We start from the raw sequence: 144179 nt of genomic DNA on the forward strand, positions 1-144179 counted from the left end.
TCCGTTTCGATACCGGCCGACGAGACCTGCGCCAAGGGGCACGGTTTCACGGCCTTCACTGACGAATCGAGCCCTAACTGATACTGACCGCCCGATTTCGCCGCCAACGGCGTGGCTTGGTCCTTCTCGATCGAAACAGAATGAGTGCAAAGCGAAACGGAAGGGTCTGTGGCGGCTGGGCTTGTGAGATCGGCGATGGAGAAAAGGGTCGGTGGTTGGGCTTGTGAGATCGGCAATGGAGAGAAGGTTTGTGGCGGTTGGGCTTGTGAGATCGGCGATGGAGAAAAGGGTCGGCGGCTGGGCTTGTGAGATCGGCGATGGAGAGAAGTGTTTGTGGCGGTTGGGCTTGTGAGATCGGGGATGGAGAAAAGGGTCGGCGGCTGGGCTTGTGAGATCGGCGATGGAGGGAAGGTCTGTGGAGAAGAAAGAAGGGCTTGTGAGATCGGCGATGGAGGGAAGGTCTGTGGAGAAGAAAGAAGAGCTTGTGAGATCGGCGATGGAGGGAAGGTCTGTGGAGAAGAAAGAAGAGATGGAGAGACAGTGAGGAGAGAGACAGTGAGGAGAGAGACACGGAGAATGAAATGCAGAAATAATAAAAAATAAAAAGGTAGTGTGAACGTATAATAAAAAATTAATATTTTTTTTAGCTTTGATGAACAGTGCACATCTATATATAGATGTGCACTGTAGCAATGGAGCTAAATTTTTTAGATTTAGCTCCACTGCTGCAGCCAAGTTTTTGTGTTTGTGGAGCTAAATTTTAGCATTATAGCATTATAGCTCCACTGCTGCAAATGCTCACATTGTCCAAACCCATTAAAATGGGATGGGACATGACATACGCAGAGGCCATAAATTGTCCTACACCATTTCTTACCGGAAAAACAAAGGCTAGCTTCTTTCATATATTTGACTGGACCAAGTACCTTTTCGAATATTCCTGTGACGATAGGTTCCTGATGCCAAAAGGCAGAGAAATGAGTTTGCTATATTTTTAATGTGCTTTCGTTTTTCTAATGTAACATTGTTATTGAATATTTGTTACCAAAAAAAAACTTAAGTTTAAAAAATACAGATGTTCAAAATATAGACCAAACCTTAACTTGGTTACTAATAGATAGACCATCTCAAATGTGTTATAATTGTTAATTCGTGTTTCAAACTATATAAACTGTCATGGGTCTCGCAGGTTAATTTTGATTATCTATTGCCTGGTAATGTGAATATATATACATGCTCAAATAGCTAGCCAACACCCAACGGCTACCAATGACAACTCACGTCTTATCAATTCTAACTTCTCAATCTCATCACTTCTTTTAATTCTCCTAGCCATATTACCATCCGGGTCTCACATTATCACGGGCTATGGTTTCTCAATCAGAGAAGCAACCATTGATGACCTCCAACTTGCTTTCAAGCAAAACCAACTCACCTCGAGACAACTCGTTGAGTTTTACATTAGAGAAATCCGGAAACTCAACCCGGTCCTTAATGGGCCGGGGGTCATAGAGGTGAACCCAGATGCTCTATCTGAAGCTGATAAGGCAGACCACGAGTGCAATAATGGTTTAATTTTAGGTCACTTGAAGCACCTAATGGTTTTAGTGCTAGAGGTGGCCAGGGCAAAGTAATATATAATATAATATAATATATATATATATATATATATAAGTATTAAAAGCTAAGAATTAGTGAATTAATTCAACCAAACTAAAACTTCTAACAAGTTAAATTAGACGTTCAAACTTTGATCATTTTCTTATCGAAAAAATTAGAGATTTTAAGAATTATTTAGCTAACTTATTCATCCCCATATATGTAAAAAAAAAAAAAAAAAAAAAATCATGATTAATTTAAAAAAAAATATATTTTTATCATATCACAAATATTTAGTAATACTTAAGAACTAAATTACAGTTGGAATTATATTAATTGAGTTATATAGACATAAAAATTTTCATTATGAACTTAAAGAAATTGGATTTATCAACGTTGTATGGTAAAAAGTGTATATAATGTTTATTATGAAATATACTATTTTAATTTTTATTATTCCTACATTATAATTAGTAATTTTATATCTTACAAATTTGTTTACAAAATTACACAATTCAATCTCAAATTGACATAAGTAATTTTTGCATGTACATACATATAATATTTGGTATGCTATAGTTGAGAAGATCATACTTATGAACTTGTTCCCTAACACGTTATTATATTTGAAACTACGCTCATTTTACAAGCAAGCTTAAATAGAATGTTTTGGGAAATAAATGAATATAAAGAAAACATTTCCTGAGCCAAACTTGAATTATTTATAAACCATATATATCATTTCATTTACAACCCTAGCAGAAAATAGAGATCCCAAACCAATAATGTAATGGTTCTCAAATTCTCAATTTTAGCATCTAATTTTCAACAGACATTTATAAAAACTAACCTTAAAAAGGGGAAAAAATCAAAGTAGAAAAATTATCAAAGTTAAGATGTTGAAACTCAAGTAAACTTAAATATTAGCTAGAATTTGCCCAGAAAACAAATTTATCAAAATGAGCTAACAGGAAGTACTAACAAACTATATAAATACTTTTAGGTGAAAATGGGCAAATAGTATGTTTGAGCAAAATATTTAGTAATTTTTTTATTATTTGTGAAATATTTAACAATTTATCAATTTTTTATGACTTTTTTTTTTTTTTGGAGAAAGATCAATTTTTCATGACTTGAGTTTAAGAACTCAAATTTAACATATAACTCAAGTTCAAAAAAATTGAGTTCTTTAAAAAAGTGCGGCCTTTTTTAAGGAACTCGCGACAATTTACCATTGTGCATGCACGAAGGTCAATGTCGGCAAGCTTGCTCCTACAAGAAAGTCCATAGGCGTGATCAAGCACTTAATGGTTGGGCCTGATATTTAAAGCCTATACCCAGTATGTTTGGCCGAATAGAGAAGGCTTGAAAAAAAGTCAGACCATCTTCTAACGTATCACACAGCTCTAAAACTGTGAATCCTCACGTAAAACAAAACTTCTCTAAAAATCTCTACGGTCATGTTGCCAAGCTGTTTTCACACAGTTCTTTTAGTTAAAATTTCTAAATAACTTGAGTTCAAAGAACTCGAGATTTATATTATAAATTCGAATTTGACATGGATTTTTTTTATTAAAAAATGTCACACTTTTTTAAGGGACTTGATTTTTGAAAATTAGAGTTACAAACAGTGATAAATTACTAAATATTTTGCAAATAGTGATAAATGACTAAATATTTCATCTAAACATGCTGTTTGGCCATTTTTGCCAATACTTTTATTTTAAAAAAAATTATATACTTAATGTGACTTTGATTCAAGCCAATAAACTTAATTGTGACCAAGACCCCAATGTTTTGCTATTGCATGCAGAATCCTTACGTCTTATCAGCAACTCCTTGTGGGTCAAGAAGTGGACCAACAATATCAGTAGCGGCAAATCTGGTAGCAGTGGCACTTGGGATCAAGACTGATGGCTCAATCCTATATCTTGCTAGTTTTAACTCAGTAGTAGGCATTAAGCCAACTGTTGGGCTCACAAGCCGAGTAGGGGTCATCCCAATCTCTCCTAGGCAGGACACTATTGGGCATGTGATTTTACACTTTTCATTTTGAGATTATAGGAGTACTTGCATCATTTCATGAAAATAGCTTAAATACAAAATTTTGACCAATTAACTTTAAAAATCACTTATACTAGTCTATGTAAAGTTATACATCTATGGTTCATTTTCCATTTTAGTTATAATAGCTGTGTAAATTTACATAGTTACTGGAGTTGTGTATATGCATATTTTATTCATTCTTTGTGTTTCTCGAAATCGAAAAAAGAAAGTGAATAGTGGTTCTGATGTGTGAGTAATACTGAAGATAGAGAGCAACAATTAAAAAATCACGAAAAATTGATATTTTAATAAAATAGATAATAGAACAGATAATATAATGTGTATTTTTGAAAATTAAAGTGGTTATATAAAATAGAAAAAAAAATTATACTAAAATAGTCAAAAATATTTGCATAAATTGATGCGAATGCTCTAATGTCTTTTTTGCACTAATATTTTTAACCAGTTAAAAAAACAAATACATTATGTTTATAGTCACAACATAATGACAAATAAATTAGAAAGATAATGAAGCCAGGGTTAATGTAATACAAATTTTTTAAACAATTCATTTAGTTAATGTGGCATAACATTCCATAACAAATTTTGTAACAACAAAAGTATGAAAATTATTATTTTTATTAAAATACACCAACATTCCATAGGAAATTTTAATTTATTATTTTTATTAAAATACACCACCATATGCTTATGAAGCTAGTATTTAGATCCATTTGAGAACATCAAAGGTTGAAACCCATGTTGAAGACTTGCTTGCCAAACTTTCTCCATGCTGGACATTGTGTAACCACACTCATGCTCATTCCATCCTTCTAATGCATGCACTATCCCAGCTATACGCCATGCACTCATCACCCTTCTTGGCAACCAGTTCTGCGATCAAATTTAAAGCATTCTATAAATATTCATAGTTTTGCAATATGTTGGTGCTTGGAGAGAGTGCTCCATCAAAACTCAAAAGTAGCTTTTACTTTAAAATTTGGTTATAGTTTGTAAAATTGAATGTAAATGCTCAAGACAAAACATCATTTAGAGTAATATTACGAACCTCACAAGAGTGGACATTCTCAAGAGAAGTGGGAATTAACATTGCCGGTGTGCTATGGTATAGGCAGTCCTTTCGAAATTTCTTTGGTGGAAATTGTGAATAGGGAATAAATAATGTTCCTTTCGGCACTTTTAACTGTTCTTCTTCAGTCAATCCATCTCCCACTAACCATATCTATAAGATAGTAGAATGTTTAGGTGTAGAAATTAAATGATCTCAATTAATTTGTGAATAATAATATAAATCTTTTGGAATAAGGTAACAAGAACAAATATTATATGTTATAACTAAGTATAAAGGTTGAGATAATGGATCAGGAAAAGTATTTAATGGTTCACCTTTTGGCTGTAACTTTTGGAAAGGATCAAACTATTCTCTGAGCTCATCTCCAACGATTTGCTAAGCTTCATGTACTCATCCTGCTGTAATGTAGCTACCTAAAATGTCTCAACACATGTTAGAAGATAAAAAATTTGAAAACATATATCTAAGCAGTGGGGACTATGGTAATTGGCCATGAGCCCCCTGGCCTTTTAAAATTCTTCCTCCCTCTCATATTTTTCATAAAGAATAAAAATTTATTTGTAAAATTTAACTATTAGTTCTCTTAAATTTTAAAAAATTATACTACCGCTCTGTTTGTTTCAGCATTAACATTTTCTGGAAAATGGTTCATTTTCCAAAAAGCATTTTGTAGAAAACTGTCTTATTTTCCAGTGTTTGGTAACGACCTTGAAAATACGCTTAAGAATGTTTTCTAGTGTTTGGTATGCAATTTTTTTTTAAAATATTTCTTGTATAATTTAAAACATGTATATTATGTAAACTAACTAATGTAATCATTATAAATAAAAAACCAAGAATGAATTTGGTTTTCATACTAATTAATCTAAAATTTTGACAATAGATACAATCAAAATTAATTAGTTGTCAAATTTCATGATCTCTACCACTCATTTTGCTCATATATATAGAAAGTAACGTACGTACACACACACACACATACATATCAACCATTTGTCTACTATGGTCAACCACAAGTCTTCAATATTACTCTAAATTATGTATTTACATAATGTACTACATAATATATCATTACTACAGAGTATCTGCCAACAAAAAATGTATTTGCCAACAAATGAAATTCTCCTAAACAATTATCATTCATTATATAACAATATTATTAGTCCACGGTAAAAATTGTCCCATGTAAAAGCAATTTAGAGCAAATAGGTACTATGTTTAAAATTTTCATATTTTACTTCTTTCATTCTTTCTTCTTCTTCTTCTATTATTTTTTATTTTATTTTATTTTTTTGCACTTTATGTACAAAAAAGAAGTAATTTCTGCCTGGAATCCATCAAATCGAAAATTTCTTAGAGAAAAAAGAAAATCGAGCTTGAAATTCAAAGCAAAGAATTGAGATTTTGGTAGAGAGGAATGAAATAATTACTGCTGAAAATTTGTTCTCCTTTACAAGTCGGAGCTATTGATCGATCAGTGAAGTAAAGAAAAATCTAATCGGAGAATTGTGTTACAGAGGGGAAGAGAAACATGGAGAAAAGAGATAAGAGAGACAATTAAAGAGAGAGATCTATGGGAAGAGGAGAGACCAGAGTTAGTGACGGTGAGGGTGTGAGGAAAGAAAAAGCAAAGGGAAGAGAGAAAAAGTGAGAAAACTTACCATGAGTGAGAGAAGGCGCCAAAAAATTATGTTTCCCACGGCTATAGATGAAGATAATATTTATAGGAGTTGCAACGCATGAGAGAAAGATTGTTTTCCAAAAAAAAAATTTTGGAAAACAGCTTATAGAAAATAAGCCTTATTTTTATTAGAGTTTTCCGTTGATCAAAGATAGTTTTTCATTGACTAGGTTTTTTTTATGCTACCAAATACTGGAAAATGTGGAAAACTATCTTTACAGAAGGTTTTCCAACGAAACAAACAGAGCGTACATTTATAAATGACTAAATTATTTATTTTTGTTTTTTTTTTTTATTACTTTTATTGCATACGTAATTCAGTTTGTATATATCCAAGATATATTTTTAGACAAATAGATAGGCTTATCTAAATGATTGATGCATCATTTTTTTTTAATTACTTTTATACCATATACGTAAATCACTAAATCAAAGCGTCATTTATTTTAATTATTTCATTTTCAAATAGAAAATATCTTCTACTTTTGTTAAAATTTTCGTTTAGAGAATTAAAGATATGGAAACTTTAATATTATTTTATTTTTATTTTATTGTTATAAGAAATGAAAATTGCGAATTTTGTGGTTAGGAGTTAGAGATCCATATTTTATGTCATTTATGAAAAGTAGAGTTATTATTATTATTATTATTATTTTCTCATATTACATTGTATATATTTAGGCATGTAAAGTGACATTTAATATTTTAAGTATATGTTTCTCAAAAAAAAAATTTTAAGTATTTAAATTTAGTAAATCTTTATATGTTTCATCACAATGTTTGAAATTATCAGTATACTTCAATAGTATAATCTCTAAAGTAGTTTTAAAATATTTGAAAATATTAATTATGATCGCCATGATTTTAGTTATATAAGAGAAAATAATAAGTTTTAAATCATATTACAATTATACTTTTTATCTTACCAAATTAGCTTGACCCCTTGAAAAAAGTTTCAGACTCCGACACTAATTATAACCCCTGCTATAGACTATATATGAAAGTAGAATTTGATGATAGGTTGGTTAGATGAAACATTTAGTCAAATACCAGGACTGTATCTAAAGCTTATTTTGGTGGTGAGAAACAAAGAATAAGTAATGGGGCTGCACTTTTTGCTTTCAAAATAATGTTCCAATTATGAGTACCGGTCTTATTACAACATGAATATGAGGGGTTAAACATACCTGAATGCCCTGTTTGCATAAATCAACTGCAATTGCACAGGCAACCTTAGTGATTTTGCCTCGAAGGAGCACTTGGGTTGTCCCTTTGGGAATGCTATTTAGCACAATGGCAGCTGCGAGGCTACTTCCATCTACCACCTTTATTTTCAGTTGAGGATTCCTCTTGACATAGACTCCACCATATCCGTTGAGTTCCTCCCCCTACAAAACATTCGATGTATTGAGAGAGAGATAATATCATGTATCGACCTATCATATGTGAGTATTGGGTGTAGTATACACATGTTACTAGAAGTCCCATACACCAAAAAAAAAAAAAAAAAAAAAAAAAATTGAATGGAAAGAAATTTAAGAATTAATATAATATAATCGAATCAAATTCTTTTTAATTTTTGGATTAAGTGTCACTATATTTTATATAATATTTTATTAATCTCTCTAAGTTCCTATCTCACTAACACCATTGTAAGAGAGAACAAATTTAAGGCCACCAATATTTCACGTGAGAAAGAAGTCCCACTGAAGTAGTAAATTAAGAAGATAATTAAGGGCACTTGCATAAGTGCTTGTATAATAGAAAAAGTATCACATTTTAGCCAACTAAGCCCAAAATTCACCCATATCAATTCAAGCAAATGTTGTAAAAATACATGGTTGTTACAGTAACTGTGTAAATTTATAATGACATTATTCATTATGCATTTTGTTTTAATCCTTTCTTTACATATCTCAAGAGTGAAGGAAAAAAGTGGATGATGGTTGTTGTGTGTTAAAAAAGAGAAAAAATTAAATTTTTTTGATATTTTAATGAAATGTAATGTAAAATAGATAATCTGATATGAAGTATTTCAAAAAGTAAGTATGTAAAATAGAGAGAAAAAAAGGGGTTTATGGTTAAATAGACATAAATTTTGCATAAATTGATGTGAATACTCTAATAACTAGTTCCGATATATGAAAAGAATTTTATTTATTTATTTTTAAATTACATAAAGAAAAAGGGAAAACTGATACTTACCTGGTTCAAGAGACCTAGACTTAACACTTTAACGCCTTTTTTCTCCGCTTCAAGTATGGCTTGCTCAATCAAATCATTGATAGAGTTCTCATGCGATCGCAAAAAGTACTGTAACAATATGTAGATAAATAGGAAAGCAAAATAGCATAATTATTGATTGAAAATTTGGAATACATTGGTTACCAACAAGATTACTTTATAAACGATGAAAAATGCTTGTTTAAGTTGGGGAAGAAACATCTAACAAAACTACAAAATTAAGAGCTGGTGGTGAAGATTTTTCTTACTTGTACACTATACTTCGGGATGACCCAAGTTTGCAAGGTGAGCATATTGAACTGGTTCCTCTCAACAACAAACGTACGACCATAAATCCACGTTAACATTGTAGACAATAATGTCAGGGGCCACATTAACCACATGTACCATTTTGAGGTGTGAGGGGTAGAGGCCAAGGAAGAAAGTCCAAGCCTCAAATGATAGATTGAGTCTAGTGTTGTGAGATGTGTTAGATGCACTACGTGTGGCACATTTTCTTTCTTCTTGAGAGAAATTTCATATAGTGTGTCATTGGATTTGTCCATAGTACCATAGATGTAGTCATAAAGAGGCATGAAAAGACAGTAGTTGGTTCGAAATTGCGTATGATGTAGAGAGTGAAACCTGTGGTAAGTAGAATAGTTAGAATATTTATTAAGTACTCAAGTTAATATAAGATTTTTTTTTAATAAATTTAAATTCTTGAGATAAGTGATTATTTATAGTTTAAAATTTTTATTATTATTTAGAATTCTCATGTAGAATGAGGTGTTCTTCTGTTTCAAATATCAAATGCATAAGGTACGATCATTTTTTGTTTTGGAAAAGGTGCTATCAGTATCTTGATAATTAAGAGAGCATCTCTAGCTATTTCCCTAATAAACAAATTTAAACTTTTTGGTAAGATTATAATACACTGTAACTTATAGTAACTTTTTATTATATTAATATCTTTAAGATCTTACCGTGAATTACATGTTTATGTTAATTTTCGTGTTAATTGGATATTGTTTCCTATTTAATTCACAAACTCATTTTTAAGGTGGCGTTAAAAGTTGTGACAAAAATTAAGTTGTATTCCTAGATTTTCTTACCTTCTTTTTTGTTCCTAATTTTAAGATTTAAAAAAAAAAAAAAAAAAAAAAAAAAAACTTAGAACTTAAACATTCTATAGAAGAGAATGAAACAACTATTGATCTCTATCTATCTTGAAATTTTGCAATAATTGTGAAAGTTATAAGAAGAAAATATAATCCAATGTTAAATTTATCAAAATATATGTCTAATAAAAAAAAAAATTAAAATTATTAGATGGTGGAACATTATTAAAAGCTACACCTAATATAACTTGAATAATGCTTTTCATTAATGTAAAATAACTCATGCATCCAAGTATATGATCAAACCTATGGTCTCATGCTACCAATGTCCATGGGTGAAATGCCAGTTGGTTTACAATCTACTGGTTAAATTTACATAAATCAATAAATATCTATGTTCTTGTTTTCGTAAGCTAGTTCAGTATACCATGTTGAAATCATCATCCTTTGGAAGTCGGTCATCTTAACAAATAATTTGGTGATTTTTGGAACAATCCAAATTTTAAGAAGTTGCATACATTTTTTTCTTCACGTTTCTTTTTTTCTTTAATGCGTGTTTGTTTAGATGCACATATATGTGTGAAAAAAGAGAATAATAAATCAAGAACTTAAATAAAGAATTATATAGAAGATAAGGGTTATGACTTACGAAGGAGTGTACATGAGAAACTTGAGCGGAGGAAACAAAGAGAACAACCACTTTGGAATAAACTCAAAATTACAGTGACCCATGTTGTTCATGACATCAACATAAGTAAAATAACCGAAAATAGAGGCCAAAGAAGCAGTTCCCGTCAAGACGAGCGTCATTAGTGTTATAGAAAAGAGCATGTAATATATTAGAAGCTCAGAAAATGGATGCACGACAGCTGCCATAAAAAAGAAAAACATTATGTAAATATAAGAATATGATTATTAGATAAATATTATGAGTGTACTTTACCCATTCTTTAAAACTTATTCTATATAGTAGCTTGCTAATGCAACTTCTTTAAAGATGAAAAAATTTACTGAATATTTACAGAATTCAATTATAAATTATCACACCAATCAGTTATTTTAAGGAATTCTTCAACAAAAAAAAAAAAGTTATTTTAAGGAAGTTCGAAACCTTAACATATCTTCCGTGGGTAGCACAAATGATTAAGCCCATGGCATAAACATAACGGGTATGATACATAACTTATAAATGAAGGTTATTATTAGTTTGAATCTTCCCTGTCCTCTCTGCAGGAATCAAACTTACTCATAGAAAATAAAATGTCAAAAAGCTAGATCTCTTTTTAGTTTTTAAGTTGACCATCAACTTTGTGGGATATTATCAAGGTTGTCAAAATCAGGATCCTATGTAAGATCATTGAAGGTAGGTAGTATTGTAGAATCGGATCGTGAATCGTAAGATCCTACATATTTTCAAACTTAAAACAAAAAACACATTGATAATGACTTTGTTTGTTGAATAATTACATAAATTATAAATTCATCCATAAAAAAATAAAAATAAAAACACTAAGATTTGCATCATATGATGTAATTTGCATGTCATGCATCGCTAATTCTATACTAACGAAACAAATATATTTAATTTTTGACCCAATGTATCTAAAAAGTTCAATAAATGTTTAATTAGCAATCAAATAGCAAAATATTTATCAAAACATATGGAGAATATTTTCCAAGTTCTAAGTTCCAAATTTGAAATCCAAAATAAGTTAGCAAATGGAAACTAGTTAACTAAAATATGAAATCCAAAAGCAAGATGAATATTAAGGTGAACTAAACATTTAATTATTCTCATTCTAAGGGTCTTATAACCACCGTCCTAAATTCCTAATCATTATCATCCATTTCATCATCTATGTAAACATTATATATTTGTACACTAGAGCTGCAAAAGACATCAAGATACAATTTTACACTTAACTATTCAAGTTATACCACTTAGCAACAATTAAAGAGCATGCTCAAAAAAATTAATCAATTAATATACAAATACAAGCATAACTGATAAAATTATATATAAAAAAATATTTTAGTAATATTAGAACACAGATTAGTATATTGATCAAACAGATTTAACAACATTGTAACTTAAAAGGCAGCAAAGTTAACATCAAATTCTTCATTTAAAAATGATGAAGTATTGCTTCATTTTGATTATAAGTGAACTAGAAACTAGAAAACATTTTCTTAGGTTAACATAATTTTATTAAAAAAAAAAAAAGTCATACCATCACAACATAAAAAAATAAAAACCCTTAAAGCCTCATCAAAACAAAAAATTTATCCCATAAAAAAAATCATTTTTTTTTTTTGGTGGTGGTAGGATCGATAGAATCTTATGCGATCCTACGTACGATCCTTCGATCCAGATCGTGATTTTGACAACCATGGACATTACTAATAATAATAATAATAATAATATTTATTTAGTTTGCATACAATTAGTTGTATGCATTTCTATGAATAGTGTACAATATTATAGCTCATGCAAATGTGTACAATATTGTATACATTTGTTTAGTCTACAAAGTAAAATTTACATGAATTGTGAATGTGCGTAAAGATATAATTTTCCATAATAATAATATATATTTTTTATTATAGCTCATGTAAATATGTACAATAATGCATTTTTTTGATTATTCTGAAAGCCTCTCATGGCCCCATCTACTTGTATGAATGTGAGGTATAGTATTAATTGATAAAATTCATAAATTTGTGACTAATGATAATAAATGAAAAAGCAAATGCAACAAAAACATATAGTAATAGGTTTTACACGTGATAGGCTCTGTGACAATTGAGGAGTGATGGTGAGAATGATAGCGAGAGTAAAGGTAATGGTGGTGCAATGCTCTATGGAGCCAATAGTAGAGGAACTCCACTGGACCCGCATGAAGTAGAATTGCTAGAATTACTCCATCTGTTCTCCAAATGGGAAAGTGTGAACCCCCTGGCACAGTAGTGTTGACTAGGTAGGTTATGATTCCACCCAGAATTATTTGGTCATCCCTAAATATTAGCATAAAAAGACATAAGATTACAACATCCCTAAATATTTGTTCACATACGTTGGACCTTGCCTATTAATAGTTTGTAAGATGCAACATGTGTGGGTGCACAGTTATGGCTTATTCGGATTCCCTACTTTCATAGGCTTAGGTTTACCGAGTAAGGTGTTATTATGGTCACATCCAGATAGAAGATGCCAACTTAGGTCACCTCCTACCCCTTTTTTTTCTCAGCAAAAAAAAAAAAATAAAATAAAAAAAATAAAATAAAATAAAAAAGAGGTTTGTGTGTGTGTATACAAATAAAATTAATACTAACCAACTTTGCTCTCTGTCAACTTGTTCAAATTGAAGACTCTTGTCAACAAGTAGGTTGTTGCCTTTTGCATTTCGGTAACGAGAAATACTAATCCATATCTGGTTGTGAAGCACCCTCCATAATAGAAATGGGAGTATGAGAAAGTTGGCAAGGTCCCTTTCACTCTCTTCCTTGACTAGGAATGAGTATATGCTGTGTACCGCCCATGGAGCCAATATCAAATACTTCGATTGAATGAAACAATGACAAGTTAGTATACGAAGTGCAAACCATTTAATCATATATACTTGTTTCTTTCCAAAAAAAAGAAAGGAAAAAGAAAGTAGAAGACATAATTAAGTAAGGCTGTAAACGAGCCGAGTTTTGTTGAGTAGTGCATATTCAAGCTTGGCTTGTCAGGAAAATTCAAAAGCTCAAACTTGGCTCGAGCTTGTGACAAGCTTAAAAATAGTGTTTGAGCTTAAGCTTGTGAGAAAGCCAAAAAGCTTGAGCTTAGCTTGGCTTGGCTTGATTAATTAGTCAAGCCAATTAAGCTCAAGCTTAATATTAAGCTCAAGCTTAATATGAAGCTCAAACTTGAGCTCAAGTCGAGCTTTTGAGCTTGAGATTTTAAAAAATTATATTATTAAATGCTTAAATTTCTAAAATTAAGAAGAAAAAAAATTGTATACTCATTTTATAATGCATCTAGTCTTAATTATGATTAGCCATTATTCAAATTAAAAATTTACATAATTAAATTAATTAATTCATCATTTCTTGTCTATAGCTTTAACAATTGTTCAAAATACAATTTTTATATTCGCGTTAGATGATGAAAAACTAGAAAAATACTTGTTTGTAACTATTATGAATGAGAAAATACTAAAATGTTTCATAATTTTACTTTAGATGGTTGATAGGGAAGGATCATATATGGCCCACTTAATTCATTAATTAATTTTTAAATGTAACTTTAGTCTAAAATGGTTCTTAAACAGTTTAGAGGGAAGGAAAAAATTATGGTAATGGGTAGTGATCCCATGTTGGCCATCTCATTATTAAGATATGTATAATGAGTATATTCACCTAACACATATAAACTTATAAATGAGTCTATGCTTGAATTGTTTTGTATCAAGCCTAATAGCTCACAAGTTTGTTCGTGAACAAATTTTTTTACTGGGGTTCGGCTTGTTTATTAAACAAGCCTAAAACTAAGGTTTAAACTTAGTTTATTTATAAACACATAAACATGAACGAGTTTTTTATCGAGCTGAGTTCGAATTGTTCATGATCGGCTTGATTCATTTACAGTCCTATAATTAAGCATTTTTTAAGTTGAAGTCTATTTTTACTTGTATATATACTCCCAAAACTCAAGTATATGCATGTATATCTTTTGAGGGTCTTTGTGTTAGAACCTATTTCCCTCTCTCTTGTATTTGTGTTTGTTTCACAAAAAAAAAAAAAAAAAAAAAAAAAAAAAATGAAGTTAATGGTAGCCAAGTATATGTATATTTTTCCTTTCTTATACAGTGGTCCAAATCCGAACTTGTCCACGAAGGTGGACCCAAAAATCGAGTACTAAGGCCTAGTACAAACAAAATAACAACCAAAACGCAAAATTTTTTTTTTTTTTTTTTCCATCCTAAATAAAGGATATATATATTGAAACAAAGAGAACGTTGTAGCGGCCACGGACCAAACTCCATAATACAGCCAACAACTACAAGGAGGCAGAGAAAAAAGAATACAACAACATACATAGAAATGAATTCAAGAAACAAAGGACTCCAAATATAATATTGTCATAAAACCTAACAAAATAAAGAAAGCTTCACTGACATTACAACCAGGAAGGCAAGAACCCTAACTTTAAAGCAAAGATTTTGTGGGGTGTGTGTGACTGACTGTGTGTACAAAGAGAGAGATGTAACTTGGAAGGATTAGACAAAGACACCACCTTAAAGCTTCCAAGATGCTTCCATGGCCAATCGGAGAGAATTCCTGGATTAGAAGCCATTCTTTCTTTACTACTTCACTTGCTCTGCATGCAACCCATGGAAGGCTCATACATATATATATATATATATATATATGCTATTAACCTTATTCATTAATGCGGGGCCCATTACAACTACTTTTATATTAAATTTTTCTATTTAAAAAAAAAAAAAAACATAAAATGTGTGTTTGTAGAAGACAAGCTGAGAGATATATATATATATATATATATATATAAAAGGTTATAATGCGTATGCTGACTGATTAAAAAACAAAAAAGAGGCTAAGAAAAGAGATCAAAACTAGTCGAGATATGATACAATTTTTTGCAAGTTAAGACATAGTGTAAAAATGGAGGTCGAAACAGGTTAAGTTTTTTTCTATAGTCAAATGGGTTCATATCAAAATTAGTCGATCTATATTGTCATGATAATTGAGTCCGTTTTTTCATCAAAGAAACGTCAGTTTTGTGTTAACTTGTTTAATTTACAATCAACTCAAAATTATTTGGTTCATTATTTGTGTTAAGATAACACAAACTCGTTTAGCTCATATAAATAAATTAGATTTTATCCAAAATAAATTTAAATTTTAAATATAGTCTGAATAATACATACAATTTTAATGGTTATATTTGTACAATCTTAACAGATTGCGACTTAAGGCAATGTTAACATTTCAAATGCCTTAATGCTTATATTTGTTTTAACAGATTGAGACTTAAGGCAACGTTAACATCTTCAAATTGGAATTTTTATATTTGATATCACTTAAACAATACTTAGTTAATATTTTATATTATAAAATATTTATTTAATTTTTAAATTTTTTTTAATATGACTAATTTGATTCCAACACAAGATTTATGTATGCTGGTAGCTACTTCTTAGCACATTCTGCAAAAGCGTATTGCATTAGAAAGGCCAGTGGCGGTTCCATGAATTTTTTCCAAGGTGTTCCTCAACAAGCATAAATTATTAAGATGAGGGGCGAGTGACAAGTGACGACAGGACTTTTCAAAAAAATATGATATAGGGTAATCATCACGGTGGAAAACAGGTTGACAAGGGTCCTTTTGTAAATAATATCTTCTTATTTCATCATGATTATTAGGATGATAATATAATATCTTTTCTCGTAACCCAAGATTTTCTAAGTTAAAGTCAACACAAATTCGCTTAGAAGATGAAGATGAATCTTGCACAGAAAATGAATCTTAGGTACGTGGTTTTCTTATCAAATATTTGTCCATAATTCTAGCAAAAGAATAAACAATAAGTTATAAGTTCATTTGAAATATTAATAAAATTATTAATTATTGTTGTTTAATTGTTTCATTAATTTGTTTGTCTTTTATAAACTATAATTTGTTATATTGTTGTTTCATTAATTAATTATGAAATTATTAATTGTTGTTTAGCCTAACATAATTTAATTTGTTTGTCTTTTATAATGTATTGGTTAATTATATTGCTTTAATTTGTTTGTTATTAATTATATTGCTTTAATTTGTTATATTGTTTAGCTCCCATGTGCACATTACACTAAAAGAGCCAGCCATGTGCACATTACGCATCTCATGTGCAGCATATTACATTGCTTTAATGATTGTTTACCAAGCCCCATGTGCCCATCTACCCCCACCCCACTCAATAGACAAGCACAAGTCTCATGTTTGATGCCTCCAATCACAAGAGCCAGCTGCCAATCAGAAAATTTTACAATCACAAGTCATAATACACATTACACTAAAAGACAATTAATATCTCACCAACACCAACACACACCAACACCAACAGATAAGGTAAAGCCAAATTCAAAAAGTCAAAAAACAGGAAAAAAGCAAAATATTAATAAAGCTAAAGATTTGGCTAGCCAATCACAAACTCACAGTTCAAAAGAGAGAGAGAGTTAGACTCTTAAAGAATAAAGAGAGAGAGAGAGAGACTCTCATTCATTAATTTCATTTCATAATTTTCATTTCAGTTGCTTAGTGATTCAGATAAAGAGAGAGAGAGAGAGAGAGTCAGAGATTGAGAGAGAGTCGGAAAGAAAAAGAGAGAGAAATACCTTAAGGGAGGGAGCACAAGCACCAGAGTAGCCAAGCAGGGAGGCCTGAAGGCTGAGGCCGCTGAGGCAATGACAAGCGATCTCTGACGAGCGATGAGTGATGATGATGAGGGGCAAGCGACGAGCGACGACGAGGAGCAAGCAATGATGTGCTTTGGACTAGACCGATCTTTGACGATGAGTGAGCTGCAAGTGACGTGATCGATCTCCGATGACGAGTGAGCTGCGAGCGAGCTGAGGCGTTGCTCTGAATCCTTTGAGGCGTTGCTCTATCTTTAGGTTTGCTTTAGGCCTTTAGTGATTTCTGATTTAGAAGTAATGTTTGATTTAGTGATTTGCTCTATATTGAAGGTTTTTTTTTTTTTTTTTTTTTTTTTTTTTTTTTTTTTTTTTGTTGTTGTTGTTGTTGAGAATCTGTGGGTTTTCTACCTTTGTAATTTGTTGGGCTTGCTGTGGGTTTGGCTCTGTTATATTTTTTTTTCAAGATTTGAGTTCAAAATTTTTTTTTTTTGGGCTTTTTTTTCTCTTGAAAGTAGAACAAGTAATTTTTTTTTTAATTTAAGGGTGTTCCTAATTTTGTGATTGAGGGTGTTCCTAATACAGATCAAATATAAAATTTTTTAATTATTACATATAATTTTTTTTTCTTCAGGTCAGGGTGTTCCTGAGAACAACCTGAGCTACACGTGGTGGCGCCACTGAGAAAGGTAAATGATTGTTTCTCCAAGAAAAAAAAAAAAAAAAGGAAGAAGAAGAAGAAGAAGAAGAAGAAGAAGAAGAAGAAGAAGAAGAAGAAGAAGAAAGGTAAATGATTATTTTAATTAGTCACATGAAAATAAACAATTAACCTTAACCTTATGTTTGGTTGCATGGAAGGAGAGGGAAGAGAAGAGAAAATAGTAAGAAAATGGGAAGGGAAAATTTAAAAATTAAGGTGAAAGTACACTTTTGGTCCCTATATTTTGGCCCAATTCTCATTTTGGTTCATAAATTGATTTTGCGTCCACCTCAATCCCTGAAAATAAAAAACCATTTCCATTTTGGTCCCTGCTGTCAACTCAATAACAAAAAATGTATATGTGGAAAACAGAGTGTTCTGCTTGCTGATGTGACCATTAAAATATTATTAATAAAATTTACCTGGGCATTTAAAAATGCCACGTCAATATTTTAATTAAAAAAAAATTAAAACAGAAAGATTTTAATTCCTCAATTTAAATTTTAATTAAAAAAAATTTTACTTTTTCAGTTTTAAAGACTGAGAAAATCTCTAAAGCTCAAATCTCTAAAGATTGAGAAAATCTCTAAATTTACTTCAGTTATACAGCCAAAAATCTCTAAGATCAAAATCTCTCTCTCTCTTAGATCAAAAAGCTCTCTCTCTCTCTCTCTCTCTCTCTCTCTCTCTCTCTCTCTCTCTCTCTCTCTCAGACCAAAATCTCCCTCTCTCTCTTTCTTCAAAAATCTCGTCTAAAGCTCTCTCTCTCTCTCTCTCTCTCTTGGCTTTTCCTCAAATCAAGATCTCTCTCTTTCAACTTTCTCTTTGGGATCTGGCTTTGATCAGGATTTAGAGAGAGAGATGGGCTGAGAACGTTAGTAGTGGTTGTGAAGTGGTGGTTACTTTGGTGGTGGGTGGGGGTGGATCGTTGGATGGGTTTGTTGTTGGCGTGGGTTGTGGTGGCTTAATAGATTGATTGGTGGCAGTGGTGGTGATTGGTGGTCCTATTTGTTAACGTGGGTTTCAAATTGCAAGATTGGTTGGTTGGTTGGTTGGTCTAATCGGTGATCGTTGGTTGGGTTTGTTGTTGGTTTGGGCTTCGGATTGCAATGTATTTTTTGGGTTTCAATGTTTTGGTTTGTTGGGTTTATGGGTCTTTTTCTTCTTTCTTTGCTCTAGATCTCTCTCTGTTTTATCTTTGCGTTGCTCACTCTCTCTCTCTTTGATCTACCCAGACACTTATGACCAAAGATCCTAAGCTCCGCCTCTCACATTTTGTTCTTCCGAAAATAATGAAAAGAAAAAAAATTAATTACTATTTTTAAGTAGATTGTATTTTATTGTATTTTTTGTTTGTTTTATATTTTTTTCATTTAAAATTAAAATTGAGAAATTAATTTTTTTGATTTTATATTTAATTAATTTATATGGTGATGTGGCATTTTTAAATGTTTTTTAATGACCACGTTAGCTCCATAATTTGTCACGCAGTCAGCAACTAACATGCCAACAATATGCTCCGTTTGCCATGTATGCATTTTCTGTTACTAGGTTGAAGGCATGGACCAAAATGGAAATGATTTTTTATTTTCAAGGACTGAGGTAGGCACAAAATCAATTTAAGGACCAAAATGAGAATAGACCCAAAATGAAGGGACCAAAACCGTATTTTTGCCAAAAATTAATTATAAGGATACTAAATTAATTTCACAAAAAATAAAAAACTTTCCAAGGGTATATAAGAGTAGTGTTATGAATTTGTTATGCACTTCAATCGAAATTGGAGGCAAAGTAAAAAGGTAAAAATGATCTCTCACCTGAATTTCATTCTTAGGATCCATCATTCATGTAAAAAGAAGGCATACCAATCAACTATTTAGGAAGTACTGCATAATTACTCAAAAATAAAGTTTTTATACAATATATATATATGTATATATATATATATAGAGAGAGAGAGAGAGAGAGAGAGAGAGAGAGAGAGAGAGAGGGTAGGAATTTGACAAGCCAAGGGATGTACATACTACAACAAAATGAATTTTTGGTGACGAAAAATTTTGTCACCAAAGGTCCTATTTTCATCGCCTGTGATTTTGGTGACAAAACTAGTTTCGTTGCGTATATAGTGTCGCCAAAAGTAATGTCACCATTTTCATCACCTTTTATTATTATTATTTTAATATCACCATAATCTAAAATTACAAAATATATCACATCACCTTCCTAAACAATGTAATGTTGTATTTTTGTATTGAGATTACATTAATGTAAGATAATAGTAATGTAATACTAGCCTCATCACACGCGGTCCACATACGATGAGGCTCTTTTTTTTTTTTTTTTTTTTTTTTTGGGGGGGGGGGGGTTTAATGTAATTTTTAAATTTGAATTTGTTTATTGTTAGTGAGGTTACACAGGAAGGGATTTTTAAGAAGTTAAAATTTAGGATTTCGAAAAGCAGTAAATTGCTATGCTAATTTTTAGGGAAAAAAATGTATCAAATGTGATGTGTGCTAGGAAAAAATTTTTTTTGGTAGTTAAAAAAAAAATATGTTGTTGAATAACAATTTTAACCCTTTTATTTTTTAGGAATAATGATTATCTTATTAGATTATGGGTATTTTTGACATTTTTGAAGTTATAAATAACTTTCTAAATCCTATTAATATATAGAAATTACGGTGTAATATAACATTACGACGAACCAAATGCCTCCTAACAATACATAACAGCGGTCGGTAATGCTGGTATGTATCATATTTACTTTTAATATTTGATCAGACTTTCGTGCCCCTCATTTTGATGGGTTGTATTGCCGACTATTGCATGTGCGTGTCAACATTATATACAATCACTGATTTGAAACTTTGGTTGCGTTTGGTTTAATGTAAATCGAATTCTAAGTGTAAAATGAATGCAGGGGAAAGTGAATTCCCGTAAGGAAAATAAAATTCGGGTGTTTGGTTGTGCAATGGAAAATAGTCCGGAAAACGATTTTCAGTATTTGGTAACATTATAAAAATGCTATTTTCCTACAAAATTTTCACATTTTCTCAGCATCCAAACAAATTTTATTGCAGAAAATGTCAATATATACACTTAAAGAAACAAAAATTTGCTCAAAACAATTTATTAAACTAAAAAATTTGGTCAAACTGAGAGAGGGAGGAAGAGAGAGTGATCGAAAACTGAGGGAAAGAGAGAGATCGGTCATGGATCATGGGCGACGAGATCGGTCATGGGCGATGAGATTGAGACGATGAGATTGGCGGCGCCGATGAGCTTTGGGTTGAGAACGACGGTGCCGATGAGGTTTGGGTCGAGAACGAGATTGGTTTTAGGTGGATTGGTCTTGGGTGGTGAGGATCTAGATGGCGACGCCGGTGCTGGGGTGCGATCTCGGTGGTGGTGCGATCTCAGCGGTGCGATCTCGCCGGCGCGTCTGGGGTTAGGGCTCTCTCTCTCTCTCTCTCTCTCTCTCTCTCTCTCTCTCTCTCTCTCTCTCTCTCTCTCTATGTGGGCGTTTATGTGCCCAGAAATGATTTGAAGGTAAAACAGAAGCTGCATTCATTTTCCAGGCTAAAGGCCTTATTTTATGATCAAAGTAAATGATTTTCCGGAAAACTCTATTTTTCATGTGCAACCAAACACATGGAAAGGTGTAAAAGGATTTCCTGAAATTGTTTGAAGCCAAAACACAGGCAACCTTTGAATTGGAGTACGTACCTTTTTATTTTTTTTATGTTAAAGATAGAAGTTGAAAATATACTTCAAGACCAAGTCTTCAATGCACCTTTTTTGAGAATCAAATTGTACGTACTTAATATCATGCTCTCTCTTTAATGATAGGAACTTATACTTGCTTTTCTTGTTTCTGTTTTGAAAGGTCCCGGTATGTTTAAATGCAATATTTATTGGATGGGTGATATTAATTTAATCTGTCTACCTAGATATTAGAATTTTCAGGTGTTGAAAAGAAATGGTGTCAATTAATAATATATAAGTTTGTGAATATTAATTTAAATATTTAGCATTAACTTTTTTTTTTTTTAAATACTAAGTATTTTTAACACACATATGGCTAGAGGGGAGAAAGCCTTAAAGAAATTAAGAAAACAAGAACAAATATGTTATGTCCTTAAGATTGAGATAATAGATGGAAAGTATTTTATGGTTTACCTTTTGACTGAAACTTCTTGAAAGGATCAAACTACTCTCTGAGTTCATTTCCAACGATTTGTTAAGCTTCATGTACTCTCTGAAATTTATAGTTACTATAAATTTCACACCAAAAAAAAAAAACCCACGTCCAAAATGCAGTTACCTATTGTGCGGGGTGTGAGTGTGCAAGAGAGAGAAATGGACTGTCTAGACAAGGACACCACCTTAAAGCTTCCGAGAGGCTTCCATGGCCAATTGGTGAGAATTCCTGGATTAGACAAGGACACCACGTTATTTATTTATTTATTTTTTTCGAACACAAGCTAAGCTCAAGTTCAACACTAAACAAGATTTTATGTTCAAGCTTGACTTATTTTCTTGTCGAGCAAGCTCGAGCTTATTCATGATCTACTTGATTTACATATTATTTTCCTATATATTGTGAAACCATAACTAAAATATTTCAACTTTTCACAATTCTATGAATTTTTACTACAAATAAATTGTTTATATCATCAATAAAGCTACAAATAATAATTTAATATCATATGAACCTATTGACAAACTTATATAATCTAATTTCAAGCCTATATAAATATATTTTTAGACAAATATACATATAGAAATATAATATTATATATATAGTAGCCCACATATTCATAAGCTGGTTCACAAATACATTATTATGTTTGAGAATATCTCGTTTAATAATTGAGCCTAAATTTAAGACTTGAACTTGACTTATTTTTTAAACAGACAAACATAAACAAGTTTTTCCCAAATGGAGCTCGAGTTGTTCATAAAACAATTTACATGTATTAAATCACAAAATTCATTAAATTATTCAAATAAGTTACATGATTTATTAAATAAGTCATGTAACTAAAGTACACTTGAATACTATAATTAATTACGTCCAAGTAGTGGGTGGGTGGAAACTTTGTTCTATTACTCACTGTTTTGTCCTCGTTATTTTCCAATTTTTGTTCTAGATAATACTTATCATTATGAAGTGTTAGAAGTACTAGGTTTATATATGTAGGCGTGTAAGAGGTCCAATTATATCTAGAGTCCATGCAAACCTAACAATAGATTTTAATTTCTATACAAATCCTGCTTAGGATTCATTGTAACTGCATAATTAGGATTATAATGAAGATGTAGCCATCAAAAGTAATTTCTTTATATAAGTATGATTTGAGTTTGAGGTATTCTAAGGCGGTGATATAACATTCAAGACATCTTCTTCACAGAAAATTACAAATTTCAGCCCTATTTGGTTATTTAAGCTGCTCTTCAATTTTTTTTTTTTTACTAATGAAGTTATCCATAAATCTTCTACCCCTCCGTCTCACTTTTTTTGTCTTGTTTGAAAAGTTAAACTTTTTAAGGAAACATCATTTATTGTTTTGTCTACCTTTTAAAAATGTATAAGTTTCTAAAACTACCCTTAAAAAAATTTATCAAAAAATTGAATTAGTAAATTAATAGGGGTATAATAGGAACATTAGTAAATTAATGACTTTTATTTTTAAAAAGAGGACAATATTTTGGGACATCTCAAAATGGAATAGAAGACAAAAAAAGTGAGACGGAAGGAATAGTATTTAATTATTTTCTCGGATATATGCAGCTCCCTTTCTCACACACACCATGTTATTTACAATTAGAAATCTATTAGATATAACTCCAAAAAGCTAGCAAAAAGTTTCAAACTTACGATTTCATAAATATTAAAAAATCATAAAATCTACTTAGCCAACTCGATCCTGCGAGTATTAAGATTTAAGACATGGACTTTATTTATTTTTCTTTCTTGGAGAATGATTGTGAGAATTAACAAGACGAGGGCTTGTCGGTTGGGCATTTATTTTGGGTACGTACCTGCCGTCAATGCAGATAGTTATCACATTTACTTTTAATATTTGACTAGACTTTGTGCTCCTCATTTTGATGGGTTGTATTGCCAACTATTGCGTGTGCGTGGCATTATATTCTATCACTAGTTTGAAACTTTGAATTGGAGTGCTCAACTACCTTTTCGTTTTTAGGTTAAAGATAGAAGTTGAATATACACTTAAAGTCTTCAATGCAATTTTTTTAAAAATCAAATTGTACATACCTATTATGATAGAAACTTATGCTTGCTTTTTTCGTTTCTGTTTTGAAAGGAAAGTACATTAAATGCAATATTTATTTATCCCTTCTCAAAAAAAAAAAAAAAATGCAATATTTATTGGACGGGTAATAAAATATTTTGGTAAGTCCTCTATATAGGTAGGGATGTGCATTAAACTCACCTAGCCCACAAACCGACACAACCCAACCTTATCCTACCTTTTGATTTGGTTTCATAGGTTAGTGGGTTGGGTTGGGTTGAGTTGAAATTTTATTTTTAGTCTCGAGTAAGGTCAAGTTTAGGTTGATAGCATTTTCAACCCATTTGATCCAACTTGACCCACCATATAGATAAGTTTATTTTTATTATCCTTATTCTAATTTTTTAGTTCGATTGATTTTGGTATTTTGAGAATTAGTTTTAATGAATTTGAAACTCTAAAATATAACTTAAGCATATTATATGAATTGTAATAATTTATTGAAAAGATTTTTTAAATAATTGACAAAACCCCAATTTTTTATGAGGCATAAAACATATATGCTCAACCCATTGACCCAACTCAACCCAATTCGACCCATGTGGGTTGGGTTGAGAATTTTTCAACCTAACAAGGTTGGGTAGGGTTGAAAAACCTCTCCAACTCGACCTATGCACGCCCCTAGTTCTAAGGGTTCTACTCAACATATTTACATTTGGTGTATCATGCAAATACTAATTGTTGATCTAAAAATTAACATAGTAAATTTTTTTTCTAACATTTTATCTTTTTATTACCTTTTTAACATTTTATTATTATTATTTTTACCATTTTAAATCTTATATCTCACAACTCAGAGATAATTGCATGGTGCCATAGCCCATCCAAATCCCTAACCAACTCATCAATTTTAAAAAACAATTAATCGTAGGTTGGGTTTAGGTTGATAAATATGGGATGACCTGATCTAACATACATAATATTTTAAAAATACATATTTTATTAGTTGCTTTTACCCTTTAGCCCTTTAATGCCCTACCAAACCCAATTTGTAGATACCCTATTTCATTTTGACCTACATCCAAGCCTTTCATTCCCAATGATGAGAAATCAAATCAAATCATTACCAAAATGATCAGTGTTGTGTATGGAGCCCAATAACTTAATATAGCCCAAAATGTGATTCAAGAAACCAAGTCTAAGTCCAAAATCCATTCTCAAGCCCAATGCCCATTTTTAAGCCCAACTTCCAAAAGGCTTACAAAGAGTGCATTTGCATATGCACCCAATCTACCTATTGTAACCTACCATGACCAACTTCTCTCTCTCTCATTGCATTTTTAGCCTTGTTACTAGAAAAAAAAAACAAAAAGGTCTATGCTCTTTCTACCATTCAACTCACTTGGGTCCAATCAAGAGTCATATAATTCAATTAGTTGGCATCTTCTAGTATTTTTAAGTGAGACATTTAGGGTTCAAATCATAGTTGTTCTAACGATATATTGAATTTTATTTGTTTTTGGGCCCACAATATTATAACCACAGAAGGGAGCACGTGTAATTTCAATGAACATTTTAGTGCATCTAGACTTTTTAGATAATTTTGTCCCTTCAACCAAGGCATGATGCTTGTAAGATTCAAATATATCACTAAGAGAAAATATTCTATATTTGTGTAATGCATTTATGTATAAATACATGTAAAACTTTCTTCTTTTTCTTCTTTATTTTATTTTATTTTTTATTTTATGAGAAGCACAATTGGTTAGTTACGTACTTGGGAGTCGTGCATCAAAAGGGGAACTGTCACTATAGAACAAGTCCAATTGGGTATTGGGGTAAGGGTTTAACTGTAGGTTGGTAAGGATGATTCCGACAATAACGGACGGAATCTTGAATGCCTTCACTGCCACTATTAATCCTACTGATGGGATTGTTGAAGATATGGCTGAAGAAGAGCAATTGGTGGAATCCAAGTTTGAGAAGATGGATGATCAAGATGACATCTATATAGCCTATGAGAAACTGTACAAGCTTTCTAAGAAACATGAGAAACTGTATAGGTTAACCACCAAGAAGCTCAGTGATGTGGAACTTGACCGTGAGGAGCTTTCCATAAAGTTTGATGAGGCTAATCAGACTATTGGAGTACTGAGGTTCGATAACAATTTCTTGGCCGAGAAGACCAAGTAGCTTGAAGTAGAGCTGTTTCAAGTCAGAGCTCAATTGGAGAGGACTTCAAGTGTAAAGCTTGATGAAATGCTCAATCTTCAAAAATCTGCTTCTGACCGAACAGGTTTAGGGTATGGTCTCTCTTCCTCTAATATTGCTTTTATTAGTACTGCTGTTTTTGTTCCTTCTGCTAATAATGTTAAAATTGAGAACAATGAGATTAAAACTGAATTAGCTAGTGAGAACTTAGACAAGGGTAAATCTATCTTAGGAGCACCCCCTAAGCTTAAGAAGAAAGATGTAAAAAACGCTAGGGCTAAAAAGGCTAACTCTTAAAAGCCTAACTCTTAAAAGCCTAAACAGAAAAAGCAGCATCTCTGTCATTATTGTTGAGTTGCCAGTCATACTCGACCAAATTGCTATAAATGGCTAGCCACTCAACAGAGCAACGACATGATAGCATCTGGGAGTTAGAATCAACTTCAATCCTCTTTTGCTCCTATTGGAGATATTCTCAAAGCCCTCATGTTCCTTTCAAACTTGAACGATTTTAACTCTTCCCCCTCACTGCCGGTTCAAGGGCATGCTAGATGAAAAGGTTCTTCCAAGGTGTGGAAGGAAAAGAGCTCCAAGTGATTTTATCACTTTTCTCTCTCTCTCTCTTCTTGTTTTTGTGTGTGCATTACTTGTGTGTTTTGCTTCTCAAGTTTTGAGTCAGTCTAGTTTTTATGCTTTGCTTTGTTTGACATGTTTTTGTTTGGTTATTTTTCAGTTTTGTTTTATTTTGTTTTTTCATATAAAAATAAAAAAAATTGAAAAATCAGAAAAATACAAAAACAGTGTGTTTTGTGTACATTGGTACTTGTGTACCTTGGATGGCCATTAAAACAAAGTTTTTTAAACTTTGTATCTCTTGTAACTTAGATGAGAATCTCTATGTACAACTAAGTAAGTGAGCTTTGTGACTCTTGTTTGTGATGAGTAAGATTAAATTATCTCTTGTACTTAACACTCGTATCACTCTTTTTGACGGGAAGGACTAAAAAATCCTAAGAGAAAGGCATAAATAACCATCTCACCATTGTTGCCCGCCAATCATAATATGACACCTGTATGCTTTGGCATAGCAAAATTGGAATGTCAATTGCTTACCATCATTGGGTATTTTCTTTTCTCTCTCTTATATGCCCATGCATGATTTGCTTAAAAAAAAATATGCAAAGAAAAATAAAAAGATAAAAAATAAAAAATGCTTTAAATATGATTGCAAGTGTGTATTCTAGGAGATGTGAGAGTTATAGGATGTACCTCAAAGGTGATAATCCCCATCAAGTAGTTATGATTGTGTGTGAGTTAAAGTGATTTTCTCATATCTCAAATCATCATAACATGTTTACACTTATACAATCTTGCAATGTTTTTCACACACAACACACAATATTCTTTGCTACTCTTGATATATGTGTAGGTACAATGTGATTTGACCATCACAAGTTTTTACATGTGTTAATGTATGCTCACTAAACTGTCTTGACTTGTTTTTGAAAAATAAAATTGGTTAGACTTGTTTAGTGTGTGTGTGTGTGTTTGAAGATCCATGTGCTTAAAATTTTTATTGAGAGATGATTTTGAGAGCTTAATATGTTGATTGGATCATTGGTTGAATTGCATGTTGGATTGCATTCATGTTTATGTTTTTCACTTCTCGAAAAACTACTTTTAAAAGCTAGCTCAACACCTCCTCGATATCTTGCTATCTATCGAGCTTCTTCAGCTTTTTCTTATCGCAATCTTGATAGCTTCTCAACACCTAGTGGATCGATCAAGTTTCTGTTCTTGTATCTCATGATTTGTTCTTCGACACCTCCTCGATACCTGTATCTGTCGAAGACCAATTTCTCGACACCTACCTCGACAGATGTCTCGACACCTTCATTTGTTGAGATTTACTGAGGCACTATTTATTCTCCTCATGCGATCCGCAGCTCATTTCTTTCGATCTCTCTCTCGATAGCTCTCTCTTTTCTCTCCCAAACAATCTCATCTCACTCCAATCTTGATCCTCAAGGTTTCTTCAAGCTTTTTCAAGATTTTCTTCACTTGGTAAGCTTCTTATCTCTCATTCTTCATGCATTTCATATTTTGAAACCTAGGTTTTGGGGTTTTTGAAAAATTTTGGGGTTTTTTCAAAATTGATGAGTTATTGTTAAAATTTTGGGATGGGTTTTCACTTAATTGAGTTTAAAATCTCATACATTGCATCACATTAGCATTATAATAGTATTGTCATGCATTTAGATGTGTGCAAACTGTTTGTGTGCTGATAGATTTGGATTAGACTGAGCCCATGATGCAATTTCTTTTGCATGTCACATGTTCATGCATTTCCCATGCATACGTACTCTCTTTTCAATATACTTGTTATATTTGAATTGCTTGGGACTTTTCTGATTGTCTTTCTTTCTCTCCCTCTCTTTTTGTTTACGTTAGTTGTGTCTATGACACCTAAGCGTAAATCTACTTTGGCTCGAAACCCTCTTCGTTCCGGAGCTTCTTCATCTTCTGATTATGCTCCTCTCTCTCTTCGGTTCCGTGATGATGATGCCCACAAGGCATTCTCGGAGAACTTTTCTAGATAAGGTGTTCATTCGGAATGCCAAGTCACTCTGGCGGATTTCGCCGACACTGACCTTCCCACTGTCATTTACAGTCGGGAATGGGAGTCACTGTGTGACATCCCGGTCACTTGTCCTCTCGTGCTTATCCAGGAGTTTTACTCCAACATGCACGGGATTGATTTTTCAGTACCTCTTTTCTTCACTCGCGTTCGAGGTACACGCATTCCTGTCACATCGCAGCTTGTTGCGGATGTGCTTCAGGTTCCTAGGATAGAGTTTCCTGACTATCCTAGTTGTGAGCGTTTGTGGTCCGTTTCCAAGGATAAGCTCATAGGTGCTTTCTGCGAGCGCCCTTCTAATTGGGGTGATTGTCAGTTTACACCATGTAGGCCTTTTGCTAAAGGTCCTAGATTCATTAACATGGTGATGACTTTTGTACTCCATCCACTCTTTCACTACAACTCCATCACAGAGCCTCGTGCTCGGTTCTTGTTGTCTCTTCTTGAGCATCTTACTATAGACTTCCCTTCTCATTTCATTCTTTCTATTATAGATGTTCATCTAGATTCGGCGTCCTGTGATAAGCTCATCGTTCCTTCCGCTATCACGAGGATCTTACGCCATTTTTCTGTTCCTTTTCCCTCTTCCGACCATTTTTCTGTCATGTGTGCCATAGACTACGCTACTATTAAATGTAGTGAGGCATAGTTTCGGTCAAGGCAGTCGGATTCAGTAGCTCCTCCCTCCCGTTCAGCTCCATCTCGTTCTGCTCCGTCCACATCTGCTCCCTCCTTTTCTACGAGCGATGTGTCACTAGGAGACATAGTTGTCAAAACGTGAATCATATTGTGAATCGATTTTTAATTTTTCCGTATCGTATATCGTATCGTATCGTGTATCGTAAGCTACACGAACACTTACTAAAATTTATAAAAATTATAAATATACATATATAAAAGGTATATTCATTATAAATTTTGAATATATTTAATTAATGACTAATTTATTTATCACTTATGTAATAATATTTAACAAACTAACTAAATAAATCAAACTAGCATGTGTTTATAGCATACACATTCACATTCAAAAGTGATAATATATTACAAATGACCTAAAATTAATAATTTATTTTCATTATATTCATCAAATTGCCTAATCAACCCCATCTAAGTCAATGCTATCTTCATGTTTATAATTTTGTAAACTTATTTCTTCATTAAAATTTTCTTCATCATCATTCGTCATTAACATTTACTATCTCTTCTTGTTCTTTTTATTTTAATAATTTTTTTTTTTGGCATTTTAGTTTCTTGGAGTTATAACAATAATGACCAAAATAAAAATGTATATTGTCAATTAATATTTTATTCATAGTATATAAAATAAATTTGTAAATATTAAAGTGAAGGGTAAGTGTGAACTATGTAGTCCAATTGTAGGAGAGAGAGGAAATAAAATTTATGAATATGTTATTTTAGTAGGCTAAATTAAGTAAACTAATAATTTTGTGTTAAAAACAAGTTTAACAACTTGTTAGATTCAATAAAAATACAAATTTTAACAAAAAATCTCATTTTAAAGCATTTGTCTATGTATCATACGATACGTACAATTTTATGATACGATACAATACGATTCATACAATACGCACACTGTATCATACGATTCATGAGTACTTACGATACGCCAATACGATACGGAACTTTTTACACACGATACGATATGTATCGCGTATCGTATGATACTGACAACTATGCTAGGAGATATCATGGCGCAACTTTAGTGCATGGATGCTCGTCTAGATGAATGTCCGTGTTTGCTGTATTGCACGACGGCAGGCAACCATGGGCGGATTTGCTCCCAAGGCTACTCTTTCACCATCTTCTTTTGATTCTGATTCTGATGATGATGATGGTGATGATAATGATGCTTTTGAGGATGATGATGATGGAGATGCTAGCTCTACCAATGAGATGTCTACTTGACACTCTTACCATTTGTCACTCGTGATAAAAAGGGGGAGTAGTTTTGGATGTGAGAGTAGTCATTCTTAGAGGGAGAGTTAGTATAAGAACATTTTGTTAGGGGGAGTGTTGATATGAGGGATATAGTGAGGATATTATGTATCTTTTTTTTTTTTTTTTTATATAGATACATTGTTCTTGTTCATTAGATCTTGTGACCATTTTTACACATACATTGTATTTATTCTCTTTATATGTGGATGCATGTTTCTTTCACCTACTCTTACATGTGTTGTTTCCTTTCTCTCTTTATACACATGTTTCTTATACTTGTATGCAATATATTATTTCTGTTTCACACAAAGATGCTTTGATGAGTTTTGTTTAAAGTGTTTCAGAAATACAAGTTGTCAAAATCTACTTGCCATAAACTCTCTTCTTGCAAAGTTTTTCAAGAGTTTGTGTTAGGATAGATTTTATTGTATTCAACAAGTGAATATGAGTTGAGTGATTTATGACTTCTCTCATATGCTCATTTGTTTGTTGTGGTTTTGTTGCGGATTGCCAAAGGGGAAGATTGTTAGGACATATGTGTTTCACATGTTAAGAACATATGTCATGATTTCATGTAATTGGCTTATCCTTTGACAAAACGTACTTTACTTGTATTTGGGTAGATTTAGGATGTGTTTAAATACTTTAAGAAACTATGTTTCAAGATCAAGTGTTGAACCCTTTAGGTCTGTCCAAGAAAACAAGTTGAAAGTGCAGAATTACTAAAACTCGACAGCTAGCATATGTCGAGGTTTAAGGAAGCTGTTCAGCTCGTGTGCTCGATACCTGCTCGACAACTACTCGACACCTCCTATCTGTCGAGGTTTAAGAATTTCAAAATTCTGATATGATTTTCTTGGGATCCATGAATGTGTATTTGAGCTTTCTTTTCTCCTAACCCTAGACATATAAAATGATTGTTTTAAGGGCCGTCAAACAGTTCACAAGTTGGACAAGCATTGAGCAAACTCTGTTCAAGCAAATTGTGACTGGAGACGAAGTTCTTGCCCTAGTTCATCTCTTTCTCTTGAAGAAGTTGCTGTGTATGTGTCCCGTAGGGTTTTGTGACCAAGCATCTTCTTGATCTTTATCGTGTGGATGAACTGAAAAACTTTGCAGCCAACAACCTTCTTAGTTGGTGATTGAAGTCGCGTACTGGGATCCGCACAATTGGTTAGTCACGTACTTGAAAGTCGTGCATTGAAAGGGGAACTGTCACTACAGAAAAAGTCCAATTAGGTATTGGGGTAAGGGTTCAACTGTAGGTTGGTAAGGTACTTGGAATTCCTTTACTTGTAACCGCTTGTTGTGATAATAGTGGAGTTTCGGGAGTGGCGACCTGAAAATCACCCGGTGGGGTTTTTGCCGTTAGGTTTTTCCCATTCGTAAACAAATCACCGTATTATTTATTTTCCGCTGCATAATTAGTTTATTGGTGATTTGTTTGTGCTACCACGCGTTTGCATATTAATTAACTTAATTAATTCACTTCGCTAAATTAATTGGTTAATTTATCACAATGGGTCAATTCATTTTTGGCCTATCATATGTTTCTTTCACCTACCCTTATATGTGTTGTTTCTTTTCTCTCTTTATACACATGCTTCTTATACGTGTATGAAATCTATTATTTATGTTTCACACAAAGATGCCTTGATGAGTTTTGTTTAAAGTGTTTCAGAAATACAGGTTGTCAAAGTCTACTTGTCATAAACTCTTTTCTTGCAAAGTTTTCAAGAGTTTGTGTTGGGATAGATTTTATTGCATTCAACAAGTGAATATGAGTTGTGTGATTTATGATTTCTCTCATATGTTCATTTGCTTGTTATGGTTTTATCATGGATTGCCAAATGGGGAGATTGTTAAGACATTTGTGGTTCACTTGTTAAGAACATATATCACTATTTTATGTAATTGGCTTATCCTTTGACAAAACACATTTTACTTATATTTGGGTAGATTTAGGATGTGTTTAATATTTCAAGAAACTATGTTTCAAGATCAAGTGTTGAAGACATGCAAGTCTGTCCAATATTCAAGCTGAAGAAGTGCTGTTCATTAAAGCTTAACAGCTAGCTATCCATCGAGCTTAAGAAGCTGTTCCAGCCCCCGTGGCTCGACAATTGCTCGACAGCATCTCGACAGACAGGTATCTATTGAGCTTTATGAAAAGCAGAATTCCAGTTCTGTTTTGACTCTAATTCGTGATTATGTGTTTGGGCCTTCTTTTCTTCTAACCCTAGACATATAAAAGGATTATTTTAAGGGCCGTCAAAGTGTACATAAGTTGCACAAGTGTTAAGCAAAATTTATTCAATTAATTTGTAACTGGAGACAAAGTTTTGCCCTAGTTCATCATTCTTGTGAAGAAGTTGCTGTGTACGTGCACCGTAGGGTTTTGTGACCAAGCATCTTCTTAATCTTCATTGTTGGGATGAACCGAAGAACTTTGCAGCCAACAACCTTCTCTAGTTGGTGATTGAAGTCATGTACTGGGATCCGCGCATTGGTTAGTCTCATACTTGGGAGCCGTGTATCAAAAAGGGAAATTGTTACTACAGAATAAGTCCAATTGGGTATTGGGGTAAGGGTTCAACTGTACGTTGGTATAAGGTACTGGGATTCCTTTACTTGTAATCGCTTGTTGTGATAATAGTGGAATTTCGGGAGTGGTGACCTGAAAATCACTCGGTGAGGTTTTTGCCGTTAGGTTTTCCCCATTCGTAAACAAATCACTGTATTATTTATTTTCTGATGCATAATTAGTTTATTAGTGATTTATTTGTGCTACCACGCGTTTGCATGATTAATTCACTTAATTAATTCACTTGGCAAAATTAATTGGTTAATTTATCACAAGGGATCAATTCGTTTTTGGCCTATCACATTAAATCAAATGAGCATTTGCTTTCCGATTTATAAAAGTGAGCTCAAATACCAGGAATATAACTAAAGCTTATTTTGGTGGTGAGAAACCAAGCATAACTACTTGGACTGCACTATAATAAGCACCGCTCTTAATATGACCTCGAAGCCTCGTTTAATTTGCATAAATTAACTGCAATTGCAAGGTGATTATTTTGCATCGAAGAAGCACTTGGGTTGTCCTTTTGGGAATGTTGTCTAGCATAATGGCAGCTCCGAGGTTTCCCCCGTTCACCATCCTTTTTTTTTTTTTTTTTTTTTTTAATTATTATTATTATTATTATTATTATTTTTAATTTTTATGAAAACCTTTATTTTCAGTTGAGGATTCCTCATGACATGATTTGAGCATGATTTAATCTGCTTTCCAATTTTATTTTATTTTACAAATGAGGCTAGCTTTTATTCGAGCATCTGACTATTCTCTTTGGTATATGTAATTATTCTTGTCTCACACATATTACAATTAAAAATCTATCGAAAGTAACCCCAAAATACTAACAAGAAATTTCAAATTTAGAATTTTTTTTAATATAATGAGATCTTAAAAATTACTTTAGCCAACTCTAATAGTAACAAAATTTAAGAGAAGAACTTTATTTATTTTTCTCTTTTGGAGAATATTTGTGAGAATTAACTCTTTTAAAGAATCTTTGTGAGAATTTTTTTTTTTTTTTTTTTGATAAACTTCAATATTATTGAAACGATTAACAAAAAAAAAAAATTATTGAAACCAAAAAAAATTAGCAACATTCACCCTCACACGCGGCTTGTAAGACCATGGGTAGACTTTGATGATAAAAACAAAAAAGGAACCTTTGACAGAATTAAACAAAAAAGGAACCTTTGACAGAATTAATAAGACAAGCACTAGTCGGTTTTTTTTTTTTTTTTAATAGAGAAAAGACAAGGACCAGTTGTACTGATATATAACCCATTTATTTTGGGTACATCAGCAATAGTAATAATACAGATATCTATCACATTAAAAAGGTGGTATATAGGGTTTTCGGTATATGCATCTTTCCTCTTATATGAGGATGGATCTTACAATTGTGGGATCCACCCTCATGTGAAAGGGAAGATACATGCATCAAAAATACCATATATTTTCTAAACATTGAGGCAGAAAACACAGTAATAGTCCGTAACAGCCGTCGATAATGCAGATATATATATATATATATATATATCACATTTACTTTTAATATTTGATCAAACTTTTGTACTCCTCATTTTGATGGGTTGTATCGCCAACTATTGCATGTGCGTGGCAGCATTATACACGATCATTGGTTTGAAACTTTGAATCGGAGTACGTACCTTTTTAAAATTTATTTCTAGGTTAAAGATAGAAGTTGAATATATACTTTCTTTGAGTATCTGATTTTTTTTTTTTTCTTTGGTGTATGTAATTATTTCTGTCTCACACAAATTATAATTAAAAATCTATAGAAAGTAACCCAAAATATTAGCAAGAAATTTCAAATTTAGAATTTTATTAATATAATGAGAGCTGAAAAATTACTTTAGCCAACTCTAATAGTAACAAAATTTAAGAGAAGAACTTTATTTATTTTTCTCTTTTGGAGAATATTTGTGAGAATTAACTCTTTTAAAGAATCTTTGTGAGATTTTTTTTTTTTTTTTTTTTTTTTTTTTTTTTTTTTTTTTTTTTTTAACTTCAATATTATTGAAACGATTAACAAAAAAAAAAAAAAATAGCAACGGTCACCCTCACACGCGGCCTGTAAGACCATAGGTAGACTTTGATGACAAAAACAAAAGGAGCCTTTGACAGAATTAATAAGACAAGGACTAGTCGGTTTTTATTTTTATTTTTATTTTTTTAAACAGAGAAAAGACAAGGACTAGTTGTACTGATATATAACCCATTTATTTTGGGTACGTCGGCAATAGTAATAATACAGATATCTATCGCATTGAGAGGTGATATATGATATTTTCGGTGCATGTATCGTTTCTTTCTCCCACAAGAGTAGACCCCATAAATATGGGGTCCATTCTCATATAAGAGGGAAGATACATACATTAAAATCATCGTCATGTATTTTCTTCATATCGAGGCAAAGAACAGAGTAATAGTACGTAACAGCTGCCGGTAATGCAGATATATATCACGTTTACTTTTAATATTTGATCAGACTTTCGTACTCCTCATTTTGATGGGTTCTATTGCCGACTATTGAATGTGCGTGGCAACATTATATACGATCACTAGTTTGAAACTTTGAAATTATATACGATCACTAGTTTGAAACTTTGAATCGGAGTATGAACCTTTTTTAAATTTTTTTCTAGGTTAAAGATAGAAGTTGAATATATACTTCAAGTCTTCATTGCACCTTTTTTGAGAATCAAATTGTACGTACTTAATATTATACTTTTTCTACCATGCACCCTCTAAACGTAATGGTTAGTATTTTACAAATATAAATAATAGTAAGGTGTGAGGGGATAAAGGTTGAAGTTCAAATCTTTAGGAGGGAGTTTCATACACATATATACTTATATTAGACTGGAATAGAATTTATATTTTATATATAAAAAAAAAAATTATACTTTCTCTTTTATGATAGGAACTTAATGCTTATACTTGCTTTTCTTGTTTCTGTTTTGAAAGGTCCTGGTATATTTAAATGTAATATTTAATGGAAGGGTGATATTATTTTTTGGCAAGTATTATGTATGGGTAGGGGTGTGCATTAATCTCACTAAGTGGACAAACCGACATAATCTAACCCTATCCGACCCTTGATTTGGTTTCGTAGTTTAGTGGGTTAGATTGGGTTGAGTTGAAATTTTATTTTTAGCTTTAGGTTAGGTCGAGTTCAGGTTGATAGTATTTTCAACCTATTTGAATCAACTCGACCCACCATGTAGATAAGTTTATTTTTATTATCCTTATTCTAATTTTTTAGTTTGATTGATCTTGGTATTTTGAAAATTAGTTTTAATGAATTTGAAACCATGGAATATAATTTAAGTGTATTATATGAATTGCAATAATTTATTGAAAATGGTGTTCAAATAGTTGATGAAATACCAATATATATATATATATATATATGCGCACAGCCCACTAACCGAACCCAACCCAATTCAACTCATGTGAGTTGGGTTTAGAATTTTTCAACCTAACAAGATTGAGTTGGGTTGAAAAGACCTTCCAACTCGACCCATGCACACCTTTAACTTTAGGGGTTCTACGCAACATGTTTAGATTCGGTGTATCATGCAGTTACTACTTGTTGATGTAAAAATTAAAATGGTAATTTTTTCTTTAAATTTTTTTCTTTTTATTACCTTTTTAATGTTTTATTATTATTTTTTTTACCATTTTAAATATTATACCTCACAACTGAACAGTGATAATTGCATGGAGCAATAGCTTATCCAAGTCCCTAACCAACTCATCCATTTACCAAAACGGATTTAACCAAATAAATAAATAACTTGTATTTCAAGTTAGTTTTTGCTGAATTAATGGGATTGAGTTGGATTTTGTTTTATTTAAAAAAAAAAAATATATATATATATATATATATATCATCTTAGGTTGGGTTCAGGTTGATAAATATGAGATGACCCAATCCATTATATGAAATATATATTTTAAAAATACATATTGTAATAGTTGCTTTTACCCTTTATCTCTTTAATGACCTACCAAACCCTATTCTTGATTAACTTTGTCCCTAATCAGTGGACACTTTGGACTCATCTCCCCAACCTTAGTCGTCATTAATTAGTCATCAACCGCCGCCTTCCAGGCTTCCTCCTCTCCCTCTGTGTTGAAACAAAATTACTATTCTTTTGATTTTTTTTTCTTTAAATAAATTATAGGCTACACATTAGAAAATGAGGATAGTTTTTGAAAAACAAATCTATGTATCAATCATTTTTTTTTCTAAAAAGTTAAGTGATAAATGTTATTTTATATGCTTTAATATAAACAATGCAATATATGAAAAATATAATAATAATAATAATAATAACTAAATGAAAAAAAAAACTTTTCTTTTTTATGAATGAAAAATTAGAACATGTCCCAAAATTTTGACCATGAAAATAATATCATTGTTTCTTCTAATGAAAAAAGAAACAAAAAATTTATGCATTCTTACACCTAGATTTTACTCATGCTTTAAATGCTCTAAAGTAAATCGGTCATCTAAGGCAAAAAAACATTGAATTTTAAAAGTAAAAAAAAAAGAATGGAAAATATTCAATACTCTAGATATATACATATATATACATATATATATATATATATATTGAGAGAGTTTTTAACCTATAACGTCTACTCTTGATGATAACTCTTTATTATCATACCAAGATACTAATCGATTTTTTGGTGTAGGCGGATATTGAATCTCAGATCTGTTATTCAACCATCAGATTTTACCCTAAAAGTACAGTAAGATATTTCGTCCTCCTCTCACATTGACGATGAGTTCTGTCCTAAATTTCATTCTTGGGACCATCATTCATGTGAAAAGAAGGCATACCAATCAACTATTTAGGAAGTACAACATAATTACTCAAAAATAAAGTTTATATTTATATATATATATATATATATAGAGAGAGAGAGAGAGAGAGAGAGAGAGAGAGAGAGAGAGAGATGGAATTGGACAAGCCAAGAGACGTACATACTAGAGCAAAATGAATTTTTGGTGACAAAGTCCAAGAGACGTACATACTAGAGCAAAATGAATTTTTGGTGACAAACTTTTGTCACCAAATGTCCTTTTTACATCGTGTATACAGTGTCACCAAAAGTAATGTCACCCTTTTTGTCGACTTTTTTTTTTTTTTTAATATCATCATAATCTAAAATTACAAAATATATCACATCATCTTCCTAAACAATGTAATATTGTATTATTCTATTGAATTACATTAATATAAGATTATAATAATGCAATACTAGCCTCATCACGTGCATTTTGCATGTGCGATGAGGTTCTTTTTTTATTTTGGGTTTAATGTAATTTTTAAATTTGAATTTGTTTATTGTTAGTAAGGTTACACAGTAAGGGATTTTTAAGAAGTTAAAATTTAGGATTTTGAAAAGTAGTAAATTACTATACTAATTTTTAAGAAAAAATGTGTCAAACATGATGTGTGCTAGGAAAAAAAAATTTGATAGTTTTTTTTTAATTTTTTTTTTTAATTTTGTTGAATTAGAATTTTAACCCTATTTTTTATTTTTTTAGAAATAAGGATTATCTTATTAGATTATAGGTATTTTTGACATTTTTGAAGTTATAACTAATTTTTAAAATCCTCTTAATATATAGAGATTACGGTATAATGTAACATCACCGCGAACCAAATGCCTTCTAACAATACGTATCAGCCATCGGTAATGCAGATATTTATCATATTTACTTTTAATATTTGATCAGACTTTCGTGCTCCTCATTTTGATGGGTTGTATTGCTGACTATTGCGTATGCGTGGCAACATTATATATGATCATTGGTTTAAAACTTTGAATTGAAGTATGTACCTTTTTTAAAAAATTTATTTTTAGGTTAAAGATAGAAGTTGAATACATACTTCAAGTCTTCATTGCACCTTTTTTGAGAATCAAATTGTACTTACTTAATATTATGCTCTCTCTTTTATGATAGGAACTTATACTTGCTTTTCTTGTTTCTGTTTTGAAAGGTCCCGGTATGTTCAAATGTAATATTTATTGGATGGGTGATATTATTTTTTTGCAAATCGTAGGTTTAGGTAGGGGTGTGCATTAAACTTGACAAACCAACACAATCCAACCTTATCTGACTCCTTGATTTGGTTTCATAGGATAGTGGGTTGGATTGGGTTGAGTTGAAATTTTATTTTTGGCCTTAGGTAATTAAGGTTGAGTTTAGGTTGATAGCATTTTTAACCCATTTGGCCCAACTTGACCCACCATGCATGTAGATATGTTGATTTTTATTATCTTTATTCTAATTTTTTAGTTTGATTGATTTTGGTATTTTGAAAATTAGTTTTAATGAATTTGAAACTATGGAATATAATTTAAGCATATTATATGAATTGTAATAATTTATTGAAAAGGGTGTTCAAATAATTGATGAAACTCCAATTTGTTGCAAGGAATAAAACATATATGCATAGCCCACTAACCGAATCCAACCCAATTCGACTCATGTGGGTTGGCTTGAGAATTTTTCAACCTAAGAAGGTTGGGTTGGGTTGAAAAAATCTTCCAACTCAACCAATGCACACCTCTAATTCTAGGGTAATGCAACATATTTAGATCCGGTGTATCATACAGCTACTTGTTGATGTAAAACTTAACATGGAATTTTTTTTTTTAACATTTTACCTTTTTATTACCTTTTTAGTGTTCTATTTATTTATTTTTACCATTTTTTGTTCATCAAGTTCATTTTGAAAGGTCAGTAGTCATACTAACAAGGAAAGCAGAGATCAAAGTAGTAGAATAATGAAATAAATTACAAGACATGCATGATATTGATATCCCAAACATATTTCTCACACAAACCACATTAAGCAAGAAGTTGCATAATTCTGCCCAATTAATTAAAGGCGAAAAGCACATTTTGGTCCCTACATTTTCACACGATTCCCATTTTGGTCCCTAAATTTTATTTTTACCGCTTTTAGTCCCTGTTTAGAAAAACACCTTCTGTTTTAGTCCTTTCCGTTAGTGCCGTTAGGGCACTGACCTACGTGGCAAACGGAATCATTAAAATAATAATAAAAAATTTTATTTTGTCATTAAAAAATGCCAAGTCAGCATTTAAATTTTAAAAAATAATTTATTAAATTTAACTAAATAAGAAAATAAAAAACAGAAATAAAAATAAAAAATCACATTAATTAAGATTGAAGTGTGTCTTGAGCAAGAACACAAACCCAGATTTAAGTAAACAAACCTAGAAATTAAAATTCAAAAATTAAAATTTTCAAAATCACCATTTTCTCAACCCAGCAAAATCATCAAATCCTAAAACTCCAAACTACCAAATCAATCCAAAAATACATCACAACCAATCCAAACAAAAAAATCTCAAACTCAGAAAAACCCATCAACCAAACCACAAATGAATCAAGCATTAGTCAGATCGGAACTCAGAAAAACCCACCAATAAATCACAAACCAAACCACAAATGAAGAACCAAACCCAGATTGGAACCACCAACCACCACCACCCTGACCCAAATTCGATTAAAGGAGTGAAACCCGGCGGAGGATGACCCACGAACAATCAAACCCACCCTTCGATCCACGCCCACGACTGCTTCAATCCACACCCCAAACCAAAAACCCACACTCCGACCCACGACTCCTTCGATCCACGCAGACCCACAAAGAGAGAACAAAGAACAGAGAATAGAGGGAGACCATCAGACCACATCGGACGCATGACTATCGAACCACCATTGCCGAACCAGAACCATCGTCGGACCAGAACCATCGCTGGATCACATCCATCGGGAGAGAGAAGAGAGAGAGGAAAGAGGAGAGAACTGAGTTTGGAGAGAGAGTTGTGAGAATAAAAAACTTTTTTTATCCAAATAGAGAGAGTAATGGATCTGGAAAGAACGAAGAAAAAGAAGTATAAAATAAGAGTGGGAGTGTTGTGCTGGTTTTATTTTAATTTTTTGGGTTTGTGTTTTGTGTTTGTTTTCATGTTTAATTCCTTGTTCAGGTTTAATTTGATGTTCTTATTTTTTGGGTTTGTGATTTTTGGATTTTAATTTTGTGTTCTTAGATCTGAGTTTGTGTTCTTGTTGTTCTTGCTCAAGATCTTAATTAATGTGATTTTTTATTTTTATTTCTGTTTTTTATTTTTTTTTTATTTCGTTAAATTTAACAAATTAGTTTTTTAAATTTAAATACTGACTTGGCATTTTTTAATGACAAAATAAAATTTTTTATTATTATTTTAATAATTCTGTTTGCCACATAGGTCAGTGCCATAACGGCACTGACGGAAAGGACTAAAACAGAAGGTGTTTTTCTAAACAAGGACTAAAAGCAGTAAAAATAAAATTTAGGGACCAAAGTGGATATCGTGTGAAAATATAGGGACCAAAATGTGATTTTCACCTTAATTAAAACAAAGACATCACATCCTGAATAGAAGGAATACATATAAATTCTAACCACACTGCACACACCAATGCAAAAAGTTGCATCTGTGTATGCATATATATGCTTATGAATTTATATAATTATATTCATTTGGGAACTTCAAAGGTTGAAATTCATGTCGAAGACTTGCTTGCCAAACTTTTTCCGTGTTGGACATTTTGTAACCACATTCGTGCTCATTCCATCCTTCTAATGCATGCACTATCCCAGCTATACGCCATGCACTCATCACCCTTCTAGGTAACTAGTTCTGCGGCCACATTTAAAGGCTTCCATAAACAAATGAGTAATACTACAGTTTTTGTTTTGTTTTTTTTGAGTTACAATGCTACAATTTTTTCGTAATTTTAGTATATAGCTTTTATAAACTAACTAGTAGTATGGCAATGCATGGATTAATTAAAGATTTTATGCAAAAGAAAATTATTTTACAAATATTATCAAAATTTTCTTCCCTAGGAGCTTTACTAAAGGTTCACTTAGATTGAATTATTGAAATACAAACATATATTGAGTCACTTGACATAATAATGGTATCTGATGTATACATTTTATCATATTGATTTAGTAAAATTAAAAAAAAAAATTATTATTTTTATATATTTCTTTCAATTTCTAGTAGTAGAATCTGGGTAGGATTATAATTTAAAATTTAGTGACTTAGTTAATAAATTATTACCTAGAGTGAACATTCCTAATAATTAATAAGATAAACTATATTAAATAATTTAATGAGAGCCAATTTTTTATGAGATAAAGTATACATTAAATTTTATTTCAAATTTGTTGAAATTTTTTGTAATAAAAAATGTAATTGAAGTATAATTTAAAATATCTCGAAATTGAGGTAAAACTTTTTTACCTAAAGCAAGCTATCCTAACAATATATAAGATAATCTATTTTAACAAAATTAGAGTGTAGCCATTTATTATAGAGAGAAGATTCTATTTGATGCAACAATAGCTTTTAGGAATTAACTTTTATTATATAGTAAATGTGGAGATTATGGCCCAAAATAATGTATTGGGTCTTGGGCCTTGTCCAAGGACACTAACAAGTCTGAGGAAAGACACATGACTTAGGTGATCTACTTTACAAGCCTCATCATTGGGAGACAAAGGGAAGAAAGTCTGAGGAGGAACTTCTCCTCGGACACGGCAAACCCAGACCAAGTGTATATTCAAGCGGTTGAAGTACACCGCCTGAACACGTGGAAGAGAAGAAAACTCAAAATATCTAAAGAAAAGCTGTCACCACCACATTAAATGCATTGCAGCTATTTTCTGGCCGCATTAATATGGAGAAGACCCCTGAACAGTGTTGCCTTGGCTACCGCAACTCACAAAGGACTGAAAGGGGTGTCTGATGGAATGAGTGCTCAAATGGAGGTCCAGATGATCAACAAGTGTAAGGCACAGATGATCAGAAAGAGCCTATATAATGTAGAGAAGCCCCCATGAAAAGAGGCGCGAAAAAGAAGGAGAGAAGACGGGAGCATGCAAAAGAACCTAATGTGATGATCTGTATTCCTAAATAAAATTCTAAGTCTCCTCAGACAGAAGGTCCTTTGATCATAATAGCTTTTATTCTTGTCTGTTTGTTCCTTAATCCCATGCAAGCTATTGCTCAACTCATCTAAACCTAGTTCTTTGATCCATACCCTACAAAATTCATTGTATTGGGTTTTTTGGACTAGGATTCCATACAGTTCAGGCTTGGGCTCCAAACTTTGTCCCTACAGTAAATAATTAAAAAAAAGAGTCTTATATTATTGATGTGATACTAATGGTACCTATTATCACATCAATTTATGAACATTTTCTAATAAAATTAATAATAAATTTTAGCATTCTTTTCAACAGACAAATGATTGAAAAATTAAACATAAGGGTGCCACCATCACATTTTAAAGGGACAAAATTGCCTTATGCTCTTTTCACCCAAATTATATAGCCTTATGCCCCCCTTCCCAAATTAATTAGGGAAATGCCCCTCTTTTGAAACTTAACTTTCTCAAAATCGAGTTAAGCCCTATAGTGACATTTTTAAGGACCTATTTATTGCCTATAACTCGATTTCATAGAGCTCGAGTTACAAAACGCCACTATAGGTCCTTAAAAACGTCACTATAGGTCCTTAAAAACGTCACTATAGGGCTCCAGGAAATTTTTTTTTTTTCTTTTTAACTCGATTTTAAGAAAATCAAGTTACAAAAAAAGGGGCATTTTCCTAATTATTTTGGGAAGGGGGGTATAAGGCTATATAATTTGGGTGAAAAGGGCATAAGGCCATTTTGTCCCTGTACGCTCCAAAGATGGGCTTGTTGGGCCAAACCGCTATTTGGGCTCACAATTTATTTGTCTGGTGGGTCTGGGTATCCTACCTTGGGTTGTTCTAGGCTTAGGGATCCAATAAGATCACTTTCCTCTCATTCTCAATGTTTTCTTCTTCTCAGACCCTCTCTTTCTCTCTCATTTCTCTTCCCAAAATTGCATCATCCTACCATTTATTTGTTTCTCCTATTTATAGCCCTTGTTAATGGGGTGATCATGATTATCTTCTCCCTTAGTGCAAAGAGAGGTCCAATGTCAATAAACTTAAGTGGATTTTTAGGTACGAGTGGCTCTGGAAACGGTTCCCACTGTAGCAAATATGTTCGGCAGCAGAATTTCCTAAGGTTCTACCAAGCACTCAAATAGCGATGTGACCGGTCATGTGTATAGAGCCTGGAAATGGCTTCTTGGGTAGCATGCTAGCGGGGCATCCGCAGTTCGCTTTCCAAGTATCAGGACAACACCCAGTTTAGACTAGTAGTTATTGTGGGTTTGGGCTGGGGCTTTTGTCGGTGAGAAGGTTGGACCCCCAGCACATATCATTAATTCATGGCCCAAGGCCCAAATGAACTTGGACGTTAGGTGCCGTACAGTCCCATTTTAAAGGGAGGGAGGTGATTGATGCTTAGCGGAAAATTTCAATACGTGTAATATTACGAACCTCACAAGAGTGGACATTCTCAAGAGAAGTGGGAATCAACATTGCTAGCGTGCAATGGTACAAACAATCCTTTTGCATTTTTTTTGTTGGGAATTGTTAATACGGAATAAGTAATGTTCATTTAGGCACTTTCAACTGTTCTTCTTCAAATAATCCATCTCTCACTAACCATGTTCGAACAAATTTATATTAATAAGGTCATGCTAATGAGTGCCCTGAGGGCACTAGTTAAGAATCAATTTTAGGAAAGTTTTGACATTACTTTTATGGGAAATGAAAAAATTTGTCAAACCATTAATTTTTTTTTTCTTTTCCCATGAAAACTTTTTTTAACTGGATTCTTAACCAGTGCCCTAAGGGTACTCGTTAGCATTTCCCATATTAATATTATTGTTCTTAAAAATTAGATATTAGAATTTTCTAGTGTTGAAAAGAAATGGTGTCAATTAATAAGATATAAGTTTGTGAATAATAATTTAAATATTTAGTATTAACTTTTTTTTTTTAAGAATACTAAGTATTTTTAACACACACACGAATAGATGGGAAAATGTCTTAAAGAAACTAAGGAAAAAAGAACAAATATGTTATGTACTTAAGGTTGAGATAATAGAGGGAAAGTATTTTATGGTTTACATTTTGGCTGTAAATTTTTGAAAGGATCTGTTAGACTTAAGGTTAAGTGATTAAATTCATCATTTCCTAATAGCTTAAACTTTTAGGACAATCGGTAATTTAACAGAATCAAACTACTCTCTGAGTTTATTTCCAATGATTTGTTAAGCTTCATGTGCTCATCCTCATGTAATGTACCTACCTAAAATGGGTTCAAATTATGTTAGAAGATTAAAAACATAATAATAATTTACCTTGTTATAGGCCCATTTAATTCCGAAATTAATTTAAGCTATTTCATCTTTGAGCTTTTCTTAAGTTTAAAATTGGTTATAAAGTATAAACTAACTACACCACCAAAATACCCTCAAATTCACATATTTAGAAAGTTTAAATAATATGGTTAGACATGTAAAATTTCTAATTTTAAAACACCTAAATTTTTAGATAAATTAAAAAAAAAAAAAGTTTACAAACAAACAAGATTTTCTCTAAAAAAAAGTTACGTACATGTTTTTTTTTTTTTACTCTATTCTCTTCAACAAATCTACACTCATGTTCTCACTAACTTTATACTCTCAATAACAAGCAGTTACTAGTTCATTCTACACGTCTCTTCATTATTATCATCTTTTCTCTTTCTTCTTGAAATTTTGAAAAACAAATTCAATCCTGCATATCTATTCCCACGTTTCCACAAATTTCAAAGAAAGACAATTACATAAAACTCAAGTAAGAAAGTATGAACATACATTTTGTGTTTAATAAATTTCATTATATTACCTTCTCTTCCTCTTTGTTTCTTTGTGTGATGAGGCTAGTTTTCCTTATAGGACTTAATTAATGAATGAGAGTAGTTTAGATAATTTCAGAATTGGATACAAAAATTTGTTTCTAATTTATTATCAAGTATAAGCACCCCCACGAGGCTTGAAAAGCTGGATACAAATTACAGAACGGTACGCACGTAAGTAGTACATAGGAATGTTACAAAGATTGAACTCGCATTAATTTGATCCAGCACCTGTTTTTTAACAAACCATCCACAAGAAACAATTTTTCGAAATTTTTGCCAGCAAGGACCATAGAGGTTTTTTAGAGACTTTTTAAGATAAAACAACAAAGAAACTGATTTTTTTAATAGCTTTTTTATATTTTCTAAAATGGTATTAAAACTTTCTTAAAATGCTCAATTAATAAATGCCTTAAGGGCACTTGTTAACTAAAATGTTAGGGTCATATTTTATTGTAATTGCCTAATCCTTTGACAAAATGCGCTTTACTTGTAATTAAGTAGATCCAAGATGGGTTTAGTACTTAAAGAAATATGTTGTTCAAGGCAAGTATTAAAGACATGAAGATTGGTCCAAGAAACAAGTGAAGAAAAGCTGTTAATTAAATCTTGACTGATAGCAAGATAGAAGCCTGCTATTGAGACTTAATATGAAGCTCGATAGATAGCTCAGCAGCAACTCGATCTATCGAGAATTATCAGAATTTCTAGATCTGAAATTCAGCCCAAGCTTTTGTATTTGTTTAGGGTTTCTTTTCTTACAACTCTAGACATATATAAGACTTATTTTAAGAGCCGTCACACACGGATACAGAGACCAAGAGACTTTTTTTCTCTGTGTGAAGTTACTGCATTTGCATGCCATAAGATTTTGTAACTAAGTGCTTCCTGATTTTCATTGTTGATGAAGTGAAGAAATTTACAGCTAACAACATCTGTTCAAGTTGTTGGAGTTAGTTACATACTGGGATGCATGCAAAGGGTTAGTCACTAATTGGAGGTTTGTACATCAAAGAGAAAGAAGACTACTACAAGATCAAGTCCAATTAGGTATTGGAGCAGAGGTTCAACTGTAGGTTGGTATTTTGGAATAGGTCAGGGTAGTTGGTAAGATTCCTTATACTTGTAACCGTTTGATTGTTGATTAGTGGATTCTTGGGAATGGTGACCTTAAAATCACCTGGTTGAGTTTTTATCTTGCGAGGTTTTCCCAATTTTTCAACAAATCACCGTGTCTAATTTATTTTACGCTACACTTAGTTTTTTTGGTGATTGTTGGTGCCTTCACGATTTGCATGCAATTAAACTTAATTAATCAACTTAGGTAATTGAATAATTAACTGGGATCAAGCTATCTTAACCTAACACAAAAGATGATACAAAATTGCAAATAGAGTATATAATATAAGTCAATGAATAATGAATATAAATAAATTTCAAGCACACACTTATATTAATGGAAAAATATATGTATTCAATGTACTAGACCTTGTGAGTGATCTCGATTAAAATCTAATACAAATGAGTGAAAATTTTAAGTTTCACTCCTTAGGTTTAACTTAAGCCTAGTCCTAAAATAAATGATAAAAAGAGAAAATTTTGAATTGCTGTTAGGAACTTTTCCCATGGGTAGTCATCCTGCTTTTATGGGCGAAGGATGAAAGTTTTTTTTTCCTCCAACCATGTAACCACTCTACAATATAAGGAGGTTGGTTTTTCTTCGTACCATGTAACCGTTACTCAAGACAAGAAGTTAGTTTCTTAATAAATGTCACATGGCATATGCTTTTTTTTTTGAAACCTTGATTAATTAATAATGGGGATTAGATAATGCCACTTAATTATAAGATTCTTGGCTAGCATTAGTCATATTAAAATTATAGTTACATTCTTAATATTTTTATGATATAAATAATATCTATAATCTATATAAAACCCAAAAAATGTAGCTTGTAAGTTTTTTTCTTTATAAAGTTTCAACTTATAGCATTTGTTTCTGATGATTTTTCTCTTCATCATTAGACCATGATATCAATCAGTTCTTGGTATAGGAGGGAATTGAATTCTAAATTTCTGTGTATGGGTTTACTTCATAAGATTTTGCTATATAAACTTAAACTTTTGAGGGTTCAGAAAATTTCCACCCTCACTATTTTTTAAATAAGTCTTTACTCTAATTTTGTACCATATAATAAGGACTTCCTCACTTGGCCTCTCTCCCGTCTTCTGTCAATTCCGTGCTGGGGATGGCAATTTTTGCCCAACTCGCAGGTACCTAGCCCAGCCCGATCCTAATGGGTCGGGTTTTACCCGGTCTGATAAAGATTAGGGTTGAGTTTGGGTTTAAAAAAAAAAAAAAAAACCGAAACGAGTCCGGGTCGAGTCCGGGTTTTAATAAAAACCCTGCTTGAACTCGACCCAACCTGACCTGGTTATATACTTAAGTACTAAAATACCCTCATCTATATATATATATATAAAACCGAAGCTTTTGCTGGCACCACAATTTTCCACGTCAGCATAAAAAATAAAAAATAAATAAAAATTATAACTCCTCAAAACCCTAGCAACCTTACCCCTCTCTCAAGTTAAGAAATATAAAGCCACGGTTTCTGCAAACTCTCTCTTTCTCCAAACGTAGGAAGCCCTAAAGCATTCAAGATCTAGAAAACCCTAGCAACCTTACCCCTCTCTCAAGTTAAGAAATATAAAGCCACGGTTTCTGCAAACTCTCTCTCTCCAGACGTAGGAAGCCCTAAAGCATTCAAGATCTACAATGCACGGTATTTCAAGATCTACAATGCACGGTATAGATTTTAGCTTATAAAGTTCAGCTTTTGTAAGGTTAGTTTGTTTATATATTTAGTCCTTATGTTTAGGTTTAGGTTTTAAGAGATTTATATATTACTACTATGTGACTGAATTTCCCGTGACATCAGTTTTATGTTTTTTTTTTTTTTTTTTTAATTTGTTTTATGTAAGGTTAGTTTGTTTACATCAGTTCTTTATCTCAAAGATAAGGCTTTTATTTCTACCGCAAGAACTATTTAGGTATGTATCCCTTACAAGCACACATGAACTTAAATTGTCTTTTAATATATGCATGCTTTATTATTTTTCTAATAGTTTCCCGTGCATCGCACGGGTTAGCGACTAGTATATATTTAGTTATAAACCCTACCATCTCATTTCATTTCACATTTTTCAACCACCCCACTTTCCTCTCCCTCTTTCTTTCACTCTCCTCTCCCACTCTCACTCACTCACTCTCCTCTCCTCTAACCACCACAACCACAACCGAGCCTCACTCACTCTCCTTTCTTCTCACCATGACAGCCCCAACCAAGCCCAGAAAACCTGTACATAGGTGATGCAGGTGCAGCATCATCCGATGGACATTTCATACTCAACATTTCCTTCACCCTCTGATCGAAACCCCCACTGTTCCTTAGCGAATTCAAAGCCACCAAACCTCCAAACAACTTGTCGTTGAAGAATATCTGTTGTAATTATTTTTATTTAAACATGTATATTCAATGATTTATGTGTTTGTGATTTTGGGATTTCTGTGTTTGTGATTTTGGGTTTGTGAATCATGCTTTTCTGGCTCTGTTTGGTTACCGAGAAAGTGTAAGAAAAAAGAAGAATCGTTAGAGTTTTAATTATTCGTTGCTTTGATTCAATTCTCATGTATTTTTTTGGTTTTTAGTTTGATTTTGAGGTTTTTGAATTAGTTACTAAACTGTGATTAGATTTTCGTTTGGGCTCTGTTTAGGCTTCAATTCTTTTTTTTTTCTTCGGTTGGGCCACGATTTGGGCCATGGATTGGCCTAAATCTGGTTGGCCTAAATGGGGCCCACAGGGCCCGTGGGGCCCGGTGGGGCAGTTCTGGGCCATGGGAAAAAAATCCGTTTAATAAACAAGCCAGGTCTGGGCTGCGGGTTCAGGCTTGCGGGCCGGGTCCGGGCTGCGGGTTCAGACCCGTGGGTCAGGTCCAAGTATGAAAAAACTCATCTTGAACTCGACCCGTTGCCATTCCTATTCCCTACCTTCAATTAAACCCACTGTTCATTCCCATATTTAAGACAAACTTTTTCTTAAAATAAAAGAATCAGATTGACAGCTTGAGGATGTGGAGTTGTAAGAACTTCTTCACATACATTTATCCTTTGTATAAATTTTAGATAAATGATATATCCATGATATTTTTCATAACACTTTCACAAAAATTTTTAAGTGATAGGTTGTTACTAGTAGACAAAAAAGTAATTTTAGTGGTAGGTTCAAATTAAAACCAAACTTGTAATAACTTACCACCTAAAATTTGTTGTGAAAATATTAAAAAAGTAGTAATTCTCTAAATTTCATAGGCCGTTATAGATTGGATTTTTTAAAGTTCATTTTATAATTACTTCTTCAAGTTATAATTTAGTTTCTATTGTGTTCTAAATTTTAAATATGATCCAAAATTTAAGTGTTTGAAATATATTATCTATACTACTATTTAAGGGGTTTCTCCTATTTAGATTTTTATTTTTTGATACCCAAAATACCCACAAATTCACATGTTTAGAAAGTTTAAATAATATGGTTAGACATGTAAAGTTACTAATTTTGAAACACCTAAATTTAAAATAAATTGGAAAAAAAAAAAAAAACACTTTACAAACAAACAGGATTTTCTTCTAAAAAAGAGTTACATACATTTTTTTTTTTACCCTATTCTCTTCAACATATCTACTTTCATGTTCTCACTAACTTTATACTCCCAATAACAAGCAGTTATTTCATTTAACACATCTCTCCATTTTTTTCATCTTTTCTCTTTCTTCTTCAAATTTTGAAAAACAAATTTAATCCTACATATCTATTCCCATGTTTCCACAAATTTCAAAAAAAGAAAATTACATAAAACTCAAGTAAGAAGGTATGAACATACAATTTGCTTTTAATAAATTTCATTATATTACTTTTGTTAGGATTAGTGCCCTAAAACCCTATTGTACGATGCTATGTATGATATTATGTATGACATTATATTATAAATAATAATTTTTTTTATTATCTAAAATAATGGTAACATGAATATTTGGACATTATCATGTAGTCCTTGAGATGCATAGTATGTAATTTATATGATTTAGTCACAGAAGATATAAATCACAAGTTTTTTGTAAACTCAAAACCTTAGTTCGTAGTCGGTGATGAAATTAGGCATTTCATCTGTGAAAACTATAACGTGTCAACTAAGATGGTTTGTCTTGATCATGAAAGTGAAGACTTTTAGTTGATATGTTGATGTGTCTTAAGTGCATAAGACATATTGAACTGAACCATTGTGAGATTAATTATTCTATTAATAACTTTCAACTAAATCATAAATCTCAAGACTTTAATTTACATAAACTCTCAATCTTGAGAGGATAGTGAACCTGATTATGAAATGTAGGTTGCTTTGATATATCAGGAGTGAGATCTAATTCAATGGTCAAAACCTCAGTATGTTGGGCAGTCACACGTAATGCTAAAGGAACACATGTTCTCAAGATGGAATTCATAGTCTCTTTGTAGAGATATAAAATATTCCCTTGAGATAAGTTTAATGAGTTTGGTTATTCAAAGTGTTAAGCCTAACCACTTTAGTAAAGAGTTACTAAAGTTTATATTTTATGAAATTTGATTTCATAAATATATATGAATAACATAAAGGATTAAATCGGGTACTCAGGGATCAAGAGGTAGTAATTTTCAAAGTGGCAATTATATATTATGAATTTTTATTACTACAAATATTTTCATGAAGGGGTTAATTATTTAGATAATAAAGTTTTGGGATTTAATTTTATTAATAAACCTAGAGGAAAATTATATTTATATAGTAGTATTAAATATAATTAATGGTAACTTTGGACTTGTCAAGAGTTGATAGATTAGCCCAAAGTCCATTAGAGTTAGAGCTTTATTTGTCCCTATGGTCCTTTCCCAAGCCACATACTAAAACCTAATTGGGCTGGCCTAAAAATCTAGCCTAATTAGATAATCAGTTGTTTATTTAATAAGAGTTATTAAATAAAGTAACTGCTTTTGACAATTAAAAAAAATGTACGTACAATTAAGTTTTCTCTAAACACATTCTCTCTTGAACAAGTGCGTACATAACTTAGAGAGAGACCACACATCTTGGGCATATGTGGAATTGGGGTGAAAATTGAAAGTCTTCCTAAGTTCGAACTTCTTTTGTTTTGAATTTCACTGCATCAAGGTACACTTTTCTATTCTCTATCTCTAAAATTCTAGATATTCCATGTTATCTCACATGAATGAAGTAAATCCTTATGTTGCTTCCGCTATGGGTTTTGTATGAGATGCAAAACCAGTTTTTCCAACAACTTTCTCTTCCTCTTTGTCTTCCTCTTTGTGTGCTGAGGCTAGTTTTCTATATTGGACTTAATTAATGTATGAGAGTAGTTTAGATAATTTCAAAAGTGGATACAAGTATTTGTTTCTAATTTATCCTCAAGTACAAACACCCCCAAGAGGCTTGAAAAGCCGGATACAGATTACAAAACGGTACGCTTGTAAGTAGGACTTAGGAATGTTACAAAGATTGAACTTGCATAAATTTATCCAGCATCTGTTTGTTAACAAACCATCCACAAGAGACAATTTTTTGAAATTTTTGCCAGCAAGAAGAACCATAGAGTTTTTTTAGAGAGAGAGAGAGAGAGGGAAAAAGAGAGAAAGACAAGGATGTATTTTTACTTTCTTCCTAGTTCTCTCAATTATGCCAGTCTGAGTGGTCCAAATCCAAAATTTTCCACTAGGGCCGGTCCTTCCACTAGGCCAATTAGGCCATTGCCTAAGGCCCCTAAGTGGAAGTGGGGCCCAAAATCTTGAGAAAGAAGGGGTAGTAGAAAAAAAAAAAAAAAAAAAATATATATATATATATATATATAGTTTCAGACGAAACTCCAAAAAATCTGATACATCCTTGTGACCAAATAACAAAAAATCTGGAATATCCTTGTAAACATTGGTACACAAAGCATTCTTTGATCTAAACAAAATGAATTATCCCAAAAATATCATCCTTAATCTCTAGACAAACAAAAAATAAACTAGATAAAATGCAAATCCAGTCTAAAAAATTACGCACAAAACAATCTCAAATAAATAAAAAAATAAAAAATCTCAAATCCCTAAAATTTACTTGTACCTTTTCTCTCTCTCAGCTAGATGATGATAGTTTGCAAAAATACTGACTTAAACGTGAATCTTTTCTCAAACATGATGTTTATTATGATATTGATGGTTTAGATTTATTTTTTTAGTTAAAAGTTTTAAAAGAAATTTTACAAATAAAAGAATATACTCCAATTGACATACTAAATTATATAAAAAGGTTAGATTCATTTCCCAATACATGCATTGCTTATAGAATTTTACTAACAATACCTATTATGGTTGGTTCTGCAGGAATGAGTTTTTCAAAATTAAAATTAATAAAATCATATCTAAGATCGACAATGTCTCAAGAAAGATTAATTGGATTAGCTATACTATCAATTGAAAATAAGATGTTAGAAGAACTTGAATACAAAAATTTAATTAATCAATTTACATCTCAAAAGGCAAGAAAAATAGATTTTAAATGAAATATACTATAATATAAAAATATTAAATAAATATTAATTTAATTAATACATAAATAAAATAAAAAAGGTCCTATTTTAGTTCTCGCCTAAGGCTCCAAAATGTCTAGGGTCGACCTTGATGATAGGAGATGCCATGCTAGATGTATGATAGGTTTGTGTTGTGTTATGTCATGATTAGATGTAGGGCTGTAACAAGTTTGGTTCGGTCAATTTTTTTTTATCTGGCCAACCGAAACGAAAATTTTCAGTTTGCAAAGTTCTCAACCGAAACCGAATGAAATAGTTGAAACTCAATCGGTTTTGGTTTCAGTCGGTTTTTTGGTCGGTGTTTGGTTTTTGCGTCTGGAGTTTGGGCTAGTTGGGCCTTTGGTTTTTTTTCCAAAAATTTTCTGTTTAGGCCTTTTATTTTAATAAAAAAAAATGCAGTAATCAAGCCACTTGTTTTATGGCCCTTTTATGCTCTTTGTAATTAAGCCTTTTTTTAGAAACTTGTTTTAGGCCTTTTTTAGGAACCAGTTGTGACCCAGATTCGGGCCTTCTCTATTTTGGCCAATGGCCATCTTTGGGCCTTTTTTAGCTTTCTGTTTTGGCCCTTTTGGCCCAGATTCGGGCCTTTCCTATTTTGGCCATTTTTGGGCCTTTTTACACATCCAAAAAGCATTTTACAAACAAGAAAAAATCACAACCTGGTTTGTATTTTACATTTTTCATAACTTGCTTTTGCTCAACATAAATCCAGAAATACACATTAAAGCAAATTCATTAAAAAAAAAAAAATCATAATCTGTCATAGATTCATAACCTGCTTTAAAGCTTCTATTATACTCATTAGAATACACATATCACATATTCATAAATCCAAAAATAACTTGTCAACATGATATAACCTGTTAACAATACATTTGCACAAGCACAACCTACAAACACAGATTCATAAATCTAGAAATAATCTAGAGCAAAAAAATTGCTCTAGTGCTCAAAGCCTCAAACTAATTTGTAACTTGTTACAGGCACCCATCAAATACAAACAAGATTAAAAAATAAATTGTACAAGTCAAAATAAAATAACTAGTGCAAATTTCATTACTTCATTAGTAATATGTCAATGTCCACATATTGTCCATATGTCAATACCTACATAATAGCATTATAGCCAAAGACTCAAAATAAATTGGTCATATGTTAATGTCAATGTCAACATATATTGTCTGTTAGGACATATGTGAATCATGTTAGGAATATATGTCAATATTTTATGTAATTGGCTAATCCTTTGACAAAATGCACTTTGCTTGTAATTGAGTAGATTTAGAATGTGTTTAATACTTCAAGGAACAATGTTTCAAGTTCAAGTGTTAAACCCATGCAAGTATGTCCAAGAAACAAGTGAAGAAGTGCTAGATTTTAAATCTCGATAGCTAGCTCGACAGCTAGTATCTATCGAGGCATAAAAGCTGCTGAAACCCGATGCTCGATAGCTATCTCAATAGATAGGCTATCTGTCGAGATTTATGAAAAACAAATTTTTAGTTCTGATTTTCATCCAATTTGTGGGTACATGTTTAGGCTTTCTTTCCTCACAACCCTAAACATATATAAGGATTATTTCAAAGGCCGTTAAAGGTTGAGCGAGTGTGAAGCAAAGTTGTGTTTATGCAAATTGTGACCGGAGACAAAATTTGCCCAAGTTCATCTTTTTCTTGAAGAAGCTGTTGTGTTTGTACACCGTAGGATTTTGTGACCAAGGAGTTTTGTGATCTTCAACGTGTGATAAACTGAAGAACCTTGCAGCCAACATCTTTCTTAGGTTGGTGATTAAGTCACGTATTGGGATCCGCCCATCTATTGGTTAGTCACATACTAGGAGCCGTGCATTGAAAAGGAGAGATTGTCATTACAAAACAAGTCCAATTGGGTATTGGGGTAAGGGTTCAACTGTAGGTTGGTATAAGGTACTATAATTCTTTTACTTGTAACCGCTTGTTGTGATAATAGTAAATTTTCGAGAGTGGTGACCTTAAAATCACCCGGTGGGTACATGTAGGTTTTCCTCATTCGTAAACAAATCACCATGTCAATTTAATTTCTGCTGCATTTAGTTAATTGGTGATTTGTTTGTGCTACCACGTGTTTTGCATGTTAATTGAATTAATTAATTAATATTGGCTAAATCAATTGGTTAATTTATCACAAGGGGTCAATACATTCTTGGCCTATCACTGTCCATATTTAATATTTGGCCAAAGACTCAAAATAAATTGGCCATATTGCATTGCCTATTGCCTAATATCATATATTGTAGGCTGCTGTCTACTAGTGTCTAATAGCATAAAGTGTACATATCAATGTGTCAAGTTGTTGTCAAAATAGAAACTAACAAAACCCTATGTCATTATTAATACCACCCGTCTAAAGAACAAAGAGCAATCTTCAACCATCAACTTCAATAGGTGTTGCTGTGGACATGTCTAGTTCCGATGTTAATGCAGCATCACTCATGAGTTCTACAAAAAAAAAATGAGAAAAAAAAAATCGCTTGTACAATAAAACAATAAAAATGCCAAGAATCCAAGACATTAAGTGTTTTTTTTTTTTTTTTAATAAATAAAGAAATAGAAATTCATATTTTTTTAATATAACAAATAATAGTCATACCTCCATCAAGCTTTTCAAACTACTCAACATCATCCATGGCAACACGAAGGCTGATTGGAGCCGATGAAGGACGAAGCCAGTTTTGACCACAAATGAGGGCTTCCACCATAAGTGAAGACAATGAACTCCGGAAGGGATCAAGGACATGACCAACTGTCCTAAAGGCAGATTTAGAGGCCACAATGGATACCAAAATTGTAAGAACATGTCATGCTACTCTTGAAAGCACATGGTATCGTGGAGAATTAACCTTCCACCAGGCCAAAATATCAAAATTCTCATCCAAGATATCTTCACAACTCTCTAACAAGTATTTATCAACCTCTGATTTAGTATTTGAAGAATCAATACCCTTCAAGTACTTCTTAAATCCCATCATCCTCATTGCCTTCACATCAACCACACTAGAATCATCTCCCTCCATTGATCCACTTGGTTTTTGGCCTTGGGCTTGTGCAGCAGCACTAGCATTACTACTCCCCACTTGATTTTGAGTATAAGCATTATACAAATCCACCAAAAAAGCCTTTACTCTTTTTGCCATATCAACAGCCTTTTGGTTCTCATACAAAGAACCAAAACAGTACTCAAGATATCTCATCGTGTCTCAAGGATCAAGAACTAACCCTACATACAACAAGTGATTCATATTATCAAAGTTCCCCCGATACTTTTCAAATTTGTTCTTCATGTAATCAGCCATTTTTCTCAACAAATAACTATCTTTTTCATACTCCAAGTCAATTGTGTCATAATTAGCACCCGAAAACCACAAGGTTGCATCATAGAAAATTTTAAGAAATTTCGAAAAGATGCTAATCTTTTCCCAATCCACATCATCCATTCCCCAAGCAACCTCATGTTTATCATTTCCTTCTTCCTTTGCCTCCTCTCTAATTGTCCTAAGATAATTTGAATCTTCTTCCTCCAACCTCTCAAAAGCCTTTTGATACTTCTCGGCCTTCTCCTACATAATATAGGTGTAGTTCCACCTAGTGGGCACATCTAAGCACAACTGAATTTTAAAGTCAACTTTCTCTTTCTCCACACATAACTTAAATGTGCTTTGTCTTTGTGGAGATGGTCTCCCATGTCGCACAGATTTCCTCACCTTCACTATTGTCTCATCCATTTCAACTAACCCTTCATGAACAATTAAGTTCAAGATATGAGCACTACACCTCATATGCAAGTATTTATGCCCTAAAATTGTTGCATTCCTATGCTTAGTCTTTTTTTTAATAAAAGAAATCAGCCCACTATTAGAGGCAGCATTATCAACTGTAATAGTTAGAATTTTGTCTATCCCCCAATCAAGTAAACACATCTCAACCGCCTTCCCAAGTGTTTCACCCTTGTGATTTTCCACTAAACGAAAACTAAGAATCCTCTTGTGTATTTTCCAATCACTATATATAAAATGGACAGTGAGACACATGTAGTTCAAATTTTGAACGAATGTCCATGTATCTATGGTAAGGCAGACCCGCTACTCTCTTAGGGCTTCTTTCAACTTTTGTTTCTCATCTAAAAACACCCTAAAGCAAGTTTTGGCAATTGTTGTGCAATAAGGGATTGGATTGAACCTAGGTTGGGTAACAGACATAAACTTCCTAAAACCAAAACCCTCCCCAAACCTAAAAGAAAGCTCATTTAGAATAATCATCTCTGCCAATGCTTTCTTACATTCCTCAGAATTAAACACTCAAGGCACAAGTTTACCACTACTTTCTCTTTCTTCTTTAGGTTTGAATGCTACGGTTGATTGGTGTTTTTTGTCTTCCCTATAAGGATATTTCAAACATTGTGATTGTATGTGAGTTCTTATGATTGTAGTGCCACTCAACTTAGTATCACAAGCATAAGTTGTGCCACAATAGTTACAAGCTACCCTAGGTTTTTATCCCCCTTCAATAACAGTAAAATGACCCCAAACAATAGATCTTCTTTTACCAGTATTACCTACATTTGGTAGGAGTGGGGGTTTGCCTTTGCGTTCATGCACATTGGTTGCCCCTTGACCCACTTTATTGTCTTGACCCTCTGGGATTTCTCTTATCTCATTCATCTACGATATAAAATAAAACAACAATAAGTCAATAACTATAAAAAGTAAAAAATAAAAAATAAAAATTTAACGCCAAAATGAGTCTAGTTTACAATAAATAAATAAATAAAAATACGGCAACAATAACACATTAAAAGTCAGCAACAAAAAAAAATAATAATAATGAAAAGGACTCTTCACTCTACTCTAGTATAAAATAACACAACAAGTCAACCAAAAAAAAAAAAAAAAAGGAATAAGAAGGACTCTAGTATACAGGAACAAGCCGACAATAAACACATCAACATCAAGGCAATAATAAACAAATACCCCAACATCACAGTCAACTATTAACAAATACACCAACATCACTATTAAGCACATGGGGTTATTGATTTTTTCAAATTTGTATCATCAATAAAAAAAATAACAACTCAACATGACAGTCATAGATTCACAGCATGTCAACAACAATAAACAAAAATATATCAACAATAAACAAATAAAAAAGTAGCTAACTTTATATATCATAACTCAAAGGCAATCAACTAACTTTAATAAAGAAACCAACCAGCACAAGCAGCCAAACTCATAGGTTATCAATTTTTTCAAAACCCTAACTTTATTCGCATATAAAACTTGAAAAAATAAACGTCTTGATCTTATGTTGTTACTACAAAACAGAGATTCAGTATTTTAAAAACCCTAACTTTATTGATTTAGTATTAAACAAAACCCAAAATACAAAACAGAGAAAAGGTTATCGAGATTTTCAACGAGCACATGAGACAAAGGCAATCAGCTGAGCTAACTTTAATAAAGAAACCAACTAGCACAAGCAGCCATGCACATGGGTTATCGATTTTTTCAAAACCCTAACTTTATTTGCAAATAAAACATTAAAACGTGAAAAAATAAACATCTTGATCTTATGTTGTTACTACAAAACAGAGATTCACTATTTTCAAAACCCAAAACACAAAACAGAGAGAGCGTATCGAGATTTTCAAAACAAAGACTCACCATGAGATGAGAAGCCGTTGATCAAGCCAACGTAGGGAGGGTGGCATGTGGAGGTGGTGGTAGAGGCAGATCCGATGTGAGAGATAGGGACTGTGGAGTGGAGGCTGTCTGAAGTCTGAACGTGAAAGAGAGTGGAAAGCGTGAGAGTGAAAAGTGTGGGGTATGTAGGGTAGGGTTTTCTAACTTTTGATTTTATAGTCTACTTAGTTTTAGTTTAATTAGATATTTACTTAGTTTAATTATAGGTAATTAATCTAATGGGTTTTAAAATGCTATGTTTAAAAACATAAAATGAAAACATTGAAAAGCTATTAAGCTAGGCCGGATCATTTGATGACTGAACAAAAAAAGGCCCAATTGTGAATTGTTTTAAAATAAAATGATGGAGGCCTAAGGGAGGCCAACGCAAAGCATATCTCAAATATTTACAAACTTGATATTATATATTTAATATAAAATATAATATAATAATATATTTCGGTTCAGTGCATTAAAATTTGCCACCAAAAACCAAACCAAAATTTTGGTTTTTTATATAATAAAACCGAACTCGAACCAAACTGAAATTTTTGCATCGATTCGGTCGGTTTGAAAATTTTTTTTTCAGTTCCTCAGTTTTTTGCACACCCCTAATTAGATGAATGCTAGAATGATGTGGTATGCATGCTAGATGAATGTTAGGGGATGCCATGCTAGATGAATGCTAGGGTCTATGATGTGATGATATGCATAATTAGATGAATGTTAGACTTTGGTTGATTGCCATGATAGATGTATGATTAGGTCTTTTGGGAAGATTGATGACATGTTGTGTGTTTAGATGTATGCTAATATGTATGTGAGTATAGATGCAATATTAAGTATGCCTTTAATAGGGTTAAGACATAAGACATAACGAGAGGAAGCCAACCTTAGGGTTGGGCGGTTTTGGGTGCCTAACACCTTCCCAAGACCATACCTTAACTCCGAACCCATATCTCTAGTAGTAAGATCAATGATCCTTCCTCAAGAGGATGCTATATATATAGTTCCTAGACCATCGCAAAAACTAGGTGGCAACTCCTATCCGTTGTGTCCACAGAATGGATCGAAGATCTTTGAAACAAAATTACAATGAATCTCTAGCTATGAGCTTGTTGGAAATCCTTTGTTCTTCACGTTCTTCGTGTTCTTCATGTATTCTTTGTGCGTTCTTTGTCTTCAAAGGTTTGTGGCGAAAATTCTTCGGGGCTTTGGAGGCTTGAATCCATAAAGCTTCAACAATTTGTGGCTTCTTGAAGTTTCTGGAGGTTTTTGAGTTTGATTCCAGCAAACTTTAAGATCTAGGCAAGTAATTATGATGATTTTACTTTGAATGTTCTTTGTATTTAAGGTTGAAGTTCTTGAAGTTCCTGGAGGCTCCAAGGCTTGTTTTTGGCAGAACTTCTATACTTCTAAATCTTCTTTGATGCTGCTTGTATCATGGATGCCTTGGTGTGTTGGTTTCTTCCAAGATCTCTTCCAAGATGTCTTGGTGTGTGTTCTAGGATGTCTTGGTATGCCTTATGAAGGCTTCTATTTGTAGGAGTTTGGGGGTGGGTGAGTGACATGTGGCGGAGTTTGATTGGTGGCATATGTCATAGCTTGATTGAAGGAGTTTTAAGACTTTTTCTCCAGGAAACATGGCATCATTTGATTGGTCAAAATGTCTTAATTTTCAAGATGACACATGTCAACAATCGATTGGATCGCCTATGTCATTGTTTACACACGTCAATGTGTGGCTGATGTCATTACTTACATGTGCCAATGTGTGATTGGTTTTTGCATGCTTTTTATGCTTTTATTTTAGTGACACTTGGCAAATCTCTACTGGTTTCTGCATAGTGATAGTAGAACCTAGTAGCAGTACATGGCATTTTGTAATTGGCTATACTTTGTAGACTTGGTAGTATGATGTGTTAGCTTGTGATAGGTCGAGAATTTTCCCTCTCTATAGTAAACACCCCAAAAGGCTTGAAAAGCTGGATCAAATTATAGAACTTGCATCTTGATCCACCACCTGTATGTTAACAACAATCCACAAGAAACAAATTTTCAAAAATTTTGACAGAAAGAGGAACCCTGAGTATTAGAGAGAGGGGGATTTAATCCGAACTTGTTCACAATGTGGACCAAATAATCTAGTGTTTAAACATATAATTACTATACATTTCACCCAAAAAAAAAAAAAAAAAATGACCACCAGGTGGTTTATGGTGCTTTGGAGTTCTTGGCGGAATTTCAGGAAGGTGGTTGCGCTGCCTCTGTTCCGAGCACCAATAACCAAACTAGCTGGATGCCTCCTCCGCCTACTAGGTATAAGATTAATGTTGATGGCGCCGTTTTTGCTGCTCAAAAGTTGGTGGGCATTGGTGTAATCGTCAAGGACTCAGATGGCTCGTTAATTGGGGCATGCAGTAAGAAGCTTCGGTTCCCTCTTGGTGCTGTGGAAGTGGAGGCAAAGGCGGTTGAGTTTGGGTTGCAATTTGCCAAGGATTTGTTGATTCAAGACTTCATTTTGGAGGGTGATTCTTTGGTGGTGTTCAATGCCCTTTTAGAGACCTCTTCCCCGCCTTCGTTGATTGTTGTTGTGATTTATGGTTCTCTATTTGCTTCCCATGAGTTTTGTCTAGTGACTTTTTCTCATGTTCACCAGCAAGGCAATTATCCAGCCCATCTTCTCGCTAAACATGCTTTAGGCATTGATGATTATTCTATTTGGATAAAAGAGATTCCTTGTTTTCTTGAACAAGCTTTTCTTATGGATGTTATGTAGTTTTCTTCGTTTTTTAGTAATGAAAGTGTTTCTTATCAAAAAAAAAAAAAAAGGGTTACAGTGCTTGTAGGGGAAGTGCGTGTAAGTGAGAGAAATGGTAAGTTTAGACGAAAACACCACCTTAAAGCTTCCAAGAGGCTTTTATGGCCAATTGGTGAGAATTCCTGGTTTAGAAGTCATATATTTTTTTTACTATTTCCCTTACTCAGCATTCTGCCTCTGGAAGCCTCATATTTATATGCTATTAGAGTAATGCTATACGAAAATTTTCAGAGTTTTATTATTATTATTATTATCAACTAACGTACATCACTTTTATGTAGGTTTATGTTTTATGTCATCTATATATATATATATAAAACCGAAGATTTTGAAGCTCCCACAATTTTCCACGTCAGCATAGTATTAAAAAAAAAGAAAACATAAACCCAACCAAAAAAAAAATTTCAAAAACCAAAAAAAAAAAAAAAAACCTAAACGCAAGACAAACTTTTCAAAAACCAAAAAAAAAAAAACCTAAACGCAAGACAGCAAGAGCTCTTCTTAAAACCCGAACTCAATATACACTCTGCGTTTTCTTTCTCCAAAATTCAGGCTTTAAGCTCCTTCTACCAATCCCTCAACCCAAAGCTCCTCCTTTACCAGCTCCCCCAACGTTCAGACCCACGACAGATCTCCATCATCAGACTCACGGCAAAGACTCTCCTTCCTTAGACCCACGATAGAGCATCCAAAGAATCAAAACCTACCATACCCATCATTCCCACAAACCAACATATATCTCCTTCCTCAGACCCACAGCAAAGACCACTACCGCAAGCCACAAACCACCCATAAGCCACATAGTCTGATGCGGCTTCAAATATTTTGTTGGGTAAATGCGGCTTCCTCAGACCCACGGCTTCAATCTTTGTTGGGTAAATGCGGCTTCCTCAGACCCACGGCTTCAATCTTTATCGGGTAAATAACTATTTGAGTAAAAATCCAAGGGTTTGCTGGTGATTAGATTAGATGTGCTTTAACATGTGATTTTAATTTGATGATTGGTAAAAATCCAAAATTTGATGATTTTTGATGCATTCATTCATCTTATTCATTTAATTGTAGGAAAAGGAAACTGGGTAGGTGATTATTTCAAGAAACAACAAAGGATCCTTGAAGGTTGTTTGGGTATGCTCTCTTCTAAACACACAACAAATATATGGTTGCTGTTTTAAATCAATATTCTGTTTTTTATAGTTTGATTGAAGGAACATGAGAGAGTTTGAATGTTAATGTTGATTATAATTTCTCTGTACTGATACTAATGTTGGGTTTCTCCCAATTATGAATATTCATTGGTTAGAAAAGTAAGTGAACATGAGTAAAAATTCAAGGGTTTGCTGGTGATTAGATTAGATGAGCTTTAACATGTGATTTTAATTAAACCGCAAACACATTCCTATACATACTATCAATTCCGTTCCTTTGTCTTGGGATCTTTATTGAAATTTCTTATATTTGTGTAATCCAAGTAATAGGGTGGTATATGTATATGCTAAATGGAGAAGAAAGCTTCTGTTTTTCTTTTGTCTTTTAGTATCTGTTGTTCTGAAATAACTTTTAGATCAAAGTGGTGGGCTCCCATTAATTCAACTCATAATTTTTTAGTCCTTAGACCAGGAACTTGAATTCAAATCCTGCTTATATAAAAAATTAATTGATATCTTGGACTGATAATAAGGGTTATAATCATGAAAATAATGTCATAAGTTTTTTTTTTTAAAAAATTCTATCGTAATTATTAATTAAAAAAAAAGAAGAAGATTTACATCAAAGTTAAAAACCTAAAAGAGGCAGTGTAATTTCTCAGAAAGACTTGAGCATCCAACACTAAAAGCACAATTGGTATCAAGGTCAGTTTGTGTAGTTCATTGCAGCCTAATTCACTAGGGAAGCTACCTAAACAGCTTTTGGAGTTTTAAAATCAATGGGTGTCAAATTGCTTCCTACCTTAGGATCCCCTCGAATTGATGCAGTATTAAATAATAATTGATTGAGATCAAAGTATGAATCCCTTTACTGTTTATATATATATATATATATATATATATGTATGTATGTATGTATATAATGTATTGTGTAATGCTTGAGCTCTAAAGATCTAAGGTATGTTATTATAATACGTGAGAGATTTGCCAAGGCCCACTTGGTTTATTATAATTTTGTATAGATTATAAACCACCAACTTCATGCTTTAACTTCCTTATTATCTAAATCAGATCAAGTACTGTGTTTATAGCTTTTAAATTGTGTCTTTAATACAAATTTGTATTTTGTGTTGCTTTAAATACAAATTTTGTATTTGTAGAACCAATTGAAGACTGATGGACTGATGGTATCCTTGGCCTCTATAAAGGTTTTGGCACTTTTGTTGTTGGATCATTGCCTGGTAGAGTCCTGGCTTTGACATCACTTGAAATATCAAAAGATATGATGTTAAAATATACTGAAGGTTTAGATATAGCTGAATCATCGTTAATTATTTTATTGTCACGTGAATTACATGTGACCGTTAATTTTAATCATCATTCAAAATATGGGGTGCAATTTCCATGTTTAGGTGCAATTGGGATGGTAATGGAAAGTGATTTATATTTTGGAGTGCAAAGTGAAAGTTCCCTTTTGTTTATGATGGATTTCTACAATTAACCCTATTTGTTTGTTTGAATATAAAAATATTTAATGGCCTACTATGTGCCTTTGGATGTGGTAGGTGAACTTATTCTTTCCATTATATACACTCCTTTTGTGTCATTTTTTTAATCTAGAAATATGGGAATGATATTTGGAAGGAGAAAAATGGCTAGAAACACCCATAATGTATATTTTGTTATTACTTGATGGCTGTTACAAATCTAATGTCACATCATTTGGAGGTTCATCTTAATGTTCCAGTGATCTATTTTTTCCTTCACAGTTAAAATGTGAACTAATGTGTTCTCCTCTTTGACATTTCTTCTCACTTTAGGAGCTTCGGCTACAAAGATGATATGGACAAAAATCCATCTCATATATTTAGTTTAATTGTTTGAGTAAGTAGTTTTGCACTCCAAAAAAAAAAAAAAAAAAAAAAAAAAACGTGATGGCTAGAATGAATAATACGAGTTAATGTTTCTACTATAGTTGATGCTCATCTTTCAAGACAACAATGATATTTCATGTCCTTTTATTATGGACATAATTTTTATTTATTTTTAATTTTAAAAATTGGTAGCATTCCCGTGCATCGCACGGGTTAGCAACTAGTTTTTATTAATAACAATTATAACATGCAAGCTAAGCAAAAGAGCAACGTATGCAGCAAATTTACAAATTTCAGCCCTATATATATATATTTTTTATAGGAATTTCAGCCCTATTTCAGCTGCTTTCCAGATTATACTGACTAACAATAAAAATAAGGGTCATCAAATAGCCCACGGCCCATAGGGCTAATGGGCGGCCCGACCTGTTGTTATTGAGACCTATGGGTAGCCCACTAGCCCAGTGGGTCAAGCTGTGGGCTAGTTTTTATTACCATGGGTACCTGGTGGGCTAGCCCAGTAGCCCAACCCGTTGGCTTAACCTGTTGGCCCAACCCAATAACTCATAATTCATAATAAAAATATATATGAAGTGTATGAAGGATTGATCTTGAGATATTATAGAGGAATTTCTTAAGAGAATTCCCTCAACTACTAAAATGCCCAAAGTAATTGTGCTAAACTTAGTTTACTAAATATATATTTTTCTAGTAGTCTAGCAAATTTGAATTAACCATTTGACATTTTTTTTATTAACGATAAAAATAAAAAACTATTTAAAGCCTTAATAAAATAAAAATTAAATAGGTTTCCATCTACAAAACAAAAAATTAAATAGATTTGATTGTAAAAAAATTTGTAATTAAGTATTAAATTCTTTAATTCTTTCCTTTAAAAAAATAGATTGATTATTCTCTTATAAAAAAAATTGATTCTTTTCTTATAAAAATAATAAAATAATATGCTAACACAAGCCATAGGTAGCCCATTCGGCCTAACCCAATAGCCCAGCTCACTAAAGACAAAATGGGCATTGCCCATGGGCTGAGGTTTTTTATTTTGGCCCAGCCCGACCCAGCCTATTAACTAGTTAATAACCCATTGTGCCCATGGGCCAGGCCGGCCCGACCCAACCCATTGATGACCCTTAAATAAAAATCAAGTACTCTTCGATGCAGTGGAGCACTGTAAAAAGTAAAAATAAGTTTTTTATTTGTTTTTTTTTTCTTAGAGTTAAGAATTTAATAAGACAATGACTAGTCCGTAGAATACACATACAAAGTATTTATTTTTGGTAGTAAGGAATAAGGATATTTATGACATGGACGCAGGTAACAACAACACTAATTGAGCCAGGACCATCTTATTTACGAATGAGTAATTTTAGTATTACATAAAATGTTATAATTTTTGTCATAACTATCTTAAGTGGTAGATTATAACTGATTACATGTCACGAATCCATTACTATTTATCTACCATACATAATTTATTGTATGAACAGTTATAACAAAAATTGTAATTTAAGTTTTAGTCCTAGAATTTTTGTTTATATATTTACCACCAAACTTTGGTGATACTTATTTACACACACCGGTGTGTATGAGCTACAAAGTATGTAACCACATTATGTCTTTGAAATATACAATTTCGGTTAAATTGTGAAATTTTATTTTCACAATTTCAAAATTGTAGCTAAAATTGTGTTTTAAAGATTATGTATACATGTATGTTCAAATATGGTTTTCTTCAGACCCGGACCGTTCAAAGAATCGGTAGAGAAAGAGGTTCAAGGTTTTTAAGGTCAAACCTGAGTTGGACCGAGATCGAACCGTGATGATGTCATAATTAATTTAGTAATTAATTAATATGAAATAAATAAAATAAATATATACAAATTAAAAATCTCAATTAAAATTTAAAAATATCTAAAATAATTAATTCTATTTTCAATGAAACCTAGACTACTACTTAAAATTTGTTGTGAAAATATTATAGTTATAACTTATAACATTTCTCTTTCTCTAAACAAAAAAAGAAAAAAAAAAACACTTATAACATTTCTCATATAACAATATCTTTAAAATTATCACATTAAGATATTTTAACTCTTTAATACTGGCAAGTACAATTAATTAAAAAAAAAAATCCAAATATCAAGGTGGCTTAGCTGTAAGCCATTCCGGCAAAGTACAATTGCAAACAAAACAAAAAAGTCCAATCCAAGTATCAAGTGGCTTTAGCTGTAAACCATTTTGACTATTGCGTTTAATCCAATGGTCAGTAACTATGTTGGGTTCTTAAAAGTTCATACTAAATTTCAAACCCTACAGATGTTATTGTCTTCTATTTATTTTTGCTTTCCCCTACAGCCTCCGCCTCTATCTCCCTCCTTTGTTAGCCTCTTTCCAACAATTTTCAACCAAACAACAATCTCTCTTTCACAATTTTCCAACAAACAAAGAAGAATCAAATGCATATGCAAAAGCTAGAATCAGATTTGTAGTCTCTCTTCCACAGTTATCTATTCTTTTTTTTTTTTTTTTTTTTTTTTTTTTTTTTTTTTTTTTTTTTTTTTTTTTTTTTCTGGGAAGATCTGATGTTGGGACTTGGGAGATGGCAATGTTTTGTTACTTCTTAAAGGACCGTTAGACCCGTGCCCGGTTTTGAAAACCAGGTAGTTTGACTGCGATTCGAAAGGTTCGCTGAAAAATTAAAATTTTTGGTTTTGGTAGTTTAAAAAACCAGAATGATAAATGGTTTCCGGTTACCGCGGTTCGATCGGGGTCCGGATTTCAAAACCATGTGTTCAATTAGTTGCGTGTAACAAAGATTACCATATGTACTGATTACTTGGGTTACTTTGTCTATGCATAACAAGTATAACATGTGTTGGTTTTTAGACCCCTTAAACAATTGATTAAATCTAGGTAATTAGCCAAGTTGTTACTTAGTCATATTAACAAGTCTAGGTTAACACAAATATATCATATCATGCATAGCAGCGGAAAATAAATAAGACAATGATATAATCACCCAGGAAACCAAACCGGTAAAAACCTGGGGAGAATTTGACCTAGCTATCCTCAAGGTAAACTTGAATCCCCTATCTTGAAAGAATCGAAGTTCATACAAAAGGACTTACAAGCACCCCCGCTTGACTTCCTAATGCTACCAACCAGTAGAACTTACTGACACGACCACGTGCAAGCTCCGAATTCACGGACTCCTTCTTTCTTGGATTCCCACCAGCTACAAGCACCCCCGCTTGTGTATTCTTTAAGCTTTAATGGCAGCAACTGTTTTGATCATCAAGGTGTAGAGAATATCTCCTCCTTGAAAACCCTAAGTTTGTGTAAAGGAAAGCTCCTCTAGATCTCACAAGAGATTTACACAAACCGCAATATGAGCAACCTTTAGAGAGCCTTTGGGTACAAAACCCTAAAAATAAAAAGAGGCACTCTAATCTCTCTAAAAAACCACTTAAAAAACGTTCTAGGGTTTCCCTTATATATAGGAGAGTTTTACTTGAACCCTAATACGTTTAAGTAGAGTTTGGGCTGAATTGGAACTCTGCAGAAAAATAAATCTGCACGTGGTTCGATTGATCGAGTCTAATTTTCGATCGATCAAGCCTTGCAGATTTTGTCCAATAAATTCTGCAATCACTCGATTCCAATTTCACAAATAAACATACTTTGAGCAAGCCTAAACCTAGACTCTATGTTTTGGTCATGGTTTGCCAACATAATACAAATTAAAGTTCTAATACATTAGTTCCTAATTTCTTAGAACCTAACAACATGAAATGGTGAACCCATTTGGGTTGAAGCCAAAGTAGTTCTTTTGGTTGTGTGTCATTTGCTTACATCTCACAAGTCACAATATGGGTTTGAAATTGAATAATATCATTTTTTTTAAGGTGTTGCTCTTAATGTGATTGAACCTATTATGAACTCCTCTTTGACCCCTCATTGGTCCATCTTTTCCATCATTGTAGACATCAACCAACTAGTTGTTAGGACATATGTGATTCACTTGTTAGGAAAATATGTCACTATTTTATGTAACTGGCTAATCCTTTGACAAAACTCACTTTACTTGTATTTGGATAGATCTAGGATGTGTTTAATACTTCAAGAAACCTTGTTTCACATTCAAGTGTTAAAGCTATGCAAATCTGTCCAAGAATTAAGTGAGAAAGTGCTGAATTTTAAAGCTCGATAGCTGCTCGACACCTCTCGACACCTGGCTTATCTGTCGAGCTCTTCAGTTGCTTTTTATCGCTATCTCGACACCTCTCGATAGTTAGGTCGATTGATCAAGCAAATTTCTGTCCCCTCGACACCTGCTCAACACCTCCTCGATAGCTATATTTGTCGCAGTTTAAAGCTCGACACCTCCTCAAAACCTCTCGATCGATCAAGGTTACAGGAATTCAGATTTTCTGATCTGATTTTCGGTCCATGATGACATGTATGTGTAGGGTTTCTTTTCTCACAACCCTAGATCTATACAAAGCTTATTTTAGAGGCCGTTACATATGATAATACAAGGAGAACATAAGCAAAAGGTGACCGATGCCTTAATCTCTCTAAAAGAAGTTACTGCATCTTTGTGCCTTAGGGTTTTGTAACCAAGTGCTTCTTGATCTTCATTGTTAATGAAGTGAAGAACTTTGTAGCCAACATCTTCTTCTAGTTGGTGTGTTAGTCACGTACTGGGAGTCGTGCATCATTGGTTAGTCACGTACTGGGATCCATGCAAAAAGGGTGGAGTTCATATATTGAAGAGTTCAGAGGTTTTGAAGCAGTAGAAGATTTCTGTTGTAAGTTCATCTACGAGGATTATAGAGTCTAGGGACAAAGGTTTTGTACTAGATCTGAAACTTCTCTTTACTATAGTGAATTGCTTTTTGAGAAGGTTTTCCCCCCTAGGTTTTTTACTGTGAAACTAGTTTATTTCATTGGTTTTCTTGGGTCATCATATCTTGTCTAATTTATTTTTCCATTACATGATTTTGACATGATATTGATGTTTGTTTGTTTTAACAAGTTTTATTCATAATAAATCTAATTAACAACTTGGGTTTAAAATTTGTTAATTCTATCAACCGGCGTCTAAATTTCCCAACACTATCAATGACATTTCTTTGTTGTAACTAGTCGTGCTGCCCATGACCTTGTTGCATGGGCTCCCTTTTGTAATGTTATCAGGCCCCTATCCATCTTCATTCTCTATGCTATCATTTGGGAAGCAAAGAGGGTAGATGACCTTGGCTGATCCTTTTTTGCATCAATAATATGAGTTAGATTCAAATTACACCTAGTCCAACTCTAAACAATATTATAGTACCTAATAATTTTTTATTAGATGTAAATTTTAGCAAATCTATCGTTAGATTAATGTTCTTCTTATACTCTATATATTTGCAAAATTTCAAGATAATCTAAGGTCAATAACTAACACATCAATCAAATCTAAGAATTATAAATTTTTGTATTTAAAATTTTGCACAAAAAATGGGTTTCTAGATCGAATATAAAATAGTACTTGTTAACAAATTTTTTGGTAAGTAATTAAGGCTTCTTAGTGTCTGATCGGACTTTCTTGCTCCTCATTAATTGATGGGTTGTATGGTGTGTGGCATTATATACATCACTAGTTTGAAACATGAATTCCACGTTTCTCTCTCTCTCTCTCTTTTATAGGAGAAATTATAAGGTTCACATGGTGGATAAGTGACGTGATTCACCATTCCACTAAAAGACTCACACCTGTTTAAAATTGCTGTGATAAAAAAAATTTAAAACAGAAACTAATTACTGACTCAACAATTTTAAACAAGTAGGAGTCTTTTAGTGAAATGGTGAACAAATGACGTGATCCACCAAATAACTGTATAATTTCTCCTTTTATAGGTTTTAGATGGAAATTGTATGTACTTGGACGTGGTTTCTATAGTGCATTAATACATTGGACAATAAATAGTATGTACTTATACTTTTTTTTTGGTGGTTTCTGTTTTGATTGGACGGCACATATAAATGTAATATTTATTGTAGGGTGATATAATTTAATGGCAAGAGAAGTCTTAGTTCTTGTCGAATTCTTCCGGCTGTGCTAACCAGCTTATTTGATTATCTTAACTTTTACATCTCCACAACTAGGTGATAATTTATTAGTTGCATGTTGCAATAGCCAATCCAAATTAGTAACCAACTCATCAATTTACCAAACTGGGTTTAGCCCAATCAAAAAAAAAAAAAAAAAAAAAAAAAAAAAAAATTTGGTATTCCAAGTTAGTTTTTATGAATTGGGTTGGATTGAGTTAATTTAAAAAAATATATATATAAAAAAAAAAAAAAACAAAAAACTTCATCTTATATTGATAAATATGGAATGACCCGACCCAACATATGTAATAAATTAATAATACATATTTTATTAGTTGCTTTTACCCTTAGGCCTTTAATGACCTACAAAAACCTAATCTCGATTCATTTTCCCTAATCAATGGACACTTTAGACTCATCTCCCCAACCTTCCTCCTCACCTTCTATGTCGAAACACAGTGGATATTCTCTCAACATTTTAAAATAAAGTTTTTGATTTTTCATTAAATAAATTTTAGACAACACATTATACTATAGTTTTCGAAAACATAAAATATATATCAATCAATTAATTTCAAATAAACTAAATAATAAATATGAATTTTATATGCTTTAATATAAAAAATTGTAATATATATAAGAGAAATATAATAATGAAAATACTAAATGATTTTTTTTTTTTTTTTTTTTTTTTTTTTTTTTTTTTTTTTTTATGAATGAATGAATGCCCCAAATTTTTAACCATGAAATTGATAGTCCCAGCATTATTATATTTGAAACTATGCTCATTTTGCAAGCAAGCTTAAACAGAATGTTTTGCAAAATAAAGTGGTTATATAAAATAGAAAAAAAAATATTTTTATACTAAAATAGTAAAAAATATTTGCACAAACTGATGCAAATGCTTTAATATGTTCTTTGTGTTATGAATCATTGCAACGTATTTACATTCACGAGATAGTATTTTGTGTAACAATGGTATGCAACTAATATTTCATAACATATAGTGTCCACATGAGGTGAGTGCTCTCTAGCCAACTGTGAAACATGTAACCAAGGTTAAAGGTAAACAGAAAATATTGAGGGTTACATTTACCATTACAATTCTAAGCATCCAATTGGGCACAGTGCTCCATCTAAAATTTTCTATTACAAATATCAATCAAGTAAATTGGATTAATAAAGTAAAATCAATTTGAATTGGTAACGTGTTTGGTCCTTCTCATCCCTTCGTCACTTGTCGAACTTTGATTGGCTTGTCTTTTTGACCTGGATTCGTCGCATGTTACATGTCCAGTTTGCTACTCATATCAACATGTTAGGTGATGAAGGTTAAATTGGGCCACATAGGCCATTCTGTTCTTTCCATGGCTCCAAGCTGGGCCAGCCACTCTGTAAAGTCCATCTCATCTAATTTAGAAAAATGGCATTTGTATCCAATGGTATTATTTTTCTTGCAGGGCCCAATTGTTTTGAGCCATTAAAAATTTGGCCCAAACATTACACAATATCTTTTGCACAACATGATATGGCATAATCCATTTTGACATTATTCTATGTGATTTCCACGTAACATAATCATATCTATCTCTAAACGGTTTACTTCTTCTCTCTCTCTCTCTCTCTCTCTCTCTCTCTCTCTCTCTCTCTCTCTCTCTCTCTCTCTCTCTCTCTCTCTCTCTCTCTCTCTCTCTCAAGTGCGGTTTGGATTGAGATGAATCCTGCGTTTGCGTTTGCGTTTTTGATTTTTTTTTTTTTTACCTAGAAGCATGTGAACATAGTTGCCAGTGGGTCCCGTGCACCACACCACTTTCAACGTCCACATATTTGTCTGCTATGACACTGTTAGTGGGTCCCATGTACTGTTTATGGGACCTACAAATCTCAACTTTTTCATTAAAAATAGGTCCCACGATACTATTCACACATTTAAAAATTATTTTGTTACAGTGTTTTCAGTTTTCAGTTTCAGCAACAATAAGTTCAATCCAAACAGACCCTTAGACTTGTGTTGCAATTTTCATTCACCATGGTTATGTATGTACAAATGGTCTAAGTGGAGTGCCATATATTGTGACTAATTGAACAGGCCAATCACCAGGATGGTATCAGATGTTGTTTATGTTCTTGATGCCATTACAGGTTTCGATTATAATGATAAAGCAACAGAGGACGCATCAAAGTACATTCCACGTGGCGGCTATAAACAGTTTCTAAATGCTTATAGGCTCAAAGAAGAGGTTGGGAATAGTTAGGAATCCCTTCTTCACTTCTGGCACTGGATCTCTCCAGGCTAAAGCTTTTGACTATCATTTCCAGACTTTAAGGTAAAATATTTCCAAGTACTAATCTAAATAAACAGCAAAATTATTCAAGTAAGAAATTGGCTCTACATAGTGATGTTGCTTTAATATGTCATAATTTTCATGTTATAAAGGCAAGAAGGTGCAATTTTGATAGACCACTTGGAAATAGTCAACATTAACGTTATCTTGAATGTCACATAAAGTAGGGAAGCAATGGCTTTGCTGGCTGAGTTCAAACTATTCTTAAATGCATATCTAAAAGATCTGGCGGTTTCTCCAGTGCAGTCCTTGGTAGATGTAATAGCCTTCAACATCAAGTTCTCAGATGTGGTAAGTAGGAAAATTCTAAAATTACAACAAATTTTATTATACAAAACTTACAAACTTGCATGATAATAAATATAAATTATTGGTGTCACTTTAACAATATAATAAATAAATGTTTCAATTACTTACTTTCTCCTGGGTGACATATTACCATTTACCAAAGGTTCCCTTAATTTCTTCGATCCATGGTTGTATATTCAAGCGACATGGGCAAAGCTTGTTCTTTTGATGCAGAAAATTTGACTTGAATGGACATGTAGGAAAAGATTAAGGAATTTGGCCAAGACATCTTTCTAGCATTCCAAGCCACGAATGGAATTGGCAATAAAGAGAAGGCAGCATTACTTAACCTGGAAAAACTGTCCAGAGATGGATTTGAGAAACTGATAAGTAAGATTAGCTTAGATGCATTGGTAACACCTGATTCCGATGCTGCTCATGTCCTTGCAATTGGGGGGTTCCTTGGTATTAATGTCCCTGCAGGATATGATAATAAAGCTGTGCCTTTTGGCATAACCTTTGGAGGACTAAAGGGCTCAGGGCCAACGTTGATTGAGATTGCACATGGCTTCGAGCAAGCAACTAAGATTAGAAAGCCACCTTCATTTTAACCCTGATGTTTAGAACAACCTCTATTTTAAATTGAAGAACTTGTATTAATACCTCTTAATTATGTATTTCGATTAAACTTGTGTGATCTTGTGATTCGTATCTATCAATATAACAAGTAATGAAGCATTAATATATTAATATATCTTCTTATGGCAGATAATACACCGGGTATTATATATATATATATATATATATGAGATGGATTCAACTCTACAAAAGTTATACATTTTTTAAGTCATTGATTTCCAAAAAATCATACGGTTAAAAACAAAACACTATTATCCATGACATCTATTAAATATTTAACAAATTAATAGCATACTTATTATCTCTTTCCTTATTAAATGCTCCTATACTTTTCTCTCTCTCCTTATTAAGTCATTTATTGTAATTTCTTTTTCTATGCAATTCCTTCTACTATTTCCTTACTTAGTTTTTTTCTCCCCTAAATAAAACTACATCCCTTTTTTACAAAATGTTCAAGCACAATTGAATGAAAAGGCATCAGAATTTTTTTATTTTTTTTTTATTTTTGAGAATCAAGAAATCAGAAATTAGCCCAGCTCTCTCTCTCTCTTTGTGTGGAGATTAGTCGTATCTAATTGACTAAGTGCCGTTGCAATGAAATCTAAAAATAACTTGAAAGTTAAAAACAAAACATGGGATCTTCAAGATAAATTTATAGGGTAAAAATAAAGTTTAAAGAATTAATGAACCCGCCCTCTAAACCACCCCCCATCCCCAAAAAAAAAAAAAAAAAAACAAAACAAACAAACCCGATACATACAAATCCAATAGCTCCACCAACCATTTCCATGGTTCTGATAATTAAGAAATATCAAATTACATTGTTTTGATCTTATGGAATAACAACTCAACTCTTCCAAGAAAAGTTTCAAAATCAAAAACATAATTGTCTATGTTGCGATTACTTGAGCCTTGTTAAGGATTCTACTAATACTAATCATCATACTAGTTTGAGTTCAAATACAGGAGATAGAGATAAGGGCATATCTGGCAGCCACACCAAATACAAGTCCTAAGTCTGTAGAAGTCTATCCTTAGTGATAAGATAATCAGGTTTTATCTTAGGTGATGAGGTTGTTTGCAAATCAACGAACATTTAAAAAAGATTAAAAAAATCAAGTAAAATTGGAACACGAGATACAAAGTACCTAAACTAAAAATAATTAGAAGTTCCTTTCAAGAAATTTGTGGTCTTGTTGTAGTTGTCTGATGCTATTTGTAGTTCCTGCTGTGAATATTTTTGCTTGAACATTTTGTTAAAAAGGATGAGGAAAGTGATAGATTTTATTTAGTAGATAAAAAAACTGACTAAAATAAGAAAGGCATAGAAAGATGGAGATGGTAGAAACGTACTAGGAATTGCATAGAAAAAGGAATTACAATGAAAATTGAAAAAATTAATAAGGAGAGAAAAAAAGGGACACGAAAAGCATTTAATAAGGAGAGAGATAATGTGTATGCTATTGGGAATCTACGACTTAAAAAGGGTGTAATTCTTATAGAGTTATACTAGGTGTAACTTGAACCCATCTCTCTCTCTCTCTCTCTATATATATATTAATAGTCAAAGTTGAGAGAAAATCTAATTGAATTCTAAATTGGAGTCTAATTTTGCACCACTTGTCTTATCTAAAATCTAAATTTGTGTGTCAAGTGAATTATTAGGTTTAAAAATTCAATTATATTCTAAATTGAATTCTAATTGGAGTTTAATTTTGTGCCATGTGTCTCATCTATTTTTTTTAATTTTTGTGGCAAGTGAATTATTGAATACAAAAACCGGAAACTCTAGATCCAATTACACACTAGTAATATTAAAACATGCTCAAAATTAAAATGAAAAGGACCGTGACTAAAAAAATTATTGACATAAGAACATTAGCACTTAAATGCTTTCCATCAAATTAACAAGGTCAGCTCGATATATTTTGAGCCCTAAAACAAAAGTTTGAAGTGGACATTTTTTTTTTTTAATTTAAATGTCACTTCTATAATATTTATGAAACTTTCTATATTATATATATATATATATATATATAAAATACATTCTTCGTACTCATTAAGATATAAAATTGCTAATAATTAAGATTTTATATTTATGGGTCCATTTGTTTCTGTAGGGATAAGGGCCCAAAATTGTATATTGGACCTTGGGCTTTGGCTGAGGATGGTGATTGGTTCGAGGACTAATAAATAGTAGTGAGGGTGTTAAGTTCAAAGTCCCATAAGTAACATACAAGTGAAAAGGTTGGAAAAGGTGGTTCGAGGGGGATTGTCTCCTCGGATAAACGAAACACAGATCAAATGTATATTCTATTACTCAAAGTGACCTTCCAGGAAATTCCACTAAGAAGGACATGCATTATGAACGTACGAGAAGAAAGAGAGATAGGAAATATCTAAGGAAAAGCTGTTGGCACCGCATTTATATAGAGAAAACCCCTAAACAGTGCTGCTTTGGCTATCACAACTCATAGAAGGCTAGAAAGGGTGTCTAATGGGACAAGCATTCAAATGGTGGCTCAAATGATCAACAAGTGTAGGAACAAGATCATCTAGAGGGAACTATATAATGTAGGAGATCCTCCATGGATAAGGGATCGAAAAATCACGAGAAACACTGTAGCAATCAAGAACCAACTTTATAATCAAACTTGTAATGAAGATATAAGGATTGATTTTCTCAGACTGTGCCGAGGACAAATTTTCTCCAATTTAATTCAATCTATTTCTCTGTTCTTGTCAACTGGGCCCACTCTATTCGCAATCCAACTCATCTTAACCCTGTTTTCCAACCCACTCTCTACAAATTCATTGTTTTGGGTTTTTTGGGCCTAGGTCCACCCACCGTCTAGGCTAGGGGCCCAAATCTGGTCCTTACAGTTTCCTTGTAAAATTACTTAAGGAAATATTTTTCCTCCAAATTTTAGGTGTTTGGCCTACATCTAACCTTTTTTTTTTTTTTTTTTTCTTTTGAGAGGCCCACGCCAAACCTAAATTTTCCGTCAAACTGAAAATAATTTTCAATTAAGTAAAATTAGACATGTAAAATAATTTTTTTAGTACGGGCTTTAGCGGCAGTTTAAACATACAGATATAGGTCCTTGTTTTTTTTTTTTTTTTTTTTTTTTGGCAAAAATATTTTCGCTGCATTTTGTTTTCTTGACTTGTTTGTAGCTAAATAAAAATCAATATTAAATAAATGACTAGATCTAGTTTACGCACGCAATATAGACCCCACAATAATAAAACATATTCAAATTATTAAATTAATATAATATAATAATAAAATTTTGGCGAAAATCACATTTTCATCCCTACATTTTCACGCGATTCCCACTTTGGTCACTATCTCTTATTTTCACCGCTTTTACTCCTTATTTAGAAAAACGCCATCCATTTTTGTCCTTTCCATCAATGCCCTAAAGGCAAAGTCCTACGTGGCAGACGGAATTATTAAAATAATAATAATAAATTTTATTTTGGCATTAAAAAATGTCACGTCAGCAACTAAATTAAAAAAAGTTAATTTATTAATTTTAACAAAAAATCACATGAATTGAGATCTAAGTGTGTCTTGAACAAGAACACAAACCCAGATATAAGAACACAAAATTAAAATCCAAAAATCATAAATAACTCAAAAAATAAGATCACAAAATTAAACATAAGATCCATATCAGAATAAACATGAACATGGAATTAAATAAGAACAAGATCAATATTCCAATCTGAAAACAATATTTCCCAAACTATTAACAAGGATCTAAGCATATAGAACAACACATGAACCCCCTAGCAAAGGCAACAAAATATCAAACCCTAATAGAGCTAAGATTCAGAAATCAAAGCAAAAGAGAGGGCGTGTCACGATGAGAGTTGAGGGAGTTGGAGAGAGGAGAGAGAGGCAGATCCACCACCACGCCACCGTCACCAGACCGCCACCATCACCTACGAACAACCCACACAACAAAACACTCTGGAATCCACCATACCCACGGCTACATCACATCCACACCACCATCAATCACCCACCACCGCCAATCAACCACAACCATCATTCACCTCCACAACCACCATGACGTAAACCCACCGATCTACAAAATGATTTCCATGACCAAAGGCCCAAAACCCAAGACCCACAATCTCCACCATAAAAGCACCTCCATGCTTATCTAAGAGGGAGACAAGAAAAATAGAGAGATGAAATAGATAGAAGGAATAAAGCTCAACAGAGGGGAGTAAGATGAATGAGAGATAGTGAAACGTGAGAGAGTAGAGAGAGAAGATGTAGAGAAATGAGGCCTCATCCTCTCAAACCCACATCCTAGGCAAACACGAGCAAGAAGAAAGTAGCGGCGGCTAAGAGAGGAGATGGTTTTGTTGTCAGGTGAGTAATTTCGTTTGGGTTTGATAGTTTTGAATCTGAGGCAGAGGTGGTTTGGTTTCAACTCTAAGGTTTGGATATGAGGTTTGTGTTTGGTTTCTCAGAAAGCATAAGAAAATTTGGGTTTTGAGTTTTGAGTTTGGGGGCCGAAAATCTGGATTTGATTTTTGTGTTTGATGTTTTGGTGGTGTGGGGGTTTGAAATATGGGTTTGAATTTAAATTTTTGAATCTAGGTTTGAATTTAATTTTTTGGGTTTTAAATTTGATGGGTTTGTGTTCTTGTTCAAATATTTAATGTGTTCATGTTTATTTTATCAATTTTATCTAGGTTTGTCAAGAATGTTGGCATGAATTCTAATTCTGGGTTTCAGCTCTAAGGTTCGAATTTTCTAGGTTTTAAATTTTGTTTTCATGTTTAATTTGATGTGGATCTATAGTTTAATTTTTTTTTTCTTATTCTATAGTTTAATTTTCTTTTCTTATTTTCTGGGTTTGTGATTTTTAGATTTTAATTTTGTGCTCTTATATCTGGGTTTGTGTTCTTGTTCAAGACACACTTGGATCTCAATTCACGTGATTTTTAGTTTTTATTTCTGTATTAATTTTTTTATTAGTTAAAATTAAAAAATTAATTTATTAATTTTTTAATTTAGATGTTGACGTGGCATATTTTAATGCCAAAATAAAATTTATTATTATTATTTTAATAGTTCTATCTGCCATGTAGGACTTTGCCGTTAGGGCACTGAGGGAAAGGACTAAAATAGATAGTGTTTTTCTAAACAGGGAGTAAAAGCGGTGAAAATAAAAGATAGGGACCAAATTGGGAATCGTGTAAAAATGTAAGGACGAAAATATGGTTTTCGCCTAAAATTTCTAGCTATAATAATTGTTATGCCCAATACAAGACATTTGAAATGTCTAGAATGCCATATCAAAGTTGCAAACCATTTAATACATTTAGTGCAACAGGATAAAATTAAATAGTCCTCAAACCAAAAAGAAAAAGAAAAACATGAGCAGCATATTTCCTAATGAGATTCCCCCGATGATTGAATTTGCGCAATAGGAGAATGGTTACCTGCATTATCACAATCCTAAATATAATAAAGACAATGTTATAAGTTCATTTAACAGCAATTTTACTAAATAGTACAATAAGACTAATCCATTACCAATTGAATACATTAAATACACTTTCAAAACATTAAAAAAATTTGACAAAATTTAGTTACAAAATTAGTTGTAGCTTAAGAATATAGTTTTACTTAATATCTTTTTATTGGATGTGAATTTTGACAAACCCACCATTAGATTACATTTTCTTCTTATATCTTCTATGCTTACAAAATTTCTAGAAAATTAAAGATCAATAGCTATGTCATCAATAAATTGTTTAAATTGCAAGTTTTTATAGTTTAAAACTATACATAAAATATAAACTTATAAATCATATAGTAAATAACAGCTGATTGACACAAAATTTGATATGTGTATTAAGGGAGTAAAGAATATGCAATTCAACAATTAGATTTTCAAAATATGCAGAAATGTTTATTTTATTAAGTAAGATTGTATTCTTAGGCTACAATCAAATTTGCAACTAATCAATTTTGTAACTAAACTTTGTCCATAAAGTTTTACTCATGTCTTCTAAGTCAATGTGTGCCATCAAAGAAACAATTATTAATACATTGCCATCTGCCAACAACCATAGTAAAGTACATATTCTAATAATATCACATGAAGGATGAGTCTAATATCAAATTTAAGAATAAATTTAGAGTTGCGGAAGAAAATAAATATACCTCCTGATGAACTCTGGGATATCAGTGGACTGAAAATGCCGGGCCTTGCTAAACTTGCGATTGAATCCTGAGAAAACAAGTAAAAACTCAGAGGAGACCGGTGGTAGCCGACCAAGAACCCTCCGATGGTGAAGTTAGTCTCTGACTGAAGAAATGTAAACTTAGTTTCTCAAGAACAGAATGCCTTACTCTTTCATTGACGTGTGCTTATATAGTATACGGGAAGCGGTTACTTGTTTAGTAACCGCTCCTACAGTTGGGGAATCCAACAAGCTCGGAAATTAACTTCCGTAACTGATGTAGAAGTTCGTATTTCACAACGGTTGGGCTTGGCTGGCGACGGTTCGTTCTTCCACCCGGCGGAGACGTAGTAATCCTCCCTCTTGTCTTTTACAGACGAGGAATGGTAGCGAGCTCGTTCGTCCATGTCAGACGGACAAGTGCTAAGAAGCCCGTCCGTCCTTAAGGACGGACGGAGGTCAGTAAACTCGTCTGTCCCGTCTACCTTGAGGACGGACGGATGAGTAACCAATGACTTACCTCGTCAATCCTTTGGACGACGCGCATGGACAAGATAACTTAGCAAATTTTCGTTACACATCAGTTGCCCCCTTGTTCATATGGGTCGTCTAAGGAGACGAACAGCCAGGTGTTGTACCTAGAAAGCCCATACGTCAAGATGCCATGTGTCACATTCTCATTGGTGATTAGTTTCGTCGATCCATTTCTCGAGATGAATGCCACGTGTCACTTCTTGATTGGTTGTGTCGTTTTGTATGCCCAGGTCAATTTCCTATAAATAGGGGAATTCCTCCGTTGCCCCCTTACATTTCTAAAATTTTCGTTCTTTGACATTCCTCGTCTAGAGCCTCGTCTAGGATATTCCTCACGTCCGTAGCCTCCATTCGTCTTAGAGCCAGGTATTCCCTTTTCTCTCGTCTTTTAGGTTTTCTTTTTAAATCTTTTCTAAAACAAAATGTCGTCTAGCGACAGTCTAGAAAAGGTTATAGACGAGTATCAATCCATATCCAGTATTAGTTCTAGTGATTCTAGTAGTAGTGATGTAGGGAATTCTACGGACGAGGAATATGTTTCCGGCGTCCCTGGGTTTCCCTTAGAGGCTATTCAACAAGAAATTAGGAAAGCCTCAGGATCCCAGGCAGGTACCTCGTCCAGGGTTTCCTCGTCCGTCCCTCCTTCTGTCCCTTTGGACGAGGAGGAAGTAACTGTTTTTAGCTGTGCAATAGACATACCTTCTAAGACGGACGATCAAAGGTTAGATAATATGAGGAAATGGTTCCAGATCCCAGACGAGCTTAACCCTAGGTTACCCGTCCGTGGAGAATGGTGTTGTGATCCTCGTTTTGGGATAGGCGTCTATGAGGCCTATCTTCTGGGGGGTTTGAGGTTTCCTTTAAATGCTTTCATTAGGGAATTACTTGTTAGGTTAGGTTTGGGGGTATGTCAGTTTAATCCTAACGCATGGAGATTGGTCATCTCTATGCAAGTCCTATGGAGAGAGGTGTTTGGGGGGGACCGTCCTCTTACAGTGGACGAGTTTCTCTACTGTTATAAACCCTCTGAAATTCATCAATCCCTTGGCTTTTACCAGTTTACTGCCAGGGGTAAAGATTGTAGAATGATTAGGTCCCTACCTTCGTCTGACAGAAAGTGGAAGACGGAGTTTTTTTTCATCTCCGGAAACTGGGCTGGAAACCCTTCAGACGTTGGACGGGACACTTTTGGTCGTTATACTGGGGACCTAGGGAACCTTCGTCCTCAGGGTAAGTTTAAGTTTTTTTTTTTTTTTTTTTTTTTTTTTTTTTTTTTTTTTTTTTAAGTTATTATTATTTTTTGTATCCTAACTTATTCCTTTACAGCTGTTGGGCGTCCTTCCCTTAGCAAGTTTCACCGTGATCGCGTCCACAGAGCTCGTCTATACGCAGATAGGAGTTTCCACTCCCTAGTGACTCTTAGACGGCTTGCTAAGTGGGGACTTGGTCCTGATCCTTCTGACGAAGCACTAGCGCACGAAATAACCGTAAGGAGAAGTAAGCTTCTAACTCAGGACGTCTTTAACCCTTTTTTTTTATGTTCGTTCTAAAAACTCTTTTTTAGGAATGGCGACAATGAAGGGTAACAAGGCAAAAGATGTAGCTGGTGAGGGAGATCGTCCTGAGGCTGGAGACGTCCGTCCTGAAGCTGTACCCCAAACTCGTCCGTCTGCTGGGGACAAAAGAAAGTCCTTACCGAAGAATTTGGACTTAGGGAGCCTTCCCAGCAGGCGGGACAAAAGAGTGAAGCATTCATCGTCTAAGGTGGCCAAGCCTATTTTGCCTCAGCCCAACCTCTCCGTCCAAACAATTGATGTGGACGTATCTCCACCTGTGGAGATGACCTCGTCCAAGACCCCTCCTAGGACGACTGCACCTACCTCGTCTCAGCTCCCGTCGAGAGTGTCTTCGAACATAGTTGAAAACGAAGATTTGGCTTGGCAACGTTTTCAAGAAGCTGTGAAGGACGAGGACATACATGCATGTTATGACATGTCTTTAAAAGACTTTGAACATTCTGGTGTTCATGATCTTTTTAAGGTAAATTTCCTTTCGTCTTGACTTTATCGTTTCTCCATCTTTTGGGTGTCTTAACCAAACATATTCCTTTTGCAGGCCATGTCCAAGTTCATCGTAGCGTCTAGGCAAGCCACAGAGTTGGACAAGACGAGGATTTTGCTAGAAACGACCATAAAAAACGTGAGGGAGGAGAGCAAGAAATGGGCTGGGGTTGCTGCTGAGGCTAAGGAGAAGGAAGTGGAGCAGCTAAACTTGATCGCAGAGTTGAAGGCCGCTGTGGTGGAGAAAGATTCCCGTCTTGACCACCTTCAAGCGAAGAATGACGAGCTGAGTACTTCCCTCTCCAAGGCTAAGGACGATGCCATTGCGGAGTTCAAAGCGTCCAAGGATTTCACAGACTTGTTGGACCGCAACTATGCAGCGGGTTTTGAAGACTTTAGGATGGACGCTGTTGAAAACTTCCCTGAGGTGGACTTCAACTCTATCAAACTTAACCTGAATGCTGCTACCAGCTCTCTTCTCCAAACCAGCTCTAAGGACGTCAATATTGAAGACGATGCCTCTACCCAGCCACCCACTGCTCCTCCTGCTTAAGAACGTGTTTTCTTTTTTTTTTCTCTGATCCTTTGTTTTTGGATCTTTTGATGTAATTCAAGTACACTAAACTCGTCCAAAGTTTTTAGGACGAGGTATTGAAACCTTTTTTTTTTTACAAGGGTGTTTGGACGTTGTTTGTCCGCCCTTCAAACACTTGGTGAATTTTATTTCTTTTATGTATGGACGAGATTTTTCATTTTTATGCATGCATTCATACTTTTCTCGTCCTTGTTCAGTGTGTTTAAACCATCTATTAAAGTTTGAAGGGTTATTTCTCGTCCTTAGACTGAAATTTCTTTCATGTACCCTGACCGTCCAGACTTTGGGACCTTGCTCGTCCATAGGCCTTACTATTTCAGGCCTGGATGCGCATTATGCCTCGTCCTTTGCCTAATTGTTTTAAGGCTTGGACGCCCATTTTGTCTTGTACAGATGAGTGTCAAGTTGGGTTTTCCCTCGTCCTTTGTCGAAGACGAGGGTATCTCATCTTTGTTCTGCCCTCATGGACGAACATTTTGGGCTTATTTCAGGGACTACCTCGTCCTTTGATTAGGATGGGGTGCCTTGATATTGCTTTTCCTTAGGAAAGCTTTAGACGTTACATCTCCGCGTCCAGAGAATTTATTCGTCTTATTGACAATTAAAAAATATTTTGTTCTCAGCCACCCTGTAGGTTAGCTTTGAACGAGAATGCCATGGAAATCTGAAATGAACACAACATTTTGTACATTACATAAATATCGTTTACAGATAAGGCACATACATGCTAATGCCTTTTATTTAGTAAGCACTCCATAATTTCGTCCATAATCATGATAGATAACCACAACACAAATAACAAAGTGATAGTATCAAACACAGCATAAAACATAAGTAGAATATAAATAGGGTAGCAAGCTTCAAGCTCGTCCACAGTGAACCTCATTTCGGCCCGCTTCTACTGGTAGTACCTCCTCAGGTGCTCCACGTTCCAAGGATGTTCTAGCTTTCTCCCGTCCAGGGCCTCCAGGTAATAGGATCCTTGTCTTTTGAAGTTGATGACTCTATAGGGTCCTTCCCAATTGGGGCCCAATTTCCCATGAGCTGAGTTCTTGGTTGCTAAAGAGACCTTCCTCAGGACAAGATCTCCTATCTTGAAACGTCTTGGTTTCACCCTTGCATCATATTGCCTAGCCATGAGGTTCTTGTACTTCGCTGCCCTGTGCTCTGCTTCTGTCCTTACTTCATCTATAAGATCGAGGTTCAAGCGGAGTTGCTCCTCGTTATCCTTCTCCTCATATGACATCACCCTATGGTTGGCCATGTGCACTTCCGCAGGTATAACTGCTTCACTTCCATAGGCTAGTTTAAAAGGGGTCTCCCCTGTAGGGGTCCTCACTGTCGTCCTGTATGCCCATAGGACACCGGGCAACTCATCTGGCCATACTCCCTTTGCCCCCTCAAGACGAGTCTTGATGATCTTCAGCAAGGATCGGTTTGTAACCTCAGCCTGACCGTTTGCCTGTGGATGTACGGGGGAGGAATAATGATTTTGGATTCCAAAGTGTAGACAGAAGTCCCTGAAAAGGGTGTTGTCAAACTGTCGCCCGTTATCGGAAACTAGTACCCTGGGCACTCCAAACCTGCACACTATATTCTTCCAGACGAAGTTCTTTACATTCTGCTGTGTAATGTGTGCCAATGGTTCTGCCTCCACCCACTTAGTGAAATAGTCAATCCCTACCACCAAGAATTTCATCTGTCTAGTTCCAAGTGGAAAGGGCCACGGGGCCATCATTGGGGTGAGGTATTCTGATGGTTGTCTGGGGACATTACTGAATCGTTGGCACTTGTCGCATGCCTTGACATAAGCTTTTGCATCCACTTGAACAGTTGGCCAATAGTACCCTGCACGGACGACTTTTTGGATAAGCGACCTGGCTCCTGAATGGTTTCCACAGGCTCCTTCATGAACTTCCCTCAGCACATAGTTCGCCTCTTCTGGGGCCAGACACCTAAGATAAGGTTGAGAAAAGCCCCTCCTATAGAGAACTTCGTCCATGAGGACATATCTTGCTGCTTTTATCCTTAGTTTTTTAGCTTCGTCCCTTGCTTCCGGAAGTCTCCCGTCCTTCAGATACGAGACGATTGGGGCCATCCAATTTTCTTCATTCCCTATTTGCTGTACTTCCGGGAGATCTACACTCGGGACATACTGAATTTCATCATACTCTTCGGTCGTTCCAGTTGCTGAGGCTTCCTTCGCTAAGGTGTCTGCTTCTGCATTCTCTTCCCTCGGGATTTGAATGAAGTTAGCTTTCCTGAATTTTTCCACAAGCTGTAATACCCTCTCCAAGTACTTTTTCATTCGTTCTTCTTTCGCCTCATATGTCCCGTTTATTTGGCCCATTACCAGCGAAGAGTCTCCCAGGACGAGGACCGACTCCGCTTCTACAGACTTAGCCAATTCTAGCCCTTTAAGCAGAGCTTCATACTCCACCTCATTGTTAGTTGGTCGATATTGCAGACGGACTCTATGCTTCAACTTGTCTCCTTCAGGGGATTGCAAAACCACCCCTATTCCTCCTGCACGCTGTGTGGACGAGCACAAGCTTATAAGGCATAGGGGGAGCGCTTCTCTAAGCGATGTGGGACTCTTGCACAATGAGCATGCCCACACTCGCTAAGAGGACAAAACCGTGCAGGTGTCAAGCCAAAATCCAACATCGGCTACAAGGCAAGCCCTTGGCCTGAGGTGAGGTGAAAATCCCCAAAGCGGACAAAATATTGTGTTCCCACAGACGGCGCCAACTGATGAACTCTGGGATATCAGTGGACTGAAAATGCCGGGCCTTGCTAAACTTGCGATTGAATCCTGAGAAAACAAGTAAAAACTCAGAGGAGACCGGTGGTAGCCGGCCAAGAACCCTCCGATGGTGAAGTTAGTCTCTGACTGAAGAAATGTAAACTTAGTTTCTCAAGAACAGAATGCCTTACTCTTTCATTGACGTGTGCTTATATAGTATACGGGAAGCGGTTACTTGTTTAGTAACCGCTCCTACAGTTGGGGAATTCAACAAGCTCGGAAATTAACTTCCGTAACTGATGTAAAAGTTCGTATTTCACAACGGTTGGGCTTGGCTGGCGACGGTTCGTTCTTCCACCCGGCGGAGACGTAGTAATCCTCCCTCTTGTCTTTTACAGACGAGGAATGGTAGCGAGCTCGTCCGTCCATGTCAGACGGACAAGTGCTAAGAAGCCCGTCCGTCCTTAAGGACGGACGGAGGTCAGTAAACTCGTCTGTCCCGTCTACCTTGAGGACGGACGGATGAGTAACCAATGACTTACCTTGTCAATCCTTTGGACGACGCGCATGGACAAGATAACTTAGCAAATTTTCGTTACACATCACCTCCAATTATAGTTGTTTAAGTGTTTTAGAAAAAAAGAATACACACTATAAGATAGTGTTAGCTAGCACATATTAACAACTAGGAATGCAACTCATAACCTTACATAACAATTATCATAGCCAAAAATCAAGTAATCTAAGCTCATAACTTATGAAGGTAATTTACCAAACACTTGGCATACAACAAGCATAATTTTTTAATTATTTGATATACTTTTGATTTTTTTAGTTATTAAAATGTATATATTTATATATACTTAAATAAATTGTTCGATATTTTATTGATAATTTTTCATTTTGAAAAATTCTCATTATGTAATACCTTATCATTAAAAGTAAATAGTATTTTTATTATTAATAACAGTTAAATTATTAAAATTAAAGAAAAAATATTGTTTAATTGAATCGTAAGTTGACATATAAAAAATTAGATATTTTATTTTCTGACAATAACTATAAGGGCATATTTAGCTTGGATTATATTAATTAATTTAATCACTAAATATGATTCAACTGCTCTTTATACAAAAATTAATGTTTAATTAAATTAACATAAATTTGATTAGTTTTAAGCCAGTGGGATGGTATCTCCCCATGCCTTAAGTGCATGCGGAGTGTTGTGACCTCGGTTTGAGCAAAGGAAAAAATTATTTAATTGAATTGTAAATTGATATATAAAAAAATAGATATTTTATTTCCTAACAATAACTATAAGGGCATATTTAGCTTGGATTATTTTAATTAATTTAATTAGATAATATGATTCAATTGCTTTTTGTAATAAATTAGTGTTCAATTAAATTAAAATAAAGTTGACTAGTTTTAAGCTAGTGGGATGGTATCTCCCCATGCCTTAAGTGCATAGGGAGTGTTGTGGCATCGGTTTGAGTGAAGGGAAAAATTATTTAATTGAATTGTAAATTGATATATAAAAAAATAGATATTTTATTTCCTAACAATAACTATAAGGGCATATTTAGCTTGAATTATTTTAATTAATTTAATTAGATAATATGATTCAATTGCTTTTTGTAATAAATTAGTGTTTAATTAAATTAAAATAAAGTTGACTAGTTTTAAGCTAGTGGGATGGTATCTCCCCATGCCTTAAGTGCATAGGGAGTGTTGTGGCATCGATTTGAGTGAAGGGAAAATTGTTTAATTGAATTGTAAATTGATATATAAAAAATTAGATATTTTATTTTCTGACAATAATTATAAGGGAATATTTAGCTTGGATTATTTTAATTAATTTAATCACTAAATATGATTCAATTGCTTTTTGTAATAAATTAATGTTTAATTAAATTAAAATAAATTTGATTAGTTTTAAAGCAGTGGGATGGTTTCTCCCCGTGCCTTAAGTGCATGTGGAGTGTTGTGGCCTCGGTTTGAGTGGAGAGAAAAATTGCTTAATTGAATCATAAATTATTATATAAAAAATTAGAAATTTTATTTCCTGACAATAATTATAAGGGAATATTTAGCTTGTATTATTTTAATTAATTTAATCACTAGATATGATTCAATTGATTTTTATAATAACTTCATGTTTAATTAAATTAAAATAAAGTAGAAGTTGATTATTTTTAAGCCAATGGGATGGTATCTGTCCATGCCTTAAGTGCATAGGGAATGTTGTGGCCTCAGTTTAAATGACCATTAAAAATGGTCATTTAAACTGAGGCCACAACATTCCCTATGCACTTAAGGCATGGGCAGATACCATCCCATTGGCTTAAAAATAATCAACTTCAACTTTATTTTAATTCACTAAATATGATTCAATCGCTTTTTGTAATAAATTAATGTTAAATTAAATTAAAATGAAGTTGATTAGTTTTAAGCCAGTGGGATGGTATCTCCCCATGTCGCCTCAGTTTGAGTAGAGGGAAGGGGTATTTATGTAGTATTTCTAGTTATTTTAAAAAATAAGTTCGATTTAATCATCATCCACCATATTTTCAAATAGTGGCATTTCTAAAAAGTCCATACAAAGAAAAGGAGATATTTCACCTAGATGATAGGGAGGAATGAAAGGACGACCTTTAAACTAATGGGGGCCATGGCCCCTGATTTTTTTTTTTTTTTTATAAATATTATTAGTATTATTTTGGAAGTCTAAATTCAAAAAAAATTATTAATCTCTCTAAAAAAAAAAATAGTCATTTCAAATTAAATGTTGGTCTAAATAATCTTAAAAAGAAAATGGTTATTTGAGTCAAAAGTGTTTTATATTATAGTTTGCTTGTTTTATGTTGTTTGAGTGCCTTTAGTTTTGTTTGTATATATGTTTGATAAAGATCAATAGCTATATTATCAATCAAGTGTTTAAATTTCAAGTTATTGTAGTATTAAATTATGCATAAAAATTAGTTTGTAGATTAAATAGTAAATAACATCTGAATAATATGAAATTTGACATGCTTGTTAAGAATATAAAGAATATATAATTCAATGATTAGATTTTCAAAATACATAGTCATGTTAAATTTATTAGTGAGAGTTGTAGTCTTAGGTTATTACCAAGTTTATAGCCAAACTTTATCTTAAATAAATTCTACTCATGCACACCAAAGTAACCAAGGGGTAGTATTTATGTACTAATATTTTTAACTAGTTAAAAAAATAAATACATTATGTTTATAGTCACAACATAATTACAACTTATAGCGTTCACTTCTTGTTATAGTTTTTTATCATCAGACCAAGACATACACACATCGAAAAACTCACTAACATCAAGACTGACGTCATCTGATGACATCATCTTGTCATGTCATCAGACATGCAAGTATAGCCACGTTAGCCTTAGTCCACATCATTGACGCGTCATCATAAGACAATAGTGCCTTTACAGCCTGATCCGTGACCTGACTCGGACTGTGTAGATTGTTGATCGTGCTGATTGTTGACTTTGACCTAATCATTGACTTAAACTTATTGCATTGATCTTTGACCAAAAGTCAAAATTTTTGATATGGCCTATCTTGCCCAATTTTTTCGAGTAGATTTTGATTTTGGACCCTGTTTCTTCATTTGAAACTCTTAAATTATTCAATTAGCACATTCTTTATCGAGGTTTCTTTAAAGGCATTCTTCAAGGTATCTCCAAGGGATCTTCTCATGCTTACCCAACCTCAAGACTTCATAAAACTTTCGCCTTGAGTTTGAGGGTGGGTGTTAGAGATATATTAGACATATTAGCCCAAAGTAATAGGCCCAAGCCCACTTTTGCTTGTACTAATAGTCTAGGGCTTAGTCACTATGGAAGACTAAATTTTGAGTTTGAAATAAAGTCAAACAAGTAAAATAGTTTCACAAATGCGAATTTGTATTGATGAATGTGTGGTACAATTTTCTGTGATTACAAAGAGTGATCCTCTAATTCAATCTCATTGAAAGATTTGTTGATTGGAATTGTGGTAATGTGATTTTGATTCGAACACCAAATATACTTCAATTTGGCTAAAGAATGGATCGAAAGTCTTTGAAACAGAATTACAATGAATATCTGGCTATGAGCTTGTTAGAAATCTTTTTTTTTTTTTTTTTTCACGTTCTTCATGTATGGTGGAAGTTCTTCGGGGCTTTGGAGGCTTGAATCCGTTGAGCTTCACCAATTTATGGTTTGTTGAAGTTTTTGAAGGCTTTTGAGCTTAATTCCAACAAACTTTGAGATCTAGAATGATGATTTGGATGATTTCTCTTTGAATGTTCTTTGTATTCGAAGGTTTATGGTGGAAGTTCTTTGGAGCTTTGGAGGCTTGAATCTATTGAGCCTCACCAATTTGTGGTTTCTTGGAGTTTCTGGAGGCTTCTGAACTTGATTCTAGTGAATTTTGAGATCTAGGAAGATGATTTGGATGATTTTTCTTTGAATGTTCTTCGTATTCAAAGATAAAGTTCTTGAAGTTTCTGGAGGCTTCAGGGCTTGATTCCAGCAGAGCTTCTACACTTTTGAATCTTCTTTGATGCTGCTTGTGGCATGGATGCCTTGGTGTCTTCTAAGATCTCTCCCAAGATGTCTATAGGAGGCAAAATTTTAAGCTAATTATAAAATGCCACATCAAAGGTTAGTGACAAATTCTAGATTAATATGTCATTAAATTAGTTAAATCAAATGACGACATGTGTTATCCAAATTGATATTACATTGGCATATTGAAATTTGCCATGTGTCACTTGGCCCACAAGATAAAGATAAATCCCCTATTCAAAGTTTATGGATAATTATCTTTATTAAAATAAATAAAATAAAATAAAGATAAATTTTCTATTCAAAATTGATGGATAATTATCTTTATTAAAATAAATAAATTAAATAGAGATAATTATTTATCTTTGTTGATCATTATCTTTATTAAAATATGAATTTAATCGAAATAGATAAATAGAGATAATTATCCCTAAGCAAAATTTGGGCCAATCAAAAGTCTACTACATATTTTCAAGCATATTAATTCAAAGTGGATCTTATTCTCTGAAACCATTATAAATAGGGGACATCCCCTATCATTTTCAACACCAAGTTTTCAAGAAGCCTAAACTTTGGAGAATTCTGTCTCAAGAATCTTTGAAGAACTTGAAGAACATTCATAGGACTTAAAGAACATTCAAAGGACTTGAAGTACATTTGAAGGACTTGAAGAACAACAAATCTCTAACAAGCTCAAAGCTAGAGATTTGTTGTGAAGATCATTTGATTCATCTTCCAGCCTAATTGAAGAAAATTTTGCGTTCAAGTCAAGACTATAAAGAAGATAGAATCAGAGGAGCACTTTTGTAAAAAAATCAAAATAGAGACTGTACTCACTACTTGATTAATACAAAATTATATTTGTGAAACACATTTTTCAATTTGTTTGATTTTCTACAATTGGGAAATTTTGTGTTTACAATGTCTTCCAAGATGTGTTGGTGTGTGTTCCAAGATGTTTTGGTGTGTGGAAATGTTTTAGGAAGGCTTCTATTTATAAGAGTTTGGGGGTGGGTGAGCGACACATGGCAGAGTCTGATTGGTGACGCATGTCATAGTCTAATTGGAGGATTTTTAAGACTTTTTCTCCAAGACACATGATATCATTTGATTGGCAGAAATGTCTTGATTTTCAAGGTGACACATGTCAGCAATTGATTTAATCGCTTATGTCATCGCTTACACGCACTGGATGTCATTACTTACATGTGCCGGATGTCATTGCTTACACTTGCTGATGTGTGGCATGTATTATTGCGTACACGCACCGTTATGTGATTGACATTTTGCATACTTTTTTTTTTTTTTTTAATGTTTTTACTTCATGATACTTGGCAAATTTCTGTTGATTCCTGAATGGTGATGGTAGAAACTAGTTGTAGTACATGGCGCTTTGTAATTGGCTGTACTTTGTGAACTTGGTAGTATGATGTGTCAACTTGTGATAGGTTGGGAATTTTCCCTCTCTACAGTCACCTATATATACTTATGTTTTGATTCATTGTAACACAGATTATTGTAACATAGGTTATTATACTACACTTTTACATAATAAAGATGTAGTCCTTAATAAATCTTCCATAGACGTAGGCCAATAAAGTTGAACCACATAACCCTCGTGTTCTCAATGTTACTATTCTATGTTTCTCCTTTCGTATCCACTCTAGTAGATACAATATGGTATAATACATCGCATTACTAATATATTTAACAATATAGACTAAACCTTAACTTGGTTACAAATAGGGAAAAAGCTTAGGTGCTCCAAGAGCAATGTTCCCTCTTCTCACATGAGAGGTGGATCGCACGTGTGGGGCCCACCCCTCATGTGAGAGGAGGGAACATTGCTCTCGGAGCGCATAAGAATTACCCTACAAATAGAATTGTGTTATAATTGTTAATTCATGTTTCAAACTATATAAGCTGTCATGGGTCCCGCAGGTTTATTTTGATTATCTATTGCCTAGCTGGTAATGTCAGTATATATACATGCTCAAATAGCTAGCCAACACTCAATGGCTACCAATGGCAACTCACGTCTTATCAATTCTCACTTCTCAATCTCATCCCTACTTTTAATTCTCCTAGCCATATTACCATCCGGGTCTCACATTATCATGGGCTATGGTTTCTCATTCAGAGAAGCAACCATTGATGACCTCCAACTTGCTTTCAAGCAAAACCAACTCACCTCGAGACAACTCGTTGAGTTTTACATTGGAGAAATCCGGAAACTCAACCCGGTCCTTCATGGAGTCATAGAGGTGAACCCAGATGCGCTATATGAAGCTGATAAGGCAGACCACGAGCGCAACGCTAAGGCACCCAGGACACTATCTGGGTTGCATGGTATTCCAATATTGGTCAAGGATACTATTGGAACAAAGGATAAGCTGAATACCACGGCTGGCTCGTTTGCACTGCTTGGCTCAGTTGTGCCTAGGGATGCTGGTGTGGTAACCAAGTTGAGAAATGCTGGGGCTATCATACTGGGGAAGGCTAGCTTGAGCGAGTGGGCTAATTTTATGTCACTTGCAGCACCTAGTGGTTTTAGTGCAAGAGGTGGCCAGGGCAAAGTAAGTTAATTTTATGTGCTTGCGAAATAATATATATATATATATATATATATATAAATAAATAAGTTCAAAGAACTCAAGATTTATATTATAAATTCGCGTTCTATGCGGACTTTTTTATTAAAAAAATATCGCACTTTTTTAAGGAACTCAATTTTTGGGAACTCGAGTTAGATGTAAAATTCTAGCTTCATGAACTTAAGTTACAAAACAGTGGTAAATTGCTAAATATTTTACAAATAGTGATAGATTACTAAATATTTTGCCTAAACATGCTGTTAGGCCATTTTCGCTAATACTTTTATTAGAAAGGGTTTGATTTACCTTTAGTACTTTTTTAGAGAGAGATAGATAATTCTCCTAATTTGAGGCTTGGTAATTACATAGTCTCACTCTCATCTCCTCAAACACTCTCTCACCCTTAAATATTAGAGTCATAAGGACCCAATTACTAAGCCTTGAATGCACCCTTACAATGCAATAAGAACACTTGGAACTTGGAAAATGTTTTTTTTTTCTTTCCAACTTTTAAGGACCGGTCTATTAATTTTTGTCTCTCCTTATTTTTATTTTTAATATTCTTTAGAATTAAACACCTTTTTGTTTTTTTTATTGATATTGACCACAATAAAATAAGGATATTTTAATGGATACCTTTAGGATATTTGTTAATGGATAATTTTTAAAAAGTCTAAATATCACTTTGATGGAAAATATAAAAATTTTATAAAAAAACTTAATTGTTTTTTTTTTCCATGGAAATTTTCTAAAAAATATTCCTAAATCAATTCCATTAGAGCATCTATTAACTTTTTCCCATAAATGAATTTTAGTGAATTTGAGAATGATTCCACTTGCTTATACAAAGTGAAGAGCTACTGAATTTCAGCACTTAACTAACAGTGCTCGAGTTATGTCTTCACGCGCCATTCGTTATATCTGTTGTTGTCTGGAGATTCGAGATACACGTGAGGTTCCTTACTTTGTTAACAACATTTGTATCTTAAACACTGCTCAACCTTCTGCACCACTTAAAAAAAAAAAAAAAAAAAAAAAAAAAAAATAAAACGTATGTATCTATTTGACTATTTCATATTATATCATAGTCTAATAACATTGGCTATACTATATATATATATATATCTCTCTAGAATTTGCACTCTGTTGTGTTCTTCTGAAATGTTCACATGAAGACGTCAAATTCTGTAAGACCCTCTTAGTCTTTAACTCTCTAACTCTCTGTTTCATAAATATGACATTTTTTTTTTTTGTTGGTATTTATTTACTGTTCATGAATATTATCCCTAAATTAAAAATAGTAGTTAGATATCTTACAAATTTGTTTACAAACTTACACAATTCAATCTCAAGTTGATATAATTATAATATTAGATATGCTTTAATCGAAATGATCATACTTACAAGCTTGTTTCCTAACATATTATTATATTTGAACTAAGCTCATTTTGCAAGCAAGTTTAAATGGAATTGGATTGTTTACGAAATAAATGAATATAAAGTAAATATTTCCCGAGCCAAACCTGAATTATTAATAAAACATATATATCATTTCATTTACAACTCTACCAGACAATATAAATCCCAAACCAAAAATGTAATCGTTCTCAAATTCTCAATTTTAGCATCTAATTTTCAACAGACATCTATAAAAAACAACCTTAAAAAAAGGGGGGAAACCAGAGTATACTCTGGTTTAAGATTCTGAAACTCAAGTAAACTTAAATATTAGCGGGAATTTGGCCAGAAAAAAATTTGACAAAGTAAGCTAACAGGAAACACTAACAAACTATATATATAAATATATATATATACTTTTATTAAAAAAAAAAAAAAAAAAACTATTTACTAAATGTGACCAAGACCTAATGTTTTGCTATTGCATGCAGAACCCTTACGTTTTATCAGTAACTCCTTGTGGGTCAAGTAGTGGGCCAGCAATATCAGTTGCGGCAAATCTGGTAGCAGTGGCACTTGGGACCGAGACTGATGGCTCAATCCTATGTCCTGCCAGTTTTAACTCAGTAGTAGGCATCAAGCCAACAGTTGGGCTCACCAGCCGAGCAGGGGTCATCCCAGTCTCTCCTAGGCAGGACACTATTGGGTATGTGATTTTACACTTTCCATTGTGAAATTATAAGAGCGCTTGCATCATTCCATGAAAAATGGCTTAAATAAAAAATTTTGGCCAATTAACCTTAAAAATCACTTACATCAGTTCGTGTAAAGTTATGCATCTATGGTCCATTTTCCATTTTAACTATAATAGTCATGTAAATTTACATAGTTACTATAATTGTGTATATGCATATTTTATTTATTCTTTGTGTTTTTCGAAAATGAAAGAAGAGAGTAGATAGTGGTTCTGATCTGTGAATTGAATAATACTAAAGATAGATAAACAATTAAAAAAATAATGAAAAATTGATATTTTAATAAAATAGATAATAGAAAAGATAAATAAATGTGAGTGTTTTTTAAAATTAAAGTGATTATGTAAGATAGAAAAAAAATAGATTTTTATACTAAAATAGTAAAAAATATTTGCACAAATTTATGTGAACTCTAATGTGTTCTTTGTGTTATGAAGCATTGCAACGTATTCACATTCACGTGATAGTATTTTGTATAACTATGGTATGCAACTATAGCATGTAGTGTCCACATGTCAGTGCTCTCTACCAACTATAAAACATGTAACCAATGTAAAAGGTAAATAGAAAATATTGAGGGTTAGATTTACCATTACAATTCTAAGCATCCAACTGAGCACAGTGCTCTATCTAAAATTTTCTATTATAAATATCAATCAAGTAACCCCCCGCCCTTTTTCTTATTGAGAATCTATCAATCAAGTAACTTAGATTAATAAAGTAAAATCAATTTGAACTGGTAACGTGTTTGGTCCTTCTCATCCCTGCCGCACTTGTCCAACTTTCATTGGCTAGTCTTTTTGACCTGGATTCGTCACATGTTACATGTCGAGTTTGCTACTCATATCAACATGTTGGGTAATGAAGGTTAAATTGGGCCATATAGGGCATTCTGTTCTTTCCATGGCTCCAAGCTCGGGCAGCCGCTCTATAAAGTCCATCTCATCTAATTTTGAAAAATTGCATTTGTATCCAAGGGATGTGGTATTGTTTTTCTTGCAGGGCCCAATTTTTTTGAGCCATTAAAAATTTGGCCCAAACATAACATAAAAGCTTTTGCACAGCATGATATGTCATAACATAATCATATCTATCTCTAAAAGGTTTACTTTTTTGTTTCCCTAAGGCTTTGTGTTACAATTTTCATTCACCATGGTTATGTATGTACAAATGGTCTAAATGGAGTGCCACTGTGACTAATTGAACAGGCCAATCACGAGGACAGTATCAGATGCTGTTCATGTTCTTCATGCCATTGCAGGTTTCGACTACAATGATAAAGCAACAAAGAATGCATCAAGATACCTTCCACGTGGTGGCTATAAACAGTTTCTAAATGCTTATAGGCTCAAAGGGAAGAGGTTGGGAATAGTTAGGAATCCCTTCTTTACTTCTGGCACTGGATCTCTCCATGCTAAAGCTTTTGAGCATCATTTCCAGACTCTAAGGTAAAAGAGTTCCAAGTACTAATCTAAATATAAAAAATAAAAAACAAAGAACAAAAATATTCAAGTAATAAATTGGCTTAACATAATGGCGTTGCTTTAATATGTCATAATTTTTATGTTAAAAAGGCAAGAAGGTGCAATTTTGATAGACCACTTGGAAATAGCCAACATCGATGTTATCTTGAATGTCACATTAAGTGGGGAAGTAATAGCTTTGCTGGCTGAGTTCAAACTATCCTTAAATGCATATCTAAAAGATCTGGTGATTTCTCCAGTGCGGTCCTTGGCAGATGTAATAGCCAACAACAAGTTCTCAGATGTGGTAAGTAGGAAAATTCTAAAATTACAACAAATTTTACTATACAAAACTTACAAACTTGTGTGATAATAAATATGAATGATTGGTGTCACTTCAACAATATAATAAATAAATATTTAAATTACTTATTTTCTAATGGGTGAAATATCACCAAGGTTCCTTAATTTCTTTGATCCATGGTTGGATACTCAAGCGGCATGGGTAAAGCTTGTATTTTTTATGCTAAAAATTTGACTTGAATGGACATGCAGGAAAAGATTAAGGAATATGGCCAAGCCATCTTTCTAGCATCCCAAGCCACGAATGGAATTGGTAATAATGAGAAAGCAGCATTGCTTAACTTGAAAAAACTTTCGAGAGATGGATTTGAGAAACTGATGCGTAAGAATAGGTTAGATGCACTGGTAACACCTGGTCCAGATGCTGCTTCAGTTCTTGCAATTGGGGGATTCCCTGGTATTAATGTCCCTGCAGGATATGATAATAACGGTGTGCCCTTTGGCATAACCTTCGGAGGACTAAAGGGCTCAGAGCCAACGTTGATTGAGATTGCATATGGCTTTGAGCAGGCTACTAAGATTAGAAAGCCACCTTCATTTAAACCTTGATGTTTTAGAACAACCTCTATTTTAAATTGAAGAACGTGTATTAATACCTCTTAATCATTTACTTCGATTAAACTTGTATGATCTGGTGATTTCTATCTGTCAATAAAAAGAATAAAGCATTAATATATGTTCTTATGGCAGATGATACATCGAGTATAGTATCAAAACATGCTCAAAATTAAAATGAAAAGGACTGTGACCTACAAAATTATGGACATAATAACATTAGCTCTTAAATGCTTTCCATCAAATTAACAAGGTGGCTTGATATAGTTTTAGCCCTAAGACAAAAGTATGAAGTAGACATTTTTTAATTTAAATGTCACTCCAATAATATTTATGAAACTTTCTATAATGTATATTTTTATTTAAAATATATTCTTCTTACTCGTTAAAATATAAATTGCTTCTTCTCAATAAATATAAATATATATATATATAATTAATATTTTAAATTTATGGGTTCATTTGTTTTCATGTAAAATAATTTAGGAAAATTTTCCCCCAAATTTTAGGTGTTTTGCCCACGCCCAACCTAAAATTCTGGTCAAATTGAAAGTAATTTTAATTAACCATAAAATAAGACCCTTTTATATGTAAATTGTTTTACGCATAGCCCACCCCACCCCCCACCCCCATCGAACCCAATCAACCTATTGTAACTTGCCACAACCAACTTCTCTCTCTCTCTCTCTCTCTCTCTCTCTCTCTCTCTCTCTCTCTCTCTCTCTCTCTCTCTCTCTCTCTCTCTCTCTCTCTCTCTCTCACATTGCATTTTTAGCATTGTTACAAGGAAAAACAAAAAAAAACAAATATTTGAAAAGTTTATTCTCTTTTTACCGTTCAACTCGGGTCCAATTAAGAGATTTGTAGCATAACTAATTGATACCTCCTAATTTTTCCAAGAAAGAAATTTAGGATTCAAATTTCCCTACTCTCAACTATATATGGATTTTTTTTATTAAAAAAAAAAAAATCACATGGGGCGATTGGTTCCACAATATTATAACCACAAAAGGGAGCATGTGGAGTTTTTAGTGAACTTTTCAGTGCCTCTTAGACTTTTTGGATAATTTTATTCCTTTGACCTAGGCATGATACTTGTCTATGTATGTGCAACGTATGTTAAAAGCACAGTATCGGAACACTTAAAAAATTTTCAATTTGGACCATTAAGAGCATCTCCAACAGATGTTGTATCGGGGTTTTTTGGAGAATCTATGCTACTGTTCACGCTCCAATTAGTTCGGTACACACAAAACGTAACTAAATTTTTTTTGAAGTTGCTATAGTACTTCTCAAAATCTAGAGAACACTGTAGCAACTCCAAATCAATTTTTCTTCTTAAAAAATTATACTAGCTACTATTATATCAATTCCTTCTCTCACCTCCGAATTTTTTTTTTCTCTCATTCTCCCCGTTTCTCACATAATCCAAACACAAAAAACAAAACAAAATCCAATTCTTAAAATAAAGTTGAATCATAACAAGCAAATATAAAAATTAAAAAAAAAAAAAAAAAGAAAAGAACAAGCCGATCTGAGCTTGTTTCTCACATAATCCAAACACAAAACACAAAAAAAAAAAAAAAAAAAAAAAAAAAAAAATCCAATTCTTAAAATAAAATTGAATCAGAACAATCAAATTAATATGAAAAAAAAAAAAGGCCAATTTGACCCAGCCTGGTGGTGGGGATGAGGACGAGCGATGGTGGGGCAGCGAACATGGTAGTGCTACATGGTGAATGCCGATCTCCACTAGCTTTGTCCTTTCAGTGACCTCGATCTCCACCAGTGGTAGGGCGGCGGACGAGCAGCACTCTCTCTCTCTCTCTCTCTTGTGTGGAGGAGAAAAACAAGAAAAAGAAAAAAGAAAAAAAGAAATGAAACGTGTATGGATGAAAATGAAATGAAAGAAATAAAAATAATATAAAAAATAAAAAATCCTAATTGAAAAATACTACCACAATATTTTCACAATAAATTTTAAATAACAGATTGTTATTAATTAATATTGGTGAGTAAAAAAATAATTTCAATGGTAGGTTCAAATTAGAACTAGTAACAACTTTCCACATAAATTTTGTTGTGAAAGTATTGCGTAAAATGTTGTGACCATAACCCTTCTCATTGAAAAATATAGTTGTTAAAAAAAAAGAAGAAATGATGATTAAAAAAAGAATAAACAATGAATGAAGAAATAATATTTAAATGAGATAGAGGATTTGTTGGAAAGTGGATTTGAAAAAGTGGGTAGGTAAAAACTAAATGTCACTGTTCATTCTACAAACAGTACAAAAATTTGGAGAATCTGCTGGAGATGCTTTAAGATTATTTAGCCTTTTGAAATAATTCATTCATTCATATGCTTGGTAATTATGTGTTTGTTAAGCACTATCTAAGCCTATAATTTTAATGACGAATCAATTTAAACATGCAACATTATTTAAAAATACAAATTTTTCTTATCAAATTTCAACCAAAAATAAAAAATAATCTTCTGGCAGAAGTATATCCAGAGTCCCAGACTCAAACATGCTTCAATATTTATTTTTCCTTTCATGAACGCATGCTAATTGTCTAAAATCACCTATATATAATTCTAATAGTATTTTATTTTATATTTTATTATTTATATGAATGAGCTTTGGGTAATCTCGAATCACAATAAATTGGTATCAGAACTTTCGTTATCATAATCCAATAATTTGTTAGCACTATCATAGGCACCCAAAAAACCCCGAAAAATTCAGTACCTAACTTTATAATTTTGCATAATTTACTTTGACCGAACTTTTTCAGTACTCAACTTAATATTTTTGCATAATTTTATTACTTTGACCAATACATGATGAGTACTTGTCCAACTCATTAAAAAAAAAACAAACAAACAAACACAACTTGTCTAAATTAAAATAGGACCAAAAGAAAGGGTTATGTGTAAGTCTAACGTAGTAAGTACGCAGTATGCACATGTAGTTGCACTTCTAGTCTTCTACACAAGACTACACTTCTCGAAAATGCGGACCTCGGTGTTACTTTTATTCTTCTCTGTCTTCGTCAACGCAATCAACGGCTCACAATTCACAATCACCGAGGCCACCATCGATGACATCCACCGTGCCTTCAACGAAAACCAACTCACTTCAAGGCAACTAGTTGACTTGTACTTGGACCAGATTGCAGCATTGAATCCCCAGCTTCGCAGCGTACTGGAAGTGAATCCAGACGCTCGGAATCAAGCGGAGGAGGCTGACCGCGAGCGGGAGGAGGCGGCGGCGAAAGATCAGAACTGTCGATCGTTGGGAGAGTTGCATGGGATTCCCATACTGTTGAAAGACAGTATAGGGACTAAGGATAAGCTGAACACCACGTGTGGGTCCTACGCGCTGCTGGGATCAACGGTGGCTAGAGATGCCGGCGTGGTTCAACGGTTGAGAAGAGCCGGGGCTGTGATATTGGGGAAGGCTAGTCTTAATGAATGGTATGGGCTTCGGTCGTTGGCGATTCCCGGTGGTTGGTGTGCTAGAGGTGGACAAGCAGTGGTTAGTCTTATATTTGAGTGATGTTAGATATTACTATATAGATTTTTTACTTTATAAAGTTTTTTAGTTTTCAGTTTTTACTTTTTACAGTTATTTATTTAAACTATACTGTTAATGGACATTTTTTTTTTTTTTTTTTTATACAGCAAATTTATAATTGTTGAATTGATCGTAATTCTTAATTATGTCTTTAGCTAGTAGTTGTGATCGTAACATTACAGTTAATTAATTAAAAGATAGCAACTCCAACTCCACATTGAGCTAGGCCAAAACATGTCTTGAGTTTCAAAAAGATATGTAACTCTATAGGTCCAACCAGTCAAACTCAGTCTAGACTCTAGAGTGTAAGAAGATAAATAAATCAATAAATAAGAGTGATCTTAAGATATTGCAAATTTTGCTACACACTTGTTACAAATTGAAGTGTTATTCATCACATAAATGTAATAAAATGTCCTACTTAGTGCACAATGTTTCCACTTTTGCAAGGACTAGAAAGAGATCGTGGTAATAAAATTGAGTCCGTAACTTAGACATTTATTAAATTTGTTATTAAGTTTGTAAACATTTTGTAGTAAAATTGATACTAATTCTAATATTTTCGAAGATGGCATGAACATAGACCGGATTAGGAATGAAGTTGAAATTGTTTGAGCAATATTGTGCAATATGTCGTGAAATATAAGTTGTCTATGTGTAAAAACATTAGGAATTCCATTCCAAACAGGGCATTCTAATGATAAGTGGGGACATACATTAGGAATTCCATTCCAAACAGGGCATTCTAATGATAAGTGGGGACATGTACAGACATGGACATAACACAATAACTTTTGAAAAGTTAAGACACAATACACATAACAATTAACTAATTAACTCCAAGGACAAGCCTGTAGCAGTGTCCCTAAAGCGCTGTGTCTGTGTCCAACTTGAACACGACAGAGATTTTGGCGTATCCATACTTTTTAGATAATAGATCATGTAAATTATTTGTAATGATAAGAATTGTTACACACATTTTTTTCTTGAATTCATGTTTTGAAAAACATTATTTGGAATATCCTTTTATTGTGTTTGAGTGTACCTAGGGGAACGTCTATTAGTTGCAGTTTTGCTGCTGGTTTGGGATGTTGCATTGAGTTTTTGTTGTCTGCAGCTTGGCTGCTTGTGCTCTACTTCTGCTCTTTAGTGAATAAAATTTCATATTCATCCAATATATATATAGAGACACACACACACACACAAAAGAGGTCTTCAATCATGAAATATTTTGGGGAAACATGCAGAATCCTTATCTGAAATTCGGGGGAACATGTGGATCAAGCAGTGGGTCCGCAATCTCAGTGGCAGCAAACATGGTATCAGTGTCACTGGGGACTGAAACCGATGGCTCCATCATCTGTCCAGCTGATCGCAACTCAGTTGTAGGGATTAAACCCACTGTTGGTCTCACCAGCCGTTCCGGTGTCATTCCAATCTCTCCCCGTCAGGACACAATTGGGTAAGTTAATCTGTTGCACATTGATTTTTATATATATATATAATAAATAATTAAAAAAAGGTAAAAAAACTAGCACTAGATATTGTGATAGAATAGTGGTTAAGCGATTAACTTGATCATGTCCTAGTAGCCTAAGATTTTAGGATAAATAAGAATTTAATCATGTACTAGTAGCCTAAGATTTTAGAATCAATAAGAATTTATCAAGGAGAAGTGAACTTATGTATGTGACACAGGATTGTTGCCTTTTAGGCAGAGGTTTAAGTAATGAATTTTGATTATGTGCAATTACAGGCCCATATGCAGAACTGTAACGGATGCAGTGTATGTGCTTGATGCCATTGTGGGTTTTGATCCACGAGATAATGAAGCAACAAAGGCAGCATCTGTGTTCATACCTCCAGGTGGTTATAGACAATTTCTGAATGAAAATGGCCTCAAGGGGAAGAGATTGGGTGTTGTAAGGGAACCGTTTTTGGACTCATATAATGGAACCTCTGCAATTCCAGCCTTTAAGCATCATCTGAATGTGTTAAGGTAAATTTATGCAAGGGCAGTTGTAACTTGGAAAGTAATACATATGCACAGTTCTAGCACACACAAGTTAACCCCTTCAACATAGTTGTCCAACTCTCCAACCTAGGCTATCATTGCCTTCACTAGCATATATAGCTATGAAAAAGCAAGATGATGTTGTTTAATCAAGTTCTTAGAGTGTGAAATTTAACCTTCAGTTTTATTTTGGTTATGTCAAGGCAAAGAGGTGCAACAATAGTAGACAACCTGGAAATAGCAAACATCGATGTGATTTTGGATCGCACTCAAAGTGGCGAATTAATTGCATTGCTGGCCGAGTTCAAGATTTCATTAAATGACTACCTGAAAGAGCTTAGCAACTCTAGAGTGAAGTCATTGGCAGACATAATTGCATTCAACTTGAATAACCCAGTTATAGTAAGTATATGATTCTTTGAAAGATGGACATACAGCATGATTAGCACACTAATAAGCTATTGTTGTACCAAATTGGTGAAACAACTTCCACAGATAACAATATTGGTTAGCTTTTTTTAATGATTCACAAACACCCTGTATTTTGAGGATTCAATTAGTCTATTGAAAATTCAAAATTGACCCCAAAATTTTGGGACTAAGATTTAGTAGTTTTTGTGAGGTTTTGGAAACACCTCTATATGTGGTTTTGCATTATATACTTTTGAATTTTGAACAAAATATTATGCTGATTTTTAACTCCAAGAGAATGAATAAATTATGCACCTCAATTCAATTTCACAGCTCTTTTTGTGTTTGATATATGCAGACAATTTATTTAGCTTCGGTCATTGCAGGAAAAACTGAAAGAATATAGTCAGGATGAGTTCATTGCATCGGAGAATACAAGTGGGATTGGAGAGAAAGAGATAGAGGCAATAGAGATGATGGCAAACTTGTCAAAATATGGGTTTGAGAAACTGATGAAGGACAATAACTTGGATGCAATGTTGACAATAGGCTCAAATGCTTCCACAGTACTAGCAATTGGTGGTTACCCAGCAATAACTGTTCCAGCCGGGTATGAAAGCAATGGAATGCCGTTTGGGATTAGTTTTGGGGGCTTAAAGGGTTCAGAACCGAAGCTGATTGAGATTTCTTATGCATTTGAACAAGCTACAAGGGAACGACGGCCTCCCACTTTTCTTGAATAATGGTACGAAGTGAACAACTTCCTTGAATGCTATATTTTGATAATTGGGTTGTAAATAAGGCCATATTACAATAAATATACCATGCCAAAAATAAGTGTGTTTTTATTGGAAAAATATATTAGCCATCTAAACTTGGTGAATTACATGTTTTTTTTTTTTTTTTTTTTTGAGAATGGGGTGAATTACATGTTGGTTGTTGATATTGTAACCGGAAAAATGTGATTTTGCAAGTGTTTGGATGGTTATCTTTTGGCCAAAATTAAAGTGGGACTGAGACCCACAACCAATTGTTATCAAGGCTTTCACTATCATACCACAGAAAAAAAGTTAATTCAAACAAGAACATGATCTAATAATTTTTAGCCTTGTCACAATCAATTACCCCCTGCCCCAAATTTATTAAAAAACAAAAAAAAATAAAAAATGTCACTTCCTATTTACAATAATTTTTGAGAAATGTTATATCTATGCTTGTAATAAATTCTAAATAGCAAGTGGTTAGTGGTCACGTGGGTAAAAAAAATAATATAAATTGTGGACCTAGATTCCCACTAGTACCTATCACCTAAAATTTGTTGTAAAAATGTTATTTATATAATAATTTTTCATCATTTTTAATGAAATTTCTAGCACCTAACTTTGGATAATTTTATTAGTTTGACCCACGCATGATAGATACTTGTCTAGTTAAAAATAAAAAAAATAAATAAATAAATAAAAAAGAGAAGATGACACACTTTGCACTTGTCTAAATTCAAATATAGTATTCTTAAAACTAAAGGAAAAAGTTATATTTATGTTTAATGTAGGTGTGGTAGGCCCAATAATATATATCTATATATATGTTGGGCCGGGGGCCCAATTCAAGGATATCTAGTAGTTAGAGAACAGGTAAATGTTGTTATGGAAGTCCGCATTAGTGAATGAAGAGACGGGGTTTGGTCATAAGAGTCTAAGAAGGTGGTCCGAGGAGGAATGTCTCCTCGGCTGAGCAAAGCAGAGGTCCGAAGGTATGGTCTGCCATCCAGGGCAACGTTTCGGGAAATTCTACTAATAAGGATACATGTCATGAAGGCACCGAACAAAGGGAAACAATGAAATATCTAAGAGAAAACTGGTATCACTGCATTGAATGCTTTATAGCTAACTTTCTGGCTGCATTAATGTGGAAGTGATACCTAGACAGTAATTTTCAGCCTTGCAGCTACTCCAGAGACTTTAGGAAGGTGTTGATGGAACAGGAATCAACGTTAGAAACCTGGTCTACACGTGGAGGGTGGAGATGAAAGAAGGAAGATAGTATAAAAGAGAAAGAATACCCTGAGGAGGGGAGATCGGAGAATTAAGAGAAAAACATTGTAGGAACAAGAACTTGACTTGTAACCAAATTCAAAAGAGATATATACAAGAACTGATTTCCTCGGATTGTGCCGATGACGATTTTCTTTAGATAGAACTAGTTTATTTTTGCTTTCTTGCCATCTGGGCCAACTATAATTGTTGTTTAACTCATTAGAGCCTAGTTTTATAACCAATTCTCTACAAATTCATTGTATTGGACTCTTTGAGCCTAAATCCTTTAACCCTTTGGGCTTAGGGATCAAAATCGTGCCCTTACATTTAATATGTAAGACTAAATTAATTTGGTGTCCCATGTGATAAGCACATGTAATAAGTTAGAGGTTTAATAGGATATAAAGACATATCCGTTAATGTCTTATCTGATTCATAAATTAGAGAAGCGGTTTTCTAACGTGACTCCAACTTTGATGGTGAAGTGGAGATCAAAGTAAATTAGGAAATTGGTCTTCTCTCTACTCATTAAGGTATTCAGTTTTTCCCATCATAGACTGAATCTGATTGAAGTGAGTGCATATAGCAAAAAAGGGTGAAGAAAGAGAAACCAATCCTACAAAAAATTATTATTATTCACTAAATATCAAGAGAATTGCATGAATATATCTAGGTAAGTCTCATGACTACTTTATTGTATTTTATATAAGTGTGAAATCCTTAATAGTTCTAAACAAAAAAAAAAAAAAAAATACATTCACAATAAAGATACCAAAAAATATTAGCTTTTAATAACTTAAAAAGTTACTTTATTCATTTTAACAACTCATTTTTAAATACACCGAACATCAAAATTTCTATTTCAACATACAACACATTAAAATAATATAAACAAAACAATAAAATAACATATATTACAATAAAATAACATATCAACACAATAAACAATAGCCAACAATCACAACTAACAAACCACACCTATCAGCCATTGTAACAACCACAACCCATAGCCAAATCAACCACCACCACCACCACAGCCACCAAACTCACACCCAAAATCAACCACCACCGCCACTATAGCCACCAAACCACAAGACCCATATCCAAAATCAACCACCACCGCCTCTACAGCCACCAATCCACAAGATCCACACCCAAAATCAACCACCACTACCACTAGAACCACCAATCCACAAGATCCACACTCAAAATCAACCACCACCACCACCACCACTAGAACCACCAATCCAAAAGACCCACACTCAAAATCAACCACCACCAAAGTTTAATCTCAAAGAGAGAAAATCAAAGGAAGACAAAGATGAGAAAGCTTCAGTTGTAGGGTGGTTCGGCCAATGAAAAAAAAAGGAAGAAGGGAGGAGCAGATGGTTCGGCCAATGCAACAAAGCAAGAGAGAGAGATGTGTCTAAAGAAAGACAAAAGAGAGAAAGATAAAATATTTAACCTAAAAAAGAAGATAAAATATAAAATAATAAAAGGAGAGAGAGAACCGAATAAAAAAATAGTTTTTGTTATATCATTCGGTTACAATGAGCTGCTAGAGATAGTAGCCCGTTGTAGCAATCACGCAAAATTTTTTAGCTTCACCTTCTTTGTTGTAGTGTATGTGTTTTGGTGTTTTGGTTGCTAAAATGATTATTTAATCATTTTAACAACCGTATTGTGAGTACTTTTATGGATATTTTAAGTTTACAAAATATATGTACACGCATTCCTATAAATAATATTTAAAAAAATTTAAAAAGTAATGTTTTAAATATTGTTTCGGAACCCATTTCGGTTTGTTAATTAGAACAGAATATTTCAATACCGATCTAGAATCAGTCTATTTTAATATGTCATTTCGGGTTATAGCTTTTTTTTTTTTATATTGTAGGTTGTTCATCAAAACCCATATAAATTTCTAAAAATTTTATAATTATAAGTTCATATTTTAACTAATATGTCAAACTCATTAAGCCCAAATCCCAAATATTACTTGTGGGGCCAGAAAACTTATGACCCGGCCCACTTTCCATTAGGACCCAGGGCCCGTGTCGAGGAGAGTAGTTGCCGAGGACAAGTGGAGAAAGACCAAACAGTCTAGAGATGCAGCCAAGGATGACCTTGTCCTCGGCATCCCGAGACTTCAAAGGGAAGAGAGACATGTCGTCCAAGGCAGCCTCCGAAGTGCCCTCAGAAGAAAAGGCGAGTAGAATAGGACTCACATGGGGGTACGGAGTGGGAGTGGTTCAAGGAGAAGACGTCACCTCCGCATTGAATGCGCCCACAAATGTCCTGGCCATATTAATGGGAAAAGACTCCTGAACAGTGTGGATTCGGTTATTGCAACTAACAGAAAGTAGGGGGAGGCGGCTGATGGGATAGGTACTCGAATAGGTACCTACCTGATCAACAGATGGAGGATCAGGATCAACCATGAAGGGCTATATAATGTAAAGGCTTAGGCGCCAAAGAGGAGGAGAAAAAGGAAGGATGTGAACATTAAGCTTGATGGGCAAGATCCACGGATAACCATGGCTCGTCCCTGCGTGTCCACCACGAGTACCATGACTAACCACCGTTCAGTGACCAAGGCCTAGCCTTTCAAGCCCACGCTCTGCAAATTATATTGTTTGGGCCCTTAACGTGCGAACCTAACATCATTTTGGGGTCATTACAAATTGAGTCCTTACATTACTCAATAATAATAATAATAATATGGCAAAAATGCAAAACTGACCCTCTAACTTTCACATTTTTTTCATTTCAGTCCTCTGGTTTTCAATTTTGTCATTTCAGTCCTCTAACTTTCAATTTTTGTCAATGCAGGACTCCGTTACAACTCAGTTAGTGGTTGCCTTTAAAACTCCTGAAACGACGCCGTTTTGCATTTTTTTTTTAATTCAAAATTTAAAAAAAAATAAGAAAAATCTAAAAAGAAGAAGAAGAAGAAGAAGAAGAAGAAGAAGAAGAAAAAAACATTAAGGACATCGTCCCCTTCCCCTGAAATTAAAACAAAGATCTGAAGAACACCCAACATCCAAAACAAGCAAAACCCAAGAAATTAAACCAGTCCACGAGTTCTCAAAGTGTTAGAAGCTCTAAAACAAGCCTTGCATGAGTTACAAGCCCACCCGAGTCCCAACTCGGATGAGCTCAACTTGTCTTTCGCCATTAACGCTCTCCTAGAGCTTGAAACTGAGTTTGACACACTTCTCTCCAAAGACCCAAATCTCTCTACCCTCTCTCAACACCTTTCCAACCTCAAAGCCCTCATTGAGACCCTCAAGAATTCATGCCGCCACCACAGCATCCAATAGTTCTTAACTTGCCTAGTCTCGACTCACTCCATCTCTCGAGTTGCAGCTTCCATTGAGTCTGAAATCCAAGCTTGGATTGACCACGAGAGCATCAAGACCTTGACATGTGTATTGCGCAAGCAACCAAAATTCAACAACGAGGATGAGTTTATCAAGCTCTTGACTCAGTTCAAGAACTGAGTCTTCAAAGGTTTCAACCGCAAGTTACAAGATTTAGTCCTAAAGTCCAACCTAAATGTTTTTTTTTTTTTTTAATATTTTTCTTATTTTCTTTTAATTTCGAATTAAAAAAAAATGCAAAATGACATTGTTTCAGGAGTTCTAATGGCAACCACTAACTGAGTTGTAACGGAGTCCTACATTGACAAAAATTGAAAGTTAGATGACTGAAATAACAAAACTGAAAGTTAGAGGACTAAAATGAAAAAATGTGAAAGTTAGAGGGTTAGTTTTTCATTTTTATCTAATAATAATAATAATAAATTAATAATTATTTTTTAGTTTATAACCAGAGTAGTGATAAAATTAAAATTAAAAGCAGAAAAAAAAAATTAAATATTGTGAAAAATAGGCTCACAAAACTAAAAGAAATTAAAGTATTAACTATTAAACAATAAATCAATACAAGGCAGTGAAAGGCAGACTATACATTAAAAAGTATGTATTGATGGATTATGGAGAGATGTTGTGTAGCACTTCCACGGTTCTCCGACGGGTTTTGCTGACTGATGGTTTGAAACTTGACGCTAACTAAAAATGCAGACCAACAGTCCAACTACGTCTCTCCCCTCCTCTTCACCGTTGACCTTGCATTTGTTACTGTTAGTTTTCTCTACCATCTTCGTCAACCCAATCAACGGCTCACAATTCACAATCACCGAAGCCACCATCGACGACATCCACCTCGCCTTCTCCGAAAGCCAACTCACTTCGAGACAGCTCGTCGACTTGTACGTAGACCAGATCGAAGCCTTGAATCCCCTGCTCCGCAGCGTACTGGAAGTGAATCCAGACGCGCTTAATCAAGCGGACGAGGCTGACCGCGAGAGGCAGAAGGCTGCGGCGAAAGATCAGGGCCGTCGATCTTTGGGAGAGTTGCATGGGATCCCCATACTGTTGAAAGACAGTATAGGGACTAAGGACAAGCTGAACACCACGTGTGGGTCGTACGCGCTGCTGGGATCAACGGTGGCTAGAGATTCCGGCGTGGTCCAATGGTTGAGAAAAGCCGGAGCTGTCATCTTAGGGAAGGCTAGTCTTTCCGAGTGGTATGGAGTTCGGTCTTCGGAGATACCTGATGGTTGGTGTGCCAGAGGTGGACAAGCCCTGGTTAGTTAATAAAAACTCTTTTTTTTTTTTTTCTTGAAAATGACTTACTATTTTTTTTTATAAGAGAATTATTTATTAGTTTTTTTTTTTTTTTTTGAGAATCAATTATTTATTAGTTGAGTAATGTTAGATAGGACATATTGTTTTTTATAATATAATAAATTTTATTAAAGGTTCGGTTACAAAATCAGCGGTAGCTTCAGTTACATCAAAATTGATAGCAAGCTATAACCTTACTTAATTAAAAAAATATATTATTTTGCTTAATAAAATAAATATTACTATATATTATGAAAATTTAATTATTGAATTGCACGTTCTTTACGCTCTTAATACACATGTCAAATTTTATGTCAATTAGATATATTTACTATATGATTTATAAGCTTATATTTTATGCATAATTTTAAACTAAAAAAACTTGTAATTTAAAAAAATTATTGATGACATAATTATTAATCTTTGATTTTTAGAAATTTTGCAAGTATTGAGGATATAAGAAGAAGATGTAATTCAATGGTAGATTTGTTAAAATTTACCTTCAACAAAAAGATATGAAGATTGTAACTTTAGGTTACAACTAATTTTGTAGCTAAATTTTGTCATTTAATTAATTAACTCACAACATCTCCACCTTACAATTAGGCCTAGTTTGGTTTGGGTCCAGTGCTCTAGTGAGTTGAACTTGATATGATGTCAACTTAGGAATAATGCAACTTTATTACAACAAAGATATTAATAATTCTTAGGTAACTTGTATTGAGTTTTTGTTGACTGCAGCTTGGCTGCTTGTTTGCTCTACTTCTCTGTTCTTTGGTGATGATTTTTCTTTGAATGTTCTTCGTATTCGAAGATGAAGTTCTTGAAGTTCCTGGAGGCTTCAGGGCTTAATTCCAGCAGAGCTTCTATACTTCTGAATCTTCTTTGATGTTGCTTGTGGCATGGATGCCTTGGTGTCTTCTAAGATCTCTCCCAAGATGTCTATAGGAGGCAAAATTTTAAGCTAATTATAAAATGCCACATCAAAGGTTAGTGACAAATTCTAGAATAATATGTCATTAAATTAGTTAAATCAAATGACGACATGTGTTATCCAAATTGATATTACATTGGCATATTGAAATTTGCCATGTGTCACTTGACCCACAAAATAAAGATAAATCCCCTATTCAAAGTTTATGGATAATTATCTTTATTAAAATAAATAAAATAAAATAAAGATAAATTTTCTATTCAAAATTGATGGATAATTATCTTTATTAAAATAAATAAATTAAATAGAGATAATTATTTATCTTTGTTGATCATTATCTTTATTAAAATATGAATTTAATCGAAATAGATAAATAGAGAGAATTATCCCTAAGCAAAATTTGGGCCAATCAAAAGTCTACTACATATTTTCAAACATATCAATTCAAAGTGAATCTTATCCTCTGAAACCATTATAAATAGGGGACATCCCCTATCATTTTCAACACCAAGTTTTCAAGAAGTCTAAACTTTGGAGAAATTTTGTCTTAAGAATCTTTGAACAATTTGAAGAACAGTCATAGGACTTAAAGAACATTCAAAGGACTTGAAGTACATTTGAAGGACTTGAAGAACAACAAATCTCTAACAAGCTCAAAGTCAGAGATTCGTTGTGAAGATCATTTGATTCATCTTCCAGCCAAATTGAAGAAAATTTTGCGTTCAAGTCAAGACTATAAAGAAGATAGAATCAGAGGAGCACTTTTGTAAAAGAATCAAAATAGAGACTGTACTCACTACTTGATTAATACAAAATTACATTTGTGGAACATATTTTTCAATTTGTTTGATTTTCTACAATTGGGAAATTTTGTGTTTACAATGTCTTCCAAGATGTCTTGGTGTGTGTCCCAAGATGTGTTGGTGTGTGTTCCAAGATGTTTTGGTGTGTGGAAATGTTTTAGGAAGGCTTCTATTTATAGGAGTTTAGGGATGGGTGAGCGACACGTGGCAGAGTCTGATTGGTGACACATGTCACAATCTCATTGGAGGATTTTAAAGACTTTTTCTCCAAGACACATGATATCATTTTTTTTTTAGAAACAAACACACACACACATAAGGGAGAGGGAAAGGGGTTCTAACACATGATATCATTTAATTGGCAGAAATGTCTTGATTTTCAAGGTGACACATGTCAGCAATTGATTTGATCCCTTATGTCATCGCTTACACGTACTGGATGTCATTACTTACACATGCCAAATGTCATTGCTTACACTTGCTGATGTGTGGCATGTATTATTGCTTACACGCACCGTTATGTGATTGACATTTTGCATACTTTTTTTTTTTTAAATGTTTTTATTTCATGATACTTGACAAATTTTTGTTGATTCCTGAATGATGATGATAGAAACTAGTTGTAGTACATAGCGCTTTGTAATTGACTGTACTTTATGGACTTGATAGTATGATGTGTCAGCTTGTGATAGGTTGAGAATTTTCCCCTGTGATAGGTTGAGAATTTTCTCTCTCTACAGTCACCTATTTATACACAAATGTAGTTGCACTTCTACACAAGACTACACTTCTCGAAAATGCGGACCTCGGTGTTACTTTTATTCTTCTCAATCTTCGTCAACGCAATCAACGGCTCACAATTCACAATCACCGAGGCCACCATCGATGACATCCACCGTGCCTTCAACGAAAACCAACTCACTTCAAGGCAACTAGTTGACTTGTACTTGGACCAGATTGCAGCATTGAATCCCCAGCTTTGCAGCGTACTGGAAGTGAATCCAGACGCTCGGAATCAAGCGGAGGAGGCTGACCGCGAGCGGGAGGAGGCGGCGGCGAAAGATCAGAACTGTCGATCGTTGGGAGAGTTGCATGGGATTCCCATACTGTTGAAAGACAGTATAGGGACTAAGGATAAGCTGAACACCACGTGTGGGTCCTACGCGCTGCTGGGATCAACGGTGGCTAGAGATGCCGGCGTGGTTCAACGGTTGAGAAGAGCCGGGGCTGTGATATTGGGGAAGGCTAGTCTTAATGAATGGTATGGGCTTCGGTCGTTGGCGATTCCCGGTGGTTGGTGTGCTAGAGGTGGACAAGCAGTGGTTAGTCTTATATTTGAGTGATGTTAGATATTACTATATAGATTTTTTACTTTATAAAGTTTTTTAGTTTTCAGTTTTTACTTTTTACAGTTATTTATTTAAACTGTACTGTTAATGGACATTTTTTTTTTTTTTATACAGCAAATTTATAATTGTTGAATTGATCGTAATTCTTAATTATGTCTTTAGCTAGTAGTTGTGATCGTAACATTACAGTTGATTAATTAAAAGATAGCAACTCCAACTCCACATTGAGCTAGGCCAAAACATGTCTTGAGTTTCAAAAAGATATGTAACTCTATAGGTCCAACCAGTCAAACTCAGTCTAGACTCTAGAGTGTAAGAAGATAAATAAATCAATAAATAAGAGTGATCTTAAGATATTGCAAATTTTGCTACACACTTGTTACAAATTGAAGTGTTATTCATCACATAAATGTAATAAAATGTCCTACTTAGTGCACAATGCTTCCACATTTGGAAGGACTAGAAAGAGATCGTGGTAATAAAATTGTGTCTGTAACTTAGACATTTATTAAATTTGTTATTAAGTTTGTAAACATTTTGTAGTAAAATTGATACTAATTTTAATATTTTCGAAGATGGCATGAACATAGACCGGATTAGGAATGAAGTTGAAATTGTTTGAGCAATATTGTGCAATATGTCGTGAAATATAAGTTGTCTATGTGTAAAAACATTAGGAATTCCATTCCAAACAGGGCATTCTAATGATAAGTGGGGACATACATTAGGAATTCCATTCCAAACAGGGCATTCTAATGATAAGTGGGGACATGTACAGACATGGACATAACACAATAACTTTTGAAAAGTTAAGACACAATACACATAACAATTAACTAATTAACTCCAAGGACAAGCCTGTAGCAGTGTCCCTAAGGCGCTGTGTCCGTGTCCAACATGAACACAACAGAGATTTTGGAGTATCCATACTTTTTAGATAATAGATCATGTAAATTATTTGTAATGATAAGAATTGTTACACACATTTTTTATATTGAATTCATGTTTTGAAAAACATTATTTGGAATATCCTTTTATTGTGTTTGAGCGTACCTAGGGGAACGTCTATTAGTTGCAGTTTTGCTGCTGGTTTGGGATGTTGCATTGAGTTTTTGTTTTCTGCAGCTTGGCTGCTTGTGCTCTACTTCTGCTCTTTAGTGAATAAAATCTCATATTCATCCAATATATATATATAGACACACACACACAAAAGAGGTCTTCAATCATGAAATATTTTGGGGGAACATGTGGATCAAGCAGTGGGTCCGCAATCTCAGTGGCAGCAAACATGGTATCAGTGTCACTGGGGACTGAAACCGATGGCTCCATCATCTGTCCAGCTGATCACAACTCGGTTGTAGGGATTAAACCCACTGTTGGTCTCACCAGCCGTTCCGGTGTCATTCCAATCTCTCCCCGTCAGGACACAATTGGGTAAGTTAATCTGTTGCACATTGATTTATATATATATATATATATATAATAAATAAAAAAAGGTAAAAAACTAGCACTAGATATTGTGATAGAATAGTGGTTAAGCGATTAACTTGATCATGTCCTAGTAGCCTAAGATTTTAGAATTAATAAGAATTTATCAAGGAGAAGTGAACTTATGTATGTGACACAGGATTGTTGCCTTTTAGGCAGAGGTTTAAGTAATGAATTTTGATTATGTGCAATTACAGGCCCATATGCAGAACTGTAACGGATGCAGTGTATGTGCTTGATGCCATTGTGGGTTTTGATCCACGAGATAATGAAGCAACAAAGGCAGCATCTGTGTTCATACCTCCAGGTGGTTATAGACAATTTCTGAATGAAAATGGCCTCAAGGGGAAGAGATTGGGTGTTGTAAGGGAACCGTTTTTGGACTCATATAATGGAACCTCTGCAATTCCAGCCTTTAAGCATCATCTGAATGTGTTAAGGTAAATTTATGCAAGGGCAGTTGTAACTTGGAAAGTAATACATATGCACAGTTCTAGCACACACAAGTTAACCCCTTCAACATAGTTGTCCAACTCTCCAACCTAGGCTATCATTGCCTTCACTAGCATATATAGCTATGAAAAAGCAAGATGTTGTCGTTTAATCAAGTTCTTAGAGTGTGAAATTTAACCTTCAGTTTTATTTTGGTTATGTCAAGGCAAAGAGGTGCAACTATAGTAGACAACCTGGAAATAGCAAACATCGATGTGATTTTGGATAGCACTCAAAGTGGCGAATTAATTGCATTGCTGGCCGAGTTCAAGATTTCATTAAATGACTACCTGAAAGAGCTTAGCAACTCTAGAGTGAAGTCATTGGCAGACATAATTGCATTCAACTTGAACAACCCAGTTATGGTAAGTATATGATTCTTTGAAAGATGGACATACAGCATGATTAGCACACTAATAAGCTATTGTTGTACCAAATTGGTGAAACAACTTCCACAGATAACAATATTGGTTAGCTTTTTTTAATGATTCACAAACACCCTGTATTTTGAGGATTCAATTAGTCTATTGAAAATTCATAATCGACCCCAAAATTTTGGGACTAAGATTTAGTAGTTTTTGTGAGGTTTTGGAAACACCTCTATATGTGGTTTTGCATTATATACTTTTGAATTTTGAACAAAATATTATGCTGATTTTTAACTCCAAGAGAATGAATAAATTATGCACCTCAATTCAATTTCACAGCTCTTTTTGTGTTTGATATATGCAGACAATTTATTTAGCTTCGGTCATTGCAGGAAAAACTGAAAGAATATAGTCAGGATGAGTTCATTGCATCGGAGAATACAAGTGGGATTGGAGAGCAAGAGATAGAGGCAATAGAGATGATGGCAAACTTGTCAAAATATGGGTTTGAGAAACTGATGAAGGACAATAACTTGGATGCAATGTTGACAATAGGCTCAAATGCTTCCAGAGTACTAGCAAGTGGTGGTTACCCAGCAATAACTGTTCCAGCTGGGTATGAAAGCAATGGAATGCCGTTTGGGATTAGTTTTGGGGGCTTAAAGGGTTCAGAACCGAAGCTGATTGAGATTTCTTATGCATTTGAACAAGCTACAAGGGAACGACGGCCTCCCACTTTTCTTGAATAATGGTACGAGGTGAACAACTTCCTTGAATGCTATATTTTGATAATTGGGTTGTAAATAAGGCCATATTACAATAAATATGCCATGCCAAAAATAAGCGTGTTGTTATTGGAAAAATGTATTAGCCATCTTAACTTGGTGAATTACATGTTGGTTGTTGATATTGTTATTGGAAAAATGTGATTTTTTAAGTGTTTGGACTGAGGCCAACAACCAATTGTTATCAAGGCTTTCACTATCATACGTCAAAACAAAATAACAAAAGTTAATTCTACTTGCCGGTTAGAATTTGTTATAAAAATATTATTTACATAATAATTTTTCATCATTTTCAATGGACTTTTTAGCGCCTAACTTTGGATAATTTTATTGGTTTGACCCACGCATGATAGATACTTGTCTAGTTCAAAAAAAAAAAAAAACAAAAAAACAAAAAGAGCAAAACAAAAGGATGACACACTTTGCATTTGTCTAATTCAAATTATTCTTAAATCTAAAGGAAAAAGTTATATTTATGTTTAATATGTAAGACTAAATTGATTTGGTGTCCCATGTGATAAGGCACATGTAATAAGTTAGAGGTTGAATAAGATATAAAGACATATCTGTTAGTGTTTTATTTTATTAGTAAATTAGAGAAGTGGTTTTCTAACGCAACTCCAACTTTGATGGAGTGGAGGATAAGGTAAACTAGAAAACTAGTTTTCTATTTGCCCACTAAAGTATTCATTTTTCCCCATCATAGATTAAATATGATTGAATTGAGCGTATATAGCCAAAAATGGTGAACAAAGAGAAAACAATCCTGTATATTATTATTCACTAGATATCAAGAGAATTGCATCAATAGATCTAGGTAAGTCTCATGACAACTTTATTGTATATTATATCAATGTGAAATCCTTCATAGTTCTAGATTCTGAAATTAAAGTAATTGTTGACTGCTTAACAGCCTAAAGAATGTTAAGTTTTCATAATATATGTACCTGTATTCCTATAAAATAATAATAATAATAAAAAGTATGTATAGATGGATTAGAGCATTCATAGTAAAAATGTTAAAAAATATAATTTTTAATAATTTAAAAACTCACTTTATCTATTTTAACAACTTATTTTTAAATATGCCAACCATCAAAACATCTATATTTAGCGTACAATACATTAAAATAATATAAATAACACAATAAAATATCTTATCATCACAGTAAACAAAAGCCAACAGTCACAACTAGCAAACCACATGTATCAGCCACCATAACAACCACAACCCACGGCCACAACCAAACCCACAGCCGATTCAACCACCACCACCACCACTAAAACCACAAATCTACAAGACCCACATTTAAATCAACCACCACCACTACTAGAACCACCAATCCACAAGACCCACACTCAAAATCAACCACCACCAAAGTTTAATGTCAAAGAGAGAAAGTCAAAGGAAGACAAAGATGAGGAAGCTTCAATTGCAGGGTGGTTCGGCCAAAGAAAAAAAAAGCAAAATATTGAACAAAAAAAAAAAAAAGAGAAGGGAGGAGCAGGTGGTTCAGCCAAAGCAACAAAGCCAAAGAGAGAGATATGTCTTAAGAAAGACAAAGGAGAAAGATAAAATATAAAATAATAAAAGAAAAGAGAGAGAGAGAGAGAGAGAGAGAGAGAGAGAGAGCCGAATAACAAAATATTTTTTGTTATACCATCAAGTTAGAGTGAGCTACCAGAGGTGGCAGCCTATTGCAGCAATCACTCAAAAAAATTTTGGCGGAAATACTATTTTGGACTCTACATTTTGGAGTCATAATCAATTTAGTCTCTACATTTTAATAGCAGTCAATTTGGTCCCTGTTTTTTTCAATTTGCAATCAATTTAGTCCCTACTATTAACTTACTAACAGAAAATGCCTATGTGACAAACGGTTTGCATTGTTGACGCACAAATGGCTAAAATAATAATATAAAATTAAATATTTTAAAAGCCACCTAAGCATTTTAATTTTTTTTAAATCCATGTCAAACCAAAAAAAAAAAAAAAAAACTGAAAAGATGAATTGAAAGAAAAAATTATTATTATTTTTTTATTATAAAATCCTCAATTTCTTTTATGCTTTCTTATGTATTCTCAAAACTTTTCTTAGCTACCAACCATAATTCCTAGCAACACAACACAGTTTTTTTTTTTTTATAAATGATGGGAATGACGAGAACACATTACCTTGACGAGCTCAACCTAGTGATGAGGTCACCCCTGACGACGAACAAGCCATCACCGACGAGGAAAGGAAAGTCATTCAATGGTGCCAGCAAGTAACCTGGACAGTTACGAAACCAGCAAAACAGACTGTTGGAGCATAATAAAAGCCCCATAATTGGGCTGGAGGCGTTACAAAAGAGAGGCATTAACACCCCAACGGCTAGCAGTCAAGATCACATATATAAAGTTCTTACATTAGTAGCATAAGGTACATAGCTACTGAGACTCTAAGAAAATACCTATTACTTTCTAATTTTGTGAATTGTTTTACTGTTCTAACTTTGGCATCGGAGGTATTGTGGTAGACACCACACCGGTGACCCCTTTTAGAAGATACACAGGTGCTGACGAGGAGTTCCATCTGCCTACTACGACTGACGAGTTTACACTTTATCAATAAACACAACACAACACAGTTATTAACTCTATTATCACAAAAAAAAAAAAAAAAAAAAAAAAAAAAAAAAAAAAAAAAAGGGTTATGTAGACCAATTTTCTTTTTCGGTCTTCTCTTTTTATCTATTTTCCTAGAACTTCACGCAACCATCAAAACCATCACAGATTAGACCATTTACAGCCACCATTAACATCCAAACCATTGAAAGTTGAACCACCAAGGCTAAAACCTCACAACCACCAGAAATCAGTTTTACTATTTCTAATCCACCAACACATTCAAATCTGCAAGGCCTAGATTTGTATCACTACTGCCGATATCGAATCCCAATCACCCATCACGGAGTGAGTGGAGGTAGATCTATTCTGGTGATTTATCGGAATGGACGAAACCTACTTCTCCTCCTCACGTTGCTCACGACGGCGTCCTCCACGTCCACAGTTCCACTTGAGGCATCTGCTGCCGAAGCCTTGCACAAAGCCATTGATGTCTCTTGCTCCACCATGCTCAGCCATGGTTATGGGAAATAAAGATTTGGATTTCGGCAGAGAGAGAGAGAGAGTGGCTGGGAAGGTTATGTTATTGGAAATAGACTTGGATTTCTGCGTGTATGTGAGAGAGAATGAGAGAAAGAGAGGGGCAAAGAAGATTATATTGTTTGGTTTTCAGATTGTGGTGTTGCTGGATATTGTGTTTGGTATCTAAGAAAGTGCAAGGATGGGGAAGAAAATAAAAGAAATTCAAGACTAAAAAAAATTAGTTTCTTTATTTTTGTTCTTTCAATTAATCTTTTAAGTTTTTTTTTTTTTTTTTTTTTTTGATTTTGTTTTAAATTGAAATGCTTAGGTGGCTTTTTAAATATTTAATTTTATGTATTATGTTAGCCACATGTACGGCAATAATGCAAACCTTTTGCGACGTAGACATTTTTCATCAGTGAGTTAATGGTAAGGATCAAATTGACTGCAACTTAAAAATAATAAGGACCAAATTGACTACTATTAAAATATAAGGATCAAATTGACTATGACCTTAAAATGTAAGGACCGAAATGGTATTTTCACCAAAAATTTTAGGTTTACATAATATATGTATCTATATTCCTATAAATAAATAAAACATATAAAAAGCAATATTTTGAATACCGTTTCGAATATGTTTCGGTTTGTTAATTGAGACAATAATTCGATACTAATTTAGTATCACTCTATTTCAGTATTCTGTTTCAAGTTATAGCTATTTTTTATTTTTTTTATTTTTTATATATTGTAAGTTGTTCATTAAAATCCATATAAATTTTTAAGAATTTTATAATTGTAAATTCATATTTTAACTAGAGCAAGACTTACATATAATACTTAAGTGTTGTTCATTAGATTTTCTTCTCAAAATTCTACCTAAATTTTGTCTTTTCAACTAATGCTATGTCAAACTAATTAAGCCCAAATCCCAAATATCACTCAATAATAATAATTGTGGGGTTCAATAATTTGTGATCTTGGCCCATTTTTACATTGGGGCCCAAGGCCCGAACTGAGAAGGGATATAACTGAGGACGTATAATAAAAGTCCAAGTAATCTTGAGACATAGTCGAGAATGATTCTATCATCGGCATCCCCGAGGCCCTCCTGAAAGAAAGGGCAAGAATGGTATAGGAACAGTTTTGGGAAAAACCTAAAATATCTATGTTGATAGAGAAAGGACCGCTGGACAGTATGACGATCAAGGACAAAGGGAAAGCTGCCATTACTGGCATTGAATACTCTGCACCTGACAGAACCATGCTCTTCAGCTTTTACAACCACCCCCAATCACTTTGGGTATGGGCTGATGGGACAAGTATCAATCATGGAAAATCGAACCTACACGTGGACGTTGGATAAGGGATACAAGCTAATATGAAAGGGGAAGCAAGCAATTCGGGAAAGGGGCGGGGAAAAAAGGCCAAGAATCAGAGCCTTCCAGACCGTCTCGAAGAGAATGACTTCCCGAGCGAACACGGTTTAAATCTGTATGAACACCACGACCAATCACCGTTCGGTGATCAAGGCCTAGCCTTTCAAACCCACGTTCTACAAATTATATTGTTTGGGCTCTCAACGTGTAAACTCAATACCGTTTTGGAATCGTTACAAATTGAGTCCTTACAATAATAATAATAATAATAACAATTTAATAATTATCTTTTAGATTATAACCACGGTAGTGATAAAATTAAAATTAAAAGGGAAAAAAAAAAATGGTGAGACATAGGTGAGCCACATGGAGTGGAGGTGGCTTAGAAGTCAACACAAATGACTAATTGCTAAAACTTTCAGCTTTCCCGATAAGCGACTCCATGTGAAGGGCTCACAAAACTAAAAGAAATTAAAATATTAAACTATTAAACAATAAATCAATACGAGGCGGTGAAGGGCTACTCTTGCTGACTAATGGTTTGAAGCTAAAATGCTGACCAACAGTCCAACTACGTCTCTCCTCTCCTCCTCATCGTTGACCTTGCTTTTATTGCTGTTAGTTTTCTCTACCATATTCGTCAACCCAATCAACGGCTCACAATTCTCAATCACCGAAGCCACCATCGACGACATCCACCTCGCCTTCTCCGAAAACCAACTCACTTCAAGACAACTCGTCGACTTGTACCTAGACCAGATCGAAGCCTTGAATCCCCTGCTCCGCAGCGTACTGGAAGTGAATCCAGACGCGCTTAATCAAGCGGACGAGGCTGACCGCGAGAGGCAGAAGGCTGCGGCGAAAGATCAGGGCCGTCGATCTTTGGGAGAGTTGCATGGGATCCCCATACTGTTGAAAGACAGTATAGGGACTAAGGACAAGCTGAACACCACGTGTGGGTCGTACGCGCTGCTGGGATCAACGGTGGCTAGAGATTCCGGCGTGGTCCAACGGTTGAGAAAAGCCGGAGCTGTCATCTTAGGGAAGGCTAGTCTTTCCGAGTGGTATGGAGTTCGGTCTTCGGAGATACCTGATGGTTGGTGTGCCAGAGGTGGACAAGCCCTGGTTAGTTAATAAAAACTCTTTTTTTTTTCTTGAAAACTACTTACTATTTTTTTTTTTTTTTGGTTTGATAACAAAATTATTTATTAGTTGAGTGATGTTTAATAGGACATATTATTTTTTATAATATAATGAAGATTATTAAAGTTTCATTTACAAAATTGGCAGTACCTTCGGCTAAAATTGGTAGTTACTTAAGTTTATAACGTTATTTAATAAAATAAATATTATTTTACTTAATAAAATAAACATTATTAGTAGGTTTCGGTTAGTTCACTTTATAAAATCTCTAATGGTTGGATAAGAGATTTAAGGATTAATTTCTGTCTACACCAAAATTAATTGGCGTATTAATCTAATGATAAAAGATTATCATGGACATTATAGGTTGAAACTCTCTAAAAATAATAAAATAATAAACATGTGTCAAATTTTGTATTAATCAGATATATTTACTATTTGATTTATAAGTTTATATTTTATGCATAATTTTAAATTACAAAAACTTGTAATTTAAATAATTTATTGATGACATAATTATTAATCTTTGATTTTTAGAAATTTTGCAAGTATTGAGGTTAAAAGAAGAAGAAGATGTAATTCAATGATAGATTTGTCAAAATTTACCACTAATAAAAAGATATTAAGATTGTAACTTTATATTACAACTAATTTTGTAGTTAAACTTTGTCATTTAATTAATTGACTCAAAACATCTCCACCTTACAATTAGGCCTAGTTTGGTTTGGGTCCGGTGCTCTAGTGAGTTGAACCTGATATGATGTTGATTTAGGAATAATGCAAATTTATTACAACAAAGATATTCATAATTCTTAGGTAACTTTGAGTTTTTGTTGACTGCAGCTTGGCTGCTTGTTTGCTCTACTTCTGTTCTTTGGTGATAAAACTGCTCACACACACACACACACACACACGCGCGCGCGCGTATAAAAGAGGTCTTCAATCATGAAATTTTTTGGGGGGAACATGTAGAATCCTTATGTGGAATCTGCGGATCCATGTGGTTCAAGCAGTGGACCTGCAATCTCAGTTGCAGCAAACATGGTATCAGTGTCACTAGGGACCGAAACAGATGGCTCCATCATCTGTCCAGCAGATCACAACTCGGTTGTAGGGATTAAACCCACTGTTGGTCTCACCAGCCGTGCCGGTGTCATCCCAATCTCACCTCGTCAGGACACCATTGGGTAAGCTAGTCTGTTACTAGTTGTTTTACTAATCACATACCATTAGATTGTGCTTTCAATTTTCTTTTGCAGGGAATTGATAAAAAAAAATTAAAAAAAAAAGGGGTGAGAAACTACTCCTTTGATCCTCCCTTTTATATTTGAATACTACGTAGTGTTAGAATAATGATTAAGTGATTAGATTCATCATTTATTATGAGCTTCATATGTTAGGATAAATAGGAATTTATCAGGCAGAAGTGAACTTGTGTATGTGACACAGAATGGATGCTACTTTAGGCTGAAGTTTAACTAATGAATTTTGATTATGTCCAATTACAGGCCCATATGCAGAACTGTAACAGATGCAGTGTATGTGCTTGATGCGATTGTGGGTTTTGATCCAAGAGATTATGAAGCAACAAAGGCAGCATCTGTGTTCATACCTCCAGGTGGCTACAGACAATTTCTGAATGAAGATGGGCTCAAAGGAAAGATATTGGGTGTTGTAAGAGAACCATTTTTGGACTCATATAATGGAACCTCTGCAATTCCAGCCTTTGAGCATCATCTAAATGTGTTAAGGTAAATTTCTGCTAGGGCAGTAGGAAAGTAATGCATATGCACATTTCTAGCACAAACAAGTTAGCCCCTTCAGCATGTTTGCCTAACTCTCCAACCTAGGCTATTATTGGCTTCACTAGTGCAGTATGCCAGTATGTAACATTTAATCAAGCACTTCTACAGTAGTAACTTTTTGTTTTCTTTTGTTAATGTCAAGGCAAAGAGGTGCAACTATAGTGGACAATCTGGAAATAGCAAATCTTGATGTAATTATGGATCCCTCTCAAAGCAGCGAATTAATTGCTCTGCTGGCTGAGTTCAAGATTTCAATAAACGAGTACCTAAAAGAGCTGAGCAACTCTACAGTGAGGTCATTGGCAGACATAATCGCATTCAACTTGAACAACCCTGTTATAGTTAAGTATATGATTTTTGAAAGATGGACATACAGCATGATTAGCACACTATAAGCAATTATATGATCAAAGTTAGTGAAACAACTTTCACTGATAGCAATGTTTGTTAGCTGTTTTGATGATTCAAAAATATAATAACTCCATTGGCAAGTGAACTACAATGTTTATGGGCGAGAAGATCCTTGTCTTGCAACCATTGTATATGTCTTTGCTTGGGAGGTTCTGCAAACGCCCTATATTTTGAGGATTCAATTAGTCTATTGAGAATTCATTGTTGGCCACAAATTTGTAGGATTATGGTTTAATTGTAGTTGTTTTTGTGAGGTTCTGCAGACACTTTTATGTGGTTTTGCACTATAACTTACGATTTTTTTACAAAATATTAGGCTGATTTTTACCACCAAAAGAATGAAGAAATTATGCAGCTGAATTCAATTTCACTGCTCTTTTTGTGTTTGATATGCAGACAACTTATTTAGTTTCGGTCATTGCAGGAAAAACTGGAAGAATATGGTCAGGACGAGTTCCTTGCATCGGAGAATACAAGTGGAATTGGGGAGCAAGAGATAGAGGCAATTGAGATGATGGCAAACTTGTCAAAATATGGGTTTGGGAAACTGATGAAGGACAATAACTTGGATGCAATGGTGACAATAGGCTCAGGTGCTTGCACAGTACTGGCAATTGGTGGTTACCCAGCAATAACTGTTCCAGCCGGGTATGAAAGCAATGGAATACCGTTTGGGATCAGTTTTGGGGGCTTGAGGGGTTCAGAACCGAAGCTGATTGAGATTAGCTATGCTTTTGAACAAGCTACAAGGGAACGAAGACCTCCCTCTTTTCTTGATAGGGAAATGTCTAGTGCACATCACTTAATGCAAACATAGTACACAATTGAAGGACGAAAAAAAAAAACAAGGAAATCATGAGTTGAGGTCAGGATTTCCCTTGTTTTTGGGGAGTGTGTAATAGACACTCCAGTTTTTTTGGTAAATTGTTATAATAGCTAATAATGCTAGAATACACTAGGTATTCCATGTCAAAAATTAATGTCTTTAATGTGAATTGTTATAATTTGTTTTAGTTAGCTAACAATATACTAAACTTGTTTACAACTTCTTGACACTGTTTCCATCAAAAAAAAAAAAACTTATTAATACTTTTGCTGGAAAAATGTGATTTTGCAAGTGTTTTGGTTATTCTCTCTCTCTCTCTCTCTCTCTCTTTTTTTTTTTTTTTTTTTTTTTTTTTTTTTTTTTTTAAGCCAAATAAAAATATAAAACAAAATAAATAAAAGTGGGAACTGCACATCCTTTGAGGCAAGTCCAAGTATAAACATTCTCCTCCGCGAGGTGAGGCAGGTCCAAGTATGAACATGTTCTCCTCCGTGAGCAAATTAACGTCATGTGTTCACCCCACTTTTGGTGGAAGGGTGGGTCTTACCCAAATAGCCATTCTACGTACTGCTCATACCGAATTGAGTTTGGTGGGGTTGGGTTGGGCTTAGGTGTATTTAAGTATCATTTCATTTATTTCACGGTCAATTTATTGTATGCACTGTTAGTTTTTAGACCTGAACGGTGTGTCCATTCTCTATTCCACCTTTTCGAAGATGGACTAAGTGTCTATAAATAGTTCGCCCCTCATTCATTCCAATTAGTATTTTTCATTCTTATTTTCATGCATAGAGTCATCAAGAGAAAGAGACTAAGGCCTTGTTTGGATTTCCCTAAACTGAGTTAACAAATCCCAGTTTTGTTAATTCGTAATAATTGAATTCATTTCTTTCATCGACATCAATGTATTTCATTTTACCTCATAAAAAATTGGTAATAAATACAACTGAATTTCATGAGTAGAGTTTGGTTTAATTCTACATATTATTTGATCCCCAAGAGAGTGATTCTATATCTTATATCCCTTCATTTTTTTACTGCACAGGAAGAATTATCTGGGCATTGGTGGGTTATGCTTAGCAATCAATTAAAATTTGTGGGGTATCGGCCAAAAGATTTAGTTGATATTGATGGAGCTTCAAATGTGGGATGGGGAGCATTTACCAATCCTGGAACGACTGAAGTCAACCCCTCGATGGGTAGTGGTCATAAACCAGATCATGTCTACAATCATGCGGCCTACTTCAGAGACATGAAATACTTGAAAAAAGAATTAGAACCACAAATTCCAGCAGATACAGAATTAGAAACATTCGTGGATCCATGTTATGCTATTGATGATCTTCACTGTCCATATTGGGGTTATGATTTCTTTTTCGGAGGGCCAGGTGGTAGTTGTGGTAATTAGAAACGTACTTTTACTAAATGATCGAGTCAAAATCAAGTATTAATTGACAATGGTATGTTGTCTCTTATTCCGTGTATAGCCATGATCATTATTATTATTTAAATAAATGTGTTTGATTTAGCATACTTAGTTTATTATTTAAAAAAACCAGTCTTTCATTCTGTGTTATGCATTCTATTGTATTGATTAGATGTTATATATTGGTGGACTCTAAATCAAGGGAGTAAATACCATACAAAAAATCGTTTCGGTTTTATTAGAAGAATGAAATATTTTGATACCGATCAGCACCGGTATACCACTTCGGAGTAACTGCAATTTTGCAATTATATATATATATATATATATAAATTATAAAACTTGTATTGTATAAATTAATATATTTAATTATATTTCAATTTTTTACTCGTTTTTGTGCATGTTCAAATTATTTTAAGCTAATGCCTAGCCCATTTCACTACCCTATAAAATATTAAAACTAAACAGGAGCAGTCAAAAATCCAAAAGAAAAGAATAGTAAACGATTTTCATGAAATTAAAAAAAAAAAAAAAAAAAAAAAAAAAAAGAGGTGGCTGACAAACTATTTTATAACTTGGTTAAATAAAAAGTGGGAAGGTGTGAAACTGTGAAGAAGTCATTATTCTTGGTTTCTTTGTGAACATTTTCTTTATGAGCCCAGACTAGAAGAAATCCCGAAAGAAAGAAAGAGAGAGACAGAGAGGGGGAGAAGAAAATTGAAGAAAGTATGATGTGAAGAAAACTGTTAAGTAGCAAAATTTTTCTAGAAACCCATTTCAGTTTGTACCGGTCCAGAATGGAACGAATTAGCTAGCAAATTAGCTGCTAGCTCATAGAATATATCTCAGGAACTATATATGATGGCAAGTCAAGAATTAGGACAGGAATTCTTCATGGTCATTGCATGGAGAGTGCATACGCCGAAGGAAAATTCTAAAAGGCTCTGTTCACACACGTCAGTGCCTAGAGATCGTGAGAGGGAGACTGTTTCAAAGTGCCAAATTGTTGGGGAAAAATCGTAATCCGCTCTATGTCTATGTGTGAATTAAAATATATAACAACCAAGCAATAGCAATATTATGGAAACAAAAAAATTCCAGCAAGCATCACATAAACACAACCACACAAGAACACCAAATCTTACGTGGAAAAACCTCTAATGTAGAGGGAAAAACCACGGGGCAGCTCCAAAAAATATCCACTATGAAATAGAGATTACAACTATCAAGTTTATGCTAAACTTGAGTCCACAATAAATTGGATATACAACAAATAAATCTCAAGGAGTAAATACAATCTCACCACAAAGCTAGTAGCAAAATCTTCCTTTGAATATTCCAACTCTCCATGGTTGTAACACTCAAAAACTCCATGAGAACTCTACCAATTTATCTTCCTTGTGTATAACTTGAGCAAAGAAAAATGTCTCATTTTTCTTTTTCACTCTCTCACACTCTCACTGTATTTCTCTCTATTTTTCGGACTACACCTCTCAGCTGAAGCTCTCTCTTTTCTGTGTTTTGCTCTCTGGAACTCACACAAAAATTGGTCGAATTGCTCTTTGTTTCAACTTCAGCTCACCACAAGGCTGAATGGCCTTTGCTTCTTTCTTTCCTTTTTCTTCAGCATGTCCCACACGCCTTGCAACACTTCTTATTAAGAGAAGTCAAACCTATCCATGCTTTGGTCACTTCTCAATAAATGAAAAAGTTTGCTTTGAAGAGTTTTGGAACAAGCTCATAAATGAGCTTTGACAAAGGTGTGCTGGAACTGAGGGTGTCACATGCACCCAACAATCTCCCCCTCCAGCACACTACGGAGGAGATCTTCAACCTAAGTCTTCAGTTAGAATTCATGCTGACCAACCCGACACAAAGCTTTAGCTTCTCTCTTGACACAACCTTGGTCAACATGTCAGCTGGATTTTCATCTGTGTGAATCTTTTCTAATTCAAATGACTGTTGTTCAACAACTAGTCTCAACCAATTGTATCTCACCTTAATGTGCTTCAAGCGTGAATGGTACATAGAATACTTGCTCAAGTCTATGGCACTCTGACTATCACAATTAACTACATACCCATCTTGCTTCAAACCCAATTCTTGGAGAAACCGTTTCAATCAAAGCATCTATTTACCTGCTTCATTAGCTGCAATGTACTCAGCTTCAGTTGTAGATAAGGCAACACACTTCTGCAATCTTGACTGCCATGATACAACTCCCCCTACAAAAGTAAATAAATACCCCGATGTAGATTTCCTACCATCAAGGTCACCTGCCCAATCTGCATCTACATAACCCTCCAAAACTAGTTTAGAAACACCAAAAGTCAAGCACAATTTAGAGCTATCTCTCAAGTACCTGAAGATCCACTTCACTGCTTCCTAGTGATCTTTACTAGAATTAACCATGAACCTGCTGACAACACCAACTGCATGAGCAATATCTGGTCGTGTGCAAACCATAGCATACATCAAACTCCCAACTGCTGAGGAATAAATAGTTGATACTATGTCTTTTTTCTCTTTCTTGGATGAAGAACAAGATTTCTTTCTTAGCTTGAAATGAGCACTAAGAGGTGTACTAACTGGCTTGACATGCTTTATATTGAACCTTTCAAGAATCCACTCAATATAATTCTCTTGTGATAACCATAGCTTCTTAGCTTTCCTGTCATGTAGAATCTACATACCCAAAATTTGTCTTGATGGACCCAAGTCTTTCATATCAAATGACTTGAACAAGTCCTTCTTCAAATTTTCAATCACACTTGCATCTTATTCTACTATCAATATATCATCTACATATAGCAGAAGAATAACAAATTTACCATTGAGAAATTTTCTAACATACACATAATGATCTGCATTTGTTCTTGTGTACTTGTGACCTACCATGAATGAGTCAAACTTCTTGTACCACTGTCTTGGAGCTTGCTTCAAGCCATACAAACTCTTCTTTAACTTGAAACCATGTGTTCTTTCCCTTTCACTTTGAATCTCTTTGACTGATCCATGTAGATTTATTCTTTCAAATCACCATGAAGAAAAGTTGTCTTCACATCAAGTTGCTCAAGCTCAAAATCCAAGCTAGCTACTAATCCCAGAACTACCTGAATGATGATGATGGTGATGACAGTGATGTTTCAGATGATGATGATGGAGATGCTAGCTCTACCGATGAGATGTCTACTTGACACTCTTACCCTTTGTCACTTGTGACAAAAAGGGAAAGTAGTTTTGGATATAGGAGTAGTCATTCTATTCTTAGGGGGAGAGTTAGTATGTGACATTTTGTTAGGGGGAGTGTTATTTTTTTTTTTTTTAGGGATGTAGTGAGGATTACTTGTATCTTTTTCTTTTCTCTATTTTAGATACATGTGTTCTTGTACATGGGTCTTGTGACCATTTATGACATACATTGTACTTATCTTCTTTATATATGTTGATGTATGTTTCTTTCACCTACCCTTACATGTGTTGTTTCTTTTCTCTCTTTATGCACGTGCTTCTTATTACGTGTATACAATCTATTATTTCTGTTTCACACAAAGATGCCTTGATGAGTTTTGCTTAAAGTGTTTCAGAAATACAGGTTGTCAAAGTCTGTTTGCCATAAACTCTCTTCTTACAAAGTTTTTCAAGAGTTTGTGTTAGGATAGATTTTATTGTATTCAACAAATGAATATGAGTTGAGTGATTTATGACTTCTCTCATATGTTCATTCATTTGTTGTGGTTTTATCACAAATTGCCAAAGGGGGAGATTGTTAGGACATATGTGATTTACTTGTTAGAAACATATATCACTATTTTATATAATTGGCTAATCCTTTGACAAAATGCACTTTACTTATATTTTGGTAGATTTAGGATGTGTTTAATACTTCAAGAAACTATATTTCAAGATTAAGTGTTGAAGACATGCAAGTCTGTCCAAGATTCAAGTTGAAGAAGTGATGTTCATTAAAGCTCGATAGCTAGCTATCCATCGAGCTTAAGAAGCTATTCCAGCCTCGTGGCTCGACAGCTGCTCGACAGCATCTCGATAGATAGGTATCTGTCGAGCTTTATGAAAAACAGAATTCCAATTCTGTTTTGACTCTAATTCGTGATTATATGTTTAAGCTTTCTTTTCTTCTAATCCTAGACATATAAAATTATTATTTTAAGGGCCGTCATAGCATACACAAGTTGCGCAAGTGTTAAACAAAGTTTGTTCAAGCAATTTGTAACTGGAGACAAAGTTTTGTCCTAGTTCATCATTCTTGTGAAGAAGTTGCTGTGTATGTGCACCGTAGGGTTTTGTGACCAAGCATCTTCTTGATCTTCATCGTTGGGATGAGCTGAAGAACTTTGTAGCCAACAACCTTCTCTAGTTGGTGATTGAAGCCGTGTACTGGGATCCGTGCATTGGTTAGTTACGTACTTAGGAGCCGTGCATCAAAGGGTAAATTGTCACTACAGAACAAGTCCAATTGGGTATTGGGGTAAGGGTTCAACTGTAAGTTGGTATAAGGTACTGAGATTCCTTTACTTGTAACCGCTTGTTTTGATAATAGTGGAATTTTGGGAGTGGTGACCTGAAAATCACCGGTGGGGTTTTTGCCGTTAGGTTTTCCCCATTTGTAAACAAATCATTGTGTTATTTATTTTCTGTTGCATAATTAGTTTATTGGTGATTTGTTTGTGCTACCAAGTATTTGCATGTTAATTAACTTATGGTTAATTTATCACAAGGGGTCAATTCGTTTTTGGCCTATCATCTAGTCGATGGACAACACTCTCTAGTAGACCTTCTCACATGAGGTTCTACCATTTCTAATGGAGGAGGCTGCTCCCCCTGCTCAACACCATCTGTAACTGTCACATCATCACCATCAACACTTGCTGTCTCATTAGCATCAAATTCAGTTGGTTCATCACCAAAATTCTCATTTTGTACCTCTTCCTTATTTGTGGCATTATCTGAGGAAGAAGAGGTAGGTGTAAGATCAAGAACACCTCCAACTGTAGCTTTAGGCTTCTTAGTTTTCTCAAAGTCTGCCAAGTTTTCATTCTCATGAAAAACTATATCTCGACTTCTGATCATCTTCTTTTCTTTTGGATCCCATAATTTGTAGCCAAATTTTGCATCTCCATATCCAACAAATATACAAGGAGTGGATTTGCTATCAAGCTTTGATCTTTGCTCCTTAGGCACATGAACAAATGCCTTACACCTAAATACCTTCAAGTGAGAGTAAGAAACATCTTTTCTTGTCCATACTCTTTCTGGAATATCAAAACCCAAAGGAACTGATGGAGATCTATTAATTAGGTAGCATGCAGTCACAAGCAGATTAGCCATTCTCAACATACATCTGATCTTCTTAACAATAGTGCAGTTCATCTTTTCTGCCACACCATTTTGCTATGGGGTACCAGGAACTGTCTTCTCATGTTTAATGCCTTTCTCAAAGCAGTAACTCTTGAATTCATTAAATGTGTATTCACCTCTGTTATCACTACGGAGACACTTCAAAGGCTTTCCTTTCTCTCTTTCCGAATTTCTTGAAGTGCTCAAGTACTTGGTCTTTTGTTTTCAAAACATAAACCCACACCTTTCGTGAAGCATCATCAATAAAAGTAACAAAATATGTATTGCCACCTAAAGTCTCAACATCAATGGGACCATATACATCAAAATAAACAAGATCTAATACATTGGGTTTTCCAGTAGAGGGTATATTAAATGAAACTCTATGTTGTATACCAAATAAACAAAAGTCACAAGGATTTAGTGATGTACCTTTGGCAAAGGGAATGATAGACTTCTTTGCCAAGATCTGCAACCCTTTTTCACTCATGTGAGCCAGTCGCCTATGCCACAAGTTAGGCGAAGAATCCTCCTGAGCTGCACTAACAACATCCTTGCACAACTTTACTTGTGTCTTCTAAAGTGTACAACAAATCTCCCCTCTAGCAAACACCAATGATCCTTTGCTAAGCCTCCATTTTCCATCACGGAAATAATTGCCATAGCTTTCTTTATCAAGAACATGAGTGGAAATCAAATTCAGACGAATATCTGAAACATGTCTCACATCCTTCAAAATCAAGGTGTATCCATTGTTTGCCCTAACACGTATATCACCAATTCCCACAATGTTGGCATAACTATCATTGCCCATCTTCACTCTCCCAAAGTTTCCCACTTCATATGAAGTGAATAACTCCTTTCTAGGAGTGACATGGCATGAAGCAACTAAATCAATCACCCATTCAACATAAGGATCTGAAACTGTACAACAATCATCTTGTCCTATAGCTAGGACCTCATCTTCCAACACTATAACAACAACAGTGTTCTCATCATCCATCCTTTTCTGATTTTTATCCTCTTTCTGTTTGTTCTTCCAAGCCTTGTAGTTCCTTTTTATGTGACCTTCTTTATCACAGTAAAAGCACTTGAATTTTCCTTTTGATTATTATCGACTTCTGGATTTACCTCACCCTTTAGAACTTCTGTTCTTACTTCTCCCCCTGTTCTCTGTGACAAGAGCATGTGCAATATCCTTGCCCATATCCTTTCTTCTAGTTTCTTCATTAAGCAAACTATCTTTAATCATGGCAAGTTATAACACACCATTTGGAGCAGAATTACTAAGTAACACTACCAAAGTCTCCCAACTGTCAGGTAAGGAACTCAGAAGCAATAAAGCTTGTAACTCATCATCTATTACTAGCTTCATTGTAACCATCTGATTGACCAAGTCTTGGAACTCACTAAGGTGCTCGGCAATGGACTTACCCTCCTTAAGCTTCAAATTCACAAGCTTTCTAGCAATAAAAGCTTTATTTTGAGTTGTCTTTCTTTCATAAAGACTCCTTAATTTTTCCCAAAGAGCCTCTGCATTTGTTTCCTGAGACACATGGTGAAAAATACTAACATCGATGCATTGTCTAATACACCCGATAGTTTTTCTATTTAATTTCTCCCAGTCTCTATTTGACATATCACTAGGCTAAACACTAGCACCCTCAATAGGGTCATGCAAATCCTTGCAATAAAGGACATCCTCCATTATCGGCTTCCATATTGAATAATTCGATGCCAAGAGTTTAACCATAGTATTCATAGTCATATTCTCCATTTAATTCAACACAAGACAGTCAAACTCAAGCAACCAAAAGCTCTAATATCACTTGTTGGGGAAAAATCCTAATCCCCTCTATGTCTGTGTGTGAATTAAAATATATAACTACCAAGCAATAGCAATATTATGGAAACAAAAAATTCCAACAAGCACCACATAAACACAACCACACAAGAATACCAAATCTTACGTGGAAAACCCTCTAGTGTAGAGGGAAAAACCACGGGGCAGCTCCGAAAAATATCCACTATGAAATAGAGATTACAACTATCAAGTTTATGCTAAACTTGAGTCCACAATAAATTGGATATACAACAAATAAATCTCAAAGAGTAAATACAATCTCACCACAAAGCCAGAAGCAAAATCTTCATCTGAATACTCCAACTCTCCATGGTTGTAGCACTCAAAAACTCTATGAGAATTCCTCCAATTTATCTTCCTTGTGTATAACTTGAGCAAAGAAAAATGTCTCCTTTTTCTTTTTCACTCTCTTACACTCTCATTTGTTTCTCTCTATTTTTTGGATTGCACCTTTTAGCTGAAACTCTCTCTTTTCTGTGTTTTGCTCTCTCTGGAACTCACATATATAAAAATTAGCCGAATTGCTCTCTGTTTCAGCTCTCTATTTCTACTTCAGCTCACCACAAGGCCGAATGGCCTTTGCTTCTTTCTTTTCTTTTTCTTCAGCGTGTCCCACACGCCTTGCAACACTTCTCATTAAGAGAAGTCAGACCTCTCCATGCTTTGGTCACTTCTTAACAAATGAAAAGGCTTGCTTTGAAGACTTTTGGAACAAGCTCACAAATGAGCTTTGACAAAGGTGTGCTGGAACTGAGGGTGTCACGTGCACCCAACACAAATATCTACCTCGAAAATAAGGGAAATTATTACTGGATTTCAGCATGCATGTCTACCATATATATAGAAGGAGAAAATTTCAAATTTGGTTGTAGCAATAGCTACAACTTCTACTAAATAAATTAACATGACTATATATTAAAATATGTTAACAATGACAATTTGAGCTGCCCATTCCAAATACTAACTTGGATGGGTGAAGAGAGTGAATGAGTGATAGACATGCCAAGACATTTATACAATACAATATCTTTTATTTAAAATTTCAAAATATTTCAATTTTCAAATGCAAAGAGGGTGAGAGGGATACCAAAACTCATAGAGAAAGAGAGAGAGAGGGAATGGAGAGAAGCTTAGCAATGAGAGAAATTCTAATCATTTATTTATTTATTATAGAAATGGTGGGATAGAAAAATCTTTTATTTGATTGAAAAAAAATGAGAGGATAAAAAATGTAGATTGTATAATTTTATTCCTATTTCTTTATTACATGATATATAGAAGTAATTTTTTTTAGTCAATAAAAATATTATTTATTGTTAATTAAAATTATTTTATAAAATTTGACATATTACACAAATTATATTATGTTATTTTTTCTTATTATATTAATTTTTAAATATAGCAATTAGTTTGTTTTTAATAGAAACACTGTAACGAAAACGTTTCAATCAAACAAACCACTTGTATAGAGACGTTGTAGACTCGTAGTGGACAAAGAGCAAAAACGTTGTGTTTGAAAAAGAAAAAAAGAAGATATGGGCCCGTTTGGTACATATGTTTAAACATATATTTTTAGTTTTTAAACAATATTATACGTATTTTCATAAACTTTTTTACCTACACATATTTCCAAAAAATACAAATAATGTTACTGGAACAATATTACCAAATGAGATTTCTTTGAAAAAAAAAAAGATTAAGATCATGGTTGGTAGTTGTAGTTACGTTATAATGAGATGGATGGGAATGTAATTCCAACTAGTTAAAGCTGCAGTTGGGTTCAAAGAGAAAATACATAGACCCCACCAAAATTTCACCATTTTTCTCACCAAACCAAACAACCTAAAAATATATTTTCTTTCTTCCATGTTTTCCACCCAATCCAAATATAGTGGTTCTAACGCTATTATGATAATGGTCAAAGTTCATAAGTATTTTAGTTATCTTGAAGTTTTCACTTTTAGGGATGTTTACATCATTCTTGGTGGTTTTTTTTTTTTCATTATTTTGTTCATTTTTTTAGTTTTTTTTTAAATTAATTTTGGAAGTTAGAAATGAATTTTAGTTAGTTTTGAAATTTAAGGTTTTATGGTTATTTTGGTTATTTTAAGGTTTCAAGGATAATTCGATCATTTTTAAAATTTTGAATGATATTTCAGTCAATTTATATGTTAATGAGGGAATTTTGGTCATATTCAAGGTTTTCAGTATTTTCTAATTTCATAGATTTTATGACTATTTTTGGACATGTATAATTTTCATGGTATTTAAAGCCTATTTTGGGACAATTCATTATTAAAATTTTAACCATAGGGACACGATTTTGAAGACCTAGCCCAAAGGATAAGGAAGGTTGGTCTAATGAGCCTAATACAATAAATTTGTAGAGAGTGGGTCAAAGAACTAGACCCAATGGATTAGACAACGGCTAATTTGGAGTTAGTAGATGGTCCAACAAGCATAGAAGACACTGAACTGAATATACTCAACATCCGAGGAGGTAATTTCTCGCTCCAATTAGTTAAACAAGTCACAAGTGCAAGTTTGATTGCTACAATGTTCCCAGATTCTTTTTTTCTCTCCCCCTTTTCTTGGGGTTTACATTCTAATTTATACTGCACATCCTCTTATCTTCGCCCTACACGTGTACGATTGAGAGCTTATCCTGGAGATTGTCCCATCACTCTCCTCTAGAAGTCCTTGGGGATGGTTATAAGGTTGAGGGAATACTATTCGGAGATCACTTCATCATTAATGCGGCCAGAGGGTTAGTTGTAGAGCATTAAATGCGGTGGCAGCAGCTTTCCCAGAGATACTTTTAGGGCTCCCAACCTTCTTGTACATTCTTGGTGCACGTCTCTGTTGCTGGAGCTTCCTGGAAGGTCACCTTGATTATTCAAACCTACACCTGATTCGTGTTTAGCTTATTCGAGGAGACAATTCTCCTCGGATCATCCTCCCCTTTGTATATTGGATATAAGGTGCTGAGTCCAGCACCATTCATCACTATTTATTCCTCCTCGAACTGCCCATGCTCTTGGCCAAGACCCAAGGCCCAAGGCCCAATATTCAATTTAGGCCCTTATCCCTACATTAACTATTACTAAAAAAATAGATTGTTTCTCTCACTATCAATTAGATATAGAATTGTTTCTCTCACATATTACATATTATTGTATTGAATGTTATTTAAAAAAAAAAAAGTGAACCAATGAATGTTACAAAAGTATAGACATGTGATATTGATACTACCCAATGTGACAAATGAACAATCAATTGTAATATTTTGGTAACTTATTATAGCAGGTTGACTACTGGTGGGCATCGTACACCAAAAAAAGATAAAGATATGTGGTTTGTATGTAGTTGTAGTTAACGTTATAATTAGAGGAACAAAAATGTAATTACACTAGGCTAAAGCAACAATTAACACAATCATCCGAGTTTTCTCACCAAATTAGAGATTACATTTTGGTTGGTAGAAGATAAAATACTTGACCAAAATCTGTCCCCTTTTCTCTCCTAACTAAACAACCCAAAAATCTATTGTCTCTTCCTCATTTTCTCTCTTCCTTGTTTTTCATCCAACCAAACAGATTTATAATTAGTAAAGAGGACTCTAAATATAGAGGAACCTTTACCCCAAAGTAAATCTTATCTTTTACCTTCTTAGCTTTATAGGAAGAAATGATTTCTACCATAAAAGGATATTGTATTCCATGGAAAAGGTAAAACACAACTTGTAAAGCTTTGCATTTTTTATGCATGCTTTGAGGCCAAACATGATTTCAAAAATAACCATTTTGTTGGTCCTTTTGTGTATGAATTCAAGAATGTTTAGCTATGGCGAATCCCTAATGAGGAGTCTTTCAGAGGAAGATGATATTGAATTAGAAAGGAAAGTCCAAAGATTGAACAAGACACCAATGAAAAGCTTTCAGGTCAAATGATTTTGACATTGCATTATCTTTTTGGTTTTTTTTTTTTTTTTTCACTTATTAGATTTTACAATTTTCAAAACACTTAGTTTTCTAAAAGCATTTACAATAGTGATGTTAAAATGGTTTTTCTAAAAACTATTTTAACACTCCAAACACCCAACATCAATGGTACTAAAGCTAAAAAAAATTTCCAACTTGTTATAGTGAACTACTAGTAGTAGCAGCTCATTGTAGCAAGCTACTATCAATATCAAATTAGTTTCCCTTTCTCTTTGTCTCCATTCTCTCACTCTCTCCTCTATCTATTCCTCTCATCTCTTGCCTCTCAAAGCAAAATGGTGATAAATGGCTCAAAGAATGGTGTGTAGCCTAGGCATGCAGTGGGGTTAAGAATAGTGTGCGATGATATGTTGTGGTTGTTAAGATCAGTGTACAACGATGTGCGGTGGTTGTTGAGATCGACGTTGACGTTTTGGATTTGTGTGTTTGGGTTTTTATGGCTTTCGAGTTTGGTGAAGAACGTCATTTGGTGGGTTGTGGAGATTGTGGTGGAGATTGTTGTTTGGTGGGTTTTAGGTTTTGTGGGTTGCTAAGTTTCAAGGGTTGTTTAGTGGTGGTGGTGGTGGTGGTGGTGGTGGTGGGAGTGAGAGTGGGTTGCAGTTGTGGCTAATGGTGGAGTGACTTGTCTTGGTAGTGTGTATGGAGGAGAGAGAGAGAGAGAGAGAGAGAGAGAGAGAGAGAGAGAGATTTAAGGCGGAGAGGAAGAGACGGGAGAGAAAGAGGTTACGGTGAAATGAATTTGTGGGGTTGATTATATTTGTATTATTTTAATGTGTTGTATGCTAAAATAGAACATTTGATGTTAGTTGCATTGTAAAATGAAGTGTTATAATAGATAAAATAGTTTTTTGAGTTGTTAAAAACTAAATTTTTTAGCATCATTGATGTAATTGCTCTATGAAATTCTTTTTTATTTACAAATATGGACAAAGATATATAATTAAATATATTGTAACGGCAAGAGGAAACATTTTGACACATTTGCTCTGCACTATATTTAAAAGAACTTATCAAGTTATAATTGGGGTTCATCGTAAAAAGTTATATAGCTCAATTCCAGCTACTGAACCCCCTATATGGGATTCAACACATGTCTATATGACACGAAAAAGTATTTTGTATCTTTATACTATGTAATTCATATCAAAATCTAATAAATGAAAGATATGTGCATAAAAAAAACCATCCACTGACATATATCTTTCATTTGTTAGTGAGTGATTATTGTTGCAGAAATGACTCTCACTTAGCTTATTGGATTTTTATACCAATGTCATTTGATACTAAATACCTTTTCATATGACACACTTTTCTAATTTAATTCACAAAATCAGGGTATCCATTAGATGCTCATACATTTCTCTCTCTCTTTCTTTCTCTCTAAAAGCTGGAGAATGGGCGAACAATTGACTGCATAGATATCAATAAGCAACCTACACTCGATCACCCTTCACTCAAGAATCACATTGTTCAGGTATGTAGGTTTTCCTTCCATCCTTTCAAATCTAAAATACAAAAGTCATACATTTCTGCTATATATTATTCTATTCTATGGTGTTTATATTCTTGAGAGCTTTCACATCTTCGACAACAAAAAACATTTACAGAGAAAACCAACATCATATGCTGGGGAGATTAACAAATCATCTGTAAAGGCAAGCCCTTCACCACTAGCGTCAACAAGGAAATCATGCCCTCATGGAACAGTTCCTATACAAAGAACTACAAAGGATGATTTACTAAAGGACAGAAAAATTACAAATGCATTCATCAAAGCCCACCGCAACATTGATAGTACGGATCCACTCAAGCACGTCAACGCTGGAACGCCGAACTTAAACCGAGTAAATAATCATCATCCATCTCTGTGCTTGTAGAATTAATGATGTCACAGAATGTTTGTAAAACCATTTTTGATTGTTATTATTTGTTTTTTGTTTTTTTGGTGATTCAGCATGTCATTGTTCGCGCAGTACAAGCTGAATATCATGGTATTTCGGGCATCAATTCCATTTACAACATAAATGTGACAGGAGACAAATATAGCTTTAACGCCATGTATGTCAGCAATGTTTATAATAGTGAACTTAATCTGGCGGTTACTGGGACAATGGTAATGCATTTAAACTATTATCCTCTGTTCCTCTTCCTAATCATATGAATATAAAACATAGTCACACTCCTTCCACTTATTTTGCTCTTGTAGGTCTCCACAGAGTTCAATCATGATTCCAACCATCATCTATTTGTGTTTTGGGGTGTAAGTTATATCTTTGAAATAACAAAATTTCTTGTTTGTACAACCATCTATCTCTTGTTCCTTTTATTAAACAAAAGCTATGTATTCATACTTATTCTTTTTCATTTTCCTTTCTAGTCTGAGAAGCATGGTAAATCGAGAGGATGCTACAACACTTTATGCGAAGGGTTTGTACAAGTGGACTCACGCATTTCTCCAGGATACGCTATTACACCGGCGTCTGTCTATAACGGAGACCCACTAGTAGAAGTAAAACTCAAGCTCTACGAAGTAAGTTAACAACAAAAATTTTTGGAAAATAATCATATAAATATATATATATATATATATATATATTAATGCACTATTTGAGTATAAACATATTAGTATCGTGACCCCTGGGGCGTGGTGCGCTGGTAGGAGTCTCGAACTAGGTCACACCTATGAGTTGCTTGGTTCAAGTTGTGCATTTTGCAAAAATATTGTGTCACGACGTGAATAGCTTTAATGCACCCAGAAGTGCCCCATGCCAGGAGTTTTGTGAGTTTAAGTGAACCGGGTTAATGATCACACGCGTGTAGCCCCTCTTTTTGTTCATTAAAAAAAAAAAAAAACATATTAGTATCGTAGTTCTATATTTATAGCCCAACAAGAATGACATTGAAAATGGATTATAATTGAATTCATTTCTTGAGTAGAGTTTGGTTGAATACTTCTACATATGATTTGATCCCCAAGAGAGTGATTCTATACTGCATAACCTTCACTTTTTTTTTTTTTTTGAGAGAGTTTCAACTTATAATGTCCGCTTCCAATGATAATGATAGCTCTTTATCATCAAACCAAGACATCAATCAGTTTTTGATATAGGTGGGAATTGAACTCCAGATTTATTATTCAACCGTCAAAGACTTTACTAATTGAACTAACTGAAACTCACTATAATCTTCACTTTTTTTATTGCACACAGGATCCAGCGTCTGGGAATTGGTGGATTGTGTTTGGCGAAGATAATATTGCTGTGGGGTATTATCCAAAAGATTTTGTCGATGTGTATGGAGCTGCAACAATGGCATGGGAAGGATATACCCATTCTGGATCAGATGGAGTTACCCCCCCGTTGGGTAGTGGTCATAGGCCAGATCATATCCACAATCATGCGGCCTACTACAGAGACATGCGTTTCATAAAAGACAATTTAGCAGAAGAAATTCCCAGAGATAATGAATTGACAACATTTGTCGAGCCTAATTGTCATTCCATTGATGATCTTCACTATTCTGGGAGTCCAAAATGGGGTTATATTTTCTTTTACGGTGGGCCAGGTGGTGATTGTGTTGGTACTTAGAAACCTACTTTTACTCATCTAAGAAAAGTAAGTGACGTGGGTCTTAATCAAGGATTAATTCACAATGAAAGATAAATAAGTGATGTGGTCTTAATAGACTATATTGTAATTTTTATTTCTTTTTTTATAATTTGATTTTTTTTTTTGGTAAAGAAAAATAGAAATAAGTGATGTGGTCTTAATAGACTATATTGTAATTTTTATTTCTTTTTTTATAATTTGATTTTTTTTTTTTTTTTTTTTTGGTAAAGAAAAATAAGGGTTAACTAGGTTACGCCAGCTCCGGTCTGGACGCTTGGGTAAGCCCATCCTTTTTAGATGGAACCGACCCTTTTGGATGCCCACCAACAGACTCCTGCTGGCAGTGGGACTCGAACATTGGCATAATTTGATAGTTATAAATAGAAAAGGGTATTCAAACGTTCATGACTCCCCCTCCCTGTATTCATCAGAGAGTTTAACCGCTCTTGACGTCAAATTTGACCAATATATCAATCGGTTTTTGGTGTAGATAAAAATTGAATCTTAGATCTCTTATTTAACTATTATAGACTTTATCAATTAAGTCATTGGAACTCACTCCCCCTCCCTATTTTGATTTTACTTTAAGTTAAATTGTATATTTATTCTCAAGATTTGACTTTTGTTTCAAAATTATCTTCTTTCTTCTTTTTTTTTTCTTTTTTTTTTTTATAACTTTTGATTCTAATATTTATATTTTCAAAATTGTTTGAAAAGACTTTATCGTCATCTCATAATTTAAAAATATTGATATTGCAAAACAAATTCAGGTTGTATTACTGGGTTCTAGTTAGCTCAATTAGTAAAGTTTTTTGTCGCCAAATAAAATATCCGGGGTTCTATTCATGCCTATACCAAAAACCAATTGATGTCTTGGTCTGATAATAAATGACAATCATCAATGTTACCTAAATTTCGTAACTTTCATTTGTCACATAAGTATTTTCCTTTATTAGATGATGGAAATAATATTTTTTGAAACATTTCAAAACATTGAAAATAAAAATAGAAATTCAATTTAAACCTAATTTCATTAAAAATGTTAAGAGTTGTGGCAAAAGTTAGGTAAATTTATATGGTCCTAACATTTTTCATAATTGCATCACCCCAAGTATTGCGTGTGGGAATGCATATTTCTTTTGTTCCTGATTATCCTCTCCATGGAATCACAAAACTGGTGAGCACCTGCACTAAATCACATCCATGACCCAAGCATAGAGTAATGCTAACGAAATAATTATTTTTATAATTGTTGACATGACTTGTTAAATTCGGTTGACAGTAACTAATTTTTTAAGTTAATTTTTTGTGTTGATCAATTCTATAACAAGTTCTTATAATCAAATTTA

The 144179-nt window shown here is 33.7% G+C and overlaps 6 protein-coding genes, 1 long non-coding RNA gene and 1 pseudogene across 10 annotated transcripts; 6 read left to right on the forward strand and 2 right to left on the reverse strand.

Moving 5' to 3' along the window:
- The first annotated feature begins 360 nt into the window (after positions 1–360).
- Positions 361–75038, forward strand: LOC126705147 (probable amidase At4g34880; annotated as a pseudogene).
- LOC126705299 (very-long-chain aldehyde decarbonylase CER1-like) lies at positions 4186–15157 on the reverse strand. 2 transcript variants are annotated; one of them, XM_050404192.1, is made up of 10 exons: positions 15042–15157; positions 13097–13320; positions 12546–12778; positions 10413–10632; positions 8912–9287; positions 8625–8732; positions 7607–7807; positions 5053–5151; positions 4715–4888; positions 4186–4539 (listed from the first exon to the last, which is right to left on the reverse strand). In XM_050404192.1, exons 1-10 carry the CDS (start codon positions 15099–15101, stop codon positions 4363–4365), a joined length of 1872 nt encoding a protein of 623 aa, XP_050260149.1. In that variant the 5' UTR covers positions 15102–15157; the 3' UTR covers positions 4186–4362. The 2 variants fall into 2 exon arrangements, with proteins under 2 accessions (XP_050260149.1, XP_050260150.1); XM_050404193.1 differs by lacking the exon at positions 12546–12778.
- An 18779-nt stretch (positions 75039–93817) lies between the features above and the next one.
- On the forward strand, positions 93818–99051 carry LOC126707026 (probable amidase At4g34880). Its single transcript, XM_050406611.1, has 5 exons — positions 93818–94378; positions 96286–96500; positions 97758–97997; positions 98124–98319; positions 98568–99051. The coding sequence occupies exons 1-5, from the start codon at positions 93818–93820 to the stop codon at positions 98922–98924; spliced, it is 1569 nt and encodes a 522-aa protein (XP_050262568.1). The 3' UTR covers positions 98925–99051.
- A 2819-nt stretch (positions 99052–101870) lies between these two features.
- Positions 101871–105816, forward strand: LOC126707184 (probable amidase At4g34880). Its single transcript, XM_050406779.1, has 5 exons — positions 101871–102469; positions 103756–103970; positions 104265–104507; positions 104726–104924; positions 105320–105816. The coding sequence occupies exons 1-5, from the start codon at positions 101945–101947 to the stop codon at positions 105674–105676; spliced, it is 1539 nt and encodes a 512-aa protein (XP_050262736.1). The 5' UTR covers positions 101871–101944; the 3' UTR covers positions 105677–105816.
- A 5058-nt stretch (positions 105817–110874) lies between these two features.
- LOC126707187 (uncharacterized) lies at positions 110875–123088 on the reverse strand. Its single transcript, XR_007648855.1, has 2 exons — positions 122991–123088; positions 110875–111098 (listed from the first exon to the last, which is right to left on the reverse strand). It is a non-coding gene; the product is annotated as an uncharacterized LOC126707187 (long non-coding RNA).
- LOC126707185 (probable amidase At4g34880) lies at positions 110951–126760 on the forward strand. Of its 3 annotated transcripts, none has more exons than XM_050406781.1 (6): positions 110951–111098; positions 122991–123513; positions 124504–124718; positions 125040–125282; positions 125479–125677; positions 126172–126760. In XM_050406781.1, exons 1-6 carry the CDS (start codon positions 111049–111051, stop codon positions 126562–126564), a joined length of 1623 nt encoding a protein of 540 aa, XP_050262738.1. In that variant the 5' UTR covers positions 110951–111048; the 3' UTR covers positions 126565–126760. The 3 variants fall into 3 exon arrangements, with proteins under 3 accessions (XP_050262738.1, XP_050262739.1, XP_050262737.1); XM_050406782.1 differs by having other exon boundaries at positions 111049–111195; positions 123088–123513; XM_050406780.1 differs by lacking the exon at positions 110951–111098 and having other exon boundaries at positions 122890–123513.
- Positions 114108–118031, forward strand: LOC126707186 (probable amidase At4g34880). Its single transcript, XM_050406783.1, has 5 exons — positions 114108–114719; positions 115960–116180; positions 116432–116674; positions 116893–117091; positions 117487–118031. The coding sequence occupies exons 1-5, from the start codon at positions 114195–114197 to the stop codon at positions 117841–117843; spliced, it is 1545 nt and encodes a 514-aa protein (XP_050262740.1). The 5' UTR covers positions 114108–114194; the 3' UTR covers positions 117844–118031.
- A 7847-nt stretch (positions 126761–134607) lies between the features above and the next one.
- On the forward strand, positions 134608–142809 carry LOC126705148 (uncharacterized). The gene is made up of 7 exons (XM_050404088.1): positions 134608–134677; positions 140641–140696; positions 140830–141066; positions 141177–141335; positions 141429–141482; positions 141600–141752; positions 142432–142809. Exons 1-7 carry the CDS (start codon positions 134608–134610, stop codon positions 142807–142809), a joined length of 1107 nt encoding a protein of 368 aa, XP_050260045.1.
- Positions 142810–144179: the final 1370 nt, after the last annotated feature.

Source organism: Quercus robur, chromosome 11, assembly GCF_932294415.1.
Source record: "Quercus robur chromosome 11, dhQueRobu3.1, whole genome shotgun sequence".
Classification (NCBI taxonomy): Eukaryota; Viridiplantae; Streptophyta; class Magnoliopsida; order Fagales; family Fagaceae; genus Quercus; species Quercus robur.

Bases quoted from the DNA above. Each gene is read 5' to 3' on its own strand.
- LOC126705299 (XM_050404192.1), bottom strand. From the start codon at position 15,101: ATGGCTTCTAATCCAGGAATTCTCTCCGATTGGCCATGGAAGCATCTT. The intron at 8,733-8,911 runs GTAAGAAAAATC...ATATTGTTACAG, and splicing joins TCCCGAAGTATAGTGTACAA to TACTTTTTGCGATCGCATGA. The intron at 4,540-4,714 runs GTTCGTAATATT...ATTTGATCGCAG, and splicing joins AGAATGTCCACTCTTGTGAG to AACTGGTTGCCAAGAAGGGT.
- LOC126707026 (XM_050406611.1), top strand. From the start codon at position 93,818: ATGGCTACCAATGGCAACTCACGTCTTATCAATTCTCACTTCTCAATC. The intron at 96,501-97,757 runs GTATGTGATTTT...CTAATTGAACAG, and splicing joins CCTAGGCAGGACACTATTGG to GCCAATCACGAGGACAGTAT. The intron at 97,998-98,123 runs GTAAAAGAGTTC...TATGTTAAAAAG, and splicing joins CATCATTTCCAGACTCTAAG to GCAAGAAGGTGCAATTTTGA.
- LOC126707184 (XM_050406779.1), top strand. From the start codon at position 101,945: ATGCGGACCTCGGTGTTACTTTTATTCTTCTCTGTCTTCGTCAACGCA. The intron at 103,971-104,264 runs GTAAGTTAATCT...GTGCAATTACAG, and splicing joins CCCCGTCAGGACACAATTGG to GCCCATATGCAGAACTGTAA. The intron at 104,925-105,319 runs GTAAGTATATGA...CGGTCATTGCAG, and splicing joins ACTTGAATAACCCAGTTATA to GAAAAACTGAAAGAATATAG.
- LOC126707185 (XM_050406781.1), top strand. From the start codon at position 111,049: ATGCAGACCAACAGTCCAACTACGTCTCTCCCCTCCTCTTCACCGTTG. The intron at 124,719-125,039 runs GTAAGCTAGTCT...GTCCAATTACAG, and splicing joins CCTCGTCAGGACACCATTGG to GCCCATATGCAGAACTGTAA. The intron at 125,283-125,478 runs GTAAATTTCTGC...GTTAATGTCAAG, and splicing joins CATCATCTAAATGTGTTAAG to GCAAAGAGGTGCAACTATAG.
- LOC126707186 (XM_050406783.1), top strand. From the start codon at position 114,195: ATGCGGACCTCGGTGTTACTTTTATTCTTCTCAATCTTCGTCAACGCA. The intron at 116,181-116,431 runs GTAAGTTAATCT...GTGCAATTACAG, and splicing joins CCCCGTCAGGACACAATTGG to GCCCATATGCAGAACTGTAA. The intron at 117,092-117,486 runs GTAAGTATATGA...CGGTCATTGCAG, and splicing joins ACTTGAACAACCCAGTTATG to GAAAAACTGAAAGAATATAG.
- LOC126705148 (XM_050404088.1), top strand. From the start codon at position 134,608: ATGGCAAGTTATAACACACCATTTGGAGCAGAATTACTAAGTAACACT. The intron at 141,483-141,599 runs GTAAGTTATATC...TTTCCTTTCTAG, and splicing joins ATCTATTTGTGTTTTGGGGT to TCTGAGAAGCATGGTAAATC. The intron at 141,753-142,431 runs GTAAGTTAACAA...TATTGCACACAG, and splicing joins TAAAACTCAAGCTCTACGAA to GATCCAGCGTCTGGGAATTG.